The following is a 119,461-nucleotide window of genomic DNA, read 5'->3' as shown; positions in this document are numbered from 1 at the left end:
AAAATTGTGAAGTTTAAAATAGTGTATTACAAATTGAGCTAATGTCATTTAATTGATTTGTTTTGTTTCTTATGAATACTTATAGCTAGCATAGATGCATAGTTAATCTTAATTGTCTTTGGAGAAATGTTGCTTTAAAGGATAGTCTTTGGCATATATGGATAAGAAAAAAAAACTAAAAATAAGATGTTTTTCATAAAAAATGTTATTTAATAATGTTCAAATATTCTGCAAGTGTTGAAACTAGATTGTTTGCCAAAGAGAATTTTATATAGTAGTGTTTTTCCTATGGTGGTTTTGACTATTTTTGTAATCTTTTATTATTCCAAGGTTTGAAGAAATAACTATATTTTGTATGGATTGTCATTCTATAGGTACAAGAATCTCAGTTAGCACAGCAGGGAAGGGGAAGCTAATACATGACACCGTAAATGATAATGTTGGAGTAATTTTAAGCCTTTGGTCACGTGAAGAATTTTTGAACCTGCATGTATAATGGCCAAAGTTGTGATTAGCTTATGTGGTTATCAGTTTATGTATTAAATCAATAGCCAAAGTTGCATACTGTGTTATGTTTTATTTACACGTGAGTTCTCCATAAGTACATCATTTTTATTAAAATTAATTCTAATAGATTTCCAATATAGCATAATGAATCATTTAATTTTTATATATTTTTGAGATTATACTTTGATTATCAAATTTTTAAATTATTAAACTTTACATAATAAATAATAAAAAAAGTTAACAAAATATAATAACTACCTCATTCTCTTTCTCTTTATAAAGAACAACTTCAATTGAAAATATAATATAGTTGCATATTTATAATTATTATTCATTTATAATTGAATCATTCATTTTAAATTTACATGTTTTTAAAAATATTTGTTACAATATTAAATAAATTTACATGATATTATGTTGTAGTTTACGGGTCACTATCAACATAACACACATTTTATTTATTTTTTCAAATGTTAAAATTCTTTTTATTCTCTTTATGTCTGATGAGTCAATTTTTTCTTTGTATAATTATTTAACAATTAAGTAATTCATTTTAGATTTATTTGTATAATGTATTTTTTTTTTATTTTAATAACATGAAAAATGTATTTATCTCACGGGTAACTAACAAGACAATATTTATTTTAGTTTAATCAATCATTATTTTAATTCAAGAGACAAAATCTTTATTTTTAAATATTAACTTTTTTCTCCATCTAATAAGTCTAATAAGTATATTTTTCTTCTTCTTTGTGTATGATTATTTAATATAGTTAAATCTATCTGATTATTGTTTATTTGAAAATAAGTAAATAATTTTAAATTTTGCATTTATATCTAAAATTTTACATTTGTATTTCATACTATATAAGTGATATTACATTAAGCCTCATTCATGTATTATCACATTAACAAATATTTTATTTTTATTTTTTTTATTTCATGATTATTATTTGAAGATTCTAAATTACTACATATTTTTTTAGTTGTTTACACAATATCATAATTAAATTACCCATCCTCAAAATATATGTTGTTGGAATTGCAAAGCATTGTGAAATTGACTTTGAAAATATTATTAATAAAACTTTTTTCTAATGGTTAATTTCCATTTTATATATATATATATATATATAATTTTGTCAAACTTTTTTATTTCACATTTTTTCGTATCATTCAAAAAATACTACACCATAAATAATGCACCCGTGCGACAGCACGGGTCTCTGACTAGTTAGAGCTTATAAAATAATTATCAAATGGGTCATGCTAACATGTGTTTTAAGATTAATTTAACTAGTAACAAACCCGTGCATACGCACGGGTTCTGGTCTGATACGCGCATTTGTTTATATAATATAATCATTTTAAATAGAACATTTAAAAAGAAAAAATATTCTGATCAATAATAAATTTTTTCGTATATAAAAATATTTAGATGAATAATAATTTTTTCTCTTATATCATTCTTGGATCATAAATATTTGAATCATAAATATCATCTTTCTTATATAAAAATATATGTAGACAAGAATATATATTTATTTCCGTATTCAAATATATTTATGTTTAGGTATCATTTACAAAAATATCTGGATCAATAGTAAATTTTCGTATATAAAAATACTTAGATCAATAATAGATTCTTTCCTGTATACCATTTTTTAATTAAATTTTTTTGGATCATAAATACCATTTTTCATATAGAAAAATATTTAAATCAATAATAGATTTTTTCCCGTATACAAATATTATTTATGTTTAGGTATCATTTATAAAAATATCTGGATCAATAGTAAGCTTTCGTATATAAAAATATTTAGATCAATAATAGATTTTTTCCAAGTACAACATTTTTGAATAAAATTTTTTTGGATCATAAATACCATTTTTCGTATATAAAAATATTTAGAACGATAATAAATCTTTTCCGTATATAAATATTATTTTTGTTTAGGTATAATTTATAAAATTATTTGAATGAATAGTAAATTTTCGTATAAAAAATATTTAGATCAACAATAGATTTTTCCCCTCTACCATGTTTGAATCAAAAAAATTTGGATCATAAATATCATTTTTCGTATATAAAAATATTTTGATCAACAATAGATTTTCCCCATTTTCAAATATTATTTATGTTTTGCTATCATTTACAAAAATATCTGTATCAATAGTAAATTTTCGTATATATAAAAATATTTAGATCAATAATAAAATTTTTTCCGTATACCATTTTTTAATTAAATTTTTTTGGATAATAAATACCATTTTTCATATAGAAAAATATTAGATCAATAATAAATTTTCCCGTATAAAAATATTATTTATATTTAGGTATCGTTTACAAAAATATCTGGATCAATAATAAATTTTCTTATGTAAAAAAATATTTAGATCAATAATAGATTTTTCCCCGTGTACCATTTTTTAATAAAAAAATTGGATCATAAATACCATTTTTCGTATATAAAATTTATTTTTAATAATATATTTTTTTCCGTATACAAATATTATTTATGTTTAGGTATCATTTACATAAATATCTGAATGAATAGTAAAAAAATTTATATAAAAAAATTTTGATCAATAATAAATTTTTTCCCGTATACCATTTTTCATTAAAATTTTTGGATCATAAATACCATTTTTCTTATAAAGAGAAAATGGAGTATAGAGATTATGATAGAAAACTAAAAAGGTGAAGAGAGAGAAAGAATGGTGAAAATAAGTTATAATATAATTGAATAAAATATTAAGATTATAATGGACAATTGTGTGGATTGACCAAAAAACCAACAATTTTAATAGGTGTAGAAAAAGTAAGAATGGGTAATTTTGTAAAAACCAGAACCACTAATTTTCTTATATTATAGATTTTAAAAAGGTTTTGAATAATTATTTAAAAAATCTTTTAATTTAATTTTAAGTAGCTTCCAGTAAAGTTAATACAAAACAAGTAGCCTCTTAAATCTAAATTTGTAGTTAGTGACCCTACCCGTAGCTTTCACATCTTAAAAAGCGTTGCGTTGAATTGTATGCATAAAAAAATCTAAGAGAGGTGTTAAAGCGTTACAATTAATTCTGTTAAAGAAAATTAAGCAGTTAGTTGATATCAAAAACATTATATCTCTAATCTCTCTCAAATATTTAGGATGTGTCATGCATGATGTGAGTGTCTTTTTTCAAAGGTTGGGGGAGCATATTTGGTTGAGTGGAGGCGCTTGAAGGCAACACGGTGGAGAGGCAATTCCATTATGATGGTGATGTGAAAGCACTAACTAGTTTGCTTACGTACTCAAATGGGAAGGCTGATTATGGCTTCAGTGGGGGAAAACAATGTCCTTTTTCACAATCTTCTTTGATTTTGACCAATTGCACCTCACTTTCTCAAGCCTCCATTAAGTTTTTTCGGCCTTAATGGCTGGATTCATCGGAGAACTCAACTTGAGCCACTCCTTTGCACTTGCTTGCTACCACTAAAAAGATGGACCAGAAAATCAAACTATCATTGACTTGTGTCCATTTAAAATTTTAACACTAAGATTGGAATAAAAAACTACTAGTAAACTATAACAAAGAAAGCGTGGTGATTGAAGAGTGAGGTTGTTAAGGTGTAGACAGATTCATCACATCACTAGTACTACTACTAGTACTCGAGATGTTTTCACTTTCGTTGTATATTTGGGTGGATCTGAATTTATTTATTTGCGTTTAAAGTATTTATAAGATAAGTGTATTGTACAGACCATATATTCAAAAGGAAATTACGATTGGATGGGTAGAAAGAATTTAGGTTTGATGCATGGGCGGAGTCGAGGCCCAGTTAGTCCGGGCAGTCGTCCGGGCTCAACCCCTATTTTCTTTGAATTTCCCCCAATTTAATAGGCGATTTTTAGACAACATCAATGACAAAATTAGTAAAAATAGGGTGTGAAAATTAAAACAGATGAATAATCAACGGTGTAAAATTTTTGCGCAGGCTGCGTAAAATTCTTGACTCCGCCACTGATTTGATGCATATGAGAACGCCAAGTTATATAAGGAGAGAACAAAAAGATGATTTGACAAACGAACTATAAAAAGATAATTCAAAGAAGGAGAGCTAGTCATGCTATTCAATTTTACGTTGAAGTTGTTTCTTAGAAAGCTCTGTTCTAAATAGTATGGACTACAGCTGTCAAAATGGGTTAGCTCATATGGGTTGGTATGTCAGACCTGAAAAATCAGAGGGCTTGTACTATAAAATTAGAGGTCATATTTTTTCAGGTTCTTTTTTATCTCGGTCGTAAAAAGCCCGCTAGTCATTAGAGATGACCGGTATGGACCGTGGGTAGCCCGTTAGACTCGTAAAGCTATAAATTTTAAAAAAAATTATATTAATACTTAGTGTTAAATATACAACACCCCCTGCAATATAGACAAGATTCAGAGTATTATTTTATACAATTTAGACATGTAATACATTTAAAAACACATTATATTATTTATAAAAGATAGTATAGTATTTTTTTTAATAAAAAAGGTGAATGTATTAATTCAAAAATATCAATGAGTACAAGATGATCGCTAGGATCCAACCCACCAAACATACTAAAAACAAAAAAATAGAGCTCAAAATCTAAAGTAGCAACTTAGCTACATGCTTTTCAGCTTATTTGTATACCAGCCCCTATAAACCATATTCTTTAATATCAACAACTATATCCTTATGCACGGTATGACTAAAAGTAACCTCGTTTCTATGATTCCAAAATCCATACAAAATTTCCGTGAATGCCAATTGAGAAGACTTGCTTTCTAACCCTTTGCTCTAATGTAGTGGATAATCCATTCTAATTCCTCAACCCAAGGTCTATGAATGTGATCTACATTTAGCCTGTAAAGAATTTGTACCCAAGTATGATTCATTATATTGCATTCGAAGAAGGGATGTTCAAGAGATTTGTTTGCAGCTTTACAAAGGCTACAAATAGTCTCTTGGATAAAACTGAACTAGTATAGTCTATCTTTAGTTGGCAAGCGACTATGACACATCAACCATAAGTTCAAAACTGCTATTGGTCTTGCATGATTCAAAGTCATCAGATGCCTCCAAGACACTGAACCATTATCATTGATTAATAACCTATATAGACCTTTCATCGAGATTTTATCTTGCTGCAACATTTTTTCCCAATCCTGTTGGTGAAGGGTGACAGTTACTCTATGTACTTAAAAATATATCATGTTTAAAATAATATAATTTTTAATTATATTTATAATAATTATTATGAGATTTTTATTTTTTATAAAAAAAATTTTGTTTAGGGTCGAGTAGTTTGAAGTCCATCTAGGGTCAGGCTCGGGTAGAAATTTCGAGTCCATATTACAACAGGTTTTTTAGACCCACCCTAAAATGCCCGAAGTCCGCCAGGGTTGGTCCGTTTAGGACCGGGTAACTCATTTTGACAGTTCTAGTTTGGACCCTTTCATGTAAAGAGCATAATGCCATCAAGAGTTCTTGAGGTATGAAGTGAATCCACCGAATCATTCATGGTGAACATGCAGAGGCTCAAACACTGTGTGACTGGAGAAGAGGTGGAAAAGGGAGCTAGCTTCACTCTAAAGGAGCCCCCTCGAAAATAAAAAATAAAAATTGAAAAGTCCAGGTTAATGACTTTAAACAAAGTGTTGCATGGGAGGCAACCCACAGATTTTTAATCTAATGATTTCTTTTGTTCTTGTTAGTTTGATTTTGTAGGAAAATAATGAGATTTGTCATGTCGTAGAAAAGGTGCCTTTTAGAAGGATATTCATGAAAAACTTTGGAAGATTTTAGCAAAAGTAAAAAAATACATAAAAATACCATGACCAAAAGCGCATAAATCAACCAATTTTTGCATGAGACAGTGAAAATGACACGCAGATCGTCATGGAGCTAACAATTATATTCTCTCTAAGGAAAAAATAATAAAAAAATAAGAAGAGGAACTGACTGGTAGGTCGTATTCATCATAACAATTAAAATTTTCCCGGATGATGTATGTCCTCAGCCATGACCACCATCACAATCCACCATCCCAAAGCCTTTCCCTTTAAGCGTTAACGAGTTGCTTGTCATCAGTGTTGACGACCGTCAACAACGATTTGACATGTCTTTTGACGTCTCGAATCTGCAAAACCCCGCCAGGTCTTCCCCTTTTTGCTAGTAAAAACTATTGAGAATTCACTTTAAAACCTTCAAAAATTTGATTTTATCTCCTCTCTCTTCACTTCCTGCAAAAAATACCATTCTCACTTCATCTTCTCCCACACTTAAAACACATTCTCAACCAAAGCCCCTCTCAAACACAAAAATCCTTTTCTCATAATTTGAAGAATTCTTCCACGAAGAATCCAAAGAAGAAATTCATCTGGAATGGGGAATAGGCAGAGAAGACATGTTGCTTCATCAGAACACCCAATTGGCATTATTTTCAGCAATGAAGATTAGAGGGTGTGGTTTAATGAGTTATTACAGAGGTGAATTACACCAAATAGCTATATCAATGAAACTTGCTTGGAAATCTTAAGATTGATGTTCGATGTTCAATGGATGTTTGATAAACTCGGTTGGAGGCATTTTTTGTCTCAAATATCACACTTTTGAAAGAATTACTCTTGAATTTTTTAGTTTGATTTAAAGTTGAATTAGGAAAAAGACTAAGAGATCACTTTGGAGCGGTCTCTTTTAAACTATTTAATCAAGATATGAGTTTAACTTTGTTGAAATAGGAAATATGTTTTAATTAAATGTGATTGGTAGGGAAAAGGCCCCTGTGGGTGGTATAAATGCCTTTGATTTTGACAGGTTTTGGAAGCGTTTAACAGGGGAAAAAAGGGCTACTAACATGGCGGGTAAAAATTCCTCTTGCATCCACAACTCCGTTATTAGGTGAGTTCAAAAAATTATCACACACTGTGTTTAGTAGAGGTGATAGTAGTAATACCAATTTAAAAGAGCTTTAGTTAATATAGTGCATCTTCAAATTGAAAATGTTCATACCGCGAGCTTCATGATCGCGCACATAGAAAAGGTAGTTGATGCAAAGAAGGGAGACATTATGGTGGGTGGTTTTATTACCTTCATAGCTAAAGCCCTAAGGTACAAAGAAATGATTAGACAACTAAAGCCTATTGTAGGAAAAAGGTTAAACATGGTTGCATGTCTTGCACAAAACTTAATTACGAAAATAAGCCTAAATTAGAAAAAGAAGTCATCTAAAACATGGTGTTTCTAAACCCGACAATCACCAACGTTCAAGATCAAGATAATAGGTTGTATGGAGTGAATTCATGTCCACTCCAACTCTAAGGATGCCAGTGACACTAAGATGGACCGGAGATAGCGAGTCTCTCCGTCTAGTCCACAACCACTTCTACCTCACTCCCAATGTAGTAAATGAACACTTTTAAGGTAATAAAGACATTCATTAGGATAACATCATTTACGAGTTGAATGCTTTAAGAGCCGAAGTGGAAGATTTGAGAGAAGCTCAACCAGCTCACAATGATCAAGAAACTGAACATGAAACTAGACACTGACTGCAACATATGATGATCCAAAGAATGTTATCCTGGCATGTTCAACAAGGCCATTTCTATCCTCCTGGTTTCCAAAGTGATGCAAGAATGATGACACTATGTCATTGTATGTATTCTTCTTAAAAAATGAAGAGAAATAAGTCAAAGATGACCAAATTTGAAGAATAATAGTCAAAGAATAATGCAAAAATAGCCAAGTATGAAGAAATAAGGACTTAGAGAAATTTGACTGAATAAGGAGCAAAAAGCGAGAAGATACTGGAATAATTAGGTGCATCATCGTGCGCGTGAAAGAGAAAGTAAAAAGATGCATCACGTACGTGAAAGTGCAGAAAAAGTGGCATCATGTGCGATGAGCCCTTTTCTGGGGAAATTCTAATGTGTTATGGTACGATTAGAAGGCCATAAAGGGGAATTTTGGCATCATTTCAAGGATTCTGCAATTGGAGACTGCAAGTAGGGTTGACAATGAAACGAACCAACTCGAAAACAGTTTGGAACTCGACTTGATAATTAAATAATTGAACTAGATTCATGAACCAAATGAGTTGAATATGAGATAAAAACTAAGTTCGTTAACTAAATAAGCAGAACTTGAACTATACATAATTCGACTTGTTAGGTTCATAAGTCAACTTGATTATGTGTGAGTTGAATTATATTATTTTTAAAAGTAAGTTTAAAGATTTTTCCCAAATCTCAGCCTTATCATTTCTTTTAATCTAATGATTTTAATTGATAGTTTATATTCTCAAGTGAGCAAAATATTTTTAAAAATAATTATACAAAATCAATGTCGTATAATTTTCAATCTTATAACTTTATTTTATTTTATATTTTTTATTTAAAAAAATATATATTTAAAATGTCACATATATAAAAAGAATAGACTTTAAAAAATAACTTCTAAATCCGTAAAGCAAACGAGTTGAGCCTAACAAGTTGAATAAAGTTGTTCGTGAACTTTTAACGAGTCGAGTCTGAGCTGGAAAAAAAGTCAGTGACAACTTGAATCGATATTTGAGCTGAATTAATTCTTAACGAGTCAAGCTGAGTTGAGGCAAGTTTGACTCGACTCATTTCAAGCCCCAACCGCAAGTGACAATTTACTACACCAGATGTGAGTTTTAGAGCGCATTCGAAGCCATTGAAGGCCATGTCTTCAAGGATTTCTTATGCAATCTTCTTCTTGTTATTTGGTAATGTAATTTTATTAGAATGAGTAGGTAAATGCTTTTAGGTTAGGTTTTGTCTAATGAACTTATTTCGAACTTGTTGGGATATATGTTTAATTTGATGTTGCATGATTAATCTTAGTTATATTTCTATTTAATTGCTTCTTTTACATAAAACGCATTATTTGAGAAACTATGTTAATGTGATCATGGACGTATAGGGAATACTGATTCTTAGCATATGCGTTTGAACTAGGGAAATTATTGTACTTATGTTGATTGAATAGGGATAAGAAACCTTTAGTGGTGGCATTAGAATTAACGCATTATATCATCACCTGATTTCACTTACGCCGGTTGAATAGAAATATGAGACCTTTAGTATAAATTAGTGAGCTATACACCAAGGGATTTAGTATAGTGGTTATGTTAATTCTCCGTGGAAATATAACAAAGTTTTATTCATGTAACACATTAGACATCAACAAGGGAGAAATAAGTGATTATAGGCAAAACCTGACCGTTTTCTCATATTTGCCGAAACAACTTTATTTTCTCGCAAATTAAACTCGAACCCCCCATTATTACTTTCTAAACATTGCACAATTTATATGGTTAAATAGCAATCCATATGGGTACAATCTTATTTATTACTTTGATAATATCAATACACTTGCCGAGAAGTCATCAAGTTTTTGACTCCGTTGTCGGAACGATTGATAGTTTCAACAAGGTAATTAGGTCTCTCTAATTTTTGTTTTCATTTGTAAATATTTTATTTGTGTTTCTTCTTGTTTTTTCTTTTCTATTCTTTCTCTTTTAGTTTTATTCTTGTTTAACTTTTTTTATCTAGAACAATGCTACTAAGGTATTTTTTTTGTATATGAGGTCAAGTCAATCATGCAATATGGAGTTTATGCTAACCTAACAAGGTTTGAAGCTTACAAAAAACAACTTGCAGCTAAAACTCTAATTCTAGGAAATGCAAGAAATTATTCAAAGCTAGAAATTTACATTAACACTAATCATTCATAGGAGGAGGATTTTCATCATCTTAACTTGCATAAACCTTTACTCAGTTCATAAAGATCACTCAACTCAATTTTCAGAAAATCAACAGGCATCGAGAAACCTTACAAAAGGAGATGGAAACATCCTTCAAGAACTTAGAGATTCAACTTGGTCAAGTATCCAACCAATTAGCATTAAAACTGAGATATAGTAAGGATTCTGATGAAAATATTGTAGATAGTCCTATGGATAAGGAAATTGAAAGAGAATTCAAACCGGAATGTGAGGTAGTCGATGAAGGAGGAGTTGAAAAAGATACATAAGAATAAAAATACACACCATCTGATAAAGGAATAAAAGCAAGAATAGAACAAGAAAAGGTGAAAAAGATATGTGGAAAAAGAGCAAGAATACAAGATGGAGATTGTATAGTTATGGGTGAAGCTTCCATAATTAGTTTAGACTTAGACATCCAACAACAATATCTTCAACAAAAGAATACCCATACTCCTAGCAACAAGGCTCATAAGAGAGAAGAAATAGATGAAGTATTTAATGAGATTTATGCCTTGTTCGATACTATCAAGCTGAAAAGAAGATGGAAGAAAACCCTTCAATTCCTTAAAATAATAAAATTCCTAACAAACAAAAGGAAGATGAAGGATAATGTATTTTTTGTGTCATATATGTCGCCCTAACAAAAAGTTAAAAGGTCAAGCTTAGGACCTTAAAGAATCGCTTAATGGGAGGCAACCCATCAGATAAGTTTATTTCATTTGCAATTTTAAATTTCATGTTATTTTAATTATTCGTTTTTTTATTTTGTAGCATGTCGTATTAAAGAGCAATAAGCCAAAGACGAGAAAAAGGGATTGAAAGAAGAAAGAGAGATTAAAAAATCTCTATAATCCTAATTTTTTTCTAATCTCTTTGCACTTTCGAGCGTTGTTGTTGTTTCAGGAAATGGGTCCAAAGAGTAGCCATTCCTCTTATGCAACATCATCAATCAGACAAGGGCAAAATGGACCAAATGGAGCCAAGACTTCAACAACATCATGCAAAACGTGCAAGACTTTTTCCGCTCCAATGACATTTTAATTTGGAGTTTTCTGAATTTTTAGCATTTTCCGCAATTCCTTTTTACGCCCAACAAGTCAATCTAGAGTAGTAGCTACAATAATCGGTCCCCCGTTATACAATTAAGTGGATGTTGGTCTTTAATAAACAAGTTTGTTGTTGTTGTTATTGTTGTGTCTTTCAGATTAAAAAAATTGCAACTTTGGCAATGAACAAATGAATCAAGAGAATCATCAAAAACTCCAACAGTTTGGTTTCAACACCATTTTTAGCCTTTGGATAAAAAAACATCCTTCATTTGACTTCCCTTTCCATTTCCATCAATGATGCCCTTTTTGATTTTTCAAGTGTTCAAGGGGTGTTCGCCAAGGCGACCCTTTATCACATCTTCTTTTTTGTTTAGCAGAAGAAGTTCTTAGTCAAAGTATTGCAAAATTGGTGTCCTCTAGTAACGTTTACTTGATTTCTAGCCCGGGAAAGGCCACAGTCCCTTCTCACTCTCTTTACTCAGACGACATTTTCATCTTCTACAAAGGTTCTACCTCCAACATCAAAGCTCTTACCTCCATTTTCAACTCTTATTCCTTAGCTTCGGGCAAGTTATCAACAGTGACAAATCTTTTATCCATTTTGGTGTTATGCCTTCTTCCATAGTTAAATATTTTGTCCTTGCTAACGGGTTTCAAAATAGGTATTTTGCCCTTTACGTATCCAGGAGTTCCTGTTTTTAAGGGTCAGTCAAAGTCCAATTATCTTTAACCAATTGTTGATATATTCCTTTGTAAGCTTGCTTCTTGGAAAAGTTCTATAATGTCGCTTGCTGGTAGGGTCGAGCTTGTTAAATATGCGTTACATGGCAATCTCAGTCACTATATGTCTATCTCACGGCCTTTGGAGCTTCTAAGGGGCCTGGAACATGCATCTCGTAATTTCATTTGGAGCGGTCAAATTTAGGAGAAAGTTGGCTACCGTTGCTTGGAAAAACAGTTGTAAGCCCTTTTCGGAAGGCAATTTCAGTCTTTGCTCCTTAGCTAGTCTCAATGAAGCCTCGAAATCATTGTTTTGTTGGGATCTTGTTAACTTCAATGAGTCTTGGGTTGTTCTGCTTAGAAGCCATGTTTTTCATAAATCCAAGGTTATCAATCATCACATTTTCTCTTCTATTTAGACTAGCGTCAAGGTTGAATTTTCTACAGTTAAAAGCAATTCCTCTTGGTTGTTTGGTAATGATAAATATATCAATTTATGGTCCGACGTTTGGTGCGGCCCCCTTTGAAGCATGCTATGCGAGACTATATATTTGATGGAAATCTTACTATAAGTAACTGTTGTGAAAAACGATACCAATAACAAAGTATAATAGGGAATTAGGGAAGAGAATAAGAACACAAGAATTGGTTATAACTGCTATTCTTTTACTTTCTCTTAAAACAAGATTACAAGCTTACAAGAATAACAAATAACCTCTCTCACCCTAAATTAGGATTTGCAGCTTAGCAATGATGAGAGACTAGTATGCTATCTATAATAAAACCTAACATACTAACTAATGGGCTTTTTCAGCAAGGCCCATTACACAAGCCAACTTAATAAACAAGCTAACTTAACAAATTAGGGTTTAAACACTAAAACCTAATTTAACATGCTAACAACCCTAGCATCTTCGACATCTGCATGCTAGACCCATCTTCGACTACAGCATGCACACTTCGACATCAGCATATAATCAATCCTTCGACTTCATGCTTAACTCTGTCGAACTGTCGAACTAAGAAGCTACCCTTCGACAATACTAGAGTTCGATCCAATATCTCACAAATCTCCACCTTGGACCTAACTCTACAACGTCAAGGAACATACTAGCTTTCTTCATGCAGCTTTATCAACTGCATACAGTGGAAAAACTTGCAACTCGGCAATGTCTTGGTGATCATATCAGCAGCATTGTCTTCAGTCGAAACCTTCAGCACTTGGACTTCTCCACGCTCGATTACTCCTCTGACGAAATGCAGCCTCACATCAATGTGCTTAGTTCGCTCATGATAGGCTGAATTCTTCAACAGGTGTATTGCACTTTGACTATCACATTTAACAGTGATACCTCGACCTTGAAGTTTTAGCTCCTTCGCAAAACCTTCAAGCCACAATGCTTCTTTCACAGCTTCAGTTAGGGCAATATACTCTGCTTCAGTGGTTGATAGAGCAACAACCTTCTGAAGTGTTGCTTTCCAACTGATTGTAGTGCCAAACATAGTGAAAACATATCCAGAAATAGATTTTCTGGAATCCATACAACCTGCATAATCAGAGTCGACATATCCTTCTATTACTGCTTTACTATCTTCACCCAAGGCTCCACCATAAATTAGGACTCTATTTAGAGACCCATTTATGTACCTTAAAATCCACTTCAATGCTTGCCAGTGAGCCTTTCCATGATTCGTCATGTACCTGCTTACAAGACTTACTGCGTATGCTATGTCGGGTCTAGTACAGACCATAGCATACATCAAAGAACCAACTATATTAGCATACGGAATGCTATTCATATAGGCTCTTTCGACATCAGTACTGGGACACTGATCAATACTCAGCTTGAATTGAGGGTTTGTTGGAGTCACAACTGGCTTCGAATTCGACATACCAAACTTTTCAAGAATCTTCCGTAGATATGCCTCTTGAGATAGACATAACTTCGACTTCTTTCTATCTCTTCGAATGTCAATTCCAAGAATCCTGGAAGCAGCTCCCAGATCCTTCATATCGAACTCCTTATTGAGTTCAGCCTTCACCCTCGTCACATCTTCAACATTGTTGCTTGCTATGAGAATATCATCCACATAAAGCAACAAAATAACAAATGAATTACCAGATCGAAATCTGAAGTAAACGCAGTGGTCGAACTGACTTCTAATGAAACTTATGCGTGTCATGAACTTGTCGAATCTCCTATTCCACTGTCGAGGAGATTGTTTCAGCCCATACAAAGATCTCTTTAACTCGCACACATAATCTTCCTTCCCCTTTTCGACATACCCTTCAGGTTGCCTCATCAGGATCGTTTCATCTAAATCACCATACAAGAACGCAGTCTTCACATCCATTTGTTCCAGTTCAAGATCGAACTGTGCCACCATGGCAAGCAACATTCGAATGGACCTATGCTTCACAACAGGAGAAAACACATCATTGAAGTCGACACCTTCTTTCTGAGTGAAACCCCTTGCAACTAACCTTGCCTTGTATCTTTTTTTGATCAGTTCCCAGGTATGATTATCATGAAGAGATTTTATCTCATCATCCATGGCCTTCAGCCATTCAGTCTTATTTCGACTCCTCATAACTTCCTTATAGTCTCTAGGTTCTTCGTCTAGAACCTCACTTGCAGAGATTAAGGCATAGGCTATAAGATCTGCATATCCAAGTCTTTGAGGTGGCTTGATGACTCTTCTCGACCTATCTCTCGACAATAGGTAGTCATCGTCAGTTTCCTCAACTTCAGCATCTTCTGCTTCTTCTTCGACTTCATCTGGGATATGCAATTCAGCATCAACATGCTCCACCTCAACAGGAATCTCTACCTGTTCCAGCTCTTCGTCCGATGTTTCTGTACTTCGACCAACATCATCAGTTTTCTTAAAAGCCATTTCAGCTTCATTGAAAACTACATCTCGACTGGTGATACACCTCCTGTGACCTGGCTCTAGGCACCATAGCCTATAAGCTTTGACTCCTTCAGGGTATCCCATGAACATGCATTTCAGAGCTCTAGGTTCGACCTTGTCTTGCCTAATGTGAGCATAGGCTACGCAACCAAATACTCTCAGTTTGTCGAGATCTGGTGGATGTCCCGACCAAACTTCTTCAGGTGTCTTCATATCTAACGCTGTCGAAGGACATCTGTTTATCAGATATGTTGCTGTCGAAACAGCCTCAGCCCAGAACACCTTTGTTAACCCCGCACTAGTCAACATGCATCTGACTCTCTCCAAAATAGTTCGATTAAACCTTTCAGCCTAACCATTTTGCTGTGGAGTACCTGCAGTAGTTCTATGCCTTGCAATACCAGAGGCAGCACAAAAACTGTCGAATGCCTCATTGCAAAATTCAAGGCCATTGTCGGTTCTAAACCTCTTGACCTTTCTGCCAGTCTGATTTTCAACCAGAGTCTTCCAACTTTTGAAATTCTCAAAAGTTTCATCCTTAGTCTTCTGGATGAATACCCATAATTTTTTGGAATAATCATCTACTATGGATAGAAAATACCTTGCTCCTGAATGTGATGGACACCTTGCAGGCCCCCAAAGATCAGCATGGATGTAATCAAGGGATCCATGTGTTCTTTGTTTGCCTTTGTTGAACTTCACTCTGCAAGATTTTCCAAGTACACAGGGTTCACAAAACTTCAGCTTTTCGACTTTGTCTCCACCAAGCAGATTTTGTTTCCCTAATTCGACCAGACCCCTTTCACTGACATGGCCCAATCTCATGTGCCAAATTTCTGTTTTCGACAAAGGTTTCGTGGATGCAACATTTGTCGAACCACTTACAACTTCAGCCTCAAGGGTATACAAGCCTTGTTTCTTCACGCCTCTCAAGACTTCCTTCGAACCCTTCATGTGTAACACCCCATTTCTACCCGGCAAATATATATAAATCAGAGTTTTTCAAAATTTCTCAATAAACAAATGAGGCGTCACATAATCAAAACAAAACAAATCACCTCGTCGCATAAAGCGGATACATAGCACCTTTGAAATAGAATAACTTATTTTATTAAAACACAGCGGAATCACTTAAGAATGTATTCAATAAAATATCTTCAGTTAACTTAACATTTTGTCCAACCAAAATTAAACAATTAGATAGCAACATCAATAATAGTATAAATCATTCCCCCCAGAGTGCTACGTATCAGAGCAACAACCGACTCGAGTAACGGCAACTAAATCTTCATACTTGAATACCTGCACGTTGCCAATATAAAGGCAACGGCGAAACAAGAAAAAAAAGGTGAGATATCAAATCATATAAGTGGGCATATGATAAATTGCATGCTAGGATTCAGACATATAAAATCATCACATCACAAGTATCAATAGCTACTATACACACCATACTTCTACAGTTCATTAATCTCACATACTTTTCATCACACAACAAGTCATAATCATGTAAATAGTATCATCTAATAAATTTCACATATTCAAGTAAGCACAAAATTCAATAGTATAATACTCAAAAGATTCAATACTATTATCCCAAATATATACACAATCCATCATTATCACATATTCACACGTTTAACCAATTATATATCAAAACATCACCCATTTCAACTATCACATCTAATGTACACATGACAATCACATAACTGCATATATTCAAACATCACTTAACCTCAATGTGACTCAATGCAAGACATGTGACTCTATGCATGTGGTACCCAATGTGGACCCAAAGTTCCACCGCTTCCGATTCATATAGAATCTAGCCACGCTTCAGATCCGGACAAGATCAAAGCCACCAAATGTAAACATATAGTTTACCGCTTTCCGATTCACTCTAGAATCCAAGCCTCGCTTATGTTTCAAAGCAAACCACCTTTGTTTCAAGGCATCCATGATATGAATGTATGTACAATATTAATCAAACATATGCAATTAAGATCATCTCTACCATCTTAATATTTAGCATATCACAATAATTCAACTCGATGAATTATCCACCAATTGTACACAACACTCATAACACATACATATCATTCACGTATAAAAGGTCAATTAATCAATTACGATTCACAAAATCCAATTAACACTAGTAACCATACTATCTCATATTAATTCTCATTTTGCCAATGATATATGAACATACACATTTAAAATCAAGCAATTAACATTAAAATTAATGCTATCCAACTACCCACAGAGAATCAATATCAAAACAACATCATTGACATAATAATATATATTTCTCAACATACATATCCAAGTCAAAACACAATTACGGGTAAATTCTCAAAATATCGTAATTTACCGACAAACCAAATAGTTGATCTAATTCCAAATTGTATTCTAATCAATTAAACACATTGAAATTGATTCAACTATTAATTTAATCAACCAATTAATAATCACACTATATTAATTTAATTAACTTCTATTTCTACTCCATTTCTAATTTCTAGCATTCTATTGTTCAAGACCATTTTTTTATTGAAAAGAATATCGCGCTAGCTTTCTAACGCCTCGAACGGAGACTCAAACAGAGTTACGGTTCAAAAGATATGAACTGTTAAAGTTCCAATAAAAAAACAAACACCGACGTTATACACTGACAACTCTAAACATGTCAGAATGACTCAAAACAAATAAAAATATGACTTTTAATAATTCAAAACAACTCTGACAACTTATTGTCGACTCTAACAACTCTATTGACAACTCTATTGACAATTCTATTAAATTATTATAATTTATTTATAAAGAATATTTAAACCAAACACAATTTCAGTCGATTCGTAAAATATCACAATTTCAACAAAATAACACTACCATGTTAATCTACTAATTAAACTTAGCTACCACGTAAATTTTCATCAAATTCCAGACAACTAAATATACCGCTTAATTCGGTTATTTTGATCAAACGGGACTGTTTTGTATTTCATTATGTTCCATAACTGTTGCTAGCGTTACATAATTGTTAACCTGCTCTTTCCAATTATTTATCTTTATTTATCTTTCCATTATTATAGTTCATCTTCCTATGTACCATACAATACATATTATGTCTTAAGTAAATAAACATGGAAGAAACAGGGTACACATAGAAGCAGCCAGCAAACGAAATATACTATAACTTAAATGGGGTCCCATCACACTTAAATGGGGTCCCATCACACAGTAACTAGCATATGGGTTCTTCAAATAACATTAAGAAACATGAACCAAATATTAGAACAACTGGAAACAACATGAAACGAAAATGAAAACAAAATCTCATCACACAGTAACTAGCATATGGAACGAAAATATCCTGGGGTGCTTCATACTCTCGAACGGCATACGCTCTAGCAATTTCTATTTCGTTTTCCCCCATTTCTGTTACGCATACCATTGCATTATTATTTTCAAATTCAATTTTGTATGAACAACAACAATCAACACAAGATATTGCAATGAATCTAAATCCCTAAATCCCCAACATACAAAGTTTCATAAGCCCCATTATAGGAAGAGAACCCCACCCTTACCTTATCAATTGAAACAACTCAATGGGTCTCTATTTGCATCTTCAATTTGGCACCATGGATGAAAATTTCTAAGCTCCTTCTTCTTCTTCATAGTCTTGCCTCTTTCTCCTCTATTCTTGTTTCTTCATTATGACAACTCCCCCTTCCCAAAATCTCTAAAACCCTAATAAAAAAAAATCAATTGGGCTTAGTGTTTAAATCCTCTCTTTATTTAATATCCTCCAAAATCAATTTAGGCCCAATAAGAGATATAACTCAAATAATTAATTATATCACTTATAATAATAATTCCTTCAATATAATAATTCCGACTTATAAATAATATTATTCTTAATACTATTTTCCGACTATCCGACTTCAATTTATATAATTCCAAATACGCCCTTAAATAACACTGACAATCCAAATTCGACTAAATCAAATATTCAAATCCTTCAATAATTTAATTAACCAATTTAATTAAATTTTGGGGTGTTACATCATGACTCTTAGGATACTTTTCTCTCCTTGGAAAACATATCCTTTCTTGTCGAATTCACCAAGAGAAAGCAGATTTCTCTTCAAATCAGGAACATACCTGACTTCAGTCAACAACCTTATTGACTCATCATGGAGCTTGAATCTCACAGATCCAACACCTGCAATCTTGCAAGCCTTGTTGTTTCCCAGCAATACTGATCCACCATCTTGATCACATAATTCCTCGAACAAGTCTTTGTTTGGAGTCATGTGCCAAGTGCAACCTGAATCCATAATCCACTCCTTCTTAGAGTCACTGCTTGAAACCACAAGAACATCAGATGATTCGAAATCATCTTGAACAATGGCAGCGTTGCCATTATCCTTACCTCCATGATATTTCAAGCGTTCAGGGCACACCTTTCTTGTGTGACCCTCCTTTTTACAATGGTAGCATCGAATGCCAGATGCTTCGCCACTGTAAGTCTTCGACTGGCTTTTGCCTTTCTTCTTGTCGAACTTACCATCCTTTCGTAAGAGTTTTCCTTTAACGGCCAAACCTTCGCCAACAGTCGAAGGTTTATGCTCCTTTCGTTCATTCAAGTCCTTAGAGTACAAGGCTGATTGAACTTCTTCAAACGTCAGGGACTCCTGTAACACCCTGGATTTCCGCTTACCCCGCAGGGCTTCCGGCCTACCAAGCATGTCACCAGCTTAATCAATAATCCCCCCTAGATCCGCTTATCGGCTGCCCAGGAAATATTGTTTTTGCCTCCCGCAGGAATCGAACCATGTACCTAGGGGTTAAGTACATATTCATAGCAATTCCTGCTACCAATTGAGCTACTAGCTCAATTGGTAGCTAGCTCAAGTGGTAGCAGGAATTGCTATGAATATGTACTTAACCCCTAGGTACATGGTTCGATTCCTGCGGGAGGCAAAAACAATATTTCCTGGGCAGCCGATAAGCGGATCTAGGGGGGATTATTGATTAAGCCGGTGACATGCTTGGTAGGCCGGAAGCCCTGCGGGGTAAGCGGAAATCCAGGGTGTTACATTAAAAGGCGCCTTTTTAATGTAACACCCCGATATCCGCTGCACGCATCAACCGTGTCGGCCAACCGAGCATGTTACCGGCTTAATCAATAATCCCCCCTAGGTCCGCTTATCGGCTGCCTAGGAAATATTGTTTTTGCCTCCCGCAGGAATCGAACCATGTACCTAGGGGTTAAGTACATATTCATAGCAATTCCTGCTACCAATTGAGCATAATGTAACACCCCGATATCCGCTGCACGCATCAACCGTGTCGGCCAACCGAGCATGTTACCGGCTTAATCAATAATCCCCCTAGGTCCGCTTCTCGGCTGCCCAGGAAATATTGTTTTTGCCTCCCGCAGGAATCGAACCATGTACCTAGGGGTTAAGTACATATTCATAGCAATTCCTGCTACCACTTGAGCTAGTAGCTCAATTGGTAGCAGGAATTGCTATGAATATGTACTTAACCCCTAGGTACATGGTTCGATTCCTGCGGGAGGCAAAAACAATATTTCCTGGGCAGCCGAGAAGCGGACCTAGGGGGGATTATTGATTAAGCCGGGTAACATGCTCGGTTGGCCGACACGGTTGATGCGTGCAGCGGATATCGGGGTGTTACATTAAAAAGGCGCCTTTTTAATGTAACACCCTGGATTTCCGCTTACCCCGCAGGGCTTCCGGCCTACCAAGCATGTCACCAGCTTAATCAATAATCCCCCTAGATCCGCTTATCGGCTGCCCAGGAAATATTGTTTTTGCCTCCCGCAGGAATCGAACCATGTACCTAGGGGTTAAGTACATATTCATAGCAATTCCTGCTACCAATTGAGCTACTGGTCAAGTGGTAGCAGGAATTGCTATGAATATGTACTTAACCCCTAGGTACATGGTTCGATAGTACATATTCATAGCAATTCCTGCTACCAATTGACCATATGGTCAAGTGGTAGCAGGAATTGCTATGAATATGTACTTAACCCCTAGGTACATGGTTCGATTCCTGCGGGAGGCAAAAACAATATTTCCTAGGCAGCCGATAAGCGGACCTAGGGGGGATTATTGATTAAGCTGGTGACATGCTTGGTAGGCCGGAATCCCTGCGGGGTAAGCGGAAATCCAGGGTGTTACACTGTGAGTTGGATGTCATGCTCGACGTCATGACATCAGTGTTTGACAGCAGTAGCTGCTACATTTTTTATTCTATTTCTATTATGTTTCCTTATTTATCTCAGTCTTTATTTTGGGAAACTAAAGATTGTGCTGATTGTACATCAGTAATAGAACAAATCATGGGCTGTCTTTTTGGCACCCTGATATGTGAGAAGCTGAGAATTGAAGTGAAGAATACTGTTTGCTGTAATTTATGCAGAACATGGAATGTCACGACATGCTCTGTGACATCAGTATTTGACAGCAGTTACTGTTATATTTAGCTGTCACGCGCCTGCTGAGATGGAATATAAAGATTCAGTTTTGGTTTTAAAAGATGCAGAATATTCTTTGGAATATTATGCAATCCTATGTGGCAGGTTTAAAGGTCAAGAGAATCAAGATTAGAATATTGGAGAATTATGCAGTTTCCAATTATGAAGATAAATTAGGAAACTTATGATTGAAGACCTTGTTTTTAGCAGAAAGTTTTCTGTGATTTGTAACAGCAAATAATGTTGTGATTGTAAGCCCAAGTCTAGTTGGGAATAGGTTATAAATAGGAAACTTTGTAACCTAGTTTAGGGAGCTAGCCGGCGTTTAGAAAGATGTAACTATTAGGGTTAGCCGTGTAGGTGAACCTCCCGGTTTGTGGGAAGGTCACTGATTTGTGCCTCGAAGCCTGTAGGTAAGAGGTTTGTTTTATTCACTCAGAAGTTGTAAAGCAATGAGTGGAGTTGTGTGCTTGGAGGAAGCTTTGAAGCAACTCTAAGATATGTTTATTTGTGTGTTTTGAATGTTGGTAATTAAGCCGTCGATGCAGTGGCTGAGGTGTTGACTGCTAGACATCATTGGTATGATTGGGAGTGGAAGGGAGATATTCCATATCTAGGGAGAACCTAGGTAGAGGGGTCATTGGGTAGTGATTAAGTGAGGAGTTGTAAACTGGGAGTTTAGCTCTGAATTGATACTGCTAATAGTGGACTTCATCCCTGGCTTGGTATGCCCCCAGAGTAGGTTGATTGAACCGAACTGGGTGAACAATTCTGTTGTGTTGTTTATGTTTCTGCATTATTTATTTGTAAGTTCAGTTTGGATGTCATAACATCGTGCCTGACATCAGTGTGTGATTTAATGACTGTGCTAACACAGAATCTCTGTGATTCCAACACTTCCAGACTTCTGGATGTTAGAAGTAATAAATAATTGAGGGATCTGTATGTACTGCCTCAGCTAAACTGATGACAGACCAGATGTCACGACATCGTATATGACATCCGGGTTCTGTCTTACCAGAATTTCATCGGGCAATAACACTAAGTTGACTTCTCATACGGGTATTCAAGATTTTATTGTACTTAAAACTCTCAAGATCTTTATTCAACCTCCTAATGCGTAAAAAATTGTTGAAGTTATTTGGAAACCGTCTCCTTGGAGATGGATTAAAGCTAACTGTGATGGAGTGTCGTTAAACAATATGAGAATTTCAGCTTGTGGTGGTATTTTTAGAGACCACAGTGGTTGTTTTTTTGTGCTTTTTCTCAACATTTAGGTGTTTCAAACTCTATCGTTGCCGAACTTTCGGGAGTTATGGCAGCTATTGAGCTCGCCTATGAAAAATGTTGACTTCACTTTTGGTTGGAATCTGACTATGTCGCGGTTGTTCAGACTTTCAAACCACCCTACAAAGTTCCTTGACAGGTTCGTAATAGATGGGTAAATTATATCAATCTAACTTCTAGAATGTTTTTCATTGTTTCTCATATATTAAGAGAAGATAATACTTGTGAAGACTCCCTTGCTAACTTAGATGTCACTTCTGTTGACTTTATTTGATCCGATTCGCTGCCCTTATGTTTGAGAGCAGATTTTATAAAGAATAACTTGTGTTTGTTTTTCTTTAGATTTTCGTGTCACTAGAGGATTTTGGCCTAGTCCTTTTTTTTATGTATATATTTGATCTTATTCAAAAAATTATATAAATATTTAATTAAAGAATTTTTTTTTGAATTTGCAATAAATAAAAAAATATTCAATAAAAAATTGAATTTTTTTTAATAAGCAAAAAAAATTGAAATTTATTACCGACCAAAAAAATGAAATTAATTTATTTCCACTACTATTTTCTTTAGAAAAAAAAATCAATTATATAAACTCAAATTTCCTTGAACGTTTTTTCCTGCATTTACAACTTGCGTTGCTCAGCTGTGCTCATTCTCTCTCTAGCAAAACCCTTATTTTCATCCTTCTGCGATAATATCCATACGAAATTCAATAACCCTCCGAAAACCCACTCCGTAAACAAACCATAACGATCCAAGCGCCGAACTCAACATTTCATGGTTCGCATCACCGAGTTGAATCGGATTGGAATCTGAGTTTATCGGTTACCGTTGATCGATTGACGCGCTAATGGGTGCTGCTGGTTCCAAGCTTGAGAAGGCTCTAGGTGATCAATTCCCCGAAGGAGAACGTTACTTCGGTCTTGAGAATTTCGGTAACACTTGTTATTGCAACAGCGTTTTGCAGGTATATTCAATCGATACTCTAACCTTTTGATTTTTAATCCGATTCAAGGGTTTTGATTTTGGACCTGTTTGAATTGGATTATTTGATCTTATCTATTAGCATAATCACTTTTGAGATTGTTTGTAATTGAAAAAGGCTTATAGCTTAGATGAAAACTGATTGACTTTATTTTATCTTTTGTTATTGAAATAGCTTATACATAATCACTTATTTGATAAGCACTTAACAAAAGTTGTTTGTCTAAACAGGTCTAAATATGATTCTAATAAGTATTGAATTTGTAAATGGTTGTGTTTGTTGTTTTCTGAGTAGATTTTCGCGGTTGTTTACTATTGAGTTACTCATTTTGACACGTTCTGCAGGCACTATACTTTTGTGTTCCGTTTCGGGAACAACTATTGGAGTATTATGGAAATAACAAAAGCATAGGGGATGTGGAAGAAAATCTTTTGACATGCTTAGCTGACTTATTTTCACAGGTAATTAATTTGTAGTTTGGACATTCATGCATTACATGTGTGACCCAGGTGCTTTGTCTTATTTGATGACTAAGCATGATTCACAGTTTGAAAATTTGTATTGTCTTCACATATTTTGGCTGTGTTGCATGCATGAGATTCTTGTCAAAGAAGATGTTGACCTTCCAGCTTTGCATTCTTCGTTCATTTGCTCTTATGGAACAAGTGCAGTTTTGTTATTTGAATGGCTCAAAGTGGTTATTGCTATCCTTAGTTTTATAACCATGTTTTCTTTATTTAATAACACATCCTACAAGATTTTCTTATTTCCTTTTTTTTGTTATTGCCCGTGGGTTGAAGTATTGTCAGGCATGAGATAGACAAGTATACAAATAAAAGATAAGGTAGCTTACTAGATAAAAACATAAATAAGTCGCTGCTAACTGACCAAAGAAGCTATTCCACGATTATCCAGCATTTGCATAGTATGAAATTAGTCTTTGCATATTTTACAATCAACAAGATGCATAATACATCGAACAGGGAAGTTTGCTTTGGGAGGTTCGTGATCCTGATAGGATACTGGTTTTGGGCCTTAGCCCAATAGAAAGGCCTAATCGAGAATCAGTTATAACTGCTTATGTTAGAAGGGGGAAGGGTAGTTATATAAAAACACCGATAGCAAGGGAGAATTCATAATGTGTATTTTTGGATGGAAACCTTTTGGGTTGGGCAGAGTGAGAATATCTCTCCTTTGAGGAGCACTCTGCTCTGAGATTATAGGGACTCGTCTCTGTAATAGTTTTAATTTCAATTTTCAATCAATAAGACATTTTCCATTTATCTGAATTTTGAGTCTCTATCAGAACCTGAAATAAATCATTTTAATAAATCCTATCAATTATCAACTATATCTTAATGGTACTTACATGCCTAGTTATGTCTTTCTTGGTCCTGAATGCAACATATTTGTTTATGTTTGGTATAGATAAGTTCGCAGAAGAAGAAAACCGGTGTCATTGCTCCCAAGCGATTTGTACAGAGGTTGAAAAAACAGAATGAACTCTTTCGTAGCTATATGCATCAGGTATGTGCCTTATGTTGAGAATAATCTCCTGTATATCAAATCATTAGTCATGAAATCTGTAAATTCTTTTAACAGTAACATTTATATTGTAAAGTATAAATATAAATATATACATAAATAAGAGATTATTTGGAAGCGAGTTTGTATGCAAGGTCTGGCTATGATATTTGTTGCTCCATGAATATGTAAAGATGCCAGTAGGTTTTGCTTCCAACTGTCAGTTTCTTCACATGGATCCTAGTTAGAAATGCTATTATCGATATTGAATGTTTCCAGATGGTAATGATGGGAGCTGATCAACAAGTATTCTAGTTGGTAGATTATTAGATAGACCAGTGTTACTTTTTTATTCTGTCAGATTGGACCAAATTTAAACATGCATTTTTCCCCTTTGAATTATTAGACTTTTTTATGAACAGTATATTCTTTTAAACTGTTAGTTAACTGCCATTAATTGAAATGATTAAGATACTCTTACACATTTGGGATATTTTATTCATAAAAAAATGCAAGGTTGTTAGCCTGTGAACAGGTACTACATGCAAATTATGTTGACAGTCTCACGTTGGAAAAGTATTTATAAGTGGGAGACAGCTCTCCACCTTATAAGCTAGTTTTATAGGGTGAATGCAAATTCACCTTATTGAGGCTGAATGCAAATTCCAAGATGAGGCCTTTAATTTAAATGCACAAAGAAATAATTTGCAAACAAAAAAAATCTGAAATATACGTCACTATGTAAAAGATAAAATAAGATATTAATTTGTGATCCAGTGGTTTAGCTTGCTTGATTCGGCTGATTAGTTTTTTTTCTCCGATGTTGGATGTTTGTTTAGCAAAAATGACAATTGTTACTTGCAGATGAGATTTTAATTCACCATAAATGCTACTGTAGCATTCAAGTTTATTCATTATTTATCATTGATTTGGTTGTTTATTTACACATCGCATATTTTGTCTAGTTTTTCACTAAAACAACAATGTTACTGTCGGTCTACTCTTTTTGGTAGGATGCCCATGAATTCTTGAACTTTTTGCTGAATGAACTTGTTGACATTCTGGAGAAAGAGGCTCAGGCATCAAAGACTGATCCAGAGATACCAGCACCTTCTGAAAAGGTTGCAAATGGATTCAAGAATGGACATGCTAACGGACCTCAGAAAGAACCTTTAATTACTTGGGTTCACAAAAATTTTCAGGTGACCCGCCTTGCCAATTTATTCTTGTCTTTTTTTCTCATTTCAACAAATTTGTAGGTTGTATAAATTGCGAACTTTGTATTGGATCCAGTCAATTAATGTTCTCCTTTTAAGTGTGCATGCCTTGATACTGATCAGTTTTGTGATTATCCATTTATATTTGCTTCTACTTGTATTCTGGAGCAGCTTATTATGTGAGACACTAAAGCACTTCTTTCATTCTTATTAATTTATCTTATCATAAACTAACTTGAATGTCACACTTGATGAAATTGATAATGATTATAATAATAATAATAGTAAGAATAACAAAAATAATTTTGCTTCTGTCAGTTTCTCTTTATTTATTTTTCTTTTTTCGGGGTGGTGGTTGATGTTATTTTCATTATGCTGATCACATAATTTAGATTTATATCTATGTTGTGGAATTTCATTGTTGCAATTTGCTGTGATTAGGGAATACTCACCAATGAGACAAGGTGCTTGCAATGTGAAACTGTGACAGCTAGGGACGAAACATTTTTTGACTTGAGCCTTGATATTGAGCAAAACAGTTCAATTACAAGTTGTTTGAAAAATTTCAGTTCCACTGAGACTTTGAATGCTGAGGACAAATTTTTCTGCGACAAATGCTGCAGGTATATGGATTTTATAGTATGGCATCAGCTGTTTGTTATAAGGTTTCTTTACTGGTTTGGAAAATATAAACGGTTTGTTTTCAACCATCTTGAATCATGTGCTTAGCTATAATATACTGCTGCTTGTTTAACATGTATTTTAAATTTTAATAGATGCATTAGACTTTGTAAAAAACCAAAATTTCAGATATCTGTTCAGATCTAGATCATTTTGAATAGTGCCGTTGTTTTGCGCCTTCCTTTTCTACTTTTAACTGGAGAAGGAAATAAATTGTTTGTGTGAAGCATATATGTCAAATAGTTTGAATAAGCATACCGGAACATGTTCATTTTTCAATAAGCAGACTGAAACATGTTCATTTTTCCATTGATTGGCACTTCATTTGTCATCTGAACGGGATTTCTTGACCGTGTCAGTTCAGTATGTACAAGATGTCACGACCATTTACCAGTCTGTTTTTTTCATGCTCATTTACCAGTCTGTTTTTTTCATGCTCATTTACCAGTCTGATAACTAAGATGTGAACTTTCTTTTGATATTAGTTTGCAAGAAGCTCAGAAGAGAATGAAGATAAAGAAACCGCCTCACATTCTGGTCATTCATCTCAAGCGGTTTAAATACATGGAACAGCTTGGCCGGTACAAGAAGCTGTCTTACCGGGTTGTTTTTCCCCTTGAGCTGAAGTTGAGCAACACTGTTGAAGATGCAGATAATGAGTATTCTCTATTTGCGGTAGTTGTTCATGTTGGGAGTGGTCCCAACCACGGGCACTATGTCAGCCTTGTGAAAAGCCATAACCACTGGTTATTTTTTGATGACGAAAACGTGGAAATGATTGATGAGTCTGCTGTGCAAACTTTCTTTGGATCACCACAGGAATATTCAACTAATACAGACCATGGGTACATTTTGTTCTATGAGAGCCTTGGCTCTGATAACAATAACTAGATGGAGGTGTTGTACTACTTTTAGGTAATCAAATCATTTGGACCAGTATTTTCCATCTAGTTCCTTTATTTATTTTCATGTTATACCATTATTCAACCTGTTGGGGGAGCTGTTACATTCTTTAGAGCATACAGGTTGTGTTGTGAAATGTATACTTAGGTGGTTGGCATGTACAGTGGATGGTGGGAGCACTGTCCTTTTTCGTCTCCTTTCTCACAATAAGTGCAGTATATATATGGTGGAAATTTTGCCGACAATATGTATTCATGGTTGCAAGTGTTCAACCAACATTAGAAACACAATGAAATGTAAAATGCTTGATGCTTAACCAACATTATTTTAGTTCCTTAAGAGCTTTAGGGTAAATCATGTTTGTGGTCATATTAAATGGTGTATACACTCAAGATTGTCAATATCGAAAATCTTGCATAAGATCGGGAGGGGGTTGCAAAATTGTGAAACATAAAATTGTAACTAAGATTGGAAGATCATATCTGATTATTTTGTCAGATCGAGAGGGGGTAGGAAGATCGGAAAGTATAAGATCCTAACAAAAATATTTTAAGATCTTGCTAAAATGAAAAATAACACTAAATTTTGAAATATTTGTATATTTTGGTAGGCAAGTTTAATTCTGAGAAAATGACTTCTTTAAACTGTATTATCAAATTTTTATAATTTATTATGATTTATCATAGTAAACATTTGTCAGGGGCATATATTTGGTATACAATTTGGTTTAATAAGTCAATTTAAAACTTTATAATTTCAAAAGGTATGCATTCATAAAACTATGATTGTTGCACCTTTGCATCTGGTCATCTTTTTCAACTTGTAATGGTGATCAGAATTGAGTGAGAGTATAAACATAAGATTTTAAGATCGATATTTTGTCAAATAAGTTATCTAATTAACATAGGTTCCATTGCACATTTTAAGTTAACCAATGGGATGTACTGTATAATCTGTGAAAGTAATGGTTCTCAAGTTTACCTCAATGTGAACCCAACCTTAGTTCATCAATGGCAATGAACCATGCATTGAAATTTTGGCTTCACAATTTGCTTAAAGCATTTTGTACTGGCTAAGATAAATCTGCATTCAACAGCAAGAGTAAAGTGCGTATTTTTGGGGCTATGCAATTTGAGTTTATGCATTTTTGTGAGAAATTAGCTAATGACCCCACGATTTCCTTTTAACTACGTGAACGGGAATCAAGATTGCTACAAGGATCAAATTAAGACAATTGCCTGATTCTGTTATAAAATGCTTTAAGATAGATGGAAGCTAATTTCTAAGTGTCTGTAGACATGAAAGTATCTTCGTCCAACAATGCTTCAAGATCAACGAGGTTATTGAATTGTCTCTGTCTTGTTTCTTCTGAATTGCTAAAACTCGAATCTTGCTTTACCTGCAAAAAGCATATGCAGAAGAAATTAAATGACTTTAACTGCTGGCATTTTGAACGTCCCGAAGATTTTGCATGGGTTCAGCAATTGATTCAGGTGGGAATAATCGAAACATCCAAATTTTGCATTCTTGATGCACTATTTTTACATGCAAGATTCTGCAATATGTCATTAGAAAAATACTTTTCTTACAACAGATAGAATACCTGGTTTTCTTGTATATCAGTTACAACATTCAATAGCCTGTGGTATTGGTCTCTTGCATCTGGATACTGAGCCATCGACTTCACCCTAGCAAGTGCTTTCTCCAACCTTTTCTCAGTTTGCTTTCTGCCTTCTTTCAAAAAATCATAGTCATCTTCAGTGGAAGATGATGCATCTTGTACCATAGCTCCCTCGGAGATGGCCTCAGATTTGAATCCACGCAAACCACTACCTTTTCGACGCCAACGCAATATAATCTTTTCCACGATCCCAACCGACCAAATTATCTTTCCATAGTTTTTCCTAACTTGGTGACCTCTCACGTGAGCCTATAGCAACAAGTTACAGGTTAAAATGAAAGCATGTATTACAAACACTAAATGCAAACCAAAACAGTAACATTTTGCACATGCAAAGGTTGGAAATAGCTCTGCAAATAAATGTACCTGAATTTTTACAATTCGCTGTCGAATAATCAAAAAATCTTTTCTGCCTTTCCAACTGCGAAACTTGTTCTGAATTCGTGTTGCAGCAACATGAACAGGCTCATCACGTTGGCCAAACTTGTGCGACTTGGCATTTGCTGCTATCAGTGAAAGAGCGCGTTCATCAGACATTCCAAATTTGTCAACACCATGTTCCTTTTGCTGTTTTCTCTGAAACGATTGAACTCTGAAAACTTGATGAATACGAGCCGCAGCTTGAGTTGCATTGCACACTGCAGCCAATGAATCTTTCATTGACAGTTCATGTGATATTCTCTCATTGTTAAGTTGAAAAGTGTTTTGTTCATGGACTCTTTGTACTATTTTTGATCCAAAACTTTCTCCCGCTTCTCTTTTCAAATCAATAGACTTGAGCTGTGCACTCAGGAAAGATTCTGCAAGATAACCAGCAATTCCTTTGTGTCCATTTGCAGAAGCTAGGTCAGCTGGTGTTCTACCAGAAGGATGTTGTGGACATGGGTCAGTAAGTGCTCCTGGTGCTGCTCCAAGAGAAATGAGGGAAGCAACTGTCCTCTCCCTGATAAAGAAAGTAAGATGCAACACCTCAATGAAATCAAAAGACCGACAATTATGAAAAAACTCAGGTATTTCCAACCTTTTCATCATTCAACCCAATGATGAAATGAAGCATATCGAGTATCAACAAGTAATCATTTTATAACTGTTGCTAGGCCTATTTCACATATTTTATTTCAAACTATCACTCTTGCAAAGATGCAATTCACATAAGTGATTTATCCTATTAGTTTAATGTATTGTCAAAGTGTAACGCGTTGGATTAATATAATGGACTATAATCAGTTTAGATGAAAGGCATTGAGATGCTGACCTGCCACAAAAAGCTGCCCAATGAAGAGCAGTCCATCCATTAACATCGCGAAAGTTCACATTCACACCAGCAACTATTGTTGGTTCTAAGGCCCAATCGTAGCCAAGAGCAGCTGCAAAATGAAGCACACCTTGACCACCTTCATCTAATACATTTGGGCCTTTTCCATCTTCGGTTGTTTTCTGAAGGAGCCATGAATTTAGCTTATCCTTTAGAAGATTTTGAAACAGCTTCTCCTGTACAAGTTCTGGAGAAAAATCTTTCTCTAGAGTATATTTCAGTATTTTTTCCCATTCATCATCCTCCCTCCTAAACAATGAACTGATTTTACTTCTCAGTTGAGATTTCTCATTCACACTAATTGAATCTAAACTCTGAGGGATCTCTTGATCCTGCGACAACAGTTCTCCAAACCGTTTATTAAAAGTATCAAGAGTGTTGCCGCTTCTGTTCTCACCTGCAGTGTTGGCTTCTTGAGTACAATTGACTCGAAAATCGAATTCACGCACTTCACTACATGCTAACCTATTAGAACATGTTACATAGAAAGGAACCCTGCCAGCCTTGTGTGGTGGAGTATGACAGCAGAGAACACCATTCCCGATTATCTCCGCTGGCACTTCTACCTCGCCAAACATACATGACCATTTATAATCTTCTGCTTCATGTTGACTCCTTAAGAATCGTCCCGAAATGAGAACCTGCAAAAAATGTTATTAGACATGTGATTAGTATTTAGTCAGCAATTAGAAATAAGTAGTTAGTTACTAGTTTGTGAATGCCTATATATAGGACTGATGTAATCACTCGTATTCAACTTTTCCATCTGTATCATTTTACCATCATCAATATAGTAAGTACACTTTTAGACTTTTCTCTTTTCTCCTTCCATGGATACCATGTTTTCTAAAAATTATTTTATTATATAAATGATGTAATCACTCGTATTCAACTTTTCCATCTGTATCATTTTACCATCATCAATATAGTAAGTACACTTTTAGACTTTTCTCTTTTCTCCTTCCATGGATACCATGTTTTCTAAAAATTATTTTATTATGTAAATGATGAAGTAGATAGATAATCATAATATAGCTAACAGATGAACAAAAAAGTAACAGGTATTACAGCATATGATCAAAACTGATGGCAAGTGCAGAAATCAAAATAGTATACCTTAGTTTCTGAGTCTTCAAATGTCCAACTTGGGGAATAATCAATGATTGTGAAAAGCTGATCGTAGCAAATAGATGGATCCAGGACATAGTTGTCTAGGTGCACTTGGGAAGGAATAGTTATACTGTCAATTCCATTTTCGCTTTCGATTGTATCCCAATAAGCACTAGAAGTGGATTGCTTGCTCGATTCTTTGACATCTCCTAGTTCTTTACTCATCCATCGGTTGAAACTGTCGAGTTTCTTCAGGCCGTCTTCTGCCACTGATGCATGTAATAGACTCTTCTTTGAAGTGAAACAAATGTCCTGTATTCCATCTACGCTTCTATCGACCTCTAGATCCGATTTTAAATTGGATTCTGCTTGTAAAAGTACTCTCTGAGAGCTATCTTGCATAACTTTGTGTTGTTGGTGTGGATGAAGAAGGAACCGTTCCAAGGATTGTCGAAAATCAACTTTGTTAACTTCCTGCTCATTGTTTCGATAACTAACCTCACATGTTGAGCCTGAACACACATTATCTTTGGGCCAACTGGATGTGCTTAAAGAATTAAAACCAGAATCCTGATCACAAGAAAATTGAGCATTGAGCTACTATAAGAGAATGATATAGAGAATTAAAAGGTTACATTTTAAAGAATTAGTCATGCATAAAGCAAAAGCTGATTCCTTGATTTGTCTATTATTTTTAAAGAAACATGAAACAAGTAATTAAGCAATCAGTATCATTTAAGTATTTACAACATCAAATCAATTTTAAGTAAAGCATACGTTTATTTTGCAGATTACTATATAACATGAAATAATGCAACAAAGAGTATCTCATTCATATTATGTATCAATTTCACTTGCAGACATGGTTGTGGCCTAAAGTACTTACACACTAATATTAGAAATGACACAAATTTCTTTCCTATATAAGTATAACTAGTTCAATACCTGCCAATTTCCTTTATCTTCTATAAGACTTCCATTCTCATGGTGATTAGTAATGCCGATGCTTAGATGTTGCCCCATTACTTCATATCCTTGAGAAGTACTATTTATTCCCATGTCATTGAATTGTGTTTCAGGAAAAAAATGCTGAAAAGGCACATTATGACTTCCGGCATTATTTTCTAAGATATCTTGCCATGATGAAAATCCAAGGAGTTTTGAGGGTTCACATGTCAATCCAACATTATTAATGACAGGCAACCTTTCTAGACCATCTATCAAAATTGCAAATTTACAATAAGTTCGACATGTTAGATACGATCTTGCCTGATTTAAAGGGAAGCATTTATGGAAAATATAAAATAACGATTTACCTTTGGTGCACTATTAGTGTAGGATTTCATTATAATATCATTCAGTCATGCAATGCTAAGTCACTAGGTTTGATTCTTACAACAATTGCCTCAAAAGTCGACCTCTTTCCGTGACATGGCAATGCATGATTGAGTGATAGAAGGGAAATCTGTAACCAATTAGTTTACACTACCAGTATATCAAAATAAATTGTTGATAACAATTTAAATTGAAGAAATTACCTTTGAGTGGTAGAGGACAGTTAAAATCAGCGAGTTGTTGAGCTTTAATCTTCTGAACAACAGGGTGTTGCATCTCAAGAAAAGAGTGGAAATCGGAATTTGCATGGCTATTGAATGCTATAAACATTACATCAAGTTACAATATTAAAGTAGACACAAGAAAAAGTGAATGAAGAACAAAAGCATAAAAAAGGTCATTCAAAATGTTCTCAAGGCACAAAAGTAAAATAGTTAGAATTGTAAATAAAATGAAGCTATGCTTTAAAGATATACCTGATTCAGCTTCTTCGTAATCTGATGGTTGAGCACTATTCATGCTAGACGGTAAAGAAGTCTCCATCTCTGTGTTGGGCATAGCCTTGTATGTTTGTTGAGCATAATGAGGATTGGATTCTTCATTTTCTTTGGAACATATTAAAGTTTCCTTGTTTCCCTGATTATTTGGAGCAATGAAGCAATAAAGTTTAATTTTGGGGAATAGAGTACTAATGTTAGTTTCCATGTTTTAATTTCTTAGTTCATATTTAATTGTTACCACAAAAGTATATGTCATTAGTTCATTGCTCCTTAAATTGTACTAGGGATGTAAAAGTAAGAAATTCTTATTGAGATTTTCATCAAATAACAATTAGGCAAAAGGTGATAAAAACAGTTGTATGATTGCAACATTTTACCTTGACTTCCCGATAATGGACTAGAACAATGTGCGAGAGTTCACTGTAACAAGGTCAAATACAAAGAGCAAAAAGAGAAGCTCTAGTAAGAAGTACTTCCAGAGATAGGAATCAAGAAAAACAAATCAGAAACTTCTTGAAGCATGTACAATTAATTTAAATCGATACATGTGAAATTTGAATATGTGATCAACAATATTGAACCTATCTCACTAATACTTGATTAAAGCATATCATCTTCAAGCAGGAACAAACTCATCCAAAAACAAAGAAGAAGAAAAAGAAGTATAAGTTTTCTTCATTGGCTGTGTCAGGGCATTTCCAATCTGTGTGAGACGGTGGGATGCAATGCAGAAACTTAGAAGGAGTGGAGATATAAATAGTGTTTGGATAAACAAGTTAATTAGTCATTTATTCAATTAAAGCTTTAGCATATTGGAGCTTATGTATAAGTTGTTTATACAATTGAAAAGGAAATAAAGATAAACTTTCTTCATATGAAAAATGAAGATGAACTCCACATTTACTATCTATAACTTGTTTATATAAGTTATCTGTTTTTTTTTTTTCTTTCTTTTGTCTTCGCAATCTAAAGTTCGCTGGAAATGTATGTAAAATTCAGACTACAGATGAGTCCTCCCGTTAAATTCGACCTTAACCACTTAAGTCCAATTATAAGCTAAAAACTTTAAACAGTAGAATACTAAATAAAAAGAAATAATTCTGTGTGAGATTTGAAAATGTTAAGAAAACTTACTCCTCAAGCATCCAGTAAGTTCGTCTTTGAAAATTTTGATTTTGTTCTCCATGAGCATAGTAGCAGTGCAATACCTCCACACTTCCAGCCTGAAAAACATTATGCCTCAGTCAACCGAACCAATATATCAATACACAGTCTACTTCCCAAAGCAGAATTTATTTAAAAGACATTCCAGAATACTAAGATTTCGGAATATAGCACTAAGGCTCGTGGTCAGAAAATCCAAACCAACCGAAACTCAAACTCTCCACCACTAACATGTTAGTTTTTCTAATTCTGTCACGTTTGCGAGACTAACCGATTGTAAGGTTAGGAATAATTTATGCATACCTTGAGTCTCTCATGAGCTTCCCTAACAGTTTTTCCATCTTTTTTCTTCCTCCAGTTATGTCCATCTTTTCTGAAGTATCTCATCACCTTCCGATCAAATAGAAAAAGTGAACCACCTAATAATATAAACCAACAAAAACATCATAATCAAGACCTAAATTCTTTTGCAGAAAGCAATTTTAGAAACTAGAATCATTCATACTTGGAGGCATATTTGCAGGCTCTGAAGTAATCTGAAAGTGATTATGATTAGTAAGAATTTGACAAATTTCAGCTGGACGCAACCATCTATATTGCGCTTCTGACAAAATTTGCTGAATATCTGTTACGATCGATTCCATTGTTAATCAATTAGAGAGGTTTAACATAGAACTGATTAGAAAAGCGATCATGAATTGAAATGAAGAAAAGGTTACCGAATTGATTAGGTTGAAGGTAGCGATTGTTGTTGAGAGCCATATGAAGGATGAAAACACATGCAGACGAATGAAAATTTTGAGAGAGAGAGAGAAAAGAAAGGGAAAGATAAAGGTGAGTTGAGAATATATAGTAATGGTGAAAGATGAAATGTTAACGCGGTGAGAGAGTTACTGGGAGAGTGTGAGTGTGCTCGGCTATCATCCATCGACGCGGGAACTTTTTCGTCAAAGTCAAATACATGCTTTGACTCAGTTTTTTCGTTGGTTAATCGCTTTTCCGAGCAGCTTCTTCTGAGGTCATCTCATTTTCATTGATCAATCAGAAAGGTGCAGAGTCAAAGTATAGAACTAATAGAAGAATAAAAAACTACTTATAAAAATCATTTATTGAAATATGTGACACTATAAATATCTTTTTTTATAGAAGAGTAGTAGATTATAGATTTTATTTTATTGTTAAACTATTTTAGTTGTAAAATCTCATTCTATTATTATAAATTGCATAAATAAAAAGATAAATTTGATAAAATAAATATAATGAATTTTATTGAACACCATCTAATTGTCACTCCCTCTCGCAACAATATTTTTTATATTAGTGACTTTAAGTCATGTATCCAAGGACCATTTGACTCACACACTTGTAACATGTTACCTCGTTCTTTGGCTGACTTGAGAGTCAAAATGTTAATCTTTTTGCATGTACTTTAATTATCAGTGGAGAACCATCTCATTAGCATCAGAAGTGTCGTCACAATGTTCTTCATCAATAGACCAATCATTTTCTTTTCTAATACGAAATAATGACTCCGTCTGGGAAAATCGTCTTTTGAATCTCTGAAATCTCCTGTGTTGCCTTAGTGTAACTACTTTCAGTTGCTACTATGAGCAATTGTAACTTCTTTATGATATTTTATCAATGACTAATTCAGAATCAACTATTGGCCTGAAAGCCACCAAAGTCTAATCATCACTTGAGATCAAGATAACATTATAACAATTCTTTCTTCGTAATGATCTTCCTCTCCAGCAAGATCCATAATTTTCAACAACAATTTCTTTGCACCAGCCACTAATTCCTCAATCTCCGCTCCAAGCAAGGACTGTATGTAAAAAAACGTTTGCTCCATGAAACTCGTTTTCCTCCACCACATTTAGTTACATTGGCAACATGTTTAATTTCCCCAATGCCCACTCTTTTTACTTCACTATATGCTTCGACTCCTCCCTTTCATGTTTTAGTTCCCCCTCCATGACACTTCTTCTAACACTCTCAAGCCCCGCTCGATGTTCTTAACACGAACATTTTTTTGATGGGTACCTTCAACCTTCTACAACAACAAAACTCACAACTTATCCGCATAAAAGAAAGCTAGGAAAATATTTCCAATGAAACTTAAACACATATCAAAGTTTTGCAACGCGACTAACCTATAGTAGTTCTAGCGAACACGTCAATTGACAAAGATTCCCAATCGTCTGGAGTCAAAGAACAATAAAGGAGGTCACTGTCTCCCCATTGCCACAATCCTTCCCCTTCGCGTGACTTTGGCGGTGGAAAGAGTAGTAACACACCACCTATTGGCCATCTAAAGGAGTACATTATTAACATGTTCACTAAAGAAGCCTTGAAGGTTGGTGGAGCAAATGATAAGTTAAAATGTTGGATCTTTGAGAAAATGTTGGATAAGTTAAAATGTTGTATCCTTAAATGTTTCTTGTGTGCAAGATGGCTAACAATCTTCTTCATTTATTCTTATCCGTGTTGTATAACTACCTTGTGTCCCTATGGTAGTGTAACTCTTGGGTTTGGATAGTTTGTTTATTTTATTCATGAGTTGTCAAGTTTACTTAAACTAATGTTTATGAGTTGAAATGAATTCTATTTTGATGAGACAATGAAGTTGTGTTTCTTAATTATTCAATTTGCACTGCTACTAATCATAATTTGAGGAAGATGTTTTATGCAGAAAAAATGTGACACTCTTTTTGAGAAATACTTACTTTGATGATTTTATAAATTATATGTTGGGATTTAGGGTGTTACAACACTCATCCTACGGGGAGTATTATGAAAATTTCACAAACATCGAGTATGAATTTGTCATCATCATAAAAAGGAAGATCGTGAAGTCAAGCTTCTAGATTGAATAATATTTTAGGAAGGAAAAAATTGATCATGCTCAAGGTTGAAGAAATCCCAAATTGTCATAAGATGATCTTGATCAAGATATGTGGAATAATCTAAGGTACAAATATGCAATTCATAACTTATAAGCTTTAGGTGCTCAAACATGTTCATCTAAATCATTCCTAATGTGTTTGCATCAATCCTTTTCAATATACATATTTTAACTTAGCAAAATTTCTAAAATTTCATTGAAGAAATCGATTGACATGAGGCAACAATCGATTGTTCAATGTCTCTGTCAAACACATTTTAAAAATCACCATTACAAACAATCGATTGTCATCCTTCAACAATCAATTTTTCATTCCAAATTTTTCACTTTTTGCCTTAGGCAATTGATTGACAATCCCTCAGCAATCGATTGTCACTTTTAAATTTTTCATATTTTTGAACGTTGAAGCTATAGCAATCGATTGACATGGTAGGGAAATCGATTGTCATATGTAGAAAATTGAAAAATTCTGAAACTCTTAAAAACCTTTTCATTTGCACATGTTCATCATACTTTTTCCAAATCATTGCAAGTTGATCGCGAACATTTCTTTAAACATTGCCATTGTTTCTAGAGGTATCTTTTACACTATAAATATTAGAATTTTTTTATTGTTAAAATGACCTCTTTCATTCAAATTTTCATAATAATTCTTCTGCATAGTTTTCAAACTCTTGAAAACTTTTCTACATAACTTTTTGGGTTAATAGTAATTCTCCCCCTGTAATATTAGCGAATTTTGCTTTTCCCCCCTCCCTACCTTTAGGCAACGGTTTTTTCAAAAAAACCGTTGCCAAAACCTGCTTTTGGCAACAGTAGGGGGGTAAACCGAAACACGCTCATATTACAGGGGGTAAACTACTATTAACCCTAACTTTTTCATATCAAATATAAGTTTTTTGAACACTTAGAGCTTATTATTCTGAATTGTTATATTGAAAGGGAAGACAATTTTTAGAATTTTATTGTATATCAAAATTCTCCTGTACTCAAACTCTAATTTGTTATTGTATATCAAATTTTGTTAGTTTAAGGGACAAATTAGAGTTTATAATATATTTTTTGAAAGACAAATTGTTAGTGGTTAATTTTGTTTACTTGAAAGACAAATTGTTAGTGTTTACTTGAAAGACATTGAATTTGTTTAGGGGACAAATTAGAGTTTATAATATATTTTTTAATGATAAATTGTTTAGTTAATTTGGTCACTTTATTAGGGATTGAGCCAATTACCCCCATTTTTTTTCATGATCAAATTAATTAAGGTGTTTAAACTAATTTAACTACCTCTCTCACACCAAATTGATGTGTCCCTAGAGATGAAACTAATTAAGGAGTTGTTAACTTAAGAATATCAAATTAATTAAGGTAATCAAAGTGTTCATCACTAAAGTTGTCTACATAAATAGATAAATACTTAATTGAAATTATTGAACAAATCTCAAGTCTCGCATTGATTTGAAATAAAAAATTGAAATAGTTTATATAGAGTGACAATTATACGCGGGAGAGAGGGGATGGAGTACTTGTTTTTAAAAATTAAATTATGAAATCATTTTACTTGAACATTTTTTAAAAGTTGTTTTTTTTCAAAAGAAACCTGTCAAACAAGCTAAGAGCTGTGTTTGAATAAAAAATATATCATTGAGGTAAAAGTCATATTCATATTTCATAACATGAATTGTAATTTGTAAACTCATATCAGCCAAACATCCAAAGCTACCAACATAAAAAAGAATCAAAAAGACTTCAAGATGTTTTCCTAGAGGTGTGGCCTAGAGGTGTGACTTAGACACTCAAGGAGTATTGTGAACAAGGTGCAGAGTTCAATTTCTACTACTAACAGATTTTCCTATCCTAATAAACTAATCGTTAACATTTGTCTAGAAAAAAAAAACAAAGTTTCATTTCATGATCTTTTCATGGAGTCTCTTATTCATCAAAGCATTGTCAGCTGCATAATCCAACGGACCTTCACATTGAGTATGTCAAACTGTTATAAAATGTGTGAATAATCAGCCAAATCTCTCAGGTCCATGATGTCGACACATGTATGGAGAAAACTCTCATCTTCAATGATCAAACTATATTTGTTGTTGTTTGAATTGCTTGTATGATAATCTATCTAAGTTGATTCTACTTTGAGAACTATCTTCATGAACTCGTATACAAAGTAACTAATAGCAGCAGACGGTAACACCTGAAAATCACAAAATTGAAAGAACACATTTAAACATGAGTTTAATTTTGATATTCGATCCATTATCAGGGAAAAGTTTTATATTGTCGACGAATTATGGCTAATCACTTGTGTGATTTTAAAAGCAGTTACAATTACAGTATAAAGCATTTTGGATTGCATAGATAATCAGCCCTGGGAATTTCATAGGTATTGTTATCATTCATACTCAAGAACACAGTTTTACATGGCTGTTATTTGCATGGATCCCGATTCACTGTGGTAATGGAATCACACATTTGATGCGGTCACATAATCTAGACCATCAGGTCAAAAATGGATGAACCATGCTCCAACTTTGATAAAAAAAGGCCCAAAATGCAAAGTCGAAACATAAATTATCAAATTTTGATGACGGTTCAGATAGGCAACTACATGAAATTTAATGTACAACTTGCGGCATAGAACAAAGTATTTATATATTCAAGAAAAGATATTATACCTGCAATAAGCTGGGAGTTAATCCTGCATAGAGAGCAGGAACACCTCCTTGCTCAACAATCTTGACACAAGTTGCCAGGGCGTTCAACCTAGTAGCCTGAACTTGCAATTGAAGCTGTCTCCTTACAACTTCAAAGGGATATGTAGCAGCTTCAGCACAACAACCAGCAATAGCACCATATAATAAAGTTCTAACGGTGCCCAATTCCAGTTGTTCCAAAGCATTCAACTCCTGACCCTCTTCTTTCATATATTGGATTCTTTTCATTCCCTCGGGCGAATGTAGATATGCAGACTTTAAAATATCGTAAACACCATAGTAGACAGCACCTGAAGGTGCCATGCTGATAATGGAGGGTACTAAACCTTTGTAAAGAGAAAAGAAGCCCTCCGTTTTGATCATATGACGGAAGACACCGATTACACCTCCCAATGCTTCACCACCAGGTGCTACCATAACTGTCCTTATCTGAAAGAAACCACTCTTAGAATGCAACTACAAATTTTATGTATTCCAAGTATATGGACCATCAACGGCGTCTTTGGTATTCAAATAAAATCTTAAAGACGGGCTTTTTATAATAAAACATGACGCAAATTTCAAGGTTATGGTTATTTAACAATGATTATGCTACAATCAAGGAGCATCCTCGAGAAATATAAATATCAGAGTCACGAACACAAAATGATGACTTAAGACGTGCTTACAACTTCTAACAGTCTATAGAGCAAATGTTTCACGGAGTAATCAATCCTAGCAATTGATTGGAGAATTACACGGTATATAAATCAATTTCCATCATATCATACATGTCATAGCATCATAATCCAAAAAAAACTTAAACACATATCAAGAAAAAAAAGTAGTATCGAAGTCTACGAATTTGAACTCACCGTGTCCATGGGCAAGCAGAGCAAAGTAGCTGTAATCCCTGCAGCAGCACCAGCAACAAATCTCTCAAAATTTGTGGACTCTTCATTCCCCAACATTCTCACCAGCTTATTCTTATATGTATCATAGGCATAAAAATTTATAGCCTTAAAAGGCGCTGTCCGAAGAATATTCACAAAATTTCCTTTCCAAAAACCTTTCAACCCTTGAGAAACCGCAATTGTCTGAATGAGCTCAACAAGATTTTTCTGTTCTCCCCGAACAATGTATTCAAGCTTAAGTCTCTCAAGCGGCGCAACAAAAGTCCTGAAAAACCAACACAAGAACCTTTTCCATAAAACATATGATTAAGGTAAAAATATTTAAAACTAACAGAGTCCATTATGATTTTAATAGCAGAATCAATGTTGTGACCAACTATAACAGTGTAGGTAGTCAAATTGAAAAGAAAAAACAATTATTTAAGAAGTGAAAACCTTGAGACCATGGCGGAAAAAGCACCAGCCCAGAGATGTTTGGTCATGTTAACAGCACCGGATCCGTTAACCCGAATACTCTCCTTCTCCTCCTCCTTCTCTTGATACACATCTTGTTCCACTTTTTTCTGGTGTTGGTCTGAAACTTCATTGGATTCTCGAGTGTATCTATGACTATGATCTGCGTTGGTTCCGTTTATTGACAGACTCAAGGACGAGAAAAAACAACTGCCACCATTAATGCCACCTTCCAGCCGCAGAAACTCGGTACCGACCCTTTTTCTGATACCCCAAGAAAAACATGAAACAGTGGCTGAATTGGATGAAGAAGAAGAAGATTGAATTAAGGTAATGAAGGATGTTGGACGGGTTGTAGTGTCGAGGAAAAGACCACCTGGGAAGAACGAATCTGAGGGTTTGTTGTTTTGTTTGATCAAGTGGGACATTGTTTTTGTTTGTTTTTGTTTTTACTTATGAAAATTGATCTGGTTTTGAGTTTTTGACGTTTTGGTTGGAATGTGTGAGAAGTTGAGAAAGGAATGAAATGCGATTTGGGTGTTGAATTGAAGGTACACTCTTATTTTATTTGATGATTCATAGTTTCCACCGTCCCAAACTGCATTGTGTTTGCTTTGCTGACGGAGGTTGGCGTAACATGCTTCTTTATTTAAATAATCACTTATTTTTAAGCACTATTTTAAAATGCAATAAAGTTTTATTTGGCTTTCCACTTTTGCCTTTTGTGGTTTGTAGTTTCTTTATTAGCACTTTGGATCCTCTCCTTCAATATTCTCTCATTCCCTCTCCTTCCTCTCTATCTCTCTCTTAATCTTATTCTCTCTTTTGATTATTTTATGCTTTTTAATAATGAGTGAGAGTAAAATTAAGAGAGATAGAGAGGAAGGAGAGGGAAGGAGAGAATATTGAAGGAGAGGATCCAAGTCCCTTTATTAGTAGTAGTCCTTTCGACTTTTCCATTTTTAATCTAATTTTTTCGTTTTTAAATGATTCTCTCTGCCTTAGCTTTTAGCTTTTTGTGACTACTAGTGTTGTGCAATTCTGATGCTGCGTGTGCGTGGGTCACAATCACATGAGTATGATTCGCATCTCAAGCGTGTCGTTAAAATACTTTCTCTTTTATTGTTGGAGTCGCGGAAATACTAAGTAGAGGAATTTTTGTTGTCTCGGTCGCCTCCAAGTAGTAAAATCTTTGGTTTGTGGGCTTATAAGTTAGGTTGCCGACTATGACGTGCAACTTAAATTTTGTATCCTAGTTAACAAAACATACATAGATTAAAGATTTAGTTCATATACCCCCAGATAGTAAATTAAAATTTAGTGTTTTTTTTTTTAATTTTTTAAATTTATAAAATTTGACAAAATATAAATTTTATATTAAAATTTATTATTCAACTTAATTATGCATAAACTTAAATTATTTTAAATTCAATTCAGTTTTAATCAAAATCACTTTTACAAAAATCAATAATTCAAAATAAATTTTTTCACCACATAATCAAACATATACAAGGTAGAATGATTGTGATTCACAAACCACCATTTAACTCGAAAATTAAAGTTATATGTAAGGTAGAATAAACAAATATTTTCGCTTGTGGGTGCGGATCCTCTAACTTTCATTTCTCTATCTTTCTAACTTTCTCTCTATCTCTCTTGATTAACTATCTCTTACATATTTTTCTCTCCAAAATCAATACAAATATTTTTTTTATTTCATCCACATTTTGCCTAAAATTATTCTAACTTTTCCCTCCAAAAAGTTAGAAAATCCTTTTACCTTGTTTGTGGAGAAAATTGCCCCCCTCTCGGTAGGTGTGTGTTAAAGGACTTGGGTCCTATCACATCATTCATGATATTATTCACGCAAAATAAAAACAAAATTCCTATCCTTTTCACTTCTTGTTGTTTCCACCAACTGTTCTCGTTAAACTAGTTTGATTCTCAAGTATGGCCCTACCCTGGTTCAAACATTCCTTTTCATCTAAACTCAACAAACACAATATAAATTCCAATTTTAGCAAAGCAACACCGTGCTCTGATTATTTTTCTTCTTCTTTGATTGATAGACATTCTAATTGTGATTGAGTTCATTTGAGTTTACTGAGTTAATGTATATTTTAAATGTTTACAAAGATAATGCCATTTTATTCCAGAGCTTATTAAAAGTAGTTGCAATAACTTTTCAAATAATACACTTGCATGATGCAAAAATGAGGTTGATCAATAAATTTGGATATAATCAAGCTGAAAATAAGACATATTATTGAAATAAAAAAAAAAACTGTTAGTTTTAAGCTTAACAAAATATAATCTGATTTCCCGACACAGGCACACAGCTCATTTTATAGATTTGCTTGGTTCAGATTAGTTGATTTTCAAGTTAGCACCAAAAATCCAAAAATCCTCGATCATCCCTACAAAGTATGCAACTTTGCTTTTCATGTGATCGCGAGTGTCCTAAAGTAAAAGGGGTCTGTTGGAGGGTTATATATTTCTGGCCTTGCACTTGCACATGCATTCAATCATTCATTATGAAATATTTGAAAAAAAAAGAAGATAACATACACCTGAGACAGAATTTAGAGGGCTTGTTTATTACCTGTATTCTTACATCCAGGGACTAATTGCATAACAAATGAAAAAATAACTATCAAACTTTTTTTGTCACGCATCAAAACATTACCACAGTTTGTCCCATGCACCAATTAACTGACGATCACTGATGTGAAAGCATGCTTTCCTCTAGCTTCACATAACATTTAAGAGGTCATTCCCAGTATTATGCTCAGTGAATTGTATATATCCTAATTCATAGGAGAATCTCCTCTTAACATGCACAACCTCCTCCTTGCTGCTCTGTATTGGATGAATTCACTGTGGGTTTTAAATTTACGTCAACCATGTCTTCCTGTTTTGTAGAAGAAAGAGTCTCCATCCCTGGCAAGGCAGAAGCTATCTTCCGAAACAAAGGCTGCAATTTTGCATTGACAGATAACAATGAGGAAACAAGAATTAACATGGAAAAAAATGCACTTAGTTGGTCATGAATTTGAAGTTAATAATATCAGCATTTTGCACATTGATATTATAGATCACGTGCAGCCTAGATAGTTGAGAAGCATGCTCTAATAAACCAAAAACACTAGATCAAGTAACAACTATGAAAGTTCATTAGTTTTCACCTTGATATTGAAGCCTGCTTTTGCACTAGTTTCTATAAACATGATTCCAAACTCTTTGGACTTGGTATCTCCTTCCTCTATAGAAACTTGCCTGTTAAGTAACAATGCGAACATGTAAGAAATAATTAGACTGTAACATTGCAACACTTGAAACTTCAAAGGCAAACACAAAGTGCAAGCTACCTGGTAATATAAAATTAGATGGTAACATCATAATGCTAATAACTATTAATACATATTTCACACCCTAAAAAAATTTACATTTCAGTATCTGAAATTATATTTAATCTACCAGACATTTGCTATGCTAGATTACAAAGAAACTCCATTATTGTAGATATTAACTTGAGTGCAAATATGTTTTTGATATGATAGATAATAATATAAAGTAGTCTTAGTAGGATCCTCTATATTTTGAGTGTTGTTTAATCAATGTATTATAATACCAAGTTGATTATGATTAACCTTCATTGATGAAATTAATGAATTAATTAATTGAATTGGTTATATTAGGCACTCCACTGCAAGACACCAATTCTATCATATCAAAACTATAAAGAACATGGTAAAATATTAACAATTTCTTTACCAAATATTTGAGCAAATAAACCAGATGCATTGAAACATAATATGAAAAATCTCATATGCTATTCAACAAAAACTAAACCATATCCAGTCAGAAAACTGGGTGTAAGTATATAAACTGAACTCGGTAACTCAGCACTCACCTTTTCTCGACAAGATCAGTTTTATTTCCAACCAAGACAATGATGACATCGCTGCCTCGTTCTTGACGCACCTCCTCAACCCACTTGTTAGTGTTCAGAAATGATTGCCTGTCTACATTAGAACAGCTTACTTAGGGGTAATAACTATAAATTGAAGTTAAATATACTGTTATTTATCTGAAAAATGAGCATTGTACTGGCTGAATAACTTCCAGATCCAAATACGGAAATAGTTCAGATATAAAGAAGTCGTAGGAGAACAGACGTATGCTTGAATGCTGCAGGCACACACATCCAGGGAGGGAGGGAGGGAGATGTTCTCATGAGTCATGAAAACAAATTGTGTTTCTAGAAAATATTAGAGCAGTCACTCTCACTCAAAACACCAACAAATTGAAGAATGCGTTCATTTGATACAAAATCCTTTTCCCCAAATAACACCAGTCTTGGAATTCCAGATCAAGAGAAAATCAGTAAAGATAAAAAAAAAACATCATGCTAAATAGATAATGAAAATAACATTAAACTTACTAGCTACATCATATACAATAACTGCAACAGAAGAATCTCTTATGTAGCTCGGAATGAGACTTCTAAATCTTTCTTGCCCTGCAGTATCCCTGGAAATTAAATATACTAAGATCAGATATAGTAAAAAGAAAAGATGAAACAAAAAATACCTATACAGCTACGACACATGTAGTAATGTGCACTCTTAAACAACTTCTGAAAAATTCACACATATATAAATAGATTTCAAGTTCAAATCCCGTTAGGTGCTAACAACTCCTATGCTGGATTGGTCTCTCTCGAATTAGTCGGTTCTAGGGCCGGATACAGAGCTCTTAAAAAAAAACTATATAAATAAACTGAGCTTCTACATATATGATTTGAAAAGGAACTTATCTTACCAAAGCTGCAAACGAACAGTTCTATCTTCAAGGTACATTGTTTTTGACAAAAAGTCAATACCGATAGTAGCCTGAAATTATATGATCAAAAACTTCGTAAGCAACCGAGCAACATGGAAAAGAAAAATGCGAATGTTGAAATGAAAATCAATAAAGAAAGTGTGAATGCTAATAAAAATGACAAGCATTATAAGGTGTTTGAAATTTAACAAGCCTCTTGAAAATCAACACAGCTATAATAATCAAGACCTTGAAAATAACTTATCAACCGAATTTTAAGCTCTTCTACACATTCAAGAGTTTCACATACTCAAATCACGGATCCCTGATTCCCAAATGTTCAAAGTAATAATGAATTTTTAAAAAAGCTGGCGGAATGAAAATTTAGGGATCAGTTTAATCATCCAAAGTTCTAATTAATCACTGTGATCATTGATCAAAATCATACTAATTCATATTAATTCACGTGATAGTAATAACATACACATATATTAACGCATATCGTAAACGTCATTGTCTGTGATATAAATAACAAATCAACATAAAATCAACGCATTCAATTCCAGTTTGATTTCACCGTATAAACCATACCAAAATCAAAATCGCGATAGCGAATGAACGAATGAAAAGGAGGAACATGGAACCTGATAGGTGGTGTCGAATTTGTCGTACATGAAACGGGTAATGATGCTGGTTTTACCAACGGATTGATCGCCTAAGAAAACGAGTTTGTATTTGGCGAGAGGTGAAACCGTCGCCATGTATGAGAAATGGTTTGTTCTCGATCAATGAAATTTGAGATCTGAATGAATCTCTGAAAAATGTGTTACGAATAGGGAAACAAAAGAGAAAGAGACGAAATGAAAGATGACGAGAAAATACACGCCATTTCCGACTGAGTCGTATTTATATATTGGAGCCGAAACCGCTAACCACGTTGAGTACTACCGCATCATGCCAACTTTTTTTATTACCCTTTTCGCCCCCCATCTTTCTTTAATTGTTCTTTTAATCCTTACTTAATTGAAAGTTTGTTTATTTTAATTTTTTTTAAATGATTTTTATAATGTTATATATTTTTATGTAAATTTTTTTCATAAAAGTTTAAAATAAAAATTTGATTTGAATAATTATTTAAAAAAATATTATTTTAAGTATTTTATTGAATTTACTTTTTAATATTAAAATTTTAAAAACTCTTTAATTTTGAAGCTATTTCAAATAGTTTTTCATAAAAATCATCTTTGAGATATAATTTTTTTTTAAAAATTATGATTTCAAATGTATTTTTATCATATTTATGTTAGAGGATGTCAAAATTAATTTTTTCAATTTTTAAATAACGAATATAAAAAACTTGTAATATTTAAAAACAACGTTTTTATAAAAATTATTTTTAAATATTAAAAAAAATTAAAAATCTAAAACAAACAGTATTTGCTGATTTGTTTGAATCAGTTTAGAGTAAAATAAATGAGAAAAAAATAGGAGATGATCTTGTAAGCTTGGAAATTCTAATTAAGGGAAAGTGAAAGCAAACTACGTTGAGAAAATGGTAAGTGTTAAAGAGCATTTATTGACAAGTTTTAAGAGGAACACACACCTTGACAAAAGTAGTTTCGACTAGCGTGATAAGCAATTGTTTAGAAGAATCTCAAGAAGAGATCCATAAGATTAGGAACACTCTCATCCAAACATGTCCAAAATCTTCAAAAGGGGTTTTCGACATAAATGATTGATTTCGACAAGGTCACCAGGTGTATAGGAATTAGTATATTTTTAAGTCTAAGATTCAGTTTTGAAGGAATGTCTCGACAAGTGCTAAATTAAATTCTCTTGAAGGCAGTTGAGAAGTTCGAAGCAATTACTAGCACAAATACTTGGTTCTTAGGTAGTTATATCCTTGAAGATTGTCCTTATTGAATTATTAAATACTAGTTTTTTCTCTGTGTTATCTCACGTTTCATTTTTCTTCTATTGTGCAGTTGTTATTTATACGTTGTTGTTCACAGATGAATTTTTTCCTTTTCATTTTGTTGAATTTCCCTTTTTTATATTATGTTTTTTTATAATAATAACATACTTATTTCAGTTCTTATTTATAATATATAATAGTAATGAAGTTTTTTTATTATACTATTAATAATAATAACAATAAAGTATGTTTATGTTATGAATAATTTATGTTATAAATAAAGATTTTAAGTCTAATATTATTTGTCTAATCATTTTAACATTTTAACATTTTTTTATCTATTTATAATTATAGAAATTATTTTATTATCAAGATTAGATAATGGTTTGATTTGCGTTGAAGATCTATAGTTCAACTAATGTGTGTTGTTGTTTATTGTTATAGTATAGTTTATGAATAAACAAGTTTTTATTTGGAGAAATTTACTCAATACTATTGTTATTTAGAATTATTTTTATTAAGTACAAATAAAATAATTATAAGGTTAAAAAGGTAATTTGATTTTAAAATCTTTCCCCTCCCCTTGTGAACCAAACGTACATGTTGTTAAAAATCACTCTCCTTTTAAAATCTCCTCCCAATTGAGGTGTAACACACAGAATAGTTTGATTATCTGGTGGATGAATGTAATATGTATCTAGTGCAAGATTTGGATTTGAAGAAGAATTCATGCCATTGTTGTTTGGATTGTTGTTGTTTCTACTTCTCGCCATTGAAGAGATACAAGGCTGAGTTGGTCGAAACCAAGCTATGATGCCATAACAACAAATCTATTGTTCATGATAAGTTAGTGAAGAATGAATGAATGGAAAATTTAGTTAGAATTGGAACATTACAAGCTTTTATATATATATATATATATATATATATATATATATATATATATATATATATATATATATATATATATATATATATATATATATATATACTAGTAAAGGACCCGTGCGTTCGCACGGGTCACGCAAAGTCGATATAAATAATAAATAAATATATAAAAATGATTAATAAATATATATATAAAAGATACGCAAATTAAAAAGAAAAAAACATTTGAAATTATATTTGTCATATAAATATTAATTTAATCTAGTTAGAAATATAAACTTTAGTAAGAAAAATAAATAAAATAATTAAGTAGTCATTTACCCGTGCGTTCGCACGCCTCATACAATATCGTTACAAATTTACCATGAGTATCTACCCGTGCGTTCGCACGGATTGCACAATGTTATATATTTTTCAAGTACATCAAATATTAGTAGCAATTTTTTTAGTATAAATGTTAACATTTTATCATAAAAAATTACTAACATTTTTTTATTTCTGAAATTTTTTATACTTTAATAGTATCTTTAATTATAATATATTACATATATTTTTAAAAACAACATAAAAAATAAATAATATTTATAGATAAAACTATATCAAGGGCAAATATTGTATAAAAATTATCTTTTAATTATATCAGTAGACCCTAAAATGGCGGCTCGTGCACCCGCCATAAAATGGCGGGTTGGGTTGGGATTTTGGGCCCACTATCCACTAAAGCCCGCCCCGCCAAAAACCGCCGCCCATCAATGCTCGTCCCGCCAAAACCCGTCTTCCGCCAAAGTCCGCCTTGCCGATTCGTTCAACATATCCCGCCTTAAGTCCGCCTTTTTTAGTTAATTCAAATAATTCTAATCCTTGATGGTTTAATTTATACATTTATTTATAAATATATGCAACATTTTTTTAAGTAAAATTTGTTAAAGAGATGTTTTATAAAAAATTATTTTAAAAAATAAGTGAAAAATTTAATTAAAAGGTAATCAAAATTTAAGTGAAAATATAATTTATTTTAAAATTTTTGTGGAATTTTATTTTCAATATTAATAAAAGGATATCATCCACTATTCACAATTACAATTTTATATTCACATTATAACAGGTAAGCATTTTTTTTTACTGATACTATAATTAATAACTTTTTTTTTTTACTTTTGTTAGACATGTAGAAACCTGTACTAAAAACGTGTATTTACTTATATTTGATATATTATCTATCACTTCTCTTTAAATAGAATGGATAAAAAAAAGATCATATTAATTTATTAAAACATTAAAATTTTGTAATTAATGCAATTAATTACATGCGAATACCAATTAAAATTAATATTTGATAGGTTTAGTAAAGTAATATATACTAATTACCATAAAAAATATTTATTTTATAAAAGAAAAAACAAAACGGTAAGAAATAGAATGTTTATGAATGAATTATAGCTCTATTATATTATGTTCCTCATGCTTGACTAATTCCAAACATAATGCATAATTATATCTACCTTTTAAGATTTTATCGTGTCAATTTAAAGAAACCGAAGATTCAGAATCACATGATACAACAAAATCAACAAAATACAATGAGTAATTAAATTCATAGCAATCACAACCACAACCTGTGTCCAGAGTAAAATCAGCAATAATACTACCAACACTCTTTTGTAAAAAAAAATCAGCACTCCAAACATACATCACTGGAAAAATATGAAGAGTTTGCATTGTATAAAGAAAGAGTTAATATTGCATTGGTAATAGTTTCAAAGAAGAATAATAAGTGTATAAAGAAAGGAAAAGTTGAAATAATCATTATTTTTCCTTGTGCTTTGGTAAATGAAAATTTTTATTTAATCAGTAATAAAGCAATGAGAGTATAGCCGCCCATGCATACATTGGAATGTGCAGATTTTTTGAAAAAATCTTTCCACGTGAATAGTGAATGAGTATAATAGTTATAATTGAGAGTATTAACCAATGACTAATTATTACAACAATTATTCTAGGATAGTAGTTATTACTCTGATTGATTTTTATTTGTAAGTATTTAAAACACTCAATGACTATTAATAAATAAATATAGTATAAATAAATGATTTTTATCATTATAAATAATAAATAAATATATAGTATAATGATGGTTAAGAAAGTATATAAAAGATATATAAATTAAGTAATCTCGACCCCTCAAAAATGTATAGTTTAGTTCAAAAATAAATAAAATAATTAAATAGCCATCTACCCGTGTGTTCGTAAGGGTCGCACAAACTAAAATATTTTGTCGCCCCGTTAGAACATATGATCTATAATATCTGTTCAATTTAAGTAAATATTTTGTCGGCCCGTTAGAAAAAAAGGTTCGGCCCGTCGGACATGCTTTTAATTTTAAAATTCTTATGTATTATAAATTTATGGATTCTATTGATATTATATAATTTTATGTTCATATATTAAATAAATATTTAATGATATGTTTTAAATATGAGAATGAATTTAATTACATTTCTAATTTTTTAATTAAAAAATATTTAAAAAAGTAGTAACCATCACTGTTGTGTAAGAACTATAAATTAAAGTTAATAAATGATGATTTAATTAAAATATTTAGGGTTTAGGATTCAAAATAAAATATATCATAAATATTAAATTTTTGATTTTAAAAATTCCAAAAATTAAATATTAATAATAGTAATAAAAAATAGATATTAAACTTGGGGCTTGTGATTTAATATTTTTTAATAGTAATTTATTGGATAATTATTATCTATTTAAATTCGAAACTTAAAACAATCGTGTGAAAATAATGAAGATCTTTTATAAAATGATGATTAGAAAATAAAACATACTATAATTTATAATAACGGATTACATTTAAAAAAAGACAATTATTCAAACTAAAATTAAATTTTGAGATATTTAAGAATATTACAATGCATAATTAACTATATTAATTATTAATTAATTAGAATAAAACAACTGTCCTGTCACTTTATCATGGAGGAGATTCTTCCACCTTGTAACAAAATAACAACTTTGAAACATTAAGAATAAAAGCTTTAGCTCCTTTTTATTTTTATTAACTAACAAAAAGGGATGGGAGTTGGAGATGGAGTTTAACTTCGATGTGTAAGGGATCAACATTAGAATGAATATAGTCGACTAAAATTTTTATTTAATCAGTAATAAAGCAATAAGAGTATAGCCGCCCATGCATACATTGGAATGTGCAGATTTTTTGAAAAAATCTTTCCACGTGAATAGTGAATGAGTATAATAGTTATAATTGAGAGTATTACCCAATGACTAATTATTACAACAATTATTCTAGGATAGTAGTTATTACTCTGATTGATTTTTAAATACAATAAATACACCATTTCTATATATATAAGTAAATATTTTGTCGGCCCGTTAAATATTAGTAATAAAAATTAGATATTAAAGTTGATTATTATTTACTTACAATATTGATATTAACCGTGTATCATTACTATTATCATATTTTAATTCACAATATCGATATTGATAGCATATCGTTATTATTTATTATACTTTATTAATAGTGTATCAATTGAAATTTTTAATATCCTTTATTATACTTTAATTGTATCTTTAATTATAATTAATATATTACATATATTTTTAAAAAGAACATAAAAAAATAAATAATATTTATAGATAAAACTATATCAAGTATAAATTTTGTATTAAACTTTTTTTAATTAATCAATTTTAATTATATATATATATATATATATATATATATATATATAATGAAAATAAAATGAAGATTATAAGTTATGAAAATAAACAAATGAGAATATAGGACATAAAATAGTTGTTTAAATAAATAAATAAATAAATGTATTAATAATGATAATTAAAATTATTATATTAGTGTTAATATTTTTAGGCTAGAAGAAAATATTTTAAATTATCGTGATAATTAAAATTATTATATTAGTGTTAATATTTTTAGGCTAGAAGAAAATATTTTAACTTATCGTGATAATTTAAATGACTCAAAAATTAATATTTTATCCTTTTATTCTATTTTAAAGAAAAAATAACTTTGGTTATTCATTAATATAAACAAATTTTACTACATATATTATTTATAATATTATTTTATCTATATTACTCTTCGTTAATTTATTGATTGTTTTTTCAATGTCATCTCATTTAATTAAAACAAATATTTATTTTATTTTTAGTATAAATACTACTAATTTATATAAATCATGAATGAGATTCCTTATAATTTCTAATAATGCAATGTTATATAAATACATTTAACAATATAAATTAATGTTAATATGTGAATTAAAGTAAAGATCACGTATAAATTACAAAAATATCTTTAAAATCAATACATTTATAAATATCGATTATTTTCTCATTTAATTAATTTGATTAAAATTATATATTTATTTTATTAATGATTTACTATTCTTATATGCTATAGTAACTCAGAAGTGATTAAACATATGATCTATAATATTGTTCAATTTAAGTATATATTTTGTCGACCCGTTAGAAAAATAGGTTCAGCCCGTCGGCACGCCTATAATTTAGGATTTAGGGTTTAAAATAAAATATATCATAAATATAAAATATATTCAAATTAAACATAATATTGATTTATCCTATTGCATTCTTAAAATTTAAGACCACTATAAATACAATAAATACACCATTTCTATATATATAAGTAAATATTTTGTCGGGCCGTTAAATATTAGTAATAAAAAATAGATATTAAAGTTGATTATTATTTACTCACAATATTGATATTAACCGTGTATCATTACTATTATCATATTTTAATTCATAATATCGATATTGATAGCATATCGTTATTATTTATTATACTTTATTAATAGTGTATCAATTGAAATTTTTAATATCCTTTATTATACTTTAGTTGTATCTTTAATTATAATTAATATATTACATATATTTTTAAAAAGAACATAAAAAAATAAAATAATATTTATAGATAAAACTATATCAAGTATAAATTTTGTATTAAATTTTTTTTAATTATATATATATATATATATATATATATATATATATATATATATATATATATATATATATATATAATGAAAATAAAATAAAGATTATAAGTTATGAAAATATAAACAAATTTTACTACATATGTTATTTATAATATTATTTTATCTATATTACTCTTCGTTAATTTATTGATTGTTTTTTCAATGTCATCTCATTTAATTAAAACAGATATTTATTTTATTTTTAGTATAAATACTACTAATTTATATAAATCATGAATGAGATTCCTTATAATTTCTAATAATACAATGTTATATAAATACATTTAACAATATAAATTAATGTTAATATGTGAATTAAAGTAAAGATCACATATAAACTACAAAAATATCTTTAAAATCAATACATTTATAAATATCGATTATTTTCTCATTTAATTAATTTGATTAAAATTATATATTTATTTTATTAATGATTTACTATTCTTATATTTTATTTTATATGTTATTTGTTTACTATAGTTTGAGTTTTAATTATATATAAATTGAAATAAATCTTTTAAAATATCGAAGTTTCTAATTTTCTATATAAATGTCATTTTTATATATGTCATTAATTAATTTGATAAATATTAAAATTTATATATATTAAATTTATACATATAATTTTTTTTCGAACATTAAATACAATTATTTTTATTTGGAATACGTTCCTAATGTTAATTTTAGAAGCGAAGACGAAACGCTTCTTTGATATGTGATACTTTTTATGCACACCTAATTAATAGTGAATCAAAACAATTATAAGAATAACTAATATATCAATTCAAAACGGTTCTTTGAAATACATTCCTAAAGTTAATTTCGTAAGCAAGTACAATTACTATATATCTTTTCCCATAAAATAGAGGAATAGGGGGAAAAAATAGAGGAATAGGATAATAATAACAAATATGGACATGAAATATGTTGTTTTATGGATTGTTATAATAATAATAAAAGGAACAAATTATTCTTCATTTATTAGATATTTATCATTTATCTATTTTTTTAATTAAAAAAGATTTCAAAAATATAAGAATAAATAATATAATGGTTCCAAATTCAAATAATTCAGTGGTTCCAAATTATGCAGAGCTCACTGTCTAATTAACAAATCTCCTTTCATATTCAATTTAATTTTTTTATTTTTTTATTTTTTTTTTATTTATAAAATGGTAAAAATAAATAATATAATGATTACAAACATGTAGCATGTTTAATTGATTAGGTAAGAAAAATTAATTTTAAATGTATATTTGAAATCTGCCACGTGATATTTATTTTGCGTGTGATATGCGGTAGCTCTTCATCTACTTTTTAGAAATTGTAAATTTATCATTTGGGTTATATGCTAGTAACAATTGATTACACGGTTTCAACTATTGTTATAATTTTAATTATAATACTTTACACTGTTTTAACTTTTGGATTATATTAAGAAATATAACATATTTCATGTTATTAAATCAAAATGATAATTTGGTCATAGTTAATTTGATTTTATAAGCAATTTGTATAATGGTAAAAATATGTGTATGAAGATAAAAAAAAAAAAAGAGGAAGTAATCACAGATAAATAAATATTTAAAAACATGACATCTGTTTAACAATAGACTTAATCACCTAGAACCAACTCCACCAGTACCAATAACAGCAACATAATCACCCGAACGCATTTCCTCCGCATGAGCCATAGCATGATAAGCAGTAAAAGCAAGGTATCCTAAAATTGCAGACTCCTATATGGCATTGAGCTTGGTAATATAGCCAGTGCATTTGCACACAACACATTATTAAGCAAGTCCTCCCATACTATACACAACATTTGTGAGGGATGTGAAACTCTTCAATGGTGAGAGGTTTGATAGGTTCCCAATAAACAGCTCCATGTATGTAAGATGGCAATCCACCACCGCCACCAACAACGGCTTCCGAGTGAAATGAAACAGTACTGGAAAGTTAAACGTTGAATAAATCACAAAAATAAAGTCAATGCTCATAATCAATCTTTCTAAATCAAATTAGTATTGAAATTTAAAACTATAGAGTGAAGAAGTAATAATGATAAGTAGACCATATTCAACCCTTGTTCTGCATAAAATCTTCTGGAAGCATCTCTGCAAATCATTCTTCTTGATAAATCCTTAGCAGAAGATGAAAAGGAACAGAAGAGGAGATACTTAGTAAAAGGAACTCCTCTTCATCCTCTTCTACAATATCATCGGATAAATACAAAGACTTGTATCTATCTGGAAATAAAAGTAAAAAAATAGTCAATAAGTACAGAAGCCATAATGCCATAATGTAATAGAAGTGCTCTCTAGGAAAAATACAACAGATTCTAACATTTAAAAACAATTGGGAGAAAATTGACAATGATTGCATCTGGAATAACCAAAACATACAAACAAATACACATGCATAAAATCCCAGTAGTAAAAAAACACACCACAAATAAAACAAAGCAATATAAACACAATCAACACTTCAACATATAAAATAAATGCTTCAATTTGATAACAAACAACAAATGGAACCATAGCCCATGACATCCGGAAAAAAAGAATGTACTGATGTTGTTTTTGAATATATTTTTTTCAAAAATTCATTTGTATTTCGGTGTAAACCAAACAAAGCATAACATAACAGCCTGGTTTGTAAAAATTGAAGCAAAAAATGAAAATCGAATGAATGAAGTGAAGAAGATAACCTTGATTAAGGATAGGGGAGAGGTATGAGAGGATGCTGTAGATAGTTTCATCTGAGGCGATGGTGGTTCAACGATTGGGAAGATAACCTTGAAAGTCTCTCTGAACTCAAACCTAAAACAATAACAAAATCACACAAAAATCAGAAACAGAATCACATTAAAAACTCGATGAATTGAACTTTAACTGATGCAAAAAAAGCAGATCCAACAATTTTCAGCACCGAATCATACACATTTCAGATTCTAATGTGTTTGGATATTGAATTGAATGGCACAGAGCTATAGATAGTTTCATCTGAAGAAGAACCCTAAAATACACAAATATCACAAAGAATCCTAAAATACACAAATATCACAAAGAACCCTAAAATAACTATTAACTTTGGAATCCATCACCACCAACAAAATCGGCTCTGCACACATGTTGCTGAGAAATGTTGGAATATTGATGAGTGAGGGAAATGATATATGTAAGGGTTTAGGACTGTTTGAATTAATATAGATGATGAAGAAGATTGGATCGTTGAACTTAGCCGCCTCATTAGATGTGGATATCGGCAAGCATGCTTCATTGGAAAGTGAAAAATATTGATTAGGCGTGTTTGGGAAGAAGAAAATCAGGATGTTAATAAATGAAAAGGTAGGGTGTGGGATTCTATGAAGAACGTTAACCAATTGTGTCGTTTAAGATGGCAAAATATCATTAATGGGAAGTTAAAAAATAATTAAAATTAATAATCCCGTAATGACTGATTTAGCCCTAAAATGAAAGTAATCGATGGATTAATATGGGATTAGAATGTAATTAACAGAGGCTTTACTTTTCTTAGTATAGTATTGATATATATATATATATATATATATATATATATATATATATATATATATATATATATATATATATATATATATATATATATATATATATATATATATATATATATATATATATATAAAAGAGAAGTAGGGCCAAACAATAAGAAGAGATGACTTATACAAGGGAAATGGATGACCCATTGAGCAAGTTACATGAATGGCTCATACTATTGTTATTGATCGTTGCAGATGCATCACATCCTCTAAAGAATTGTTGCCTTCTTTAACCGGGCTTCCACTCCTTTAAAAAAAAGAATAATAAGCCATTACATTCCAACATCCTATAAAAGTGGTAATAAGATGTGATTTGGTGTATGTTAATAAATTACATCTTAAGTTGTATAGAAACTAATCTTATTTATATTGATACTTCATTTTCATAGTTTTAGGATAAAAAGGAAACTACATAAATAATTGAATGTAAATAACCACGTATAGTATTGTGAGCCACACCACATTTCACCAATTGTTTCGCACTTTGTATGGCTTAAGGGGGACATATGATGGCCCAGAACCTTCATATCAACCAGATATGGATGTTGCTATGTTAAGGTTAAAAATGTTACTAATTTATATATAGGTTTGTACCATTTCAGCAAATGCTTCCATATGCACTACTCATTACTGACAATGAAAGCCTTTAATTTCAAATGTTTCAATCTTCATTAACTAAATAGAAAAATAAATGATAATAATACACACATGTACAGATAATTTCATTTAAGAGAAAAATCAAATCAAATCAAATCAAACAAAACCACTTAACACAGAGAAAACCACGTAGCATGTGTATACATGGCTCAGCTTAAACATCAGTACAATTATAGCATTCCATATATGATGATAGAATTTTATTGAAGTTGATGGCTTAGAAAGAAAGACACAACTAACCAACCGTCTTAACTACAGTTCTAAACTGACCACAGAACAGTTCTTAGCATTAATATAGAGAACATGTCTGGTTTCTTATATCATTTAGGCTATATTCACCAAAATGGAGTGTCTATCCCAAACTTGCTACAGTTAGTTCAAGAATCACCATGAAATCACTTCAGGTGGCCCAAGCACCAGACCCGGAAAATCAGTCTGAAAGAACTGATCAAGTTTCGGATAAAAGCATAGTTATTCCCAACAAACATGTTACTATAGCTGATAGCATCAAAAGTGAAAGTTCAAGGTACTGTCAGATATATAATCCTTTATATTTTAGTCAAAGATGGTTCTCCTCCATGGCTCCTACTTTATCTTCTTAGCCCCCATGATTCGAGGCTAACTACCACTAGTTCTTTTTGTATGAAGGATTTTTTTTCCGTTCTTTGTAGGTTTGTTGCTCCTCGAATCCCGACTGACTATTCGATTGAAGTCCAGGAAACCACTTATAATGTACACAAGGTATCGATAAACATCATAAAATAAAGCCTTCTAAATGTAAGAAATTATTGATCTTCTGATTTATCTCGGTAAAATTCTTTCAAATAGTATCATCAGCAGTGTGCAAGAAGGACAAGATAGTGATATCATCATAACACTGTCTGAAATAGTATCAATGATTGATACTGACTGCTCAAGAGCACAATTCTGTCAATAGAGCATAAACCATTTATTCTTTTCTTCTTAGTGTATGCGTGCGCGTGGTGTGTCCATGTGTCTTTTCCCTACCACCCCTTTTTATAGGGAAAGAGGGGAAAAAAGTCCCTCAAGGAGGTAGACAGAACATCAGACATTGGTTAATGTTTTCATTATTTTATAAGAAAAAAAACTAGTAAAGATCAAAAAAAATTTTACATTACCTTAGAAAAATCTTTAAAACAAGAGTTAGAATAAAAACATGGTTACGTTGTTGTCTACTTTTTTGTGTAACAGTACCCCTTGATATCGAAATGCGGCTACATAGGAAGGTTGGAAGCTCAGCCTCGGAACTCAAATTCTGGCAATGCGCTCAAGCTTGAAAGCTTTCCAGGTGGATCTGAAACATTTGAAACGGTTCTCAAATTCTGTTATGGTCTCCCTATAGACTTCAACTCAGATAATGTAGCTGCACTAAGATGTGCATCAGAGTTCCTCGAGATGACTGAAGAGCTAGAAGATGGCAATCTCATTTCCAAGACGGAAGCTTTCCTCACATTTGTCGTGCTTTCTTCATGGAAAGACACGGTTACTGTTCTGAAATCTTGCGAAAATCTCTCTCCATGGGCTGAAAACATTCAAATTGTTAGAAGATGCTGTGACTCCTTAGCTTGGAAGGCTTCTAAAAATGAGCCCACAGATGAGGATGCAGCATCAAGTCAAGATAGTTGGTGGTTCGATGATATGGCCAATCTCCGCATTGATCATTTTATGCGGATAATTTCAGCAATAAGAGCAAAGGGAATCAAGTCAGAGACCATTGGTAAATGTATTATGCAATATGCCAAGAGATGGCTACCAGGAATGCATGAGGAGTTGGAAGGGGTAAAAGGATACGGGTATGGAAAAAGTAATCTACAGTTCACTTTATTTAGCACGACGAAACAAGAGAGCACTAGACATAGCAAGGAGCAAACAACTATTATTGAAAGCCTAATAAGCATCATTCCTCCTCAACAAGAAGCTGTCCCATGTAAGTTCTTGTTGCAGATGTTAAAGATGGCAATGATGTATTCGGTATCACCAGCTCTCATTTCTGACCTCGAAAAGAGAGTTGGCGTGGTGTTAGAGGATGCTGAGGTGAATGATCTTTTAATTCCTAGATATCAATATGGAGATCAAGGAATCATGGCCAAGTGAGTAATGCTCAATTCATTTTTTCTATTCTTTGAGGCTAATGAAAATTACTAAAAACACTAATATCGATCTTTTTCTTTGTTCTATTCTTTTCTTTTTTCATTTGCAGCATGCCTAATTCACCTGAAGAATGCACTATGCATGACATAGATGTAGTGCAGCGAATTGTTGAATACTTCTTGATGCACGAAAAACAGCATATGCAACAGCAACAAAAGTCTGGAAAATTCAATATAAGTAGGCTCTTGGATAATTACCTAGCTGAAGTTGCAACAGATCCGAATCTTTCAATTACAAAGTTTCATGTCTTAGCTGAACTACTACCAGAACATACTCGATCATTTGATGATGGTCTATATAGAGCCATTGACACTTACCTAAAGGTTAGCCTTTCAATTCTTATTTTCCGGTGTTCCAGGTTTCAAGTGTTATAAAAGAGATTTCAATTCAAAACAAAGTTTTGACATTTGATATTGGCGTTTCTCTAGACCCATCCTTCACTGACTGACCATGACCGTAGAAGACTCTGCAAAATAATGAACTGTGAAAAACTTTCACTTGATGCATGCTTACATGCTGCACAGAATGATAGATTGCCTCTAAGAACTGTTGTCCAGGTAAAGTTTCCCGGATCTCTGGAACTTAGTTTTCAGTTATTTTAGCTTCCTACATTATAAATTCAGTTTAAAAACTGCCACCTGAACCAAAGTATACTGCACAGGTTTTGTTTGCGGAGCAAGTAAAGATGAGGGCAGCAATGCAAGAGAAGGAACCAGCACAAAGCGGAATCAACTCAGAACACGAAGTAAACCAAACATCTGCAACTATTGACATTAAAACACTCAAAGCAGAACTCGAGAATGTAAAGTCCAAGATGGTTGAACTGCAGAATGACTACTTTGACTTGCAAGAAGAGTATAAAAAGTTAAGCAACAAAGAAAAGCCAAAGAATTCATTAAGCTTGGGTTTAAATTGGCGGAAGATCAAGAACTCCTTTCATGTAAAACCAGCAGGAGGAGAAACTAGAGATGGACAAGATACGCCCGCGTCGCCAAACCGCTCTCGACGTAGATCAGCCCCGAGAAGAAGGGTCTCGACGTCTTAAGTATTTCAGCTTATAAAATCCTGTTGCAAGAGACATCCATATACTATTTTTTGTATAAATTTTTTATTCAAATTATGTTGTTTAACAAAATCAGTCTCAAAATCAAAGTGCATGCAGTTCATTAGCAATTGCAGAAAAATAAAACTAAAAAACTGATTAACTTATATGCAAACAAACAAGTGGCAAAAACCTATTTTAATCTAGTCTTTGACAAATTCTCATTAGAACTTTTAGTTTTCCACTAGTAGTATCGTATGATACGAAGTATCTTGTATAATAGGATATCTACAGAAAAATGTAAATCTTTGCTTAACACCTAAGCTACCTAAGTCCTAATTTTCAAGATCCGCTTCAAAATTGCATTTGTTCTCTAAGCCTTGAATTTGAGATACTCGCTATCTCAACCAGCTTCTTCAAAATCCTCGAGTCTTCTTCAAAGTAGCAATTCTTTCTGAATTTTTTTAATTATTGAATTCTTGAACGAAGCTATATCTAAAAAAACTCCATGTTTTCAACTTGAAGAAGAAGCGCCTTCTTTTTGCTTGGATACTCATAATTGTGGGTCTATATGCTTGCGGCTATTCAGTTGTTTGATAATGACAACATCCGATGTTTAGTGATGTCAATGATGACAACATCCAAGAGTGTGAAGTTGGTGGCGACAACTTTCTAACTCCTCTGATGATGTGATCAACTTGAGTTATCTTAAGTCTCATTATTAAGAAGATTCAAAGTTCTAATTCAATAAGAGTTTAGTGTATTTAGTAAAGAATTTGAAGTTTTAGAGTTGTGAAAGAAAGGAAGTGTGAAAGCTCGTTGGTCGTATTTGTTCGAGTGATTAAATTTTGTAAAGGTATAAGAGTAACTTCTCACACACACATTAAAACTCTTTGAATCCTCTCTTGTTATAAAATCACCAGAAAACATCTTATAGGCTTAATAAATGGATTAGGGATGTGTTCAGATTAATTAGAAGCATCTTTACATGGTATAATGGACTATCCCATTAGGGTTAATCAATTATCACTTTTTTAACGCCTATAATCGATTAAAGATGCCCATAATTGATTAGTAGCGTTGTTGGTATAATTGATTTCTTTGTTTGGTTATAGAGATAAGCCTATGAAATATCTGTTTGGTTCTTGAGATAATGATGTGAAATTTTTTGTTTGATTCTTAAGATTAATTGGTCAAAATCTTTACTAGGTCAGTGAGCTCAGGCTTAGAAGATATTTGTTTGGTTTGGGGATCAATCTGAATAAAATCTCTCATTTCGCTTGTAAGAAGGTTAATGAATCATAGGCATAACCTGCAAAAGCTCAGAGTTAATGATAAACTCTCTAGAAGAAACTATTGGGGAGAAGAGTGGGCCATATTATTAAGTCAAATCTCTATAAACTTTGGTAAAATCTCTCTTACTTTGTCTCTTTACTTTCTGTTGTTTATTTTTCGTGTCATTTACATTTACTTCTTTCTATTTTCTTATATATTTCTATATTAATTATTATATGACACATTTTTGTTGTTTTAAATAAAAATAATAATTAATTAATCAAGAATTTTAAATACTACAAATCACTCTCCCCCTCTCCTTACTTTTGTGTTTGAAGTCACTTGTTCAACAATATCTTATATTCACTTTGAATTGAGACTTTCATACTCACGATAAAATTCGAAGTGTTTGAAGAAAATGAATTTTCCAAAAAAAATAAAATAATAAATGTAAATATGCTTGACGAAAGGCACAAAAGTAAACAAGTAAATGTGGTAAAGCACAGGTGGAAGTGGTTGCATCAATATGTTTTTTAAAAGTTTGGAATTAAAGGAAAATAGGACTGACAATGAACCAAACAGCTGGGCCTTCGCTCCTCAATTTGGTTCTATCATAGGAGGTATGTTGATTTTACTACATTTCACAAGGTGGTTAAGGAAATAAAGTGAGTAATAATAAGGTGGACAGATCTACCAAGTTAGCATAGATCTACTAAGTTATGCATTTGCAAAGATGGGAGCACGGGTTGACCCCAACATATTATTTCCACCTGTAGAAAATAGCACCAAACCATGTCACACTATGTTTCTTCATGAGGTACTTTTGAATAAACGAGATGGGCACAGTATCCCTGTGATTAAGGTAAATATCTCAAACATGTCAAAGATAGCATAGTCTTCTAATACTTTTTAAGATAATCCCACGAGTAAACAAGTATGATGATAACCATAAAATCAGCTTCCACAAATGTCTGACATTTCTGTTAAAGATGCTCCAAAAGTATGTTAAAATAGTTAATATCCTTTACATCCATTGAGTAAATATGAGAGTGGACAAAATAAGAAAAAAAACAGAAACTTATATTCTCTGAACATGTGCACCTTCTCAGCAAATTGTTCCAAAAATTTTAGTTTTAATTACTTGTAACTGACTACAATAACTGCCAGATCAATGGGAGTGTTTTTCACCATTACTGTGGTAATGTACATCATAGAGACCCAATCTGTACAGGATAGTTATTTGCTTGTGATAGCAGAATTGCAAGGAAACACACATAATATGTTCAAGGAGGAAGGGGAAATAATTATCCAACTTCTATTAGCAAAATTCTGGTAAGGAGTAACTTTGCATGTTTCTCTTAACTTGAGAGTTGAGACTAGACCTAACTCAATCCCAAAAAACTCAAAGACTACATGAGTTGAAAAAGTTACTTTATTCTTGAATAGCAAGCCTAGATATGTGGCAAGGAAATTTCTCCATTCCTGAATAACAAGATCAATGAATGCTTTAGGATCCCTAGAAGAAAAATAGCTTTATGATTAATAAGATCAATAGAACAGAGGTTGCATATAGAAAGGTAACTTACTGGTCTTCTGAACCAACTAATGTAAACCAAATAGGACTGTTTTTCCTGTTGCACCTGCTCCCTGTTGCATCTAACACGAGTTATGGTGAGGCAGACATCCCAGATGCTGTGGTTCTCTTCTGATTAGCAGGACACAGCCTTTTTCGCTTCACTGGTCCTGAACGCAAGGTGTTTCCATCCTTGTCATCTCCAAACTTTGTTTTATGTCTATTACTCTTGTTCTTAGTTTTAGGCATGTGTAATTCACTCCGAACAGATGTAGGTGGCTCTGATTTGGTAATTTCAGACATCGCTAATCCACCGTGAGGAGTAACTGGAGACTCTACTTTGGCAAGAGGAGTCCCTTGTAAATTTGACCTTGAGGACTTTGTTCTATTGCCTGCGCCCAAAGATCAGCCTTTCCTTCGGTAAGGTCCATATTGTTGTTTGTATCTTCGTTAGGTCTATGCTTCTTAGAAGTCACACCTATGAAAGAACCCTACAAAAATATAACAACCGTGCACGTGCATAATCACACATAATCACATGTAAGTGTCATAATTGTTCAAGTAAAAGCCCGACCACAAATTGAAATGTAATGTAAGTCCTAGTGTCCTAAATTGAAACAGATGCTGAGTTTGCCAGAATATTTTCATCATCTGTTTCTTCTTTCTCCATGGAACCCAGTGTTGTCGATGGCGAAGATCCAAAATCCCGCCATACCGGTAGTAAAACCCACAATATCGGCCGATATTTACCACTGCCGCGAGCCCGAAAACAGCCATGTATATCCACTATGGCAGCCATGGGTCTGCTATTATAACACTGGTGGAGCCTTGATGGATAAAACTGCATCCTTGTAAAGCAGCAGTCTTTCTTGTACCAGTTTTTGTTCTCTTTCCTGTAAAGCCTGAATGCGTTGAAACTTTGGGAGCACTAACCACCAATGATGAAGGAGATCTTTCCTTCTTTTTTGCTGGCACGGGTATTGACGGAACAACTTCTTCGGGTTTAACCTTTTTTCGTTTAAAAGGAAATATTTTGGTCCTAATACCCCTTGCAGATTGTGATCAGACCTGGAGTATGGTTGCTTTGCCAAGGTTATAATGCTGTAATGGTGCAAAAAGACTAAAGTAAAGGGATCTAAAGCTTGCATGCATATTTGCACTCACAATAATAAAATCTATATAGTACTTCCCAATTTCATTATCTTAAATAAGAAAATACAAATATTTATTCAAGAATATTAAACCAAACTAAACTAAAATAAAATTAGCAGCACAAAAATAAAGCAATAAAATTTTAATTATCAGACTCAACCTTTCCATAAAGGATACCAGGGTGTTCTAGCCAAAAGGCTGATCCTATGATGTCAATATGTTTTACAATGACCTTTCCATACTTTTCAGAAGACTCTCCATTCTCCTGATGGATGAGAACATTGTCTACCCTATCCCAAAAAACTGAGGATCCTTGTCGGAACATCACTGGCAATTTATTGTAATCGATAGACAATTCCTCGATTTTCTTTTGCAGTTGAGCACCCTTTAAACTACGTTGAGCTTCCTTTTTGCTTTTACCAGATGCAACAAGCTTCCAGAAACAAGTGTTATATTGATTGTTTATGTGGCAATCCACTTGCCTCCACGAAAGATAGTCCCGTAATATCTCAGCAGATGGATAGCACACTGCTCGCGCATCAAAAGAAGGAGGGTAGTTTAACTCACTTTGAGGGAAGAAATCTTTCCATCTCATCACGTAAGTGGATGTGAAGAAAGACACAATGGCTGATACGATTTTACTAGCTCTCCTTTCATAAAGATCAGTGGAGTTCTTAAGAATGAAACTGTACTCATCACTAACCCCATAAGCAAATACTATATCCTGCCTAAATTCCTCTAAGACAGCCACTGCACATGAATTCATCAAGTTAAGAGCTCGATCATCATTTGGCTTTGCAAATTCATGTATCTCGGAAAATCTGTGGAAGTGGCATCCATCTATCCGCACTACAACCCATATAGATGGCATCAACTTGCTATCAAATTCAAAGGACCTCACATACTCTGGTTTCACATTGTTAATCTCCTCTACAAAAACACCAAGCTCCTTCAAAAGAATAGAATGCTCATTCCAAAATCGTGGGCTTGCTATTTTCTTGGAATGCACTGTGATTATCTCTCTCCTTTGTCTTTTAACTGGAGCACCTGTTTCTGTGTACTTCACCACAGCCCCTACCATTGTCTTTAAAATACAGGAACCTTGTCGAAATATTGGATCCAGTGTATTGTAATTGACTTTGAACTCGTCAAATAAAATATCATTTAAGTCACGTTTCTTGGCTCCATCGATGAACTCTTGTGCTTCCTTCTCATTCATCCCGCGCTCAACAAGTCGCCAAAAGCACTGATCATATTGATTTTTCAAATGACATATATTTTGCCTCCACAAAAGATAAGCTTGAAGGGCATCTATGGATGCACAAGGTACAACTTTCCCATGGAAGGAAGGAGGAGAATGCAGTTCCTTCTGCGGAAAGAATCCATGCCATTTTCTCACAAAGACAGATGCAAAATAAGAAGAAATAATGGATAATACTTTGCTAGCTCGCCTTTCATAGAACTTGGTGCTTTTCTTGAAAACAAAGGTATACTCATCACTAAACCCGTATGCAAGGACTACATCTGCAAACTCTTCGAGCATCGCAACAGCACAAGAGTTCATCAAATTCAAGACATTTACATCATAAGGCTTGGGAAGTTTACAAGCATTGATCGAAACAAGGATGAAACTCGGAAACATCACCTCATCCTCAAGTTCAAAACCCTTGACATACTCATATTTGCTGTTTGCCATATTTCACATAAAAATTTGTACATATATTCTCTTTCTTCTCAAAAGCAAACTATCATACAGATGGTGGGCTTGTCTTCATGCAAGGAAGCAATACACTTATTCAGAAAAAACAAAACTCCTGCATCAGTTTATTGACAATAAAAACTTCAATACAACCAACTCAAACTAAATAACATTAAAAAAAAATCAAAATGAAAGGTAGTGAATAATAAGTTAATTTCAGTAAGAACTAGGGTTAGGGTGGGAAAGGGCATTTCATGCTCTTTAACATGACCTAGGTCTTGTGGAAACAGTGAACCATACTTTTACTTTTAGGGACTGCATTAAGGCTACTAAGTTAGGGTTAAGTTCCCCTTTTGAATACAAATTTCATCAAATCGCAAATGAAAGAGTTCATACAGATGTGGGTTAGGATATACCTGAATTGAAATCAGTCTGAAAACATATGAAGATCCCTAAACAGTACTGTCGCGGAATAAAAAAAAAACCTAAAACAGAAGAAAAGAGAACCAGTAATCGATGCATAAAAGAAAAAAAAAAAGAGCAATTAGGAAAAAATAATTATTTTTAATTAGGTGGAAGAATGACTTAGGATAATTATTGATTAATATTTTTTTATAGAATAAATTAATAGTTAATTATTTTAATTAAAATTTTGAAAATATTTTCTAAGCCTGTGTTTAATTTGTAACAAATTCATTTCAAGTTTGTGCAGATGAAAATATTAGATTATGCATTATTGTCTTTTATAAACACTAAAATTGTTTATGAAAAAATCGAGATGAGACTCAATTACAAGCTTGTGCCATTTAAGTGACATATGCATTTTCCAACTTGTGTCATTTCACTCTCTTCCTTGTGTTCCTTTGTTTTACATCAGACCCGAGCAAAATTGCTCCATTTAGACTATGGCTTATCTTATTCAATTCATCATAATCTCCTCTACCCAAAAATGTAAAGGCATTGCTCAGTTAATGCCAAACTACCATTCCTTCCCATACAGAAAACCCTAGCCTTGTCTAGTGAGCTTGATGGATTCTGTTAGTGTAATATTTATATAGTTGAGACTTTGATAATTCTTTTATGTTGTTCTTTAGTTTCACAATATGCAATTGAATTTACATATTGCTTTTGCTAATTTAATTACAATTTGAACTTTATTAGAATTGTTTTATGCATTGAACTTTAGAGATACTCGTGGAATCAAATTGGCTCTAAATCTCTAATATATACTTTACTCTCATCAGTATGTTCATCCTTTTTGACAATAGATGGTGCAGAAACAACTTTATGATCCTTTACTGCAAAATTAGACTTAGCACATTTTTATGCACTAGCTGCCACACATCAATTAATAATGAGAGCAATTAAAACATTTGACACAGATTGGGGTTTTTTATTATTTGACGTTGACAAAAAAATTTGGCCAAGTTGATACAACATTATGTTTTGTATTTAATTAGGCCAAAACAAACCTATGGAGAGAAAATGAGCTTTCCTTATTACATGATGCTAAGCTAAATTCTTTTTCATAAGTTTAGAAGAATGCAAATTGTATATCTCATCTTATTTCCAACAAGAAAAATCATCTCATAACTAAAGAAAGCATCGCCAAACTAAACCAAAAAAAAAACAAATAACTCTGGATTTTATTATACGGACTAAGGGTTCGGATTTTAAAATCTAGACTATAGAACTAGAAAATATGATGCAAAAACAGTGCATGCACGGACCATAAGCTCTAATGTTCAAAATTTCAAAACAATGTAATTTAGGACAAACAAAAATGACACATCAATTACATTTAAGTTTAATGTGTATGTATATACCTATAAACTATTTAGATAATGTCTGCATGTCAAATTAAAGAAAGAAAGGAAATGAGTCACTTACCAAATGTTTGCTCTGTTTGATCTTAGATTGACAACAGTATAGTGGAGTAGAACTTCATAGACGTGCTAAGCTTCAATGGAATGGAGTAGAAGTTCTGAGAATGCTTGAAAAAAGATGGAACAATAGTATGCTCTGATTTGCTCTCAATGACTTTAGTTTTGCTCTATTTGCATAAATGAAAAAGGAAAGGGAGAAGGAAAGGCGCGAATAGAAGACTGGATTTCAATCTCTATAGAAAATGCAGACATTAAATTCTGAATTATTTTCAAATTTTGTGGTTCTAATATTAGGCGTATGTGTGGTGTTTTAAGGTGCATATGAAATTCAATCTCTATAACTTACATGTTTCAAAGTCTAAATTGTTTTAACTCTTGCTTTTTCGTGTTTCAGAGAGAGCCTGTTGTAAATTTTAAAATCCAGATTTTTAGAATATTTTTAAAATTTCGCCAGAGTGTAAGTCACATGGTATTGAACAATTCTATCGACCCCTTGAATCTCTTAGTCACCCTGCAAAATTCCATTTATGCCCTCTGTTTCTGTAGATGTACCTCCGAAAGCACTTTTTTTCAAAAAATTTGGTTTTTTCCGTAGGTGCATCTACGAAAGCGTTAAAACAAAGTAAAATTTGGGAAGATCCCAAATTAAATGAAAAAAATACAAAATTAATTGGAAAAATCTCAAATTAAATGAAATATTCTGTAGCTACATCTACGAAAGGTTTTGAAAATAGAGTGTTCCGTAGATATACCTACCAAATATTCTATTATATTTTAAATCAATTATATTTCACTCCAAAACTCAATTTTTTAAACAAAAATGGAACATCAAATTATAGTAAATCAAAGTAATACAATTGAGGTTTTCCAATTACTTTGATTTACTATAATTTGATGTTTCATTTTTGTTTAAAAAATTGGAGTTTAGAATTGAAATGTAGTTGATTTAAAAATATAACAGAATGTTCCTTAGGTACGTCTACGAAACATTCTATTATATTCTAAATAAATTACATTTCACTCCAAAACTCAATTTTTGTTCCAAAAATGGAACATCAAATTATTGTAAATCAAAGTAATACAATTGAGGTTTTCAATTACTTTGATTTACTATAATTTAATGTTTCACTTTTGTTTAAAAAATTAGAGTTTAGAAGTGAAATGTAATTGATTTGAAAATATAATAGAATGTTCCGCAGATACATCTTCGAAACACTCTATTTTCAAAAGCTTCCGTAGATGTAGCTACAGAAGATTTCATAAACTTAATTAATTTTGAGATTTTCTCAAGTTTCACTATGATTTCATAAACTTAATTAATTTTGAGATTTTCTCAAGTTTCACTATGTTTTAACGTCTCTGTAGATACATCTACGAAAAAACCAAAATTTAAAAAAAAAAAAAAAAAAGTCAACTACAAAAGCAGAGGAACAATTTTGACAACTCGCATGATAGATGAGAGATCCAAGGGGTGGGGTTAGAGATTCTCCTAAATTTATCTTTCCTTTCCTAATACACGATATTCAGTTATTCAAGAACATAAGAATATTCAAACCCATAATGTTTAAGTTCATTGAAGAAAAAGGATTACAAATTCTTTTTCAAGTAAATCGCTTTCAACAACCGTATATATAATATAGTCATTGTCTTCTGCAACATAACTTTCAAAATGAACCACTTTCGGACCTCTATCACACATTGAAGAAAAGACCAAAATAAATGGCTCTTCAAACGTTCCAGAATAAAAAAGAGAATAGAAACATAAAAGTATATATAACATCCTCATTCTATTGAGATCGAGCAGACATTGAAAACAACGCTTGCCTTCTATCATTTACAATATGCTTATATATTGTGTATATAAAACAAAGGAGCTTCATTGGGGAACTAATGAAGTAACTTCTCCTTACTGTGGCAGTCAAGTTTTATGATTCCTTCTTCTTAACCTGGTAGGGGTATTTCTGATATATTGAAATGCTACAGACCACGAGTGGAAGAGCCACGACACAATATAATGACGGCGGTTTTCCTTCAAAAATGAATTGTAGTAATGCTGTTACGAGTAAAGCTGAGACAATGACAAATCCCTGCGACAACAGTGAAGGAAAACCACTTAAGTAAATTTGCACAAATCAGAAAATACGAAGGATATCTTTTTCCCAAAGTCCTGGTAAAATGAGTTTCGAAGTCGAATTGTCATCATGTTCAGGAACTGCAAAGTTCTTCTATTTCATATGGTCCAGTATCAAATTATCAATAACTCAAGCAAGTACCAAAAAAGATGTGCAGTTACTGTCTCTATAGCTCCACCAGTAAAGTGAAATAATAATCCCTCTCCAAAATAATATATATTAGATAGAATGTTGATTAAAGCCACTAAAGCTAAGAGAAAACTAAATCATATCATGAAATAATACAGAGATATAGGGGTGTACATGGGTTTGGCCTAACCCGTTACCCAACCAGTTTAAACTTCAATGGGTTGAGTTCGTCGTCAAACCCGCAATTCCATTATTAACACTGACCCGAACCGACACGTTCATTAATGGGTTGGGTTCTTGGGATGTGTTTCAAATTAAAAAATTATAATTTTTTTCAATTTAAAGATATTGTAACACAATTCAATACATTTATATTCATTTCTAACACACAAAATGGATGAAGCACATCATATAATATTCAATAATATTCATCAATATGACATAACACTGGATAATAGTATAAAATTTCACAAGACACATTATTTTTATAAAATATATAAATTGGAAATGATACAAAAGAAAATAAGAAACAACATTTAGTCTTAGAATTACGTAAATTCATTGATCTAGTAGTATTATTGGTGGAGAATAAAGTTTTTTTTGGAAGAATTATGGATAGTATTGAGATAATAATTTTATATTTCTATTAAAAATATAATAATAAATAAGAAATTATTAATGTCACATCAATGGGTTGGGTCAATGGATCCATGGGTTGCAAAACTCAAACCCGATACCCAAATCAAAACTATATGGATTGTTGCGGGTTGGGTTGGATATACCCGTAAATGAATGGGTTCGGGTAATTTATGGGTTGGTTCGGTTTGAGTTAGCGGGTTCGTGGGTCGACCCGCACCCATGAACACCCCTGCAGAGATATAGGGTTGGCTTGGTGGTTGGAGTGAGCGATGTGAGGTTGATGGTTCTATCCCCACCCACAATATAAAACTAAACTACTAACATTTGTCATTAAAAAAACAACATAATCAAATGCAGAGAATCTGTTTCCTACAATCAACCACATGATATAGGATGTGAAAACAGTGTAAACTAACAAGGACCAACTACCATCTGATGACAGTTTTCATCCGTCATCTGTGGATGATACATCCCAAAACTAATAGTACATCCCAAAACTAATTGAGCTCACAAAGTAAACCTTACCTTTCGAACACCACCAGCATGGCTTGTAACTAAACCAACAAGAATTCCACCAAGGGCATTCAAAATTACTGGGATCTGAAATGAATTAAAAACAATATGCGACTGTTCAAGTTGATGTAGATCAATATATATTAAAGACAGTTACTACATGTGGATAACAATGCCCATGACAAGGCACTAAATAGTTCGTATTATAGATTTTGAATTTTTTTAACACACTAATCACTACAATTAACAAGTTGATAACACTTTCATCTACTAGAAACACAAATGTATGTGATTTAACTCGATGCAAAAAATAAAAATTCCAGAACCACAGATGCAAGGCATTTTAGTCATGCTAGTGAAAGTTGATATGCAGTTAGGGTAATCAACAGAAATTATTAAACCCTCCTCCCAAAAAAAATTGATATTGATTTGATCCTGAAAACCTATTGGTCCAAATTTACATGTACATGCATGTGATTAGGATAGAGGGTGTGATTTTAATTTTCAAGACTGATTGATGGTTGTATTAGCTTTTACAGGCAGGGGCAAAACAACAATCTAACTGGCTCCAAAGAATTATATCCCAAAAGAAAAATATCGAAGAACATTACCCAAGTTAGAGCAGTCCAACCATGAAAAAATCCATGACGTCTCATAGCTTCCCCATCTGGAGATTTCAAGGTACTGGTAAGCAAGCATATACTTCCAACAATAGACATTTCTACAGTCATTAGGTATGATGAGTGTTTCTTAACCTGTGACAGAAGAAATCAATTGGATGAATAAAAATATTAATCAATTCAGAAAACTTAGGTTTGAACTGAGAATTGAAAGTTCTGGTAACCTGAGAAGCCCATTGGCACAGGGAAGAAGCTAGTCCAGAGAGCACTGAAGCAATTAATACAGGAATTATCCCATAGAATAAAGCTTGATCAGCATTAGCACTAGTAGAATTTTTGTTAGAGCCTTCACCAACACTTAGTAAAACTGCTGCGGCTAATAACAAGAACAAGGCTCCAATTTGTTGAATTGTTTGTTTTTGCCTGTATTAAGTATTAGAGTTCAGGTTTATTGCTAGATATATAACAGTCTGAATATGAATGATAGATGTAATAACTTGCAAACCCCTAACCTCATATTCCAATTTTATTTAATAATCAAGTAAAGTACTAGTACTACAAGTATAAGTCCAAGCCTTCCAAAACAGCAAGACAAATAAACTTAACCCTAATTTTTTAACACTCTTCCTCCCGTTAATAACCTTATACCACCACTAAGCTTTAACTTGTTTCAAATAGCGGAGTTGCGGACCTGGCATAAAACAACACATCCAGTTTTAATAGGAAGCAGTCATCAAGAAGAGAAAACAACTTGAACCATCCAAGTGCAACCAAGTGAAGAGAAGTAATGCTGAATGACCCAGAGGCCAAAAAAAGCACATGGAAGAAATACAGATACCAATCAAGAGAAGAAGATAAGAGAAACCACTTAGAAGAATCTCCCAAGAAAAACCTGTTAGGTAACACTGCCCAAGACGTTGTTACTCAGCTCATTAGCTGGTTGGAAATAGTTAGGTTGGGATAGATAGAGGATTAGACAGTAATGTATCCAAGTAAGAGGAAGGGATTCGAACGAGGATTTCTTATCATATGAGAGAAAATAAGGAGGTTGAGGCTAGGGAGGTTGCAGACCTTCAAAGATCTGCAATATTGTAATTAAGAAGATTTTCCCAGAAAAGGGTCATAAGATACCAGGTTCCTAACATCATCCTAAGAAAGTGCTACAGATCCATGAAAACAACTGAACAAGAAATCAAGATCGTCTAGAATACCGAAAAAACAGCAAGTGAAGTACGCCAAACCGAACAACATATTTGAAGATGCTGGAAAACACCTAACTTCACATCTCTGACCTCAATTTGACAGAGTTCAAGAAAGTGACTGGCCTCAGAGAAAACAGCTTGCACAGAACTTACACCATGGCTAGCCAAAATCACAAGAACCAGGGACAACTCCTGCTCTACAGAATTAATTAACTTCAATTTTTTATGCTGAAACAACGGCTAATGAATGAAATCATTAACTTGACACATGGATAACAGTTTAACATCTCCACTTAGATATATTTGAACAAATGGGCCTTTACAAAAATAGCAAAGATATTAACATTTGTTATAGCAGGAGCATACCTCAACATGAAATATGTAAATAATGCAGTGAAAAATATTTTTGTCTGATTCAGAATTGAGAATGTGAGTGAATCAAGATTCTTGTAAGATATCTGCAACAAACTATTTTGCAGTGCATATATAGCTGCAGGAAGCGCTGATGCAGTCAATGCACCGACCAAAGTCCATTCTTTATACATTCTTCCCAGACTACCTTCTTTTGTCATGAAGTACAATGCAAATATAACCTAAAAAGCAGATTAAAAATATACATAAATTTTCCCAATAATAATAAAAAGCAATGTACAGTACATGCTTTCTAAAAAAACATGCCAAAACCATTCAGTACATTTCAAGAGTTACCTTTGCAGCCTCGCATGCCAAAACGGATGAAGTCACAATAACTTCACGGCTGTTGGAAGAGGGAAAGCAAGTTATTAAGGCATTCTTCACATGGTCATTCACAATAGCAATGTTAATTCACGAATCAATGCATAAGGACATGAATGACTAATGATATTAAATCCATCAATCACAAGGAGAAATGTATTTTTTAACCTAAGTTAAAAGTGACATCACAGACAAGTTATGATGATTAGTTGATTACTATACTAGTGACAAATTCATAGCCATGTTGAACACATAACCAGAATATATGTAAGCCAGTATCATGCCATATAAATTTGGTGCTGATACAGGTAGGATGAAGTGTGAATAAGATATAAGATAAGAAATCTACAATGACTATTGGTGATTTTCGAATCAATCGGTATCATTTTGATGTTTGAAGTTCATCTAGGAAAAACTAGGCATCGTTGATTAAATTTTAAAAGCAAAGTGCTTATGTTATGATTTATGCTTTTGTTAATTCTGAAAGTTTCGTAAAAACGATGAGTCGTTGTTTTTCTGAATTTGTTGTACTAGTACCCATGCTTTGGAAAAATGAAGGCACACACTTGCTAAAACCACAATCATGTATAAAGAAAAAGAAATGTATCCAAATCTAAACAAGAGTTGATAGCAAAACGATCAAATATAAGCTTATAAAAATCAATTACAGGCCTCATATATAAGAAGAAGAAAATGCAAGGGCTATGCTAGGTTTGTGCAAACTAATATCACAATAGTGCCAATGAAAATCATAAAGTAGTTTTGGACATAATCAGAAGCTAAAACAATAAACGAGGGTATACAAGTGGTTGTTGCCTTCTCATGTAAACTCATCTTGACCGAAAATTCCAACTTCTCAGCCGATTAATTGCTACCAGCCAATAAAGTGTGAATGAATGCAGCTAAATGAATTTCTAGGATCCTAATTCAGGATAAAACCATGCTCTACTCAACAGTAAGACCATCCACGTGTTTAACAGAAACATCAAGAAAATTCAAAATAGAATCCCTCATCTCTCATCCAGTCCCCTCCTTTCCCCTCTAACCAACGAAGCATGCATACTCTAAAATCTACAATACCGATATGTCTCAATACTCCGATATGATGCGGATACGGCTAGTTAATCTCATGACTATTCATATTTCTAGAACATGAATCTCTTTTCTCAACTTTAATTACCTCATCACTTTCATTTTTCTATTACAAGAATCAAACTTTTCTCTCAACTTTAACTATCTTTTCATTTTCTCATGATTCTTTTAATAATTACTATCAAATTCTGCATATTCTCAATATTCTTTTAAGAATGATTTAACTCATGTTTAATTTTAATTTTTTATATATGTATCTTAATCGTATCATGTTCTAAATTTTTCAATTACTGACGTATCTCCATATCATATATGTATCTGATATCCGTATCATGTCCGTGCTTCATTGCCTCTAACCAAACACTATACAAAATTTATTATTTTTCTTCATTTGATCAACTTCAAAACACCTCCATAGGATATATTCTTTTCTTTAGACTTGATCAACTAAATTACTACTATTTCTTTCCTCTGTATCGATTGGATAGTCTACACAGTTTTATCACATCAAGAGCTAACTTTAATATATTCTGATATTTAGCTTAGGCATTTGAATTATGTTAATCTTGCGATCATCCTACTACACCTAGTCACAGCCCATCTAACCAACAACCACTGCATATTGCATAGTACATCACAAGAAAGATAATTAATTCTCCTAACGATGCTTCAAAAAGAGATTATTCACTATGCCAAACCGAAAAAAGACGAACAAAATCTCACTCTTAGAACATAAAAACAGCATAAAAAAAAGTTAAAAATTGAATTTGAGAAAGTGAAATAAAAACCTGATGAAGCGTTTGGAAATCAAAGGTTGAGCACCGTATTGGAGAGCGAGGAGAAAGGAAAAGAGAAGAATCCTTGCGTTGCTGCTCCGAGTGGCTCCTCTAGACTTGGGTGGAGCCATTCGAAGGCTTTTTTGAACTTTTCAGTTCTGATTCTTCTGGTTTCGATTCTCCGGTACGGCGATCGACGGATACCCAATACAACGGCCGCAACGACGTCGGTTACTGCTTACAATGCCATGCCCGCGAGTAAACGACGTCGTTGCGTAGGGCAGTGCTTTTTAAGGAAAGTAGTCTAAGCAGATTAAATTAGCATTGAACGAAAAGTTAATGATAAATTAAGATTTTGAATAATGCAGTTTTTTAGGAAGTTAGTAAACGACGTCGTTGCATATGGTAATGCTACTTTTTAAAAAGTTGCCCAAGCAACTTACTTATAATTAAAGGTTATATCTCAATCTATTCTTTGATATTTTTAGGCACATGGTGCAATTCTATTTATGCCCTATTTTTCGGTGATACATATTAGGAAATATATTTTTTTGTCAAAATTTATTTTTTTTCGGAACTACATCTACGAAAGTAGTTTAAACTGATAAACATTGGGAAAAACTTCAAAATAATTCAGTTAAGACAAGGTAATGTAAATGCACCTACAAAATAAAAAAATTTGTTTCTAGAGATAGACCTCCGGTAGCAGGGATATGTTTGGAAACACACATGATGCATAAGGTGCATAAGAACCGTCAAGGGATGAAATAAGAGATTCTCTAATTAAATTAGTGTTGAATGGATAGTTAAAGGTAGATTAATATTTTGAATAATATTTTGTTTTAATATACGATAGTGGCAAAATGGACCGTCTGTCCTGCTCTATTTTCGCCCCATTTTAAGTTCGTCAAAAAATAGTGGGACGGGTAAGTCCTTCAAGTGAAATTGAACTTAAAAGTCTAGTTCGTCCTGTCAAGATGGACTTAGTTTGTCCAAATCCAACCATAATCGACCCACGTACACTCCAACTATACAATGTTTTTTAGGAAGTGTTTGATCCGCCATTTTTTATGGACTTAGTCAATGTTTCTAATCGGTCCCCTTTATTTTATTTGTTTTGTCTCATTATGTCTTTTAGCAGCATGAGCATAAACATGACGCCATGACCGTTGACCACTTTTTAGGTTTTAGATGTGACAAAATGAGTTCGGACGACTTGTTAGCCCATGATGTTTTACAAACTCAACCAATGTTTCTAATTTGCTGCTTGTACTTCACCTTTCATGTGTTGGCCTATTTTTTTGGTGGGGCGTTTGTATTTGTTTGTGACCTCTAGAAAAAAACTCTCTAAATCTCACAATGGACAACTTTCATATTTTTCAAGTGTTTATAAAATAGAGGTAGTCTTTTTGACGTGAGCCCCAAGATATAGAAATTTGAAAACAAAGGAAGACATGTTAATAATTAATATCATGTGTGGTATGTTGCTTTGGGGTTGGGGTTGATATTAATCCTCTTTTTTGGCACTAGAAACTTTAATATTCTGAAAAGAAAATTAAAATATAAAATTGGCACTATATCCCAAACGACCAGTTTTGACTGAGTACCGTTACAATAAACATTGACTAAGCAAGTTATGACTGGGTGTGAAATTGTGCCACCTCTCCATGAGTTCTCTTCCACTTAAGTGGACTAATCTTTACTTTTGAAACCTCTCCCACGTTTTTTCTAAGGGGTATATAAATTTTGTAAATTGAAATAGCAATGTGAATAATTAATATCATGTGTGGCTCATTGGATCGGGCTTGGGATTGATATTAATCATAATTTTTGGCAATAGAAACTTTAATATTTTAATTAAAATTTGAAATTGATACCTTATCCCAAACATCCATCTTTAATCGGTATCATTATAGTCATCATTGATTAAGCAAGTTGTGATTAGGTGTGAGACTATGCCATCTTTCCTTGAATTCTCTTCCACTCGACTTGACTAAACTTCCATTCCCAAAACCTCCCACGCTTTGTTCATTTGATCGCCCACTTCCATAATGGTCAAATGACATGGTTCGTTCGTTCATAGGACATGGTTGGAATTTTTGTTAAAAATAGAAACATTCAGTCACTTCTCAAATCACAGCAAAACTTCACATTCTCCCTCTTCATTCTTTTTTTTCTTCTTTTTGTTCTTATATTTTTTAGATCCCCTTCTTCCCTTTTATTCATCAACTTTTCTAAGTATTTCTTGAAGTTTCTCTTTGGAGAATTAGTTGTCTTTCGAGAAAATTTCTCTTAGAGAAATTATTATGTATGGTATAAAGACAATTATTTGAGGGTGTATTATATAACAGTGCCAGCAATGTAGTAGGATATCATACATTTTGACTGAGCTATTTTATTCTAGGGACTTCGTAGTTAATAGGTTGCTTATACAATTTTAGACAGTGTCATGAAACATCTTAAATAGTGCAACCTAGTACGCGACTCAACCAATAACTTCTTTGGTTACATAAAACGTTTTTCAAAATTAAAAATAAATTGTTTTAAGATATTTATTCGTGCCTTGTCTATCGAAGAAATTATTGAAAATGGTTCAAGTAAGGGAAGTCATTTCAAACGCTGGCAACAAAATATGTTTTTTTTCAACAATGAAAAAAGTTCTCATTGTCTTGACTAATGACACACCAATTGTGAACGAAATAGTTGGTTCGGCCAAAAAGGATAAAAAGGCTAAAGAATCACTCAATGACATGAGAATTACTATCTTTGAAAAAACTATATTTTGAATGGTCTAGCCGATGGTTTATATGATTATTTCATTGTCTATAAGACTACCAAAGAAACATGGGACGCTCTAAAATAAAATATGACAATGAGGAAGCTATTGTAAAAAAATGTTGTGAACCACCATCTCAAATATTAGATAACTAATGAAAAATATGCTAGGAAATCCAAAAGTAGCACAACAAATCATCATAATATATGACTTCGGTTGAAAATTTTCAAATTATTGTTATAATTGACAAACTTCCCCCCTCTTGGAAGGATTTAAAAAAAAAATTAAAGCCACAAGACTAAAGATTCTTCTTTTGAGCGAGTGATAACCCCTCTCTATATTGAAGAGGAATCTCATAAAAAGGATAAGAAAAAATGTTTTGTTTCAAATAAGAAAAAGAAAGTCATATGTGTTTCTTTAAAGCCAGCATGCAAACCAATAAGAACTCCAACATAAATGGAAACAACGATACTAATTATAACAAGAATGTATATCCTCCAAGGAGACAAGCTATCAGGTATCAACCACCACTTTAAATAAGTACACCTATGGGCTCATAATTCACATGTTACAATTGTGAGAACACGGGGTCATATGGCTTATGTTAGAATCCCTGACCCAAACTGAGTTAAACTCGCAAGTAGAGCCTATGAATATTTATTTATTGGGTGTGTAATTAACAACAAAGTGTGCAAATTTTATAACCTAAATGCTAAGGTTGACTTCAATATTTTGACCCAAACTTAGTCAAACTATGTTGACTCTCGTGAAACCAAATTCCTTTAAATCAAGAAATATTAAGGGCATTGGATTAAGTCACATTCGTGATTAAGATCAGTGAGCGCAATACGCAAGGAAAAATAAAACCTCGGATAAGCAAGAGAACAAGAATTATTAAAGATAATGGATCCAACTTTATTAGAATAATCAATCTTCAAATCTTTGATCTTTGAAAATTCTTTGGATGTCACAATCGTCTGGACTTCATTCAAAATAATAATATATTCTTTACCTTAAAGAATGGCATCCTTAAAGTGATTAAAGGATATGGATAATGAGAGTAACAAGAGTAGAGTTTTCTCCTCATCATAAATATTCACTTCAATATTCTCCCGATCATTAATGATCTTATGAATATTTTGGGAAATGGTCCACTATGGATTTGTTCACTACCATTCTAAATTAATAGAGTTGTTGTTTCAAACACAACATGTGAGTCGAATACTTTATCATATACAATGATTCAATATTTTCCCACATCAAAGTAAAAGTCTTCTATGTGGCGACTTCCGTTTAGAATTTTATCCCGAAGCACAAGATAATGGCACTTTTAGTCTTATCCAATATCTCGATTTTCTCTACTTATGTTAGGGGTGCATGCATCAAAGCCTCGCCTTTAATGCTTCAACACATTTTCGTTGAGTTAAAATTTCTTTCATCTTTACTTTACACAATCCAAAATTGTTGTCACTGAAAAACTTCTCGATATCCAATTTAAAATCCATAGTGCTCACTTGTAAACTAAACCTCTTTGCCCCCACAATGGGCGCCACTTGTTGTGAAATTGAAATGTTCAACCACATCAAAACCTTCTCGTTGTGAAATTGAAATGTTCAACCACATCAAAACCTTCTCGTTGTGAAATTTGATAATATATTAACAACACCAAATATATTAATGTGTGCAATAAAAACAAAGACAACCAAACTAAATGATCCTAAGCAAAAGTTAACTTCACAAACAGTGTAAGCAAATCCACAAAAAATAAGAGGAACGCAAAATATGAGGACACAAAAAAGTTATTTAACTAGTTCGATCAAATCGATCTACTGTAAAGGAAAGAAAAGTTCTTTAATTCATTATACTTTCAAAAGTAATTATAAGATATTGTAAATAAGTTACAAGAAATAGTTTCCCAAATTTTTAAATAAAAAAAAAAAGAACTCTATTTTCTACCAAGTGTTTCTCAATCTCTCTAGCTCTCTATATATGAATCACACAAACCCGAAGTATTTAGAATTGTTTTTCAATATTCTTAAATACCACAAAGTTAGGTCGAATATTGAGAACTCTAAAGAACTTTTACCATTGCCTCCATAACTAGAATTACCACCTCTTTTCCCAATCTTATTTTATTCTTTTCTAAAAGTGGTAGAGAATTATATTTATAATATTTTGAAATCCTAATAGGCCAAATATCCTAAATGGACCCACAAATGGACTCAATAGTGTATGTGAAGTGAACCAACCCAGCCCAAGACCTAAGAACCATTTGGTCACCATCTCTCGACTCTCGCAGCACCATCACCTGGCCAGCAAACCATCTTTGTACGACGACGACTGTTGGTGATTTTAGTATCATCAATGTATTTTGGTAGTAATGTGATTTACTATAGGCCAATGCAATTATGCGTTAAGTTTGAAACGAGTTAGGGTAGTGCGGAGTGCATGCTCGTCGAGCCAAACGTGTAACTGAATACGAATAATAGAAACGGGGTTCCAAGGGGCGTAGCCCCTGGCGGGGTGCGGGGCAGCGTCCTGCCGGGGTCCAAGGGGTAGCGCCCCGTTCGGAAAATTCGTTTGAAAAGTTGTACCCTTTCCCAACAAACATGACCGTTTTTTTCCGAAAAGGTGTGTCTGTTCGTTTTCTGTTATTGGTCTCCTATATAAGGAGTCATTTGGCCTCGATTTTGGTACACGAAATATACTTCCTCTCTACATTCGGATCTGTTCTCTATTGTCAAAAAACAGATTGCTCTTCGAGAATTATCCCCGCAAAGATTTCGTGAACCCAGACAAGAATAGGGTCGAAATACTTTGTTCGGAAAGTGAACGAACATGATTCTTCGAAGATATCCAGGATTATCATATCGAATTTCTAACAAACGAACAAAGTATTCTTTCTGATAATCATGGCTGAAGGAGGAAGCACCGTCAAGGAGATGACTAAAAGTTTCGGAAAATTGGACAAGTTTCAAGGACAAGACTTCAGGCGTTAGTAGAAGAAGATGCATTTCATGTTGACAACGTTGAAGGTGGTGCACGTCCTGTCTACACCAATTCCAGAACTTGAGGAGGATGACACGATTGAAAATCTGAGACGTCGATCAAAGTGGGAGAACGACGACTACATATGCAGAGGGCACATTCTTAACGGTATGTCTGATCCCTTATTTGATATTTACCAAAACGTGGAATCTACAAAGGAATTGTGGGATTGTCTCGAAGCCAAGTACATGGCAGAGGACTCATCCGATTTCAACAATTACAAAATGGTTGAATCGAGGTCTGTCATGGAACAATTCAATGAACTCCTCCGAATCCTTGGACAGTTCACACAACATGGATTGAAGATGGATGAAACAATATCTGTCTCAAGCATCATAGACAAGTTGCCTCCCTCATGGAAGGATTTCAAACACAATCTAAAACATGGAAAAGACGAACTGTCTTTGATCCAACTTGGAAGTCACTTGCGCATAGAGGAATCTCTACGAGCGCATGAGGATAACAATGGAAAAGGCAAAGAAATTGTTGGACCCTCGGTCAATATGATCGAAGAGGGTGGTAAGAACGATAACAACAAAAACAAAGGAAAGAAACGTGCTTTCAATAACAAAAAGGGCAATTTCGGTGTTAACAAGAAATCGAAACTAGAATGCTGGAAGTGTGGCAGAACAGGCCACTTCAAGAAGGATTGTCGTTTCGGCAAAAAGCACGACAACGCGAACGCAAGTGGTTCAGGAAAGGGGTTTAAGGACCAATCCGAAAACCAAGGTCAGAAATCAATTTGTGATTTGAATAGTTTGATTAAACATTCGATTTCACTAACTTCTGAGGCATTTTATGTGCAGGATGATGCTATCGTGTGGTGGATCGATTTTGGCGCCACAACACATGTTTGCAAGGATCGTTTCTGGTTCAAGACTTTTGTTCCAGTGGAAGATGGTTCTGTTCTATACATGGGAGATGATCACTTCGCTCCCGTTGAAGGAAAAGGAAACGTGGTGCTAGAATTCAGTTCTGGAAAGACTATTACTTTGTTTAATGTATTGTATGTTCCTAAGTTACATAAGAATTTAATTTCTGGTTCTGTATTGAATAAGCTTGGATACAAGCAAGTGTATGAATCCGATAAATATGTTTTATCAAAGTCTGGTGTGTTTGTAGGATTTGGATATTATAATAATGGAATGTTTATGATGAATTTGAATGGAGTTCCTAAAGATTCTGGTTCTATATTTATGGCTTCTTCAAATGTTATCAATTTTTCGTTATGGCATGCTCGTTTAGGACATGTACATTATAAAAGAATGCATGAAATGTCTAAAGACGATTTAATTCCTGTTTTTAATGAAAATAACGAAAAGTGTAAAACTTGCATGTTAACAAAGATCACTAGGCAACCTTTTAAAAGTATAACAAGGAAATCTGTCATTCTTGAGTTAATACATGGTGATTTATGTGATTTGCATGCTACTCCATCATTAGGGAATAAAAAATATTTTGTCACTTTCATTGATGATGCATCTAGATTTTGCTATGTTTATTTGTTGCATGCTAAGGACGAAGCCTTAGATAAATTCAAAATTTATAAAACTGAAGTTGAAGTGCAACTGAATGTGCTGATTAAAACATTACGTACCGATAGAGGTGGTGAATATTATGATCCTGTATTCATGAGACTACGGCACCTTATACACCTCAACAAAATGGTGTGGCTGAAAGGAAAAATAGAATTCTTAAAGAAATGGTAAATGCCTTGTTATCTTACTCTGGTTTGAGTGAAGGGTTTTGGGGAGAAGCTATGTTAACGGCTTGTTATTTGTTAAATAGGGTTCCTAATAAAATGAACAAGACTACCCCATATGAACTTTGGTATAAGAAACGACCCAACTTAACATTTCTACGTGTTTGGGGTTGTAAGGTCGTGGTTAGACTCCCTGACCCAAAAAGGAAAACTTTGGGCGAAAAGGGTGTAGCTTGCATTTTTGTTGGATATGCTGAACACTCCAAGGCTTATAGGTTTTATGTTATAGAACCTAATGACTCGATTTCTATTAACACAATTATAAAATCAAGAGATGCCATATTTGATGAGAATTGTTTCTCTTCTATACCTAGACCAAAGATATCTATACCTAATTCAGACGAATCTCTAAGGGATGATCATTCATATGGTGTGCCAAGTGAGACACTTGAACCCCGTAGGAGCAAAAGAGCTAGAAAATCTAGATCTTATGGATCTGATTTTCAACTATATGTAGTTGGGGGATCAAAGGATCAGATTGAAACTCAATACTATTATTGCTATAGTATAGAGGAGGATCCAAGAACGTATGATGAAGCTGTGAAATCTCGAGATTCTATTTTTTGGAAAGAAGCCATTGATGAAGAGATTGGTTCTATCATGGAAAATAATACTTGGGTATTATCTGATTTACCACCAGGCTGCAAACCATTGGGTTGCAAATGGATCTTCAAAAAGAAGATGAAAGTCGATGGTACAATTGACAAGTTTAAAGCTAGATTAGTTATCCAAGGCTTCAGAAAAAAAGAAGGGATTGATTATTTCGATACTTATGCTCCAGTTGCCCGTATCACTACTAGTAGATTGTTGATTGCCTTGGAGGCTATTCATAATCTAGTGATTCATCAAATGGATGTCAAAACAACATTTCTGAATGGTGATTTGGAAGAAGAAGTGTATATGAAGCAACCTGAAGGATTTGTAATGCCTGGTAATGAGCATAAAGTGTGTAAGCTAGTTAACTCATTGTATGGGCTGAAACAAGCTCCGAAGCAGTGGCATCAAAAGTTTGATGAGGTTGTTTTGTCTAATGGTTTCATTCTAAACCAAGCTGACAAATGTGTATATAGCAAATTTGATACATCCGGTAAAGGAGTTTTCATTTGTCTATATGTTGATGACATGTTGATTTTTGGCACCGACCAAAATCAAGTTGATAGAACAAAGAATTTCTTGTCATCAAAGTTCTCCATGAAGGATATGGGAGAAGCGGACGTTATTCTTGGTATTAAGATTAAACGGGAGAATAAGGGGATCGTAATTACGCAATCTCACTACATTGAGAAAATACTCAAGAAGTTCAATTATGAAAATTGTTCTCCAGTAAGTACTCCCATGGATCCAGGAGAAAAGCTTATGCCAAATACAGGTAAACCTGTGGATCAACTCGAATACTCAAGAGCTATAGGCTCTTTGATGTATGCTATGATTAGCACTAGACCGGATATTGCTTATGCGGTTGGAAAGTTGAGCAGATTTACTAGTAATCCTAGTAGACATCATTGGCATGCGATAACTAGGGTATTCAAGTACTTAAAGGGTATTATGAATTATGGATTATCATATATGGGATTTCCTTCGGTGTTAGAGGGTTATTCGGATGCTAGTTGGATAAATAATGTTGAAGATTCATCCTCTACAAGTGGATGGGTGTTCTTGCTTGGGGGAGGTGCCATCTCATGGGCTTCCAAGAAGCAAACATGTATAACTAGTTCCACAATGGAATCTGAGTTTGTAGCATTAGCTGCTGCTGGTAAAGAAGCAGAATGGCTAAGGAACTTGGTATATGAGATTCCGATATGGCCTAAACCGATATCACCAATTTTTATCCGTTGTGATAGTAGTGCGACACTGGCTAAAGCGTATAGTCAAATATACAATGGATAGTCTAGACATTTGGGTATTAGACATAGTATGATTAGGGAATTAATCATGAATGGGGTGATATCTATTGAGTTCGTTCGGTCGTAACAAAACTTAGCTGACCACTTGACGAAGGGGTTAGCTAGAGACTTAGTGAAGAAGTCGGTAATTGGGATGGGATTAAAGTCCATTTAAATATATTAACTATGGTATACCCAATTCCCTTCTAATACAACGTTAGAAGCAGAATTCAATGTGGAAAGATCATAATTAAAGATTGGAGCAATTGTGTTTATCTTCCCAAGGTATATGCTCAGACCTGCAAGTGATGGCTAGGTTGAAGTATATCTTCTTAATGGTTCTTTTGAAAAATTGCAAAAGCAGGTGCAAGATTAAAAGGATCACCTATGTGAGCATGAAGTTTTGCCGCTTCAAGAAGCTTGGACTTGGCTTCCTATATGCTTATTAATGGATAAGGACACATGGCTTGTAAAGTGTCAAGTATGAATAGTAGAGTATTGTAAGAAACATATGTGTACTATATCTTCAGATATTCAAATGGATTGACGGGTTCAATCATTGTGACACCCCGAATTTCGAATATTTGGAATGTGTATTTGTACTAAGATGAAAATTCAATCGCAAGACATTTTCGTCTATGCATTTGTTTGATCGTTATACCTGTAAGTAAATCAAGGATTATACTAAAATGGGGGGAGTTTGTTGGTGATTTTAGTATCATCAATGTATTTTGGGAGTAATGTGATTTACTATAGGCCAATGCAATTATGCGTTAAGTTTGAAACGAGTTAGGGTAGTGCACGCTCGTCGAGTCAAACGTGTAACTGAATACGAATAATAGAAACGGGGTCCAAGGGGCAGCGCCCCGTTCGAAAAATTCGTTTGAATAGTTGTACCCTTTTCCCAATAGACATGACCGTTTTTTTTTCGAAAAGGTGTGTCTGTTCGTTTTCTGTTATTGGTCTCCTATATAAGGAGTCATTTGGCCTCGATTTTGGTACACGAAATATACTTCCTCTCTATATTCTGATCTGTTCTCTATTGTCAAAAAACAGATTGCTCTTCGAGAATTATCCCCGCAAAGATTTCGTGAACCCAGACAAGAATAGGGTCGAAATACTTTGTTTGGAAAGTGAACAAACACGTTTCTTCGAAGATATCCAAGATTATCATACCGAATTTCTAACAACAACCACCTTCATTATGGTGTAGCCGCCCATCAGAGATCCTTTATCGCCACCTATCGTACTCCAATATCGTACTCCAACACCACTGCTGACCGCTCCCAACTGACTCAATGGACTGCTACTCTGTAGCTTCGACATCGTTGTAGACTCTACTGGACCGCCGCCCTACAACTTTGGTGTCACTTGTCCTCCTACGTCGAAATTCACCAATCTTAAAAAAATATTTTCTTGTCGCTATATCACTTGAGGTTTCAAGACATACTATTATATTAAGTCAAACTAATGAGATGGCATAGAAGAGAGGAAATCCAATGCATGTTCTTAATTTTTTTTTTATTGGAGGAGCATCAATCTCGTGGTGATAAAAAGGTTGTGAGTCAAGCAATTACAATGATGAATTTAGTTGAAGAACTCAACAATAAAAAGTGTGAATATGTGACTAAGAATTGACAACATTTCTACAATAAATTTGACCTAAAAATCTCGTTGTACACGAGATAAGAGAACGCATGTGAATAAGATTTCAATATTTGAGAGAGCAAGTAAAACAATTACATGGTAAGATGTTGTTGTGATAATTACAAATATGTTAATTATGTTGTTGTTGATTCAAAAGTGTTGTGCATCGAACTGCCAATTTGTATAAATGTGTAGCATTGATTGAATAATAACGAACAATGCTTCAGTGTGCAATTCTATTCATTTTCTTTAATTCTATCAAAATCACACTCTATATTTTCTCTCTTTTCTTGGATCACGTGTGCGATTCAATTGTGTAAGTGCAATTAAAAACAATAGTGTTCTAGTTCCAACAAAATTAATTCTACTAAAAAACAATCAAATATATCAAAGTTAGTTTCACTCTTCTACCGTAAATTGTGACTCCTCCAAAAATAAAGCATAACATACAAATCTGACATTATTGATGCTCATGTTCTGAACTTTATCCACCCTTTAAAACTTTAGATACATATTCAGACAAAAATTTCAGGATTACACTATATTTGAACGGAAAATTCGTGTACTTCCTTGGTGTTTTTAGGGGTCGGAAAAGTTACTATCTCTTTCAATGTTGTCTATATGCTCCTATACAAGGTGTTGGCAAATAGGTTAAGAACTGTCATCTCTAAATGCCATCTTAAATATTTATTTATGAGAGACATGCTAGCAACACTATCTACATCACACATATCTGAATAAACACCCTATTATTTATTGAAATTTAAACGAGTCTAACCAAAAGAAGTGGTTATCCTTCATTTTCCTTTATCTGCTTTAATTATGCAAACACTTAAAATTTACTCCAATTTTTATCCTACACAAAATAGGTCCATTTTATAAAGGGTATGGACTCTGTATGTACAACATACATCCTTGCAAATATTTACAAGCATGTTACATGGTGATGATAAGGTTAGATTCATACAATTTCTGCATCATATTGTCTATCGACTTCGCTTAATAGCAGAAATTGTCAGGCTTGTGACTCAGTGTGATCATTCAGTAAAATGCAAACTGCAAGACTTTGACTAATATCTGATACATACTCATATAATTACCAGCGACAGATCCCAGGTGCCTCTGTTCTGCTCAATTTCACTATTTCCTCATATTTTGAAGGAAATACAAAGCCCCACAACTGCATGGAGGAAAGAGAATTTGATAATTGGTTCCTTAAAGTTTAAGTAGATGTTTTATAGATATGGAGGGAAATGAAATGAGCTGCAAAAAAAAATAATAATAAAAGTGAAAGAAAAAAAGGTTGGAGAGGTGGTGTGACTGAGTGAGGGAGATTTAAGTGTACCTCTACTTCCTTCACTTGAAATTCTGGAGAATGTGCTAAGCAAGGATTGTTGTAAGTTTCAGAGACAGAACTTGATCCGTTCAATCTTGAGTTGATATGTCAAAAAATTGTAACAGAAAAAATCAGGGTCACAGGGTGAAAAAAAAAAAGGATAGCATATACAATTGCAAAGTTCTTACAGATACCCGTCCAAATAAAGGGCAAAATGACCTCCCCCGCCAAAAGCTAGAAAGTCAGTGGTGCAAAGTGTGAAGTAACGGTTTACTCCTGCAATATTGTGGTTATTGAGTTTAGTTAATCAAGAAAAGAGAAACAGCATTGGAGTCCCAAACCAACCCAGATTTTTTCTTTCTACCATCATGTGGATCAAGAGCTAAGTGTAATATGGGAGTTACATGTGTGTAATTTTAACTTTATCATATTTTAAAACTTAATTAACGCCTCATGCCGATGCTGAATCTGATAGAAAATTACTCTGCTAGATGTCAAACAATATTGCATCAACTTTTTGTGGGCAACTACAATAGGAGAATGTCAACTGCTTGAAAAATGAAAACCATACTTCATTTTTTGAATAAAAAATTATATGGACTGAAACAGTCAAAGATGCCAAGAAAGAAATTCATCATTTTTAACAATACATTTAGACAAATTAGTCTCAGGTTAAGATTAAATCTAGCTGTAGCTGACAAAAAATCAGTGCATAAGAGTCGCAAAAGTCAACAGAAAAGTAAAATCAAGCCTTCCTTAATGGAAAATTAGCAATTGATCCTTTGGCAAGATGTGGCACAATCTCATGACTATCCACAAATGTAAGGAGGCTTCTGATTTTTATAACCAAAAAATGAGGGTGACCAGATGGGATTCTAACATATAGCCAGATTCCGAGTAACAAAAGCACTGTGTTTTTTGTAAAATTAAAACATGTTTTGTAGCTTATTTCTAAAATATGCACAACATAACCCGTGGGAATAATTTGTGATCACAACAAATGAACTTTGAATAAATTCTCTCCTTATCCACATAGTTTTGTAAAAGAAAAATTAGAATATTCGTTTAGTGATTTAGTCATTCAACTAATACAAGTTATTGGCAGATAGAACAAATTAATCAATGTTTATTATATTTATATAAAGAAAACACAGTACGATTATGAGAAAAATAGAAAGATAAAGAATAGAATGATAAAACTCAAATAAAAATAGATACCTGTTGGGCGATATACAACGGGACGACCAGAGGTATTTGTGAAAACATATGTACTGTTTGTTCCCTGTACAAAGTTTATGTCAATAATATAAAATATAAGATCACATTAACACTGTCACAAAGTGAAGCAGCTAATACTAATAGTATCATAGTGCAAACATAAAAGCCGACCTGGTATTTTCTCTTGTTGGATGGTCGAAGGGGTGCATCAATCAAGCTACCAAATACTGCTCCTTTCCGGTCTCCAACAACCTAAAAGAGAAAAGCTAACAATAAATTAAGGACCAAATGGCTGAATGTAGAGTGTAGAACCCAGTCTTGCTGATTAAAGGACACAATTATGCATTTATCTTTGCAGATTAAAATTGGACAACCGCTTAAGATTGTTTAATCAGTTAGCTACCACATACAGTCCCCCTTAAACTTGGTGTGCTTCTAATAGTTAGAATTGTCATGCCTTTGTACTGATATACAAAAAAGATATGCCATCAATCAAAAGAGTACCGTAAAAGATGGGATCAATGATAAACTCAGTAGTTCATCCATTCAAAGTCTCTGACGACATGAATATGAAATGGGAAAGAGAAGTGGTTAAACCATTGTAAACCATAATGGTCTACTATTAATAGGTGTCATCAGAATACTCTTTGCATAACAGCAATATGAGGAAATTTTTTAAAATTTATAGCCCAATTCTAAATGGAACAAAATTCTATTTAAGAGATGAAGCTTCCAATGGTGAGAACTTATTGATTCCTTAACCCTTAAGTTCCGTTGCTTATTTTTTTAACCATTGGAGTGTGCTGATGTGGCAACATTGTTGCTTAAATTTAAGAGATGAAGTTTCCTGAAGCAATCTCAAAAGTGGAGAACTTAACATTAAATATTACTCCCTCTGGTCCCATTTATAAGAAAAGATTCTTTTTTCAGATACATTGAATTAACAATGTATCTGGACAATATATTGTCTAGATACATTATTTACTCAATGTATCTGAAAAAAGAATCTTTTCTTATAAATAGGACCAGAGGTAGTATTATTTTTGAACCAATTCAATTGAAAAGTGGTTATTAAATTATAGTACAAATAAAATAATATAAATTAGTGGGTCAAATATATGTTGTTTATTTACAATTAACATTGGAGCAAAAGTAGTTGAAATTGCTTAAATGCAATATGGCAATTTGGACCCACAAAATATGATACAAGCAACCAAAACAATTTCTCCCATTGGAGATGCTTGGTACCCAGACAGAAAACATATGTCGGTATCCACATGTTCAATAAATTTCAATTTGCTTCCACCACCAAACCCAACAGTCCTTTCTTAGCTTCTGGCAAATTCGAATTAACATAAAACTTCACCATGATTGAAATATGCACCTTATGTCAGTTGGTATTTAAACAAGCATTTAAAAAACCACGTTGTAAAATCTAACTCTGATTCATTGTGCAGCTTAATTTATCAATCAACTATCAATTTGTCAACTTAAGTAGGAGGTAGCAAAAAACTATGTGTGACTGTCAACATGCAGAACAGACATAGATAAATCATAAACAGCATAAGTTTATGTGTGCTGGAGGGTGATGAAATCGTACCAGCAAACTCGGTCCAGGCCAAAGCATGCTTCTCCGGTAAAGTGTTGAAAGTGATATCCCATGTTTCCAAGTGCTGCATTAAATGCAAAGAGGCCATAAATTAATATCATTCAAAATATCAAACCAACACGATTTTGCAATTTCAACACACAAATTATAAAAACATAATCTTGTGGCTACCAATAAACCTTCATCCAAAATTACCTGTACATCATTAACCATTTCCTCCCATAAATAAGAGACGGAAGCGAATCATAAACCACATTCCTCAAACTATTTGAAATCAACATCGAAGGTTCCGAAACATCCTGCAAACGATCAACCAAAGGCACACCAGAAACCTCTTTCACCTGCTGAATACATTTCATCTCAACACCACACCCATCACTTTCAAAACCATCCCTCCCACGCTCCTGAATTCGAAATCCACCCATTTTAGCAGCAAAATAAACAGCTTTACCAAGTGATTGTTTACCTCTAGATAACAAACCCTTCTTAACAATCAAATTCTCATTCATTAAGTCATCATTTTCATCCACACTCAAATCATCAATTACACTATTATCTCCAGAATCCGATGACGACGACAAAAACGAATAAAGAAAAGCAGTAAACGATGACGTATCAGGTCCTTCAACCTCTGATTCACTTCCCTTTAACTCACCAGCCTCCTCTTCTTCTTCCTTAACAATAATACAACAATCAAACCATTTTTTAGAAACTATAGAATAAAAATTAAAGCTATAATTTAGGTTAACTGAATTCAACAATAAGAAAAATTTATGGAAAACTTACAGAAAGAGGAAGAGAGGGTTTGTTATGGTCAGAAATTGGGTTGAGAAGAACAGTGGTGAGATCCGAAACAAGATGAACCGCTTTACTCCGCAACGATTGTTTTTTACCCATTTTTTTGTTCGATTCCTATTTTTAGAATTCTTGAAATCAATATTCAATTTCCACCGGATAATTTTTTAAAGTAATAATAGTAATAAAATTTGATTCCTATATTTTCTCACCGTTAAGTTATGATGAGGTTGGTTCACCGTGCGTTTTATAATCGCTTTTTTCCCCGGCAAACGCGATTATCATAATTGAACTTTGCAAAAGGCGAAACAAGTTGCGCCGGAAGGGTTTGAAAAATATTGTAATGATAAAAAGAGATATTGTTGTTGTTGATGATGATTATGCCGGTGTAGAAGTGCTTTCCGGTAGTTGATGATTATGCCGGTGTAGAAGCGCTTTCTGGTTGTTGAGACACAAAACTTGTTCTACTCGCTAACGCTTCATTATCGCTTTTCTGACTCATCCGTCACTCGCCGGCAAAAGCTGCAAAAACAACAGGTCAACTAAAATTGCACCAAACTTACTAATATTATTATAGTATTTTAACTGAAATTTTAAAATCATAAATCAACAAGGACTTCATGGCCCAATGGATAAGGCGCTGGTCTACGGAACCAGAGATTCTGGGTTCGATCCCCAGTGAAGTCGTTTTTGAATTTCCACTTTTATTTTCAGTATATTGATTTTTTGCCCTGTAATTTTCACATTATATTTGTTCTCACATAACTATTTATTTTCATCAATATTCCTACACTAACTATTCTTCTAAATATATTACAAATAATCAGTATTAAAGAAACAATGCATGTTGAGAATGACAATCTTTGATTACTCAAAATTGTTAAAATTATTTCAAAACTACCAATGAAATATTAATATTACGTTGGTGCCATTGGAACTGGAATTAAAATGTTTAAGCAGAATTTTGAATTTGAGTTTTGAAAGTGAAAAAAAGTGGTTGAAATAGGTGACCTCCCTTAAGATGATTGGTTAAATTTTTCAATAGAAATTACTTATTTTGTGAATAAATAAAAATTAGAATAGTGTGAACGTGGTGGTTCTCACCACAGTAGCTTTTGTCTCATACAAGAATATGGTGGCAGGCGAACCGTATGACACCATGAATGATGAATAATCAGATTTAGAGGATGAAGTTCTTGAAGGATTAAAGATTGAAGAAAGGAAATTTGGCGATTATGATTGTCTTGAATTTGTTCTTTCGGACAACAAAACCATGGAAAAAAGAGTTATAGTTAAAATGATGGGAAGAAGAATAGGCTACAAAGCTTTGGAGAATCAGCTAAACCAGTAATGGGCTAAGTGAGGCGTCTTGAATATAGTTGATTTAGGGCAAGAATACTACCTCGTCACGTTCACCAATGAAGAGGATCAGAACCTAGCCCTTATGGAAAGAACTTGGCTCATTTATGATCACTACCTCTCTGTGAGGGAATGAAGCGCTAATTTCTTCCCTAATAGCGATGTTATCGAGCAGCTAGTTGTGTGAGGTGAATATCTGAATTGTCCATCGAGTACTATGACAATCGTGTCCTATCATTTATTGGCAATCAAATTGGGAGAACGATGAAGGTGGACAAGAACACGCTACCAAAGGAGCAAGGGAAGTACGCACGCTTAGGGGTGTGCAAAATATCTGGTTTTGATGTCCAAATCCATAACTAAACCTAAACCACTTTTAAATATCCGGATATAACTGAATAGTTATTAACCGTTTTAGTTATTAATGGTTTGGTTATCCATTCATATAATCCTGATATAATTAAATGGTTATTACCCGGTTAAATTATTTTGGATTCGATTATAATCCGGGTATTATCCAAATCCAAATATTTTAATTCTCAAAATATTAAAAAAAAATTGAAAAAAAATATTTTTCAGAAAAAATAATTTTCAAAACTGGATTTTTTTTAAAAAACCTGTTATATAATCATAACCAAATTTATAACCGGTTTTATAACCAGTTTTGATTAAAATATGGTTATGGTTATAAATCCAAACCATTTAAATGGTTTTAAAATGGTTATGGTTTGGTTTTTGAAAATAACCAACCATGCACACCCCTACGCACGCTTGTGTATCCAGGTTGATTTAACCAAGTCCCTCTTAACCATGTTCTACATCAAAGGAAAATACTATAAAGTTGAGTATGAAGGACTGATGTTACGACCAACTTTAAATTTTAAACTTTTAACTTAAATTACAGAGTCGCCACCTATATTTATTCTATCCTAAGAATAAGGGAAAATATGGGATAAAACCTAATTAAGAGTTTTCCTAGGTAAGTCGAGAAATTAGGATTAAGGGAAGGTGTTAGGCACCCTTAGTCATTCCTTAAGGTTTACAATGTCTCTTTGGATAATGTTTCTAGGGTAAAAGTTTATGGCTTAAGTTATTTAATGAATAGTATGGTAAAGAATAAAATCTTAAACCTACAAAAAAAGATTAAGTTTTAAAAAAAAGTGACTCGTTTCGGTTGACCAAATGCATACGTACCTCCTTATTGGAGGATCAGAGTCAACGTAGTTTGGAATTTTGTTGGTGTTTTTTATGGGATTATATGATTTATTGATTGTTTGATTATTGAGGTGTTTTGGAAAATTACGCAGTTCGTAGTTTACGTAGATTCATAGTTAAAAGAAAACAAAATTAGAATTGGCATATAATCCCTTTTGTTGTGTTTTTATATTTAGATAATTGATTAAGATTTTTATTTGAATTAGGATAATTATATTTTGAGAATTAATTGTGTTTGTTGGACATTTGATTGGTTCGACATATAGAGTCGACCAATTCGAAGACGGGATAAAATAGATTTTCACCCACCATTTTATTCATTTTATTCATGAAATTGTTGAAGTTAATTTAATCCACGGAAGAGAATGATTATTTTGAAGTAGCGTGTGCTAAGTCTTTGATCATTCAAACGAATGAAATTTACGTTCACTTGTTTCTAATCCGTGTTGATAAAAATGTTGAATAAATTTGATTGTCCGTTTTGAATAATTCGATTGGTGCGACATTAACAGTCGACCAATTCGAAAATGCGACAAATTTGAAACTCACCCATCGTATTATTTGCGAAAAATTGTATTTTTTGATATATTTCCCTAATTTTAAATGGAATAAGCATATTTTAGTTTTTTTAATGTATTTTAATAAAGTTAATAAGCAAAATTAACTTTGCATTTGAACTAAATAAAATTAATAAAAATCAAAGAGGTATAAAGATAAAGGAAGAGTGTGCTAAATAAAAGTCGTAACGAACTAACATATAAGCCCCAAAGCCCACATCTAATAACCCTAATAATTCAATTCACCAAATAAGTTAATTAACTAAACACATAAAAAAATAAATAAATGAAAACTAAATAAAATCTACCATATAAGAAAACTATATGTTATGAAAATATCTACAATACCCTTTTTTATTAACACCAAAATTTTGAACTTTTGAGGATAATTGTTGTCTTACAATTGTTGTCCCTATTCCATTTAATGCTAATCACTTCTACGTTTTTGGATTGGACTAAAGTAATAGTATGATCTTTGGAAAACTATTTTTTTTTTTTTGCACTCTCTTTGTTCAACCTTTCAAATTCTGTCATGTGCACCACAAATAATGAATGCATGGTCAATGTTCAATGTAGATATTCAAAAACCTCTCTTCCTCTTCCATTCTTCTCTCATCCTTTTTTTCTTTTTCTCTCAATTGATCTGTTTTCTTCTTCCACTTCATCTTCCTTCTTTCCTCTCTTTTTTCCGTCTTCTTTTCTTCCTTTTATTGTCTTCCTTCATCCTCTATTTTTTTACCCATGTTTTTATAAAATCGAGAGTGAGTGATGTTTTGATACACAATCAATGGGTTTTAGGTTGAAGAAGATATGGGTTCGGTTTCAGTTGGAGCAGTAATGGAGAAATAAGGAGATATATGGGATGACTTAACTCTCATCAAAGGGTTTTATGTTGAAGAAGATGTATTGTTTAGATCATGCATTCAAACTAAAGCACTGATTATTGATTTTTTATTTATTCTGCTTAGGTTAATCCATCTGCAATTACGTTGTTGCAATTTATAATCGTTGCGGTTTTTAGTATGTTTGTAATCATTTCAGAATTAGCTTCTATTGCTGGTTTTTCAGCAGATTGTTCCCTCTCAGGCTGTTGGTTTCTCTCAATCTTTTTTGGCCTCTTCATCTTCTGTGTTCTGTAGCGTATGTGCTTCTGTCGGAATATTTCATAAGGTGGAGGTTTACATGATTTTTGTTAGGATGTAACTCAAATGGAAAGAAAGTTGAGGTAGTTCATTTTGAATGTTACCATGATATCAATTTATGCACTCTGTCATGAATCAATTGTTGCAAAAGCTTACGATGTTCAGTGAAAGATTGATTGATTTTATATCTAATCCATTTCTTTGTGTTTGAATGTTTATTTGCAGAATGTAAATTCTCAAAAAACAACTTTAGAAGTGGTTGGATTAATATGCCACCCACTGATTTTAGTCAGGGTCAAATTCTTTGTTATTTCATTGCTTTCTGATTTTGTATAACCTCGATGAATTGTTCCTAATCATTGTCTATGTTGGTTATTGAGTTGTTCTGTTTCTAGGTGTAATTAGTATGGGATCAGTTGAAGATGTAGTTTTAGAACGTGCTAAACAAAAGATGCGAATTGATGCCAAAGTCATCCAGCAGGCCTTTTCAACACAGCATCAACAGGTTTGTTCTCATGATTTTGCTATGACCAGGAAATATCTATAAGTTTTCTATTTTTAGGTGGTGAAGGAAAGTTTTTCTTTGTGAAACTTTTTTGTTGGGCGAACATTCGAGTGATGTTTGAATAATACGATTGTATAATTATAGTTTATAAAATTTTGTAGTAATAATACATGCGTTGTATGCCAACAAAGTCAAGACTGTAATAATAATGCTTATTATCGTCTTCTTGCGAATGAGATCATTGACCGTCATTGCTTTAATACATTTTTAATCTATTGATCGTCGATACTTTTTGTACATATAAGACAATTTCAAACATTTGATATATCTATATAATATTACCTCTATCGATTATCTATAAGCGCCTTTGGTAAGCTGGTTGATGATATCATTCGGACTGAAGAGGGGCCGTAAGATTTTTGATCGAAAATTCAGTGCTTTTAATTTTTCCTTTCACCTTACTTTCAATCCAACATCAGAGTGAGTTTCACATATTCTACCTCTTCAGTTGAACATTTTCAGCCAAATTATTGATACATATTAAGATTTCATTTTAATTTGAGTTATCCTTTGGACAGTGTTTCAATCCAAGCATTACTTGTAGGGTGTCTTCAAAATAAACCAAACTTCACATCACACAAATGATGTTGTATTCTGATAGAATACTCATGTTACAGAACTCTTAACTCAGCCTAACCATAGTCAGTTTTATATTTTTGAGAAATAATAGTAGTTATAATTCATAGATTGTACTCCCGTAATAGCTATATGATAATTGCATGTATCAGAGTAGAGGTATGAACCACCTTTTAATTTGGCTTCTGTGTCCGTTCCGTGTATATCTCTACCGAATTGGAAATCGCCTGCTACTGGTTTTGACTTCGAACAGGTATTTGGTATTTCTGCGTAATTGGATCTGAATTTGGAGTTGATGTACAAAGCTTAGGGCAAGAGGATTTATAGTTGAGCTAAGGCGGAAATTCTGTTTTCCAGGGATTTAAGCGCTGTGCGAGTTCAATTAGGTTATGTTGCTGGCTGATTTTTTCTGAGTGTTATGTGTTTCGCCCGCATATCATCTCAATTTTTTGCGTCTGTGTGGTCAGGCTGCATTTGTTGATCGGTTTAAAAATTCAGAAATCAACTAGGGTGGGTGGTTGGTTCAAGTCTTGCTAATAACTAATAAGAAGGTCTTTCTGCTAAGAAGTCTTTTTTAACTAATCAGTTAGAATGATCATTTTTAAAGAGGATTGTCTGAAATTGATGTGTTTGAGTTTTGTCAATGTATTGAGGTTGAAAGTTTGGTGCAATTTGAGTTTAAACTTTGAACCACTTTGTATTTTGTATTTATTGTGATATAAGTAAATGATAGAGAATTAAATTTTTACAACATTTTGAGTAAACATTTAAATAGATGTTGAGATTCTACTATAGGTTATAATGTGCTTTGTGAATGGTCACTTGTCTGGCTGGCTGTTCATTTGGAATTGGAAGTTGTTATAGGTTAATGCTTATTTAATTATTTTTTCCAAAAAAATATCAATTTTAATATTCTAATTTCTATAGGGTTAAGTAGATTGAATTAGACATTAAAATAATAAATTAAATATTTATCACTAATAAATGTTAAAAAAAAACTAACTATTTGTTGTTACTTACAAAAATATGAGAGAATTTGTTAACTATGAATAATTAAATACATGTGAAATATTTGTGTTCATAAATATATTTAAATATGAGACACATACTTATTTCTATTAAATAAATAAATATAAAATAATTTGACATATATTTATTGTGCTATTAACAATAATTAATCCCACCTATCTATACTATGCCAAACTACTCTTTCTCTTACAAATATGATTCCCTTTTTTATATTTTTATTAATAATATTTCAAATTAATTTGTTATCTTATTTATATGTTTGTAAACATTAATTAATTCATAATCATTATAAAACTTTGTTTTCCATTAAAGGCAAAATTCTATTAAGTTTACAATAAATAATTGTATTCAAGATAGTATTTTTTTTATAAATATTCAAGATAGTATTAAATTTGTAGATTAATTTAATTTTTGTTTTAATTTAATTATAAGAAAATGTATATGCTATTTTTTAAACAACAAAATATATTTACAATAAAATAAAATAGACGCTATAGATTAAAAAATATAATTAAAAAAGAATTATAAAGATATTACAGTCTTATATAAATGCATCCTATCAAATATAAAGAAACTATTTAAAATTAGAACCTGTTTTTTCAACTTCCAAAGTATTTTAATATTTATGTTAATCAACAATAATATTAATTTATTAAATTAATTTTTATGATACTATTTTTTAATTGATGACAATACTAAATTATATGGACAATAATTATAAAATTTATTTTAATAGTTAATAATGGATGATAATATAATATATTTTCATTATTTTTCTTTCTACCGTTATAAACTTTTGATTCTAATATTTTAGGGTAGCTAATAAATGTCAATTAATTTGATTAATTTCATAAGAATTCAATTTTTTTAATAGTCATTATCATAATAATTAATCTAATGATTTTAGTAGAAAATAATTTTAAGGCTAATAATTTTTGGAGAATTGACTTAGAAAAATTCTTATTTAAGTAAACAATTTTATGACTAATAATTTTTAATAAATAGTTTTCAAAATTCTTGGTTTTAAAAATAAAATAATATATAAAAAGTTCTTGCTTTTAAAATTTCAGAAAAAAAAAGTTCTTGCTTTTAAAATGAAATTATTGCTTTTTTGGAGTTAGATTTAGTGTATAAAAGGTAATTTTTTTAATTTAAATTTATGATTTAATAATATTATATGATAGAATTAAAATATATGTTTAATCTTTAAACATGTGCGTAAAGAAATATCTTTAATCAAAATACAATAAAATTAATTAATAAAAAAAATCAATATCATTGATTTAAAAAGACGAAAAATATATATGTCAGTTATAAGTTGTTGATTAATACAAATATTTTCATAACAATAATTATATTTAAAAAATTATTAAAATATAATAATTGGTATTAAATTTTAAACTTATGATATAATATTTGTATTATTTTATTAAATTTGTATTATACGATCATTATTACAATAATAATAACATTTTTTTGGGACAATTAGTAAAAAAAAAAGTAGATATACTTAAAATAATCTAGGAATTCAAACATGGGAAAACATATATTGTTTTTTAGTTATTTTTATTAATAATATTTTATTTTAAAATTATTGTTAATTTAAAATACAATATTTTTTTAAGAAAATATATGAAAAAGTAAGTTATATATTATTGATGTATTAGTTTACTAATATATGTTGTTAATATTAATAAGAGAAATATATGTCTCTTATAAATTTATTTAAAGGTGAATTCTTATTTACTCAACTTAAGGTTACACTTAGTGTAAAATGTCTTGAAAACAACAAACAAATGTACTATTTAATAAATAATTAAATATATAAAAGTTAAATGGTGTTATGTGATTGGCTGAAGGTACACTACACATGTTTTTGTGATGGATAGAGAAGTTATCCCCTTATTTAAAATACTAAATTAATGAGTGAATTTTAATAATTTTTATTTATAAATGGAAACAAGTTTTTTATTGATCAAAATATTTTTATAAATAATGTCGAAACAAAAATAATATTTACATGTAGCAAAATATACAATTAGTCCAAATATTTTTATATATAGAAAATTATATTTGTGATCCTAATATAAACAAAAATATAACTTTTAAAAAAATAATAATAAACCCTTTTGTTTAAGCGATTTTTTCTTTCTTTTCATTTTTGTTATATTTTAGAAACAAATGTGTGTAACACAACACTACACGTACGAATCCACAGTTTATTATATATTTTTTGTATAGTTAAAGAAAATATAAATAAAAATATTTTAAATATTGTATAAATCCAAACACGGGGCAAAATGTATTTATTTATGTTATTTATTGATCAAAATGTATTTATTGATATAATTAAAGAGGTTAAAGGTAGTGCAGCATAAAAAAGTTTTACATTGTCATCCAATAAAAACAAATCGTTTTGTTATGTCATATAAACTTTTTAAAAATTACAGTCTGATTTATCCTGATTCATGGTTGTGATTGGTTGACACTGTAAAAATTTTTTACACTGTCAGTGCATCACTCATTTTTCATAATTAAAACAATATTTACAAATACTATGTTAGTAGTTGCTATTTACCTACGGATTTGACAATACCGGCGAATTTACCTACGGATTTACTCGCGGATTTACCTATGAATTTAAAAATACCTACGAATTTGACAATACCTGCGGATTTACCTACGGATTTAAAAATACCTGCGGATTGGATTTGACAATACCTGCGAATTTACCAACGGATTTACTTGCGGATTTACCTACGGATTTAAAATTTCCTGCAGATTTACCTTTAAAAATACCTGCGGATTTACCTGCGAATTTGACAATACCTGCGGATTTACCTACGGATTTGACAATACCTGCGGATTTACCTACGGATTTAAAAATACCTGCGGATTTACCTACGGATTTGAAAATACCTGCGGATTTACCTACGGATTTGAAAATACCTGCGGATTTATATATAATAAAAATAAATTTTAAATATAATAAAAAAACAATAAAAAAATTTTGGAAAATAATAATAATAAAAATAAATAAAAAAATTTGGAAAAAAATAAAAAAAAAATTTGAAAAAAAAAAACAAAATTCCACATGGAAATTAAAAATAAATAAAAATTAAAAAAATGTCACATGCGCATGCCACGAATGCAGATTCTCTTGTAATTTTGATCCAGGGTCAAATATTTTAGAATCTTTATTTGACAAGGTTTGTCCAATAAATTTTTTTTAGAGGGGAGTAAAGCAAAACACGTCTATATGATAGGGGGTAAAATGGTATTAATTCTTTTTTATATAGTACCGTTCATAAAAATAATTTTATATCTGAAAACATTATATTTATGATCCATATACAAATCAAAATATGTATGACTTTTAAAAATATTAAACTCTTTTAGTAAAACAATTTTGTTTTCTTTACTACATAAACTTTTTTGATAAAACATTTTAATTTTCCTTGTTTATATTTTTATTCCATTTTAAAAACAAAAGTGTGCTTGCACGGCTATCTTAGACCATCTCCAATGGTACAACTCATTTTTGAGTTCTTTATGAGTCCCACCAGCCATATCATCTTAAAATAATTTATTTAATATTTATTTTATTGGTGTAATTCAAATGGATCTCACAATTTTACCTCATAAATTAATTTGATTGGGTACCACAATTTTTTACTAGTTGCATTGCAATGCAACTCTAATATGACATGACAAATTGATTCAATATTTAATTATTATATTGATGTCTAGTTGGAGAACTCATTGAAAAATACTACCATTGGAGATGCTCTTAGTGGTTAATATAAAGCTATTAACAGTAGCAGGAGAGGCGTGGCATTTATGTTGCCCATGTTTCATGAAACAACGACACATGGCAGCATTATTTAAAACAAAGAAGCATAGGTGAATTCTTATTTACCCAACTTTAAAATGTTGGGTAAGTTTACCTTTAGTGTAAAATTTCTTGAAAACAAGAAACAGAGTAATTCTTGCATGGACACGACTCTAAATCCACATTCTTAGGCATAACCAATAAGAAAGAGTCTTTTTTAAATTTATTTTAATTTTAATTTTGGTTTTAATTGGATTCATGGGGTGGTTGAGATTATGAAAGAGAGAGAAAAATCAGTATTTATTTTTTTAAATAATTAAAATTCTGTGATTGGTTGTGTGTAAAACAATTTCTTAGGTGTGTGTCCACCTAAGAATTTTCCCAAGAAACAAATGTACTATTTAATAAATAATTAAATGTACAAAAGTAAAATGGTATACTATATATCCTTTTGTGATGGGTAGAAAAGTTGTCCCATTATAAAAACAGAACAACACAAATCCAATTTAAATGAATAACAAGTAAAAGAGAAAAAAGTTTCCAAGCTCACTTTCTCTTTCATCGATACCCATAATACCCACATCTCTCTCTGCATCTTGCCATGTTCTTTTTCTTTCATTGAAAAAATGTCACAAATCCAATACACAAGAATAAGAACACAACCGCAAAAAAAAAAAAAGTACCTGAATTGAAGGTGGTGTAATGGCGAACCGTGGTTATTGCGTGGTAGGACGGTTGTTCAGAGACGGTGGAGGTGGAGCAGCAGTCAGTCGGTGGCTTCGACGACGATTCCCGTTTTGCTGTGGCTTGTGTGTCTTCCGATCTCTTCCCTTTGCTTTGTCACTGTATCTGAAAAAGAAAAGAAAATCTTGCAAGTGGTGTTGTATTATGATGTTAGAGTGAGATGATGTTTTGAAAGTAGAGATTTTGTTTTGAAGGTTGATGTTTATATTTTATGTGATATTGTTATGGTGTTAAGAAAATTTAGAGTTGATGATTTATATGTTTTATGAAATTCTGTATAAGATATGGTGAGGGTATTTGGTGCAAGTGAAGTTAGTGTGGTAAGAATGAATGGTTTAACGGTTAATGAAAAAACAGGCTCTGAGGATTGGTTTGTGTGTGAGAGTGGTCTTGAAAAGAAGGTCAAGTTGACAATTTTGTACGTGAAAATGAGGGTTTGTGGTGAATGGAAATTGGCCTCCTCCTGAGGGTTAGAAATTGTTAAGATTTATAGTGAAATATTAGGTCAATTATAAATGGAATAAAAATTAAGTCTTGATGAAAGATTAAATAAAATATAATTTGACTTTAATACTTTATGAATTCAAATTAAATTTTTCCTAAAGTGGTTTGCTTGTTTCCTAAGAATGAAAAAGTGCTAAAAATAAGAAATTAACTTTAAAACTTTCTTTTTTTTTATTTTTGAGATGTAAAATGCATAAAATTATGATTTAGATGCAAAAATATATTTTAAAAAAAGTTAAATAATAAAAAAACGAGAAATTAATATTTAAATGATAAAAAAGTTATTTTGTGATTTTTTTTTGTAATATTGTAAACAATGCAAAAATAGAAAATAAAAATAACATTAACAATGGGGTTCGAACTCAAGACGTGGTCACTAGTAAATCCTTAAATATATTTTCTTGCCCATTGCGCTATTCAATTTATTTGACATAAAGTTGCACTATAAATCAGGTGAAGTGTCAAGCAAAAATATTTATTTAGAAGATACAAATAATTCAAAGTTACTGTTATATATATATATATATATATATATATATATATATATATATATATATATATATATATATATATATATATATATATATATATATATATATATATATATATATATATATATATATATATTATTGTTGTTAAAATGTTAGTAAAATTGAATAAAACTTATAAGACCAAAGTTAAAAATAATTTAAATGTTACAAATAAGGTGGACAAATTTTGGGGTATGACAACTACAGATGTGTTGGCTGAGATTTTCTACCAAGACTAAAATCCATCCAAAAGAATATAGAATCTGAAAAGGTTCTTTGGATAAGGTTTTGGGTGGTCGACTGGGAGGCAGAGTATCGAACAGCTCATTGGACCCAGAAGCGCCAAAGGCCCAAGAAGTAAGTAAAGACCCCTAAAGTTCAAACGAGTAGTTCATATTGTAACACCCCTAAATCTATACTACTCAAATAAAGCATACATTTGCATAAATCAGATTAATTAAGTATGCATCACATGAGGCCATTACACACAGTTACCAAAAATAACACTCCAACATGCTATGGTCACCTACAAGTAACACGAATTTAAAGATTTAAAAAGAACATGAAAAACCACAGCAGATTAATTATCTCATCCAGAAAATAGTAAACTCGGATGATTCCCATACATCATCCACCATATCACAATATCTTGGCTCAATGCCACACATCAAAATATAACATATCCAAATAGGAAATACATATGAGTAAAATAATATCTCATAACATCAATTCAAAGATAATAAACCCAAAATCCCAAGTGTTACATTGACCAGAGCACAATATGACTACCTAGCCAAGACACACTACAAGAGATCTAAACCTCCAAATTAAGCCTCCTCCGGAGCACCACTGTCTTCGGTACTTGAGCGATATCGCATAGAACATCATTCCAATAGAAGGGTGAGAATTCACATCATCATAAAAATATGTAAAAAATAAGCAATGCATAACATACATATATAAGAATTCATCACACTTTGCATAATCATGTAAATAACATTTCTCAAGTCTATTTCACATAGTCAAAATATGCAACCAAGCTCAACATAGCATCCACACAATCATTCACAAATCACATCATCACATAACATTCACACAATTATATGTATGTGACCCGACAACAACATGATACAACTCATACATGTGGTACCAACTCTGTTATCCTTTCCAGACATACCGGGTCCATCTCCCAGACAGATAACCTGTAAAAGCCCTTTCTATAAGCTTTTAAGCCCCCTCTCTGAGCTTGGGACAAATCACTAGTCTTCGTGAGAACTAGCATCCATTACCTCTTGACACAAATGATGCATGCGCAACTCAACAACAAATGCAAATTAAAACCATCTCTCATTCTTAATAATATACGCATACCACAATAATCCAACTCATATGAATTACTCACCAAATGTTCCACAACATACATCAAATAATCATTCTCAACAAAGAGCATCCAACTAGCATATATTCATTGCACACATCATGAATCATATACAATACAACATACCAACATCATATTATTCACAACTCATTAAGTCATACACGCACACACACATAATTACATGTTATTCACACCACAACATCATAATTAAGTCATCGAGTTTTAACGATTCTAGTTCTATCACAAAGATAATTACATTAGCTTCCTAATGCTTCGAACGACACGTAAAACGAAGTTACGGATCAAAAGTTATGAATTTTAGATTTTTTTTTTCAAAAAAGGGCATATTCGCCCGGCGAAGGAAATGGCTCGCCCGACACTCTATTACAGAAACATGGTCACCAAAAACCTCCTCTCGCCCGCTAGTCTCGTTCGACGAAGCAAAACGCTCGCCCGGCGGCTCGCACCAGAAAAATTTGGGCTTTTTCAGCACCTCCAACACTATCCCAATCTTATTTTCACATGTTATAGGTTCTAAATACACCACGTTAACACCAGATTCTATTATACAACAACAATCTCAATGTATTGATCATTATGGGCACTAAACCTAACACATGGTTTCACCTATTTAATCATCAAATCTAATTTTTATGTTAAAACTCTAACTATCCAAAACCTCGTAAATTGGAACACCCAATTCTAAACATGTATTTTATGCATTGCATAGAATCTCATAGAATCATAGCAATGGGAAGTCAAGCCCTTACCTTGAATAATCTCCTTCTTCTTCTAGTAACAAACTTCCTCTTTTTTCCTTCTCTTCCTTTCTTCTTTTCTTTCTCTCTAAAATGATATTCTATTCTTACTACACTAAAACCCTAACTTAGTGTTATGTTATTTTGGGCTTAACCCACCAAAACCACTATCTTGACTCAACTAGTTATATTTCTCCAATAACTAAATTAACCCAAATAGCACAAATACACACATAATTAAATAATTATTATACCACATAATAATTAAATAAATCAATAATTAATAAAATACCAAATAAAATAATTAATAAAATAGCTAGTAAAATCGGGATGTTACACATTTCACGCAAGTGGTGAGTTTTGGAGGGAAAAGTAGATGAATGAAGAACGTGGGGCTTCGTGAGAGAAGTTAGGATGAAGAACATGAAGTTTTCAAAGGGTTGAAAACCTCCACAAAGTAGTTATTTTTATGCATTATAAATAATATATAAAAAACTTTGTACATAGTTTTAGAGGTTCACAATTTTACAAACGCCTACACGCTAAAACACTCAGAGTGCCCAAATGACGAGCGAAATGAGTCAAGCAAGGGCTATGTATGTTTGAACCACCTACTTTCCGGCAAACTTTAATATAATGTCTTTTACATTCCAACTTTGTTGTTTTCGTACATGCTTTTTATCTAAACTTTATTTGATCATTTACAACTATTTTCAATTCTAACTTCGTGAATGTTCGACGCCGTGTCGAACACCTCTTTTTCACATTAAATGACGCTTAAATTCTCATAAAAAACTCTTTGAAAATACAAGCATTGTTCTGAGATTCACTGGTCGGTCTCGCAAGTAACCTTTAAGATGAGACCAACGAAGTTTACCAATTTACAAGGTAACCCTATGGAAAATTTTCCCATTACTAAGAAAGGTGTTTGGAAAAAATACATAATGGGTGGAGCAGACACTTAAAGGTTCAGGAGATGGTAAAGATAAAGAATAAGAGAAGAAGGATTCAGCAGTTAACAAGGCTGGACTCTTGACAGTGGTGCAGAAAGCTAGGAGAAGACGGAAAATAGGGGGCTTTAGGAGATTTGGGTACAATCAGTGGTGAAATGTCAGGGAAGCCAAGGAAGTCAATGTAGGAATAAGGTGCAACACAAAGCAAATGGATCGAGATTCATGACTCTCAATGAAGAAAAAGGTATATGTATAATGGATGAAGCATTAATGTAGAATGTAAAAGATAACCTATGGAATGAAAAGGAAGATCCTAGCAGCATGAGAAAGGTGAATGAAATAATATGAGGAGAACACGTGGATGAAACCATGGCAGAGAAACGAAATATAGCCTATGTGCTTCATTAGGAAACTTCTTATATATATATATATATAGTCCATCTCAATTAGGTTGTAGTTTTCCCCATTGAGTGGACACTACGACTTACTATTGCATTAAATTTCCTTCCTGCATCTCTCTTTGAATTACCTTTGAGGTGTACCTACAAGTTGCTGTCTATTTAATAGAGAACTCTTGGATGTGAGCGACATCTCTCGTTTCATCCACTAGGTTGGCACTACATCTAAGCCCTTCTTCGTTTTCCTCTTTGTGGAAATATGAGTGTATCCATGTTGGCGTGTTGATTTCAACCAGTAGCATGGCATCCGCCCCATACACTTATGTAAAAGGGGTTTCTCTAGTGGTGGAATGAGGAGTGTTGTCTTATGATCATAGCACTCAACATAATTACTTAACGCAAAAACCTTTAGCCTCATCTAGTTTCTTCTTGATCCCTTTCAATATTACAATGTTAGCCGACTCTGATTGTACATTCGCATGTGGGGGAATGACATATAAGAATTTAGTTTGTACTCCCATATCCTTATAAAATTAACTAGTAAGAAGCTCGTGCGTTCGCACGGGTTCTTGTACGGGACGCACATTTGTTTCAGATGTATATTTTTAATAGAAAAAAATATATATTAAAAGTAATTAACATTTTGATCAGTAACTTCATTTTCCCTTTAATATTCAATATTTTGATCAGTAGCATCATGTTCATGCTAATATTAAATATTTTAATCAGTAACTTCAGGTTCCCGTTAATATTCAATATTGTGATCACTAACTTCATATTCCCATTAATATTCAATATTTTAATCAGTAACTTCAGATTCCCGTTAATATTCAATATTTTAATCAGTAACTTCAGGTTCCCGTTAATATTCAATATTGTGATTAGTAACTTCATCTTCCCGTTAATATTCATTATTTTGATAAGTAACTTCATGTTCCTATTAATATTCAATATTTTAATCAGTAACTTCATATTTTCGTTAATATTCAATATTGTGATCAGTAACTTCATGTTTACGTTAATATTCAATATTTTAATTAGTAATTTCTGGTTCCCGTTAATATTCAATATTGTGATCAATAACTTTATGTTTCCGTTAATATTCAATATTTTGATCTGTAACTTCATGTTCCCGCTAATATTTAATATTTTGATTTAATGGAAATATTTTGATTTAAAGATGTTATGTAACATTTTTTTGTTGGAATGGAATTATAAACGATCCCGTCTTCCAAAGAGTATTATATATTATAGTTTAAAATTGTAGTAGTGAATTTAGATCAATATGAGTTTTTCCCGTATACTATTTTTTAATCAAAAATATTTGGATCATAAATACTATTTTTCATATGTAAAAAAATTTAAATTAACAATAATTTTTTCCCGTATACGAATATTTATTTTGTTTAGGTATTGTTTACAAAATTATTTGAATCAATAGTAATTTTTCTCTCATATATAAAAATAACATCGTTTAAAAAAATTAGAAAAATAATTTGAAAATTTAAAAAAAAATCCATAAGTTGTTATTGATTATCATCTTCAGTATCATGGTACTAATGTATTTATAGCTCCCTAGGGATTTTGAATTGAGTGAGCCAAGTCTACCTAGAATATAGAAACCTTCACATGAATGAGTGATTGATACCCAAAAATCTAGAAGAAGATGTACTTTACCTCCACGACTTTCTAAGTACCAATTGTTGACCCAGTATGTGACTCACCCACAATCAAATTTTATGGACGGAGAAATGAGAAGTTTGTGCAATGCATCCAAACAAACAATTGAACCAAAGGAATGACGCTCATACTAATAAAGAGATGACTCAAGAAGGACAAAGTATATGTCTCTCGCCCTCGCCCCAAAGTCTCTCTCAATTATACCAGTACACTTATCACATTCACAAAAACAAACAAAAAAAATCTATTTGTCATTTTTAATGTTTTATACAACTTTGATTTTTAATTTTTCAATAAATTTTAAGTAATTTATTTCATAATGAGCAATAGATAACATGAAATAAAAAATAGTTAATAAACATTATTTAAAAATATAAAAATAGTAAAATTTATTGATGGTTTGTTATTGTAAAAAGTAAAAAGTAAAAAGTAAAAAAGGAAAGCAGGAGTAAATGGTTTTTTTCTTGCCTTAAAAAGTGAATAATGATTAATGAAGACCCGTAATCATCGGCATGTCCTTGTATAAATTGAGCTTCCATTTTCTTTTCAGTTGTCAACGGCACATTCTTCACACAGATCCATCCTGAAACCAACACATTGACAATGACGACATTGAAGATCCCCTCAAACGTTCCTCATCCATCAGAAGACAGTGAACAATTGCGCGGTGCTTTTCAAGGTCAACACCATCACCGATTCAAATTTTTTTATTTCATTCATGTTTATTTCATCATCAATCTGTTCAGTTTTTTTGGATCTATGTTATTTGAACTTTTCATTTTTGGCGCGATCGTGATCTGGTTATGCGGATTTCATCACATGTTTTGCTTATAGCTCACAACTGTTAATTAGATCACGGATTAATTTGTTGTACGTATGCATTACACTTTTGTTGATGATCACTAATTTTTTTATTTTTTATTGCTTTTGCGTGTGTTTCGAAAGAGATTTGAATATCCTGTTCAGGATCTTGATTTGCTTTTTTCTAGGATAGTATCTAACATTTTTTTTTCCATTTAAGATCTTAAAGGAATGGTTTCTTGCAAATGCATTTTAATTTGAGATGGCATCAATGCACTAAAATGTGTGATCGATGTGATTTTGAATTTATTGTGTATGTTCAATCTCAGTTTAATGATCGTTGTATATCGCAATCATAATATATAGTATGATAGGCTCTAAAATAAGAACACGGAATAAAACTGGAAAAATTGAGTAGTGTAGATTCTAAGCGAAGAAGAGGGAGAAGATAGAAACTAACTACTAAAATCAAGATATTTTTCTTTGTTGATTTGATTACCTTCAAATGTCTTAATGAGCTTATATATAATAATACTAAGAAGAAATTGAAAGTGTGAATAATCAAGCAGTGGTCAAATAAGTGAATATACTTTTGTATGGCACTAGGACTTTTTATACGTGTCCGTCATGTTTTTGTTACTGTGACATTCTTGCAGGATGGGGAACGAATGAAGGCTTGATAATATCTATCCTGACTCATAGAAATGCAGCCCAGCGTAAGGCAATTCGTGAAACTTATGCTCAAACACATGGAGAAGATCTTCTTAAAGATTTAGACAAAGAGCTTTCAAGTGATTTTGAGGTCAGTTAAATTTTTTTTTTATCTCTACCTTCTTTATGTGAATCTCGGTTCGACACATATTTCCTTTTCATTATCTGTTTTAGACTGTGGAATTTTATACTGTACTTAATTTCAGGATTTTGTATAGATAACCTTGGCTAAGGGACATATGAAGTTATATTCATGAATCATGTCTAATGTTTGATGTTTTGAATATGACAGAAAGCTGTGCTGCTGTGGACCTTGGATCCTGCTGAGCGTGATGCCTTTTTAGCTAACAACGCAACTAAAATGCTGACTTCAAGCAACGCTATCATCATGGAAATTGCTTCCACGAGATCTCCACTCGAACTCCTTAAGGCAAAGCAAGCATACCAAGCCCGTTTCAAGAAGTCTCTTGAAGAAGATGTTGCCTATCATACTTCTGGTGACATCCGCAAGGTTAAACTTTAAACTAGTTAATTTCATGAATCTTTAAGAATAGTATACACAATATTCTGTTATATCTGGATCTAACATTTTCCCACTATTATCTGATACTTCACAAAAGCTTTTGGTTCCTCTTGTTGGCACATTCCGTTATGACGGGGATGAGGTGAACATGACAGTGGCAAAATCTGAAGCTAAGTTGCTTCATGAGAAGATCGCTGATAAGGCCTACAATCATGAGGACCTGATCAGGATTGTAACAACAAGGAGTAAAGCGCAGTTAAATGCAACTTTGAATCACTATAACAATACTTTTGGCAATGTAATAGACAAGGTATGAATGTTTTGGCAATTTACGAGTTATTTCATTGTTTTCAACATGACACCTACTTTTTTACGAGTATCTGCAGCAGTACTTGCGTAGAGCGCAAATTTTATTTGGCAACTATCACAGCATATAGGCAGATCTAATATAATGTCACAAACTTGCGCGTCTGTAATGTCACAAACTTGCGCGTCTGTAATGTCACTGGACACCTTTAAAAACATGATTTTAATAATCATATTATAGATGAAACAATTAACTACCTTTCAAGGAATTATATTCTGGTTTGTTACTTAAATTTTTTCCAAGGACCTGGTCAAGCTTGTTATAGTTAAGTCATGATAAGATTAATTTGTGGCTTGTAGTAGAACTGACAATAAGCTTCGGGGTGCAGGATCTGGAAAATGATTCTGGAGATGAATATCTGAAATTATTGAGGGCAGCAATTAAGTGCTTGACCTACCCTGAGAAATATTTTGAGGAACTCTTAAGGCTGGCTATAAACAAGACCGGAACTGATGAATGGGCACTAACTAGAGTGGTGACAACTAGAGCTGAGGTTGATTTGCAGCGAATTGCAGAGGAATACCAAAGAAGAAACAGTGTTCCTCTGGATCGTGCAATTGACAATGACACTTCTGGAGACTATCAAAAAATTCTCCTAGCGTTGTTGGGACGTGAGGACTAGAGTTCTTACTCTGTCTAGTAGTCATGAGATGACTGAGTAGGCTATCTACTTCTCCTTCTCCTTCATCATCGGTGTGATTTTTTTAAGTCTGTTCATCAGTGTGATTTTGTTGTGGTCTTGCTTGTGAGATGTATGAGATATCTTGGTGGCTTTGAATAATATGTTTTGAATATGTACTGAAATTCAAAATAGAACTTTGTCTCCTTAAATAAAGATACATCCTTGTCTAATTCTCTCGTTATTAAGGATCACTTATTTATGTTGATTATTTATATTTCTTGCATCCATGAGCCATCCCAATCCCATCCTTCTTAGAACATGAGGCAACTATTAGAAAAACATAACTCAGCAACTATGGAAATTAACTTCCCGATAATATTTTTCATTTAAAGCATAATCTCTTAGAAACGCAGATGTAGTAAATTGGAATCATAAGAAATAAATCTTAACAAATTTTTTATGGTGAGTAAAAATAAATAACTATGGGTGTACATCAAAATGAATAACATCTGCACCCATTATGGTAACACAAACTAGTTACACCGCATCACTATACATTCAATGCCAACAATAAATAAAATCTTAACAAATTTTTATGGTTGTATATTAAACATAAATAACCATTTGCACCCATTATAATAACACAAACTAGTTACACTGCATTAATATAAATGCCAACTATCCAACAATTGATCCTTCCAATCAAAACATGGGAGTTCAGAGGAATTCGTAATACCTATACAGTGAACTGGAGGAACAAGAAAATAAAGTTTAATCCAGGACAATGCTGCTTGTTCCACCAGGGGGTTTGCGGGCACCTAGTATTCGGTCTCTGTTTTCTGCTATTCCATCAGAAAATATGTTGCTTCCTCCACCTGCGTGTCTGCGGGCACCTAGTAAACGGTCTCTGTTTTCTGCCTTTCCGTCAGAAAATATGTTGCTTGCTCCACCAGTGGGTTTGCGGGCACCTAGTATATGATCCCTGTTTTCTGCTTTTCCATCAGAAAATATGTCGCTTCCTCCACCTGCGTGTCTGCGGGCACCTAGTAAGCGGTCTCTGTTTTCTGCTTTTCCATCAGAAAATATGTTGCTTCCTCCACCTGCGTGTCTCCGGGCACCTAGTAAACGGTCTCTGTTTACTGCCTTTCCGTCAGCAAATATGTCATTGCCTTTCATTTCTCTAAGTTTAGCCACCATGCTTAGAGGTTTTTCCGCTGATTCTGGAGTAACATCTCCCTTGAAAATATTATTGCCTGTCAGGTCTGCATACTTCTGGCCATGCATTTTCTTTGAGTTCTTCTGAACTGATTCTTCACTGGGTACATTACTTCGGATACCGGCAGCCTAAAAGCAGAGGTGAAATTAAGGTCAGAAATCAGAATATATTATAAGGAGGATGAAAGAGTACAAGAGGTTTTGTTTTGGTGAGGGAACTAACACTGATATACAATATCTTAATAATCCTGGCCCAAGTAAGTGGCATTCGTCAAGAGCTACAACTGTATTTCTATTACAACCCGTGGGTTATATTATATCTTCATGTTATTATAGGAAAATTAATCTGTATTTAAATTTTTCCTTTCAGGAAAGCATAAGGTGACATTGGGGACCATCAAACTTAAAAATTCATCACAATGAACTACACATATGTTATAAGGGATTGATAAGATGACATGACTGATTTTAATGACAAGAAGACACTTACATTAGATTTTGCAGCAGCCAATGAACGGGGCATAGTTTCACGAGGAGAAGCAAATATATCATTTCCTCCGATCTCCTTGGTCTTGGAACTTGACATCAGTTTCTTGCTATTTGTGCCCGGTTCATTTTGAGATGTTCCGCCAAGTTCACGCTGCTTTGCTGCCCCAGTTAAAGAGGCTGGCTTCTCAGGAGAAATGCTTTCTTCAGCGTTGAGTAATATCTTACTAATTCCATCCATTGCTTGCTAAGATGCAATTGCAGGGAATAAAACATGTATACAGTTATCACGTTGTAGTTGATATTTGTGAAACACTCACATTTATCCTGTCAAATCTCAAATTTTCTTTCAAAACAAGGCAATCATTTAGTATACCTGATATACACGAATGCTTGTTTTGTCTTTAGAGTTGGCACCATTGGCTTCTGATGTGGTATCCTCAGCATTTGCGGAAAATATACCACTGTCTTTAGACTTTGCAGCATTGACTTTAGATGTGGTATTCTCAGCATTTGGCAAAAATATACCATTTCCAGTCGCCTCGTTCACTCTAGAATACCCCGAACTTGGTTTCCTGAATAACACACATGGAAGGATAAGCTTTACAACAACAAAAAGTTACAAAGGACAAAAATTAAAAAAAATCAAAACTTGGGCGACAAACATCAAAATCCACGAAGAAGCTAAAATAACAAAACAAAATGGTAAATAAATCTCATCAAGTGATGTCTAGGTTAGGTGGCTAACACCGTAAAGGAAACAAGCTTCACAAGAAAATTTGATAACTGTAATCTTTGAAACAAAAAGTAACTAAACATCATAATGTAGTTTTAATACAATCATGATTTCAACTCAAAGTAAAAAAATTACAATAGTTTTAACTGTCTGATATTCATACCCCATACTAATATTAGTTAGGGTAAATTGCAACTCCATCTCCAGTTTACAAATGTTTCAAGCCAATTGTTCATCATAACATCAGAACAAACTCAAATAAATAACCTAATTTAAACAGATCCGTGTAGCAACAAACAAACAAACAAACAAAAAATCAAAATCATACATCAGCCAAAGAAACGCAATCGGATCACAATTCCGATCAATAACAAACAAAATAACACAACCAGATCTGAATTCACATTTCAACATTTCAACAATTCACAAAACAAAAACAAATTACCACTTGGCTAAATTATGTTCTTCATTCTCGGTGAGTTTTTTGCCATGAAGAACATCACCGATGTCACGTGAAGGCTGTGAATACAAAACGAACAAACAAACAAACCTGATTATAAACAGAATCCAAATAATTTTCACAAAAAAAAAAATGAAAATGTTGAGTAGAAATGGTGTAACCTGGTGAGGACGGTGGCCGGTGAAAGCGGTCGGTGAAGAGTTTTCCGGCCACGTGAGGATACCGGTGGTACAGGTGCGAGAGTTTCTGGTAGGTTTCTGCATTGTGTATTTGGTTGAGCGAGAAAATGTGAAAATGGTGAGCGTTTAATGGTGTGTGAGAGTGGAAGGTGAGAGGGTAACGTTAATCACCCGATTTGAAATTGCGTTTTAACGATAATCAACTATAAACAATAAAATAATCTTCAAGTTTTTTTGGAAAAATAGAAAGAAGTTGCTAACAACTATAAACCCTGGAAGAGAAGAGTTTCTGAAAAATAGAAAGAAAAACAAAAGTCTGGAAAGGATTAATAATAATATTTAGTTTTGCCAACTGGAAAATGAATATTGGCTGTCAAGTATATGTGGTCTATAAGTGTCATTTCAATACAATACTTATTATGACAGCAGATAAAGCGGCAAAATTAATTTTTGTTTTTTTAAAGAAAATAAGAAATACAGTGATGAGGTTATTACAAGAGAAAAAAATCTCAATTCACCCCTTGAAATTTTTAGACACTTCATAAAATTTTATTTATATCTTGTGTTTTTGTAGATGAACATCTAAAAACACCTTTTTTTTTTGATAAAATTTGATTTTTTTTTGAGATCCATTACGAAAATATTTTAGACCAGTGAATGTTAAGAAAACTTCAAATTAATTATGTTTAGGAATTATATATAAGTATCTGATATAGTTTGAATCAGCATGATCACTCACTCATTATTACATTTCTTCAACACTCACTTCTACACAATCTAAAAATCATACATCATCAATATTATTTTTCACTCCAAAACACAAACTTTTTAGTGCAACAAATCAAATGGAGCAAGAGAAGACTGAATTTCAGGTAAATCATCTATGTCCATTGCATTACTCACATTATGCATCAATTTTCTGTCAAAAAAAGTAACTTTGCTTCTGTAGGTATATTTACGAAACGTGTTGAAGATGAACACGTTCCGGAGGTGCATCTACGGAACGTGTATGTGCTGTTTTTTCCTGCAGTATTGTGATTTTGTGTTATTTGTGTTATTATTTACAAATAGGTATGGTGCACCCCGATAATATCTCAAAAGAATTAGTTCATTTAGTCGATGTTTCTCTAAATGTTGAAGGGGTAGTCGTAAATGCGGTAGGTGTCAGCGGTGACTTTAATAACAAGCAAGAGTTTGATGATTGTGAAAGCATGCTCACATGGATTCGTAGGATTGCAACTAACATTGGTTTTGGTGTGGTAATAGGAAGATCAGATAATGGTACGACAAGAAGAAACGCTTTCGTAACAATGTTGTGCGAAAGAAGCGGGAAATACCATACTCAACTAAAGAAGTTTAAAAGAGACGACACGGGTACTAGAAAATGCGAGTGTCCATTCAAAATTCGTGGTTATATGTTGGCTAGCAAGAAGTGAAAATTTAGTGTTATTTGTGGGTTACATAACCATGATTTATGCTCAAAGTTACAAGGTCATCCTAGTGTATGTCGGCTCAAACCGGAAGAGAAGGCATGTATTAGTGACATGTCCTTGAATCTTGTCAAACCGAAAAATAAACTTGCCACATTGAAACGGAAGGAACCCGACAACGTATCAAATATAAGGCAAGTGTATAACATTCGGTACCGGAATAATAAGGCGAATAAGGGAGATAGAAGTGAGATGCAACAATTGTTCAAATTGTTGGATGATAACAAATACGTGTTCTGGTACCAAACTTCTGACGATGGAGTTACAATCCAAGATATTTTTTAGACTCATATGGATTCGATAAATTTGTTCAACATGTTTTCGACATTGCTCATTCTCGATTCTACCTACAAGGCCAACAAGTATAGTCTTCCGTTATTTGAGATGGTCGGTGTTACATCCACCGAGAAGACATGCACAGTTGGTTTTTCTTTTTTGGAGTGCGAAAAAAGAATAATTTTACATGAGCATTAGAGGTGTGTCGGTCATTTTTGAAAGAACAAGTCGAGATGCCTGAGGCAATTGTTACGGACTGCAATACCGCGTTGATGAATGCGGTGGCAAAGGTATTTTCTTCTTCTAACACATTACTTTGGCGATATCACATAATATGTAATGTGAGAAGTAAGGTTAAACCCGCGGTAGGGACGAAACAAGTAGAGACCGAAGGTGGAAAATCAGTGAAGCCCGGTGTGATTGTTGAACAAATAATGGATGCATGGAGTCGTATTGTAAATTCTTCGACCAACGAATTATATGCCGATTCCGTCATTCAATTTTGGATTGTGTGTGAAAAATATCCTGATTTATTGAAATATGTTGAAAGCACCA

At 32.6% G+C, this 119,461-nt stretch overlaps 10 protein-coding genes, 1 long non-coding RNA gene and 1 other non-coding gene across 17 annotated transcripts; 4 read left to right on the top strand and 8 right to left on the bottom strand.

Annotated features, from left to right (window-relative positions):
• Window positions 1-23,423: 23,423 nt before the first annotated feature.
• Window positions 23,424-28,451, top strand: LOC131632119 (ubiquitin carboxyl-terminal hydrolase 4). Its single transcript, XM_058902890.1, has 6 exons — window positions 23,424-23,769; window positions 24,132-24,248; window positions 25,216-25,314; window positions 26,325-26,513; window positions 26,970-27,151; window positions 27,695-28,451. Exons 1-6 carry the CDS (start codon window positions 23,653-23,655, stop codon window positions 28,098-28,100), a joined length of 1,110 nt encoding a protein of 369 aa, XP_058758873.1. The 5' UTR covers window positions 23,424-23,652; the 3' UTR covers window positions 28,101-28,451.
• Window positions 28,452-28,988: 537 nt separating this feature from the next.
• LOC131632118 (calmodulin-binding transcription activator 1-like) lies at window positions 28,989-36,260 on the bottom strand. Its single transcript, XM_058902889.1, has 13 exons — window positions 35,937-36,260; window positions 35,723-35,842; window positions 35,521-35,636; window positions 35,188-35,276; window positions 34,431-34,473; window positions 34,030-34,189; window positions 33,757-33,873; window positions 33,164-33,435; window positions 32,225-32,788; window positions 31,049-31,749; window positions 30,160-30,736; window positions 29,716-30,042; window positions 28,989-29,511 (listed from the first exon to the last, which is right to left on the bottom strand). Exons 1-13 carry the CDS (start codon window positions 35,977-35,979, stop codon window positions 29,395-29,397), a joined length of 3,246 nt encoding a protein of 1,081 aa, XP_058758872.1. The 5' UTR covers window positions 35,980-36,260; the 3' UTR covers window positions 28,989-29,394.
• Window positions 36,261-39,630: 3,370 nt separating this feature from the next.
• LOC131632132 (probable mitochondrial adenine nucleotide transporter BTL3) lies at window positions 39,631-42,857 on the bottom strand. The gene is made up of 4 exons (XM_058902907.1): window positions 42,171-42,857; window positions 41,697-42,000; window positions 40,804-41,271; window positions 39,631-40,322 (listed from the first exon to the last, which is right to left on the bottom strand). Exons 1-4 carry the CDS (start codon window positions 42,614-42,616, stop codon window positions 40,248-40,250), a joined length of 1,293 nt encoding a protein of 430 aa, XP_058758890.1. The 5' UTR covers window positions 42,617-42,857; the 3' UTR covers window positions 39,631-40,247.
• Window positions 42,858-44,469: 1,612 nt separating this feature from the next.
• On the bottom strand, window positions 44,470-47,893 carry LOC131632103 (ras-related protein RABH1e). Its single transcript, XM_058902874.1, has 6 exons — window positions 47,657-47,893; window positions 47,013-47,083; window positions 46,633-46,721; window positions 46,102-46,213; window positions 45,374-45,464; window positions 44,470-45,162 (listed from the first exon to the last, which is right to left on the bottom strand). The coding sequence occupies exons 1-6, from the start codon at window positions 47,771-47,773 to the stop codon at window positions 45,019-45,021; spliced, it is 624 nt and encodes a 207-aa protein (XP_058758857.1). The 5' UTR covers window positions 47,774-47,893; the 3' UTR covers window positions 44,470-45,018.
• Window positions 47,894-56,182: 8,289 nt separating this feature from the next.
• Window positions 56,183-58,262, bottom strand: LOC131632111 (uncharacterized). Its single transcript, XR_009292906.1, has 3 exons — window positions 57,583-58,262; window positions 56,947-57,121; window positions 56,183-56,823 (listed from the first exon to the last, which is right to left on the bottom strand). It is a non-coding gene; the product is annotated as an uncharacterized LOC131632111 (long non-coding RNA).
• Window positions 58,263-59,316: 1,054 nt separating this feature from the next.
• LOC131632114 (BTB/POZ domain-containing protein DOT3-like) lies at window positions 59,317-62,504 on the top strand. Its single transcript, XM_058902888.1, has 6 exons — window positions 59,317-59,635; window positions 59,781-59,850; window positions 60,322-61,220; window positions 61,331-61,604; window positions 61,710-61,838; window positions 61,943-62,504. The coding sequence occupies exons 1-6, from the start codon at window positions 59,499-59,501 to the stop codon at window positions 62,324-62,326; spliced, it is 1,893 nt and encodes a 630-aa protein (XP_058758871.1). The 5' UTR covers window positions 59,317-59,498; the 3' UTR covers window positions 62,327-62,504.
• Window positions 62,505-64,711: 2,207 nt separating this feature from the next.
• Window positions 64,712-68,560, bottom strand: LOC131632109 (tRNA(His) guanylyltransferase 2-like). Of its 4 annotated transcripts, none has more exons than XM_058902879.1 (4): window positions 68,439-68,560; window positions 66,484-68,137; window positions 65,185-66,272; window positions 64,712-65,080 (listed from the first exon to the last, which is right to left on the bottom strand). In XM_058902879.1, exons 2-3 carry the CDS (start codon window positions 68,017-68,019, stop codon window positions 66,234-66,236), a joined length of 1,575 nt encoding a protein of 524 aa, XP_058758862.1. In that variant the 5' UTR covers window positions 68,020-68,137; window positions 68,439-68,560; the 3' UTR covers window positions 64,712-65,080; window positions 65,185-66,233. The 4 variants fall into 4 exon arrangements, with proteins under 4 accessions (XP_058758862.1, XP_058758865.1, XP_058758864.1 ...); XM_058902882.1 differs by having other exon boundaries at window positions 65,185-66,239; XM_058902881.1 differs by having other exon boundaries at window positions 66,484-68,114; window positions 68,439-68,529.
• Window positions 68,561-71,456: 2,896 nt separating this feature from the next.
• Window positions 71,457-78,081, bottom strand: LOC131632145 (UDP-N-acetylglucosamine transporter ROCK1-like). Its single transcript, XM_058902926.1, has 7 exons — window positions 77,759-78,081; window positions 75,852-75,900; window positions 75,510-75,736; window positions 74,166-74,364; window positions 73,933-74,076; window positions 73,334-73,408; window positions 71,457-71,995 (listed from the first exon to the last, which is right to left on the bottom strand). Exons 1-7 carry the CDS (start codon window positions 77,875-77,877, stop codon window positions 71,834-71,836), a joined length of 975 nt encoding a protein of 324 aa, XP_058758909.1. The 5' UTR covers window positions 77,878-78,081; the 3' UTR covers window positions 71,457-71,833.
• An 11,555-nt stretch (window positions 78,082-89,636) lies between these two features.
• LOC131632110 (uncharacterized) lies at window positions 89,637-94,352 on the bottom strand. Of its 2 annotated transcripts, none has more exons than XM_058902884.1 (9): window positions 94,033-94,352; window positions 93,812-93,937; window positions 93,221-93,699; window positions 93,017-93,089; window positions 91,588-91,668; window positions 91,417-91,480; window positions 90,387-90,474; window positions 90,208-90,292; window positions 89,637-90,042 (listed from the first exon to the last, which is right to left on the bottom strand). In XM_058902884.1, the coding sequence occupies exons 2-9, from the start codon at window positions 93,920-93,922 to the stop codon at window positions 89,959-89,961; spliced, it is 1,065 nt and encodes a 354-aa protein (XP_058758867.1). In that variant the 5' UTR covers window positions 93,923-93,937; window positions 94,033-94,352; the 3' UTR covers window positions 89,637-89,958. The 2 variants fall into 2 exon arrangements, with proteins under 2 accessions (XP_058758867.1, XP_058758868.1); XM_058902885.1 differs by having other exon boundaries at window positions 90,393-90,474.
• Window positions 94,353-94,434: 82 nt separating this feature from the next.
• TRNAR-ACG (transfer RNA arginine (anticodon ACG)) lies at window positions 94,435-94,507 on the top strand. The gene has a single exon. It is a non-coding gene; the product is annotated as a tRNA-Arg (tRNA).
• Window positions 94,508-111,561: 17,054 nt separating this feature from the next.
• On the top strand, window positions 111,562-114,294 carry LOC131632143 (annexin D2-like). Its single transcript, XM_058902922.1, has 5 exons — window positions 111,562-111,719; window positions 112,498-112,643; window positions 112,845-113,063; window positions 113,173-113,385; window positions 113,771-114,294. The coding sequence occupies exons 1-5, from the start codon at window positions 111,644-111,646 to the stop codon at window positions 114,062-114,064; spliced, it is 948 nt and encodes a 315-aa protein (XP_058758905.1). The 5' UTR covers window positions 111,562-111,643; the 3' UTR covers window positions 114,065-114,294.
• A 376-nt stretch (window positions 114,295-114,670) lies between these two features.
• On the bottom strand, window positions 114,671-117,460 carry LOC131632142 (uncharacterized). Of its 2 annotated transcripts, XM_058902921.1 has the most exons (6): window positions 117,123-117,460; window positions 116,947-117,020; window positions 116,142-116,340; window positions 115,770-116,012; window positions 115,183-115,408; window positions 114,671-115,107 (listed from the first exon to the last, which is right to left on the bottom strand). In XM_058902921.1, exons 1-6 carry the CDS (start codon window positions 117,222-117,224, stop codon window positions 114,836-114,838), a joined length of 1,116 nt encoding a protein of 371 aa, XP_058758904.1. In that variant the 5' UTR covers window positions 117,225-117,460; the 3' UTR covers window positions 114,671-114,835. The 2 variants fall into 2 exon arrangements, with proteins under 2 accessions (XP_058758904.1, XP_058758903.1); XM_058902920.1 differs by having other exon boundaries at window positions 114,671-115,408.
• Between the last annotated feature and the right edge of the window lie 2,001 nt (window positions 117,461-119,461).

Source organism: Vicia villosa, unplaced genomic scaffold, assembly GCF_029867415.1.
Source record: "Vicia villosa cultivar HV-30 ecotype Madison, WI unplaced genomic scaffold, Vvil1.0 ctg.000910F_1_1, whole genome shotgun sequence".
In the NCBI taxonomy this organism is placed as follows: domain Eukaryota; kingdom Viridiplantae; phylum Streptophyta; class Magnoliopsida; order Fabales; family Fabaceae; genus Vicia; species Vicia villosa.
The sequence above is the reverse complement of the archived record's forward strand: the minus strand, read 5'-3'. Positions and strand labels throughout refer to the sequence as shown.

Coding starts and splice junctions, on each gene's coding strand:
- LOC131632119 (XM_058902890.1), top strand. CDS start 23,653: ATGGGTGCTGCTGGTTCCAAGCTTGAGAAGGCTCTAGGTGATCAATTC. Junction 23,770..24,131: donor ATTGCAACAGCGTTTTGCAG/GTATATTCAATC, acceptor CACGTTCTGCAG/GCACTATACTTTTGTGTTCC. Junction 27,152..27,694: donor TTCTGCGACAAATGCTGCAG/GTATATGGATTT, acceptor TTTTGATATTAG/TTTGCAAGAAGCTCAGAAGA.
- LOC131632118 (XM_058902889.1), bottom strand. CDS start 35,979: ATGGCTCTCAACAACAATCGCTACCTTCAACCTAATCAATTCG. Junction 32,789..33,163: donor AAGATAAAGGAAATTGGCAG/GTATTGAACTAG, acceptor TCTTGTGATCAG/GATTCTGGTTTTAATTCTTT. Junction 31,750..32,224: donor TTGAAGACTCAGAAACTAAG/GTATACTATTTT, acceptor CATTTTTTGCAG/GTTCTCATTTCGGGACGATT.
- LOC131632132 (XM_058902907.1), bottom strand. CDS start 42,616: ATGTCCCACTTGATCAAACAAAACAACAAACCCTCAGATTCGTTCTTC. Junction 42,001..42,170: donor TTTTCCGCCATGGTCTCAAG/GTTTTCACTTCT, acceptor TTGGTTTTTCAG/GACTTTTGTTGCGCCGCTTG. Junction 40,323..40,803: donor TAACTCCCAGCTTATTGCAG/GTATAATATCTT, acceptor TGTGATTTTCAG/GTGTTACCGTCTGCTGCTAT.
- LOC131632103 (XM_058902874.1), bottom strand. CDS start 47,773: ATGGCGACGGTTTCACCTCTCGCCAAATACAAACTCGTTTTCTTAGGC. Junction 45,465..46,101: donor ACTGATCTTGTCGAGAAAAG/GTGAGTGCTGAG, acceptor GTTACTTAACAG/GCAAGTTTCTATAGAGGAAG. Junction 45,163..45,373: donor AAGCAGGCTTCAATATCAAG/GTGAAAACTAAT, acceptor GCAAAATTGCAG/CCTTTGTTTCGGAAGATAGC.
- LOC131632114 (XM_058902888.1), top strand. CDS start 59,499: ATGAAATCACTTCAGGTGGCCCAAGCACCAGACCCGGAAAATCAGTCT. Junction 59,851..60,321: donor CCACTTATAATGTACACAAG/GTATCGATAAAC, acceptor TTTGTGTAACAG/TACCCCTTGATATCGAAATG. Junction 61,839..61,942: donor CTCTAAGAACTGTTGTCCAG/GTAAAGTTTCCC, acceptor TATACTGCACAG/GTTTTGTTTGCGGAGCAAGT.
- LOC131632109 (XM_058902879.1), bottom strand. CDS start 68,019: ATGGCAAACAGCAAATATGAGTATGTCAAGGGTTTTGAACTTGAGGAT. Junction 66,273..66,483: donor CTGGTATCCTTTATGGAAAG/GTTGAGTCTGAT, acceptor GCACCATTACAG/CATTATAACCTTGGCAAAGC.
- LOC131632145 (XM_058902926.1), bottom strand. CDS start 77,877: ATGGCTCCACCCAAGTCTAGAGGAGCCACTCGGAGCAGCAACGCAAGG. Junction 75,737..75,851: donor TGGCATGCGAGGCTGCAAAG/GTAACTCTTGAA, acceptor TCTGCTTTTTAG/GTTATATTTGCATTGTACTT. Junction 71,996..73,333: donor ATGCTGGTGGTGTTCGAAAG/GTAAGGTTTACT, acceptor CTGTTGTCGCAG/GGATTTGTCATTGTCTCAGC.
- LOC131632110 (XM_058902884.1), bottom strand. CDS start 93,922: ATGGGTAAAAAACAATCGTTGCGGAGTAAAGCGGTTCATCTTGTTTCG. Junction 91,669..93,016: donor GGCCTGGACCGAGTTTGCTG/GTACGATTTCAT, acceptor TTTCTCTTTTAG/GTTGTTGGAGACCGGAAAGG. Junction 90,475..91,416: donor CGTTGTATATCGCCCAACAG/GTATCTATTTTT, acceptor ACAATATTGCAG/GAGTAAACCGTTACTTCACA.
- LOC131632143 (XM_058902922.1), top strand. CDS start 111,644: ATGACGACATTGAAGATCCCCTCAAACGTTCCTCATCCATCAGAAGAC. Junction 111,720..112,497: donor ATTGCGCGGTGCTTTTCAAG/GTCAACACCATC, acceptor ACATTCTTGCAG/GATGGGGAACGAATGAAGGC. Junction 113,064..113,172: donor CTTCTGGTGACATCCGCAAG/GTTAAACTTTAA, acceptor ACTTCACAAAAG/CTTTTGGTTCCTCTTGTTGG.
- LOC131632142 (XM_058902920.1), bottom strand. CDS start 117,224: ATGCAGAAACCTACCAGAAACTCTCGCACCTGTACCACCGGTATCCTC. Junction 116,013..116,141: donor CAAGCATTCGTGTATATCAG/GTATACTAAATG, acceptor ATTGCATCTTAG/CAAGCAATGGATGGAATTAG. Junction 115,409..115,769: donor TGGCTGCTGCAAAATCTAAT/GTAAGTGTCTTC, acceptor CTCTGCTTTTAG/GCTGCCGGTATCCGAAGTAA.